Genomic DNA, 144179 nt, shown 5'->3' with positions numbered 1-144179 from the left:
GAATTATATAATATTTTTAACCAGTTAATGAAAGAGGATCCAAAACCAAATTTGTGTAAAGTTGCAAATAGAAATTTCCAGTTAACTCTATCAAACGCTTTTTCTGCATCTAAAGAAAATATTGTAGTTTCAAGGTTTTTACTGTATGAGTAGTCTATCAAGTTAAGTAATCTACGTGTATTTGTTGATGAGTGCCTACCTCTTATGAAACCAGTTTGGTCAGGATGAATTAAGAGGGGGGTTATTTTCTCTAGTCTCTTTGAGAGAGCTTTGCAGATTATTTTAAGGTCTACATTTATAAGGGATATTGGACGATAGCTTGAAGGAAATAAAGGGTCTTGGCCTGGTTTTAGCAGGAGATTAATGTTTGCAGAATTCATATTTGATGTACATGTAAGTCTAGAACACCAAACTTTTTTTAAAATATTAAAGGAGGGAGTACTCCTTTTTTATTATAAGAGTTAATGAAAAAGAAATAATTGATATTGGTAAAAAATGTAATTACAAAAGTCCACTGATTGGACTGGAACTAAAATGTGGCTAGTAAGAAAACTGTATAGTAAAACTACTGAAATGTGTCTGCAGTCAGTGAGTTGAAACATGTTTCCTAGAAAAAACAATAAATGTCTATTAACTGACTGACATTACTGGTTTAGAGCAAATATGTCTGCTATAGTTACTAGCTTTAGCTGTATGGCAGCTATCAGAAGACATAGCAAATGCATTGGATAACAGAAAATATACTTTGGTAGTGTTTATTGAAGTAAAAACCATTTGACACAATAGAGCTTGGATTACTGATTAAAAAGCTGGAGAGACATTGTATTAGAGGGATAGTTATTGGTTAAACAGTTACTTTAATCAATGATATCAGAATGTACAAATAAATAATGCTGACTCACATTTACTGAAGGTTACCTGAGGTTCTTTGCTGGACCTTAAACTATTAATAATGTACTAGAATGACATATTTAAGATGTCTTAGTTGGTAAAGTTCACTTTATTCACTATATTATTCTGCTGAAAAAAACTGTAACAACTTTTGAGTACAGTGGAAAGTTTGTTCCTAATAGTTCCATACATGACCAATTGTGTGGAGGTATACATTTGTTTTTGCCTGTTAATTGCATATTTTAAAATGTAGGTACTGATGTTTCCGTTTTTTTATTTTTTGCATGATAATTGTTCATAATTAAACTATTACAACAAATAGTCTGAGGTCTTGTATTCACTATAAAGGTATAATTTGAAATACACTACTTTTATTCATCACATTGCAGATGATGTGGTTCTGTTGACTTCATCAGGTGACAGCCTCCAGCTTGCACTGGAATGGTTTGCAGCCGAGTGTGAAATGGTGAGAATGAGATTCAGCACCTCCAAATCTGTGGCCATTGTCTTCAGTCGGAAAAAGGTGGAGTGCCCACTCCAGGTCAGGGAGGAGTTTCTGCTCCAAGTGGAGGAATTTAGGTATCTCGGGGTCTTGTTCACGAGTGATGCGAAAAGGGAGTAGGAGATGGAAAGATGGATTAGTGCTGCAGCTGCAGTGATGCTGATGCTGACGCTGTACCGGTCCGTTGTGGTGAAGAGAGAGCTGAGTGTAAAAGCAAAGCTCTTAATTTAGTGGTCGATCTACTTCCCTACCCTTATCTATGGTCACGAGCTGTGGGTAGTGACCGAAAGAACGAGATCGCGGATACAAGCGGCGAAAATTTGCTTCCTCCGAAGGGTGGCTGGCCTCTCCCTTAGGTTGAGGAGTTCAGCCATCCAAATCAAAAGGAGCCTGTTGAGGTGGTTCGGGCATCTGACAAGGATGCCTCCTGGGCGCCTACTGGGTGAGGTGTTTCGGGCATGTCCCACTGAGAGGAGCCCCGGGGCAGACCCAGGAGATGCTGGAGAGATTATCTCTCGGCTTGTCTGGGAACGCCTTGATGTTCCCCAAGCTGGAGGAGGTGGCCGGGGAGAGGGGGATCTGGGCTTCTCTGCTTGGGCTGCTGCCCCAAGACCCGGCCCCGGATAACCGGAAGAAGATGGATGGACTACTTTTTTTCCCCCAAACACATTAAGTTTATGTACAAAGTATCTGTATCGGATCAGTATTTTTAATACCAGGCTAAATATTTCTTGGTAGGTCCTTAAGATTGTAAAGGAAATCACTCGTATTGAACAACACTAATCCCAATTTAATTATTTACTCTTTTTTTTTTTTGGTGTTTTGAAAAAGAAAATGTTACTCATACAAATAGTTTAAGCTTAACTGATATTGTGTCCTGACATGTGTCTTTTCTCTGTGCAGGGTGCTACACAGAGTGATGTCGACAGGCAAGCAGCAAGATAGTGAGGCGGCAACGCCTCTGTACGTATATGAATCCAAAGTCCACTGTGCCAATATGATGTTGTGCCTGGAGGATCAACGGCGGCAGGGCATCTTGTGCGATGTGACTGTACTTGTAGAGGGCACGGAGCTGCGAGCACACAGGGCTGTCCTTGCAGCTTGTAGCCACTACTTCCTGCAAACTCTGCTGAGACACAGCTGGTCACCTGGTGATGCAGAACTCATCATTAGCTTGCCAGACAAGGTAAAGGAGCACCATGACAGCACATAAGAATGGCAACATTCACTGATTTTAAAGACTCATGTCATTAGTTTAAATAAATAAATAAATGTTACAGGGGAGGTCTGGAAAAAAAACACATAACATCAGTTATGATGCTGATCTGTCGGCGGGTCCGCACTTTGTGTTCATGCCCTTTATGCGCTGATTCTACAGCTGTTAGTTTCCAAACAATATTGACCGAACCAGCAGCAAAAGAAGATCCAAACTACGCTTCACATAAACATCGTCATGTATTCACTCTGACTTTTACTGTTTTGCTTCAACCACAATGCACAGCTCTCTCTCTCTCTCTCTGTACTTCAAGAACAGTTTCCCGTCTAAAAATCGGTTTTCTTCATTATTCGCTTGCTTGTTACACACAAGTCTACCGTTGTTTACAGCGCTGTCGGCCGACGTTTTTTTTTTTTCGTTTTATATACTTCCGAAAAGAAAACTTAATTTCTGCCGTTCAATACTGAACAAATTTAAACTTTTTAAAATTATGCAAAATGCAAAACGCTTAGCCGTGTCTCTAATAAAACCGCTGGAACGTCAGAGGTAATGTTCATGAGTTGATTAATGATTTTCTTTCGTTTTTGATCTACTGCAGAATATTTTTATAAAATCCCAGGCCAGGAAAACCACCTTCATGTTTTTCTGTGTTTTATCTTCAGCTACTTTGACACAAAGGCCTCTGCTGTGATGCTCACACCTTTGATAAAGTCTTGCGTGTGTCAGCTTCCTTTTTATAGAAATATGTAAATGTACTGATCTGAATTATAATATTTCTGACTGTCAAAAGTTCCCAGATTCAAATCGAATTGAATCGAATCGAATCGAATTAAATCGAATCGTGGATCGAATCGATTCGGGACCTTGTGAATCGGAATTGAATCGATTCTAGAAATCAGTGACGATACCCAGCCCTAACCGTACAGTAGTGATGGGTCGGTCGCGAACGAAATGGCTCTTAGAGCCGGATCTTTGAAGTGAACGATGCGAGCCGGCTCCTTATTGGGAGCCGTGGGGTTTTTTTTTCCTTCTCCTGCCCTCTCTTTCACTTTTTTTCACTTCACGCTGCAAGTCACCCTTGTGTTTGCGCTGAGCAGAGACGCCAAACAGAGCCTTGCATTTGCGCCCCTCCCCCCTCTGCTCAGCGCTGAGCTGAGGGGGCGGGGCAGTAGTTACACTCAGCAGTAGCACACAACAAGAGCAGGAGGGAGAGGGAAAGAAAGACAGCCGGGAGCAACAACAAGAGACAACACCGTCACATTGGAAAGGTACAGTAAAGAAAATGAGTGACACCAAGAAAAGAAGCAACGTCTGGAGCCATTTCAATCTTATTGACAAAACAAAGGCAGAGTGTAGTCTACAAGAAAAGGATATCATATAGAGCCGGCTCCACAAACAGCACGCACAGGCACCTGAGAACTGTCCACCCATCAGTGCAATGGGAAGATAAAACGCAGTCAGTTGAGTGTGATATTAATATTTCTCAATGACAACCTTTCCCTTAATTAAAGATCTGGGCGTTCTTTTTTCCCCCCTTTTTTTTCCATATTTTAATTTATATTTTACTGTGTTGTGGTTTGCAGTGTTTTGTGTTGTTTCACTTTAAAATTGTTTAAAAGGAGAAAGCTGAAAGTTTAAGTAGTTAAAAGTTGAAATGTATGAAATGTAAATAGTTGGTTTTTGTATTTTATCATTTATTTATTACATTTTATGTGGAGTGAATAAATAAAAGTATATTTACAGTGGCCCCTAGAAACAAAGCACGTACACACTCCTAAACACAACAGAAGTGCTCCAGGATGCTAGGGGCCGTGTTGAGCTTTTGTTACCTAGTGGCTACACAAGCCAGCAAGTACCAACAATCGGATTGGGTGTGTGGTAGTAACAGGTAAATGAAGTTTTTTTTTTTTTTAATTATTTGAATATATATATATATATATATATATATATATATATATATATATATAGTGTTGTGAGTGTTTGTGTATTAATACAAAAACAATAGACATATGCATTCGATTAGTGTAATTTAAGTGATCTAGGTAGCTCTGTTTTGGAAGTTCAGTTAACGCTAGAAATGTGTTTTGGAGTTTTTACGTGCTTTGGAATTTCTAAGTGCTTTGGAGCTTGTGTTTCATCTCTAGGGGTCCCCATAAGTATTTATTAGGGGTGCAACGATACACAAAATTCACGGTTCGGTTCGATACTTTGGTGTCACGGTTTGATATTTTTTCGATACAAAAAAATGTTCATACCTTTTTAATTTGTCATTTATTAAAATTATAAATATATATTTTAACTCAAAAGTACAGTTTTTAAATTTAATGTTGCAATAAAGTAATAAAAAAAAACCTATCTGATGGAGAAATCACTCATCTTTGGAAAAGAGAGTTTATTACAGAGAAATGGCTCTTTCCAAAATAAAAGCTATACTATACGCTTCTTCTGGGCTATATTCTCAGCAGCATATTAAACATATCAGGTCCCCATAAGGAGAATCGTGTGCTAACGGATGTCTAAATGACTCGGGTAAAGTTTGTAGCATGCGTGCTTGTTGTTTTTGTCTGCTTCCACTTGTCTTTGCACTAGGATGATGTCGGCGTAAATGTGCAGTCATATTCACTGTGTTCCCACTAGTGCTGTCAGCGTTAATCTGAAATGACGTTAACGCCACAACACGGCAAATCTCCGTTAATGAGCTACCGCGGATCGCCCCGTGCGTGGGGCTGGACGGTGTCAACACGTTAACGAGCAAACTGCGCTAACGCACTAGTTCCCACCCATGTAATTGAGCATTGCATGGCACATCCGACATACTGTTTTACTTTTGTCCATGACGCGCTTACCTTCAGGGTCATACTTCACATGAAGACCAAAATAGTTCCAAAGGCCAGATCTGAATGAGGGTGGGGGAGGTTCAATTTGCCATGCTGCAACAAGCTTAGCTTCTGTCTTGCTAGCTTGCGCTGCGCTCAGTGGATCTGCGCTTGACAGTGCAGCCTAGGCGGAGTAGTCAAACGCAGATCCACTGAGCTCTCACAGACAGCATCGTCAGAAGAAAAGTTGATAAAATAAATTAAAAATTTTGTATTGTTCGATACATATGCGTACCGAACCGAAAGCACTGTATCGAACGGTTCAATATCGATACGAGTATCGTTGCAGCCCTAGTATTTATATATAAACTTACATGTTTAGCAGAGACGGGTCTTCCAGCAGAATCTGCATTAATATTGAAGATAGTTATTGTCTAGACGGAGGAATAATCACACGTGGGGCATCGGCTTTTACCGGAACATTCACACCAAAAGGTGACTTTGTTTATTGAACTCTCGCGTATACTCCGCAGCATAACAGGAAGCATCCTTTCAAAATAAAATCACAACAGATGATAATGAGGGCATACCTATTAACTAGCTCAACAATACATAAAGAAAACCATGTTTTTTTACATTACTAATTCCTTTTGTGCATAATTTTATATTGTTGTTGATAATTAATTAATTAAAGCAACAAAACAACCTGAAGAGCCGGTTCGGAGCCGAAAGAGCCGGCTCTTTTTAGTGAGCCGAGCCGAAAGAGCCGGTTCTCTAAAAAGAGCCGGAAATCCCATCACTACCGTACAGAGCAGGGGAAGGCGGGGCTTGTTCCTTCCTAACCAGTAGGGGTGTCAAATATACTCTCTGGAGTTTTATTTTTATATTTATATTATTTATCTTTTATTATTGATTTACTTTAGCTCAACTCAGTGATTAACAGAGTAACGATGAATCACAATTAACAATAACAATGTTGTAGTGCATTACGTGTAAACTCACTGGGTTACAATTACAACACAAAGAAATCACAAAACTCCATGAACTCAACTTATCCTTATCTATAATGGCTTAACTGTAGATATTGTAGTTTTTCTTCATCTTAAGTTTAAACAACTTGCATACAAATCATTATAGTATGATGCTATGATACATATTATTGGGGCACTACTCCAATCTGAAATTTCATTCTGTATTCTGACATTCCTCTTTATACTATGGTATTCCATTTGGTGCTCAGTTGAGCTGTCAAATATATTTTTGTGATGTGTATGAAATACTTATATACGTCATATAGATGTTGGCATTCACATTGCTTTAGGCATTGTTTAAGCAAAGTTTCATCAAGCTTGGTCAACTAGTCTAAAAGGAGATGGGGAATATACAAACATACATATATACATACGCTACAATCATTAGGACATAATGTCTGCAAGGATTAGTAAACTGTTAAAAGGTATGGTAATATCACAAATGGTGTATTTAATTTTACTTGCGTATCTTAAAATAATTGACTAAAATCTGTAAAATTACTGAAAAGTAATAATAATAGAAATGCATTGCCTTTCTAATACTATTGCAATAGCATGCATATTCTATATTATTCTTAATGAATCTGCAAGTTTAATGAGTTTGAGCAATACATATAAGATGCCTGCAAAATTACAGGCTTGCATTATTAAAAATACAATATAATTTAGTGTCATCTTATAGCGTTTTTTCAGATAAGCAGCATGAACGGGGGAACATTTTAAAAATGTTTTTATAAAAGTAACAATAGTGGGTTTAGAGTGAGAAAAAAGGACCATTCACAGTCAGCAGTGGGCACCACGGAACGTAGTGCATCTGCAAGGCAAGTATTCCAAACCTAAATTCAGTAGCATTAGCTAGCTATTATACCACAGTGTTTTTATTCCAAAATGCATATGTGCAGCCCTTATTATTATTCAATCTGTAGTCTGTTCCTCCCTGTTTGAAATGATTGTTTCTCCCTTCCTGTTTTATTTTGTTAGTCAGCTGTCTTCTGTATGTTGCATTCAGTTTTCTTCCATTTGTATCACTGTGTTAATTAGTTTTAGCTGTACTTTATTTCCCATCTCTACTTACCTTAATTCCCTTGTGTGTATTTAGAACCTATTTTCTTTGGATTTTTTTTTTTCAGATTGTTTGTGAACCTTCTGTCATATAATCCCTGTAGTCTGAAGAAATTTAGTGTTTGCTGGTTTTTTTCCCTCTGCGAACCTGTGTTTTACTGTATCATTGACATCTGTATACAACTTTATTAAAGGTTAGTTTTCAGTTTAGTCTGCTGGGTTCTGAGTGCTGTATTTGCCTCATCCCACGCTTCCTGACAGATCACAAATGCATAGCACTGCTCCAGACAGATGCATTTAATTTGTTAAATTTAAAGGAATTTTACAGTTTTACCCTTTGTGAAGTTCTAAAATATATTTTACCCCAGTGTAATGGAATTATGTAAATAATTATATTTATCTAAATAATAATTATCACAATAATTTGTGAACTTAATCTTAAATATTTATTTAAATAATTGGGAAAATTAATTAAAGAAGAAGTAGTAAGAAGTAAACTTAATGTAACTTCTTCACTGTCACTTGTGGTTTTGCAGGATGGGGTCAGAATTTTCTCTGCAGTATTAAAAATGGTATTGAGTGTGTAATACGGTGTTGGCCAAGACCACAGCAAAAAGGAGAGGTAGGTGTCTACAAATGTCCAAACATCTTTGACCAACAGAACTTTGCATGCTCACTGAGACTCTAAATTTAGGATAGTCTTGGTTTAATTGCCAGATGCTTTTATTTGTTGTTCTGCTTTGTTTGTATGACTCATTAAAAGTAATTTGGCAGGTAACATTTTTATTTCAGAAGTTTTCTCTTGTGGTTTGTTTGTTAACAGAATTAAATCTTGAGATACAGGAAGTGCGTTGTCATTTTAAAAGTAACTCGCATCATTCGGTAATTTGTCATTTAACCACAGTGTGGTTTTAAGTGCAGCAATGAACGGGTCTTATGCCAGCAGTAGATTCTTTCTTCATTTTAAAATGTTTTGAAGGACAAATATAGCAAATTTAAATGTACTAAAAAGTAATGTTGTATTACAGCAGTATTATAGTACATAGGGGTGGTTGTAGCTCAGGAAGTAGATTATCTACTAATCATAAGGTTTGTTGCATTCAAGTTTAATTTGACAAGATACTGAATCCCAAGTGGCTCTCTGATGCATCTATCATCCATCCATCCATCCATTTGCTTCCGCTTATCCTTTTCAGGGTTGCAGGGGGATGCTGGAGCCTATCCCAGCTGTCATAGGGCGGGAGGCAGGGTACACCCTGGACAGGTCGCCAGTCTGTCGCAGGGCTAACACACAGGGACAGACAACCATTCGCACTCACATTCACTCCTATGGGCAATTTAGACTTTTCAATTAACCTATCCCCACAGAGTGCATGTCTTTGTCTGTGAGGCAACAGTGCTAACCACTGTGCCATCGTGTTGCCTGCATACATACAAGTGCTTGTAAGAATGGGTGAATGAGCTGTGTTGTATATTGGTGATTTGAGTGCTCAAAAGTGCTATTCAAGAACCAGTGCATTTACCTTTACATAGCATCTGCCTTTTGAGAACTTAGTTATCTCCCTCTCTATCCTTTTCTCATTCCAAAATTATTTGGAAAAGTATTGAAAGAAATAACTTAATAACTAGTTAATAATGTTTTATTAACTGGTTGGTTAAAATATTGTCAAAAGACTCATTATCAAGCAATAAAGATCTGAGTGAGTTAAAAACAAATAAAAGTGACAGCTTACAGATGTGGCTTAACAGGACTAAACATAAACCTACAGGTCGATAAGTAAAATCTGTTTGCTTACTTTAAAGTACACAGCTTCCTTCTTTCTCTCTTTTCTTTTTCTTTCTGTCTTATTTTAAAAAATAAAGTCAAATACGTCAAAATAGCTACCCAGCAATCTGAAAAAACATTTTCTTATGTTCCTGGGTGAAAGGTCCAGGTACTTTAGTTATAAGAAGTTACAGGCACTGAAACACCAGCCAGGCGATTATAAAGAATAAAAAGAAGTGAAAAGATCTTGTATGTAATAAGGGGCAGCATTGTTTCAGTTCAAATGCAGAAAGCCATACATAGCAAAGCTGTTGAAACTACAGTCTTGTCATCTCCATTCACTCCAATGGACCATTTTTTACAGCAACGGTGGATCATGGAGCCTCGCAAATAGTTCCTGGAAGTTAGTAACAGCTGTGCCAGCACCGAAGTTTCAGATGCACTTTTAGAAGGTGAGAAGTTTGAGCTCAGGTTTTTTAAATGTTATGAAATCAGAAAGAAAAGCTTTCAGTTGTGATTTTTTGCTGTGTTGACCAAGTGAAATATTAGCTAAATATAGCATTGAGGTCTGTTTAAAGTCATTTATCCTCTGCTATGTACAAACTGGTATGATAACTGCACAACAATCAGGGAAACTGATAGCTATTTTTCTGATATATGGCTTTAAATAAAAAAACAGTATTTTTGAGAAGTTTTGTATACAGTTGACTGTTAGCATCTGTGTGACGTTACAGCTCAGCTGATGACAGAAACAGAGGGAAGGCGGAGGACTCAGAATGAGACTAAAAAGACAAGGTAAGTTTAAAATATGACACCAGTTCTGAAAAGAAGAATCATCTAAGACAAATTGGGGAATTACAAAGCAGTTTTATACAGCTGTATTACGTATGTTACCACACACTTTTTTTTAGTATATATTGAGCACATAAATTCATAGTAACTGATGACACACTGTTTACCATCAACAACTAATTCATTTACATCATTAAAATTGGTTGTTAGAAATCACACCTTATCTCCTGATGCATTTACCCGTCCAGGTCTACACTGGTATGTCTAACATTTTCTTTCTCTCTCTTAACTCTGCCAGCTCAGGTATCTCAGGATAATTCAGCCTGAAAACTTTGCACTAAGACAGCACCCTGACCATAAGACTCATCTCCCTGAGTGTTTCAAGCTTATGAAGCTAACACTATATTTGCCAGTATTTTGGGCTTTGTTTGTAAGAAAAAATATGTATTACTTGAATATGATTTGCTGTATTTGTTGTTGTTTTAATCGATGATTATATTAATCTTGTTTTAAAATAAAGAATGATTTTTCTAGTCTTGGTTTCAGGTCACTCTTTTTTTTAATGTACTGTTATCTCTGAGAGAGTACAGCTTCCCCATGCACCACAGCACACAGCAGTACAGAACATATACAAGAATAACAGTAGGAAAAGAACATACGCAGGTGAACATTCAGTTTTTCTCATAGTTATTTGAGATTTTTATAATGAATTGATTTTTGTAAACAACTGCAAGTTAATAGACAACATAAACATAGATGTGTTTGTGAGAAAACAATTATAAGACTAAAATGGCTTTTAATAGCAAGCATGTGGGGATACACTTGATACACAGCAATTTGGGTTTTAACACATCCTGAATCCTGTAAAATTTAAAATTTAACAGTAGATGGACAGAGAAATTCCTGCTTCTGTTACGCTATTATGGTCCACCGTGTCCATTTCCCACTTTGCCTTTCCAAAACATAAAATATACACGTATATAGAAGTTGCAGTAATCTGCAGTAACAACAGATGGAGGTAGCCAACAGGAAAATAATCACAGACATTATCAACACATTTACATGTACACACATATTAGCTGCCTAGGTTAATCGATTCTGACTATTAAGGACCCTCAAATGTACTTGCTATGTTTTTTGCTCACTACTGACTTCGGGGCTTTAAATACATTATCTCCCTCTGCTGGTAATGCAATTTCTGCATGCAGGAATGGATTACCATTTCATGTTTTGGAGAAACAAAGCATGAAAAGGAGACGGTGGAGCTGCGCGTCTATGCCGGTTGATGTTCAAGAGTATACCAGATAAAAAACATAGAGAAAACATAACCTTTCTTGCTCAAGAGGGGTAGGGAGAATGGATGGAACAGTAGGGTTGGCAGAAATTTTTTGGCACATAAGGCAAGAGTATTAATGGAAGTAGTCTCCTAGTTACTGCCACTCCCATGCTCATTAGGGAACCACTGGCTAGCAGTGTAATGCCCCAGATCTGTCATAATGATGAATATAGTTATGTGATTGCAATCTGTCTTACATGCCTCCATGTTGCACTGAGGCATGTAATACAACATGAATGTTGTACTGTACTGAAATGCTTTTGTAAGGAAATACAGCATGTATACAACAAAACCAATCAGTATTTGCAGTTGTCTCTTTGTTGTTGTGGCAACCAACACCCATGAGCATGCCTGAACTTTGTCATTGAATTGTTTTTTTTGTTTGTTTGTTGTTTAATTAAAATATAGGCACATAGTGTGGAGTTGATTTATATATATGTGTGTGCGTGAATGCGTGTATATAATTCTCCACTTGCCCTGTAGTCGGTCGGTCTTTAACCTTCAAGCTCGGGTACTCTCCCTCTGGAGAGGCTGTACTCATGGATCTTTGTTGTTTAATCCTGGATAGTGGTTGTGACATTCACTAGTTTTAAGCCTCCTTCCTTCTGCTTAGCGTATAGTCTCAGGGTGCTGGACTTGGGGTGAAACCCTCCATGCATGGTAAGGAGCTTCTGTGTCTTGATGTCAGTGGCTTCTGTTTCCTCCTTTGGACACTTTATTATCCCAGTGATTTCCTGGATCTTGTTTTTCCCATTCAGCTGACTCCTCAAAACTTGCCATACTCTCTGCAGCTATTTGGTGGGTACCCACATAGCAAAATTGGTATGGCCTGGATCTGGCCCACAAAATGTGCTTACACATGGCCCACATATTGCAAAGAATGACGGCCCTTTGGTGGCCCAGATCTGGTTTGCCAGAGGTGGCCCACACATGGGCCAGCACAAGGCCAGTTGCAGACAGACTGTTGGTCCTGTGCTGGCCCATATGTGGATTACCTCTGGCAAACCTGATCTGGGCCACCAAAGGGCCGTCATTCTTTGCAGTATGTGGGCCATGTGTAGGTTGTGTGCAGCCACGGGCCAGTTGCAGACACATTGCTGGTCCTGTGCTGGCCCAGAACGGTTTCAGCTCTGTCCCCAGATGTCAGCCTAATGTGTACCTTAATCAAGCCATGTAATAACAACATGTGCGGAACATAATAGTGCAAAACTAACATAAAGAAACTCTGTTCAGACAGTGAATGGACTGATTCTTATATAGCGCTTTTCTACTACAACATGCCACATTCACACACACTTTCTCTAAAATGAGTGCTTCCTAACTCGTTCCTACACATTTACACTCTTGACATGCAGACTGGAGGAGCTAGGGATCAAACCACTAACCTTCTGATCAGTAGGTGACCTGCTCTACCTCCTGAGCTACAGCTACCCAGTGGTAAACATGAGTAAACTCTCACTAGCTTTTGGATAAAGCATACACTCAGGAACCTGTCAAACCTGCATTTGAAACGTTGGCTACCATAGCAGTATAGTACTGCAACATGGCATTTGGGTCTTCTAACTAAAATAGGAAAATAGGAACATAAACAGTGCCATCATAGCCAGACCTGGCACACATGTGGTTGACACCAGTCAACCACATATTGACTGGTGTTAACATGTTAACACCAGTCGACTGGTGTGGTTGACTGGTTGACACCACATGTGGGCCTGCCATGGCACTAGTCAATCAGAAGTGCAGGCTTGATGCTGGATCCGGGGAAGACCTGTTTTCTATGAGCCTGGGCCACATAAACCAAGCCATAATCGGGCCAGATATGGTATGCCATCACATAAACAGTGCCATCATTGCCAGACCTGGCCCACATCTGGTTGACATACCACTTACCATGCCAGAAGTCAGCCAGCAAAGCTGGCTTGACACCAGATCCGGGCTAGACCTGTCTGCTATGTGGGTGGTTGCGACTTCCCTAGTGGCCTCTTCACGGTTTCTATTTTCCTGTGGGATTCCCAGGTGCTTGTAACTGTCCTCAATGTCTGTAAGGTTGCCTTCTGGTAGTACAATCCCCTCAGTACTGACTACCTTCCCTCTCTGTGTTATAATATGACACCACTTCTCCAGTCCAAATGACATGCCGATGTTGCTGTAGATTCTAGTGGTATGCATCAGTAAATTGATATCTTGGTCACTCCTGGCATACAGCTTGGTGTCATCAATGTAGAGGAGGTGGCTAATGATTGCACTATTCCATAGACAATATCCATAGCCAGTTTTGTTAATGATCTCAATGAGGGGGTTGATTAGAATTAGTGAACCTTTGACTGCTGTTAGCCAATCTATTAGCCGCAAGTACTAAAGCCACTCACATACTGGTGCAATGATGAAACTCCTCATAATTAAACTAAGCACTAAAATACTTTTAGATATCTAAAGGTGAACTTAATCTAACTTCAGACCAACGTAAAACCGTCTCAACCACTAATATTCTTTTTTCTCTTCTTCTTCTTTTTACATTTTTTTCTTTTCTTTTCAAAAATTGTTTTCATTTCTTGACTTCCTTTCAGTGTAGATAAGCATTGGCAACACTTTTTAAGCAACTTTTCCTCCAGAAGTTTCCTCCATTGAGTCACTAAGGGATAAGGTTAAATAGCCCCAAAAGTTACCTCCTGTCTCCTAACCACGTTTCCTCAACCTCAGTGGACACAGCACAAGGTCACCAACACTCAGACAAACCTCCACATCAGCATTGAAGTAACAAAATTTGAAACAAACTTTTCCCTCCACAAAGAAATCATAACTTTGAGCTGTTGCACCATCTCCTTCTCTAGAATCTTGGAACGGTTATGTCATTGACAAGCCATTAACATTTCACACCCCATGTCATACCCTAGTAAACTGCCAAGTGCACAAAAAGCAGAAACAAAAAAGGCCCTTCACTTTGTGATGGAAGTTTTGTAGTTTATGCTCACATTTAGATTCAGGTGCTCAGAATTTTACTGTAGAATGTTGTATAGCCTTTTCTTTCTCAGGTGAAGGACATTCATTTGTCACTATGCCTTGGCCACAGCTGATCACATTGCAGACTTTATTAACAGAGAATTTCATGACAACTTCTATTTGTAAGAGTGACAACAACTGGTATAAATGGGCATGAGAAAAAGAGAAGTGCAATGTTCTGAGAACCTGAAAACATTTACACAAGACACAACAGTGTGACAGTGTAGAGTGCCGTGGATGTCCATAAGAATAATTCTTCTTTTTACTATTCATGTACAAGTATTGAGTATATTGATCACAATATACTTATGATGGTAAATCATACAGTTTATGGTCGGACATTCTTTTTAGATTAGTGGCTACTCTCTCTCTCTCTCTCTCACACACACACGCACACACGCACACACACACACACACACACACACACACACACACACACACATACAAACAGATTCTTCAGTGAGATTTCTCATATTCAAAATCATGAATAATGATCGGTTAGAAACACATTTTTTTTTAACTTTCTACATTCCTGCAGCCACACACAGACACTAATCTGCCAAGGACACAAAATCCCTTAAAGCATTAAAACAGACACTGTCATTATTTAAAATGCATTTCTTGTTCAAAATATTAATCAGACTTCTACTTTCATTATATTGTTAACTAAGAATAAAGATGATTTATTGTTAGCAAGAGCATGTATAGATAAACTCTGTTTTAGCACTCTGTATTTTAACCTAAAAGGCTGGATGTTAAGACCTTTTACCTTCTCTGAAGATGTGATGACAGGTAATACACTTTCCCACCTATCTCAACAATAGAGAGCTGTAGACGATGCTAGCTCACAATAGACTTATATTATATGCATACCATTATACATACATTTTACTGAACAAGCACATACACACACACACATAGAGTAAACGTATACATTTTGTAACGGTGTCAAAAACCCTGTCCATCACATTCACACTTAACAACTCCACTCTAAAGTAAACCTAATGCAAAAGAGTTGAAGGATGAATAACAGTAAGAAGTAAAGGGATCCAGACAAGAATGAGTAAATCAGAAATGTGAAAAAATAACCATGACAGTGGTTGATTGGTCACTTATGGGGCACAAATATCAGCTCACAATATCTAACTCCCAACTGTTATGTGCCATCTCCTTTTTCTTCTTTTACTATGAGGAAGAGTGTTGTAATTGATCTCTTCCAGTTTCATAAGCACTCTGTGACCAAATTAATAGATTTATTATGTATTATAAGTTTAAAGCTACTAAATATCACATCAGCCCGTGTGTACATATAGTACACTGTTCTTGGTCTCTCACAGCTGCAAGCATTGTACCTCATTGTTTTTCAGCCACACGACTTGGACACGTTGAAGTAACTGAGCTGACCATGAACTCCTATAGTATTCTAGTCAAATGTGATGTTAAAAGTTGTCTGAAATTAGTGGATATAATAGGATGATGATCTGCACTCCGTCGTTACAGTTGTTACATCATTTTGGAAAATGTATTTTTTATTTGGAAAAATGTTTTATTTACATAGTGCTGTTAGTGTCCCCCTGTACTCTGTGATTCTTATGCCAGTGTTTGTCCTATAGCAAAGAATATAGTTTGTAAGTGCCCTTCAATTATAGCACTTGGTATTTTCAGCAAACCTTATGCAGTAGTTGGAGATGTGTAATATAGTACACTTGTGTACTGTGGTGTGTGATCACTTTTCTACATATCTCTAAAAACACAGATTTACTCAAAAAACAGGCCACATTTCAACTGAAATAAGTACTATGCAGTGCATCCGGAAAGTAATAACAGTGCTCCAGTTGTTTTATAGGCCTTACCTGACGTTATACCGTAGTGACACACATTAGATGACCCCACACAGTCATGCAAGTGCTTTCCTGAGGCCTCTGGCTATCATTACTGCTCCTGTATGGTCACCAGGAACTAGCTTGTCTGCAAACATGAATACCTTTGGCAATGTGGTGTACTTTGGAATAAGGCTGTAATATGACAAAACATGGTACAAGTGAAGTGCTAGGAATTTTTTCACTGTATATTAAAATATTGATAACAAAAATTGAATTCAGTTTTATTTATATAGAACCAAATCACAGTTGCTTCAAGGCGCTACGATGATACAGAGAAGACAGAAAAACCTTAACAATCAGATAACCGATTTGGGGTGAAGTGAGGAAGACAGAACAAACATGCTGTGGAAGAGAGACAGATATTAATAATAAGTAACGATTAAATGCAAAGTGGTGTATAAACACATAGTAAGTGAAAAAGGTGACTAAAGAAGATGTACTGCATCATGTGAAGCCCCCAGCAGCCTAGACCTGTTGTAGCATAACTAAGGGAGGGGTTGAGGTCACATGATCTAGTCCTAACCAGAAGCTGGAAGCTGAAGGCTCTGCCTCCCTTTCTACTTTTAAATACCGTAAAAACCACAAGTAAGCCTGCACCCTTACAGTGAAGTGCTCTATTGGGGTGATAGGTTACTATGGGGCTTTGCATTCAGTTCTGGATTTAACAGGGAGCCAATGAAGAGAAGCCATTATAGGAGAAATATGCTTTCTATTTCTTCTCCCTGTCAGTACTCTTGCTGCAGGCTTTTCAGGGACATCCTGATAATAACAAATTACAGTCGTCCAGCCTGGAAGTAATAAATGCATGAACTAGTTTTTCAGCGTCACTCTGAGACAGGATATTTCTAATTTTAGAGATGTTGTGCAAATGAAAGAAAGCAGTTCTTCGTATTTGTTTAATATGTGCATTGAAGGACATGTCCTGGTCAAAAATGACTAGAAGGTTCCTCACAGTGTTACTGGAGGCCAAGGTAATGCCATCCAGAGTAAGAATCTGCTTAGATACAATATTTCTAGGATTTTTTAGGGCCAAGTACAATAACCTCTATTTTACCTGAATTTAGAAGCAGAAGATAACAGAGCTGACTTAAAAGAGTTGAGCATTGTGTGTTAACTGTCTATATCTACAGGAAAATCAAAACATATATAGATGGTAAACAGGGCATGGACACACCTATAAAAACAATAAATGCAAGAGTTTCCAGTAGATTCAAGTCAAACACACTTAAATGTGCTTCCAAAGACAAAAGCTAACTGTGGCCACAGTAATTGAAAAAAAAATGGTGCTTCACTTCTGATTTGGTTATAATTGATGTTGAATTTTAGGATTTCACTTGACAAGCAGTGTTTGGCTTGCATGTCCTGATGTAAGGTCACTGCTTGTATATGGCAAGTAACTGAGGGAGGGAGTGACAGTGATTAGTGTAGTGATACTGAAGATTTGACTTCAGTCCATATTTAGGGGAGGTGTTGAGGCTTGCTAGCTCAGCTTTTGCTGTGAGCTGTGATCTGGTCTTCCAAAAGAAATTTGCATCGATATAATATGATCTAATTTTTAAATAGATGTTTTTCATTCTTTAATTTGACTCCTCAATTCTGTTCCACAGGTGACAGCCAAAGGTTTCGCTCCACTGCTTCAGTTTGCCTACACCGCCAAGCTGGTTTTAAGTCAGGAAAACATCCATGAAGTAATTGTGTGCGCGGACGTCCTAGGTATCCATAATTTGGAGGACTCTTGCTTCCGGTTCCTTCAAGCCCAGCTTAAGAATGACAGCCAACCTAACCATAATGGCACGGTGGAATACGATGATCATATCACAACAGAGAATCCAATCTTTTCTGAGGAAATATCCTGTTATGATTCTGCAGACATAAGGCAGCAGGACAGTCATGTTCTTGCTGACCTGCCGCAGTGTCCAAAATATAAGAAATATCAGGATGCAGTTTGTGACAACAAGCACAATGTAGAGAACCATCATATTAGTAATGACATCATTTTGGTTAACCATACCTCAATTAGCCCTCTGAGCTCACACTTCACCGACAGTAGCGCTGTTCCGCAAACACGTCTTACTCCCTCCAGGATCAAAGAAGAACCCTGTTTATTTGAGGAAGAAGGAGATGAAAGGAATGACAGCAACTCAGACTTGTGTACTGAGGAGGTATTGGAGATGGAGTTAGAGGTAGAAGGGGTTCCAGTAGAAGATGTGCAATCTTCCAGCCAAGTATCATACTCTTCCTGTTTGCATTCATACCTCCAGAGAGGTGGTCTCAGCAGCATGCCAAGCACCACCATTCAGCAGCTACTAAGCAACCAACTGTCTCTCAACCATTACAAAGAACTGGTCATACAGAGACCACAAACCAAGAGGGAATCTCTGGATGAAGTTGACCTCAACACTGGCATTGCCAATGTGATACCAGCAGCACTTACTGGCATAAGTAGAAACCTTGAAAATTCGGTGTCTAAGCATGAAGGGAAGCTGGACAGACGCAGTGTCATTTTCTCTTCTGTGCCTATCAAGCAACATATGCTGTCCCACACATATGTTGATGAGGCCATCTCAACCTTGATGCAGGAGGAATCCCTTCCCTCTAGTCAGTCATTCCTTATTACCAGCTGCCCCGTTTCAACGAAAACATCAGTGGAGTCTCCTACTACTTCTAAATCATGCAACCAGATTTCCAGCCCCCGTGCCTCATACTCTTACCCAGAGGATGCAACCATTGGTAGCTCATCTTCTACTTCGTCCCAGTTTGACTTTTCCTCATCGTCACAGTCAGGCTCAATTTCTGGACTTCCTCACTGCCTGGCTGGGATGGTGGAGCACAGGAATCCCCACAATGAAGTAGTCCTCACTCAAGATTACACAAAGATTAAATCTGAAAAGACATTCAGTGCTAGTGGTGGGAACTCCAGTGATGAATCAGGCTCTTTCTCAGAGGGAGACAGTGAAAGTGGCACCTCTCGAATCTCTGGACCTGAGGTTAGTATGGCTCTTTATTATACTCCATTGGCTAAAACGTCAGTGTGTTGGCATTGAGGTCGTCTGGGAACTGTCTTTCTGGCATGAGAACTGTGTTAAAGCAGAACTGTATATATTTGGCTTAGCAGCCTCAAAATTACTGGGATCATTGATTTAACCTTGAATTTCCTTGTTGGTCATTGATCACATTTGGAATAAGTTCACAAGGATGAAACAAACACACCTTTGTGACATAGTGTTTTTTGTCCTGTCTCCTGTCTTATGTCTTGGTGATAAAGCCATTAAATCCCTAAACGTTGATTCTGTTCGTCTGGACGTAGCGTGGCAGAGCAGTAGGGCGGTGCAGGACAGAGAGAAATTGGTACAGTGTGTGATAGGAGTGACAGATTGTTTCAAGGTGGTGGTAGCATTCCATCAGGGATCTGCTCTCAGGCTCTTCTTGTTTGCAGTGGTGTTGGACAGGTTTGCAGATGGGGTCAGGCTTTGTGGACTATGATGTTTGTAGAAAATGCTCTGGATGCTGTAGAAAAGAAGAGGAATGAAAGTCAGTAGAAGCGAGACAGAATACATGTTGAGAGGGAGGCAGGTGTAAAACTGACGATGTCAAGAGCAGAAGTAGAGATAGTGAAGTTTGATGAATTTAAATACCAAACTGCACAAAAAGGCAAAGAAGAGAGTGCAGGCAGGATGTCCATGGATGTGCTGCCCACATCTCCCATCTGCTGACCCAAGCTCCAGTTATGCAGGTTATGAATATATACAGCACTGAGCAAATGTTGGAGGCCAGTCCGTGACTGATGGGCTGACTGTGTGTTTTTCTAGCCAGTTGTGCTTTTACTACATTGGCAGTGTGTTTGGGATGGTTTTCATACTGACAAATGAAGCTTTTGCTAAACAGACTCTTTCCAGATGATATTGCCGTGTGGATCAAAATCTGACCACTCCATAAGACCCATCGGCACTGACGTTCAGTCCAGTTCTTGTATAGTGTGGCATACCTAGGTCGTTGCTCCCTATAGCCTTTACTGAGGAATGGCTTCTCTCCAGCCACCCTTCCACTGAGACCATTTCCGAACAGTTTGTGAATCAGCTGAAGGGCCACATGCATCTCTGACGTCCTGTGTTAGGTCTTTTTCAAAGAAAGTGACTTTCAGATAGTATTCATTTGCTGTTTTTGAGCCTGTCACTTCTTCTTTTCTCCTCAGTTCAAACCGTGTCCAGTTTGTCCAGGTTAAACATAGCACCCCATGCCGATATAAAATATAATAGCTCGAATCACCTTGTTGGATCAAAAATTAAATTTTATAGCTGTCAAAATGGGGTATCTTTCATATTTTTCCTAAGTTCAACAAAAGAAATGTGTGCAAATGGTATATTTTTGTGACAGGTTGTGAGTAAATAAGTGCCTCTTCCCATTGTCAGCGCAATAAATGATACCATACTTGAATGTTGGCATTGTTGTGCTGAGCATTGCTTGTTTGAAGAGAACAGTTTGTGCTGTTGTAGTGGACTGTTCTGATGCAATGTAAAGCTAAGAGCAAAAAGAAGTGGTCAACATACACATGCTGTCGATGCCTTAGTATTTTAAATCAGATGCATTGAAATGTGTTTATGAGTCTTTTATTTATTCAGTCAATAAATAAAAAAAATGTCAGTGTGTTTCCATGGAAAGAAGAAGAATACACAGAACTATAACCGTTTTGATAAGGCAGAGTTGTATAGAAAGGTAAGCTGATAATCTCTGTTCTTTGTGCCCGAGCTGGTGCACAAACAGCAATACTAATACTGACATCTAGTGGATTTTATATCACAGTGCACTCCATCTGACAACATGCAACTGCAGCAATTGCTGCCATTTCTGAACACATACTAATAACAGTTATGTCTATAATAAATCTTTCTATGTTGAAGTCTTATATTCACAGTGTAAAAATATTCAAATTTATAGTTGAGTAAAAGTACTTTACTGGGGGCACCACTTAATATAATGATTTATGACCAAGACCCTGAGACAGTTGAACATCTCCACTTGGGACAGCCACTCAGGTGAGAGCCATGACTCCAGAGTTAGAAATGCCATTTCTCATCTCAGTTACATCTTCTCAACAGTGCAGGCTCGTGGTTGTCACTTGGTGACACCAACAAAACCAGATCATCTGCAAAAAGCAGAGAAAAGATCAGAGTGTGTGATCCCACTGAAGTCGTAGATATAGAAAAATTGCAGATATGAATGTTAAATAATTTTCTTGTATAAATACGTGAAGAGTCTGATTTTTTTTTGATTGAGTTCACTTCATCTAATTTCAGGACAGGTTAAAATCTAATGTTTTAGGTCATATTTATGCAAAATAAAAATAAAAAAGGAAACGTTTGAGGGTTCGCAGACTTCCAAACAGCATTTTATATAAACTATATTTGTAAATGTAAATAGAAAATATCTTAAGCATAAAATATAGTTTTCTTAATTTCCATGGCAACAGTCCTGATTCATTTGGTTTAAAATTAAATAGACTGCAATAAAGACCTGGTTTTTGTAGGTGAAGCTGCCTTTTCCTGTGGACCAGATCACCAACTTGCCACGCAATGACTTCCAGATTCTCATCAAGATGCATAAACTGAACTCAGAACAGCTGGAATTCATCCATGACATCCGCAGGCGCAGCAAAAATCGCATTGCTGCCCAGCGCTGTCGCAAGAGGAAGCTAGACTGCATCCAGAACCTGGAGAGCGAGATTCACAAACTGGTATGGTCAACTAATAGACACACACACACACTTCAAATAAATAAAATAATAATAATAAACGGTTTGTGGGTATAAAATGGAAATGTGACACTTCTTAAGCCATATTTTAATATAACATGTTCTCCAGTATCCACATTGAAAAGCTAATGCTCTACAGGTCTGTCCAGTGAGCGTGTTAACAATGTATCTAAGCCATTCACAGATTTAAAAGCAATAAAAAGTATGAACTTTTTACAGGGAATTTGTAAATATGGTGAAAGAAAACAATATGGGTGTGGCTGTAGCTCAGGAGGTACCACAGGTCATCTACTAATTGAAAGGTTGGTTGTTCAATCCCTGGCTGCTCCAGTCTGCATGCCAAATATGGGCAAGAGACTAACTAAGTTGCTCTTGAGGTCCATCGGAGTATGTTATATGTTATATAGATTAATACATTATTTATTTTTGTATTTTTTATATTTTTTTGCCTCTTTTGTTTTTTGTTTTAGGAATTCCGGTGCAATGTATTTTTCTTTTTACATGCATTTTGTAAACCCTTAGTGATCCATAAGCTTGAACTACAATTTAAATCCACAAATGCTGGTACTAACCTCACATTTATTATATTTGGCTTTTTGGAATAACAGACCTAACACAGATGCTGTAGTGACAGAATCTGCGTGAGTGCCTCCACTCACCCTCTCCATTTGTACTTTCCTGTGTGGACTAGCGATTCATGGAGGGTGTGCTCCACTTATGGGGTGATCATGCTACTCAGCTTCACTGGAAAAGTCTACTCCAAAATACTGAAAAGGAGATTATCATCATCATTAATATCTCACTACACTATGTGGTGTTGACCCTGGTCATGGAACTTTGAACTAGCTCTTTCTTCTCTGAAAGTTGTTTCAGGGTGCATGCGAGTTTGCCCAACAAGTCCACCTCTGGTTTGTGGATTCTGTGGGAATTCTGTGGAACTCTGTGGGAGTATGTGATATCCAGCTTGCTGTTACACACCATACACCTGCAGTGACTTCCTGCTTTGCTGGCAAGTAGGCAGACTTGTTTGCAATGGAAGTTGGACTTTTCCAGGGCTCCCCTTTGTCACCAATTCTTCTCAGAATTTTAATGCAAAGCCAAGGGGTGGAAAGCTTCCACCTTAGTGGAATCTTAATTTGAAAAAAAAAAGAAAATTAAATGGTTAAAATGGTGTCACTACTAAAGACTGCCAGAAGGGAAACCCTCCTTGATTTTTCTCATGTTAAGCAATAGTGGATCATTGTCAGTCCACTTTTGCAGGGGTTTTTCCTGCCGTACGTAAATATCTGTTGGAATATCTGGACAGTTGTTACATTGATTCCCAGCTCCAGTGCTATTACGCCTGTTAAGAAACTCACTAATATCAATCTTGTAAGCACTTGTCAGTAATGTAACAATATATGATATATAAATTTTACTAGGTATAAACTTGACGTTGCAACTTTTATTGAAAAGCAAAGAGGCTGCTCGTGTAGACATGAGATTGAGTTAAAAGATTCTTCACAGGCTTATAACTGTAATGATAGGTGTGGGGCCAGATAGGAAGTGGGCTGCAGTTAACCTGATGAAGTGATCAGCAATGAGGGAACAGCAATGTCATGATAACCTGATGATGCTTTGTCTTATGAACCCAGGTACGTGAGAAGGAGAAGCTGCTTAGCGAGCGAAACAGGCTGAAGGTTTGTATGTCCGAGCTGTTGCAGAACCTCTCTTTCCTCTCCCAGCAAGTGTGTAGGGAGGTGCAAGGCAGCCAGGCATCACCCAACTTTGCCAGCATTGATCTCACATCCAACCCCTCATCACCTTCAACTGAGGACGGGTCTGTCCAACCCACGTCACCTGTGACCCAACAAAGTGAGGTTGCTTGTACATCTAATTTGAATGCCAATCAGGAGGGGTTAGAGGATAGGCAGCCCACAGAGGAGATGTTGCCTTTAAGGCAGGAGGATCCTGAGCTTTCACTAGTGCTTGAATCTACTGACGAAGTATGTAGCCCCACTGTAACAGTGGATTTCTGTCAGGAGATGACTGTGAAATGCACAACAGAAGAACACAACAGACAAGACTGTGCTTAGAGTTTGGGGCTAAATGACACAATCTGTGCATACTTTGATATTTAAAGCATTTGTTTCTTTTCTGTTTTTTTAAATGAATGATACCAGTATTGTCTGTCAATATTGTTCAGCAGGTATTCTTTGGACTGGTATAAAATAAAAGCACTGGCAGCTTTCTCTCTCTTTCTGTGTTCCATTGGATTCTCTTCTTCTCTCATGCATCATGGGAGGCTAAACTCAGGAATTCTACAGAATGTACAGTAATATGCTTGTTAACATAAACCTGAACTTTACTTTGCAGTCCTGTCTAATCTTGACAGTTACTTATGTGCAAAATGATTTGTGGTAAATGTTTGGATATATTGTAAGTCAGTTTTCATTTTGAACCACGGAAATGTGGAAAAGTTTAGTTTTGTATTATTATTTCTATTAATGTTATTTATATAAAGTAGCTTTAAGCTGTTTTGAATATGCACCCATTTTACTTCAGTCTGTTGATGCTCCTCTAGTTATTTTACCATGAATTGGAATTTGTTAAAAAAATATTCTAATATCTATATTTTAAGGAAACCTTTACTTATGGCTGGGGCATGACCAAGATGACATAAATCCATACTAAAACCACTAAAGCCATTTTTAGAGACCTTTTTGGTGTTTGGGTTAAACAGTGGAGCTATAATTGGACAAGTCTAAATGTTTTTATTTTAGTGAGAGCTCAGCTAGGCCATGCTGACTTTCCTGGATATTTTTGCATGGGTATCCACGCTCTCTTGCAGACCATGGCACCTTAGACAGATAATGAAATTAATGATACAAATATTCTATCTAAATGTTGTAATCAACAATTGGCTAATTGGCCTGAAAAAGAAAAACATACATATCTCTTAAACTATTGAAGTAAATCTGATTATATAAAACAGTTTAGGCTTGACTCTATAAATTGATGCAGTAACTGTTAAGTGATGCAGGACTTTAAAGTAAAATGTTACCAAAGTTCTGTATTTATAAAATTTCACATTGGGAGAAAAACAAATAAATGAGCTGTCATATGCATTTAGCATTTCTTATGTCAGACTTGATCTTTACTTTTTTGTGTATTTTTTTTTAATCTTCTTCTTCTGTGTTTTTTTTAAACGATTCTACTAAAGAGGCAGATATACATTACAGAGTCAAAGCACTGTCGAGTACATCTGAGGGGGAAGATGTGGCATTGGTTACATGTGACTTTAGCACTAAAATTAAGTATGAAGCCAACTAAGTGGTTTCCAATAGATGGTTTCCATAGGGGTTACTTTATATTTCTCCTGAAGATTTTTAAAATGTTTTCTCACCTGGTCTTTCTAATATGAGTTTAGTATAAAAATCAGAATGCAAAAACTATAAAAGTAAGCTTGGCACATCCTTGTCAAAACTGCATGGTGGTCAAACTGGGTTTGGGGTTTCTAGAGACTTGATCCTGACAAAAACTAAAATGAAGTATTAATTGCTGGCCCTTCTTTAACAAAGCTTACAAAGAAATTACTGCATTTGATTATAAAGCATATAACTCAAAACAGTTACTACTGCATATAAGAATATTTGAATATTGCGAAAAGTTTTTTCCTATAAAAAACATCAACTTCCATATATTCTGTATTCATTACATTCAAAACATTTGAAAATCAGAAGTCATAAAAATAATAATGTTGAGCTTGAGTAAAATAGTATAAATAGCATATATCCACTTGGAAACTTGGGAGAGCTTCACAGAGAGTGTACTGAGGCTGGTACTGGTGCATCAAAAGCAGGAGATGTTGCTCCTTTTATAAATTCACCATTTAATTAAAGACAATGTCAGAAGCATCTTACCAGAGCTAAGGTAAAAAGCAAAGGAGCTGGTCTGTTTCTCAGTGGTCCAAAGTCATATTTTCAGATGAAGGCAAATTTTGTATTTCATTTGAAAATCAAGTTCCAAGAGTCTAGAGGAAGAGTGGAGAGCAACAGAATCCAAGGTGTCCAATGAGAAGTTTCGAAAGTTTGTGATGATTTGAGGTAACACGCCGTCAGCTGGTGTTGGTCATGGTTGTTTCACACAGTCACACTAAAGTCCAACGTGAGCGTAGCTGTCTACCAGGAGACGCCTAATGCTTCCATCTGCTGACAAGCTTTATGCAGAATGGATTTCCTTTTATATCCAGATTGGTAGGAAACTCCTACCAAATGGTTTGCTGACCATGTTATTACTGTGCTTGATTGAACTAGTCCCTCACTTCAATATTGCCATAGACACTGTTAAAAATGATCATCTTATATGGATCTACAGAGATGTTTTTGTTGTTTGTTTATCTGGATTCTTCTCTTTGGGAATTTGGCCAGGAAAGATTGGTGATTCCAAAGAAGCTCCTCCCAAATGGTTTGCTGACCATGTTATCACTATTACCACTGTGTTTGATTAGCCCCAGAAAATTAGGCTTTAAATTAGGCTAGGCATTTCTCTCAATTGCAACATGCTAACAATGAGAAGTCACTGTTTTTGCTGGATTTTAAACTTTAGTAAATCCCAGATGTTGACATGTGAAATTATAAAATAATCAAATAATCATTGGCTTTGTCTGAGAGAGGTCATAATGTCTTGGATCACTGGGATACATTAACCATTATAATGGGTTTAAAATTCAGTTATACTGGTACGATCTGTAACCGACAGTTTAAAAGACCAGTACATAGAATCTATTTGTGGAACTGGATAATAGAATTTATAACTTTCCATGCTCAGAAGGAGAAGTGTAAGGAAATCATATTCTGTTATTTCTTTCCTTTTGACCCATGTATTTATTGTATTAGTAATATTTTAGTGTTTGTAGTAATTATGTATTAAATTGCACTCATCTTGCATTGTTCACAAGACAGCTGTGCTGAAAAGTATTCAGTGCAGCATGTTCAGTTTCAAATTAACAAATGATTTCAGTGTGCTGAAACTCCAAGCAAATAGTGAATTTCTACATACGCATCAGTATCTGTAATACTGCATGGTGGTTCAAAGTTTCAAGCACACTGGCACATATTGATTTAAAGGGATGCCAGATTCATCTGTTGAAATGTCAATGGTGAGGCACGTGGCAGGGGTGAGTGCTGCTGGTGTCTGTGTTGTTGCTACTACACAGTGAACATTATGATGAAGCATGCCCATGGCATTTTAATGTGGGTTGTGCCACTTTTAGCACAGGAAAGTCTAATATGACGCTCATCTTTATTCTCAGATATCAACCCAGGAACTAAAGAGTCAAAACTTCCCTGCGTGATTATGTAAATGTGAAGCTATTAGTGTGGTAAAGATGATAGGATATTTAAATTCAAAAAGTACTCTTAATGGATGGGATGTGAGCTTGACATGCCAGCTTTACCACATGAGAATGACAGGCAATTACATGAGCAGGTCCCTCACTCACTATTGCCACACACACTTGTACTTTTAAGTTGTAACATTTTAACATAAAGAGGTGTGAGTCAGTTACAATGTAGTGTAGTAAATGGTCTTTTAACTGTAGTGATACAATTAACACAGATAGTTCATTTTAATAGAAATGATGATGTTTTATTTAGATTGGTTAAAAGTTTCAAGACTTTGTGATAAGAGTAGGATTCTAACTGGTGCTGCTAGAGGGTATAGGCTTAACCATCAAAGTAATATTTTATTCACTGGAAATTCCACTGCTCTTATAAAAAAACTGCACTGTAAGTGTCACAAAACAAGGCAATCAAATTGTGTCATCACCAGGGTCTAGTAGTAGAATTTCCACAAGTTTATTTCAGGCATTTTGTTCCATTATTGATGAACCTTCCGTTTCCTCCCCTCTGAAAATATTGAGAGCCAGCAATCAATATATTAAAAACTTATGTAATTAAGAAACATCATTAAACTGGAAAACATTGTTATGAAAATGTGGAATAATCACAGAACATGCATGGTTTGTATAAAAGTGCTGAAATGGAAAAATTACTTGAAATAAATAGATGTTTTGAAAATGAAAAACACTTTGTTTTGAAAATGTGTTGGGTTATCTCACAGTATCATACATCTATCATTGTTTTTATTTGTATTTATCCATAAGATTATGTGCTATAACGTCTTTTCCTTTGTGTGTGTTGGTTTTTTTCATATGCCCAATGCTTTCTCAAATGTCCTCCTGGATAAAGGAGATGTACACTTGATCTAATTAATCTGATCCATATTTGTTGAGCTTACAACACTGTTTCTCACAGAATATTCACTTTCCCTGTTACAAAACACCTTCAAATTTTAAAGAAGTCAATATAAAATGCTTAATCCAGTTACACCCACATATTTTATGTCTGGTTTCTAAAAGAAAATGTCTTGTGAGGGGAAAAAACACTAATTGCAAAGATATGTGATACATATTTGGGGTTTTGATATTTTTTGGGAATGTAGTGTGTGCAATCACAATATCACCTACACTTGCCTTTGAGTCAACATTAAAATTTTGTTGTACATTTTGGAATATTTAATCCCTAATTTTAATAAAGGAGTGATATAAAACTGCTGTAAGACTGGAAAACGTCATATCATAGAATTATGTTGCCATATTTTTTCACTCCTGTTCACCACATGCGCTTTGTGCAGTCATGAAGAAACTACATGCAGTGATTCTGTGCCTTGTTTTGACTGTAAATTTAACAAAATTTTGGTTTAATTGAAGGTTTCACTTCAGTGAAGTAAAAGGTATCATTTGGTGGTCTGAATTTTAGAAATCCAAATGTCAGGGTACAACATTTGTAGAATGTCTAGTAGTCTTTTTGATAAATATTTTCAGAAAAAGTCATGTAGCGCATGTAATGCCATTTCAAATGTAAATTTAAGCCAGAGACTATCGGGGCAGCATATGTTACTATGGTAAAATGATATCATTGTACTTGTGACAATAAAATGAAATGCCGCTTTAAATGATTTTATGTAATGTTATATTTTGAAAGATAAATTTGTCAGCATTACCAGGAAATTGAAGACAGTGTTTATTTGGCACACAGCACTGGGTATATGGGAAGAGTTTTCTGACATTCATTAAAGTTTCAGATGCCTCCAGTTTGCAGTGACCTGATATCTGATAGCAGACTAATAGCGTTACCTATTTTATCCAGCCAGTTTACAGAATGAATGAATCTTGGATTGTGAACTTGTTGTTTTAAGAAAACAAAGCTAACAAAAATAAACAGTTGAACACACTTTTAACATGTATCTACCTGCATGCTTCAGCATACCTCTTCATGAGTAAAGACCATAGGACAGACAAGTAGACAGCTTCTGTGGCATTGTTTGTAACTTTTTATAGTATTTGTACATTTTACATTTTCATTTTACCTGCAACATGACTGTTAGAAACAGATTTAGTATTTTTCATTTCTTTTTTTATCTTTGAATATTCAAATGACCAGTGTTTAGGGTTTTTTTGTAACTGTTGTGCAATGCCATGCCTTGGTTATTTGATATGAGAAAAACATACATTTTGCCTGGGCAATCGTTGTTGAAAAATAAAATAAAAAGCATGGAAATTCCATAGTGGTGTGTTTGTGTGTATTTTGTTTAAATAGTTGTTGAAAAAAGTTTTTTGTGGGGTTGTTTGTTTTGTTTTGCTAATAAATATTTCATTTTAATACAATATAAAGTATAACTCCACATGAAATCACTGCACTGCACTACACACACACACGTCTGCGGTTGCTATTCTCGTGGGGACATCCCATTGACATAATGCTTTCACTAGCCACTTACCCTTACCCCAACCATCAAAGATGAATGCCTAAACCTAACTCTTACCCTAAACCTAATCATAACCCAACTGTAACCCTGACACTAAAACCACATTTTGAGTGTAAAAAATGCCTTCAACCCCGTGGGGACCTGGATTTTGGTTCCCACCAGTACAGTAAATTTCAGATTTTGGTCCGCACCAAGGTAGGAGCAACCAGAACACACTCACACACACATTCTAATGAAGTCTTTGACTTAGAAAAGGTATTTAAGCTTATGAAGTCCATGTTACAGAAACAAACATCCTCTTAAGCGCAATGCTCCATGATTAATAATTCTTTTTGTTTTTTGCTTAAAAATTATCAAAAATTTGGCCAACACACTGAAAGATGTCCATTTTCAAAAAATCATTTTCTATTAATGTGAACATGTAGACATTGTAAGGTGCTTTGGCACTGAGTCTGCTGCCTCATCATGGCTGAGTGGTTTGGGCCACATGTGACTTGAGTGGATCAATGTTGATGGCTGGATCATTGATACAGTTTCTCCCTTGTTTGTGACCTAGCTGGGTTGTGGACAACAGCTCTTACAGCCATGACATTAGCCTTGTCTTTTCACTTCTTCATGATTGAGGAGATATCCAGAAACATACTCTGGAAAAGACAAAAAGACAACTCTGACATTTAATGTATTGGCACATTTTCATCACATTCAGAAAAAGCAAAAAGATGAATGACTTATTATATTATTTTTATTATAAAACTTATTTTATTTGTGTCAGGGCTACTATACAGCTTTGGACCAACCAGTTTAGTTAGACATGGGATCTTAAGGTTAATGCAGTGTTATTTAAAAATCTGTTAAAGCATGTGTGCTTAACATACATGCTTAATTTCTAATCTATTCTAATTACTCTTAATTTCAGAACAATTAAACATTGGCAAACCATGCATGAAATTTGTCTTATAAAATAAAAATACAATATGTTCCAATTTTGAATATTTCATTAGGACTGACATTTTGAGCTCTTCAATTAAAATTATAGTGAAATAATTATTTGCCAACTCTGTAACTCTGATGTATCCTTAAATTTCTGACAAGAGGTCCAACAAATGAGAAGCCATTTAATGCCTTTATCTCTAATAATTTAGGGGAATCTGGAATTCTAATCATTATTTCCACAGAATACTGAATAGATAGTACTGGGCCTTAGCTAGATTCACAAGTAGAGTATCTACAATTACACATACAGTTCTGTGTGTATATAATTATAGTACTGTACAGTCAAATTTAGACTTTGAATAGGTGAGGTCAACTTTCTGGACAATTGTGTTCTGTTATTTAGGCACATGAGACTGCTGTTTACTTGCCATTGACATTCTTCGGCCTCCGGCTGGTGGCATCATCGGCATGTCTCCCTGCAAGGACCCCAGTTCATCTGACTCTTCTGATGTATGTAAGGAGGGACTTGTGGAGCCAGTCATGGACGACAAGCTCTCAGATGGCGGCCTGATCATAAAGCTAGTCTTCCTAGTGTTGGGGATCAGGAACTCGCTCCCCACTGACTCCCTTCTTTCATTTTCATTAAGATTTGGAATAGCTCTGGGCCTGACGTTGCTACTGGCCAGCAGAGCTTCCAAATGGCCGGGGGGAGGATGGTCTTCCTCATGAATGTCCTTGTGGCTTGTTTGAGTCCCATCTGCAGTGGACATGACAGGGATCCAGGCTTGATTGAGGTCCAGGTTTGTGGGGACCTCTGAACCCTCACTAGTTTGGGGAGCTTGGATTGCACAGCTCAGGGCAGACGTGGGTGGATTCCTTGCTTGGGGATAGATATAGATGGTTTGACTGTGCCCCACATGAGCCAAGCTGTTGTGTCTTGGTGCGTCCTGATTGGCTTTGAGCCCACTGTTGTAATGACTCGGTTTCAGGTCCGCCCCTGGAATCACTTTGAAGGTTTGAGTTAAAGGCCCGTCGTGAGGTGATACATTGCTTGTTACACAGAGATGTGGTAAGGATGACTTCCTCTTGGACTTGTAAATCAAACTGTCATCTTCTGTGTACCTCTCTGCATACAACACCTGTTTGATTTTCCTGATACCTAAGTGGGATATTTCTAGAATGTTTAGGAAAACTGAGACACCAGCGATGGCAATCATGAAGGCCATAAATATCGTCTTCTCTGTGGGCCTAGAGATGTAACAGTCTACGCTGTTGGGGCAAGGCAGTCTCTCACACTTATAGAGAGGCTCCAGCTGGACACCATATAGTATATACTGGCCCAGGATGAAGCAGATCTCCACCACGGAGCGTGTAAGGATATGGATGATGTATGTTCTCAATAGAGAGCCTCTCAGAGGTGCCTTCTTCACCTTCTTCTGCTCTTCCAATCTCCTCAGCTCTCTTTCCACCCGCTTTTGTTCATCCAACGCCAACTCAGCCTCATCAAGCTCCTCCTTTAGCTGGGCCCGTCGTCGGTGACGTTCCTTCTCCAATGAACGAATGCAGTAAAGAGCATGGCCCATGTAGACGAGTGAAGGCGCGGACACAAAAATCACTTGCAAGACCCAGAAGCGAATTAGGGAAATGGGGAAAGCACGATCGTAGCAGACTGCCTTACAGCCTGGTTGGTCAGTATTGCAGACAAACTCTGACTGCTCATCATCCCATACATCCTCAGCAGCTGCTCCCAGAATAAGCATGCGAAAGATGAAGAGTATAGTAAGCCAGATCTTTCCCACAATGGTGGAATGTATATGGACCTCTTCTAGGATGCTGCCCAGCAGGTTCCAGTCACCCATGGTCAGCTTCTCACCATGTCACTGTCACATACTCAAACTGTGGAGATACAGCATGCAAATACAACCCATTATCACACAAAACACAATACATTTTAATATCCATCCATTCTCTACCGCAAATCCAAGTTTACAGTAAATCTATCCCCACTAACTACATGTCTTTGGACTGTGGGAGGAAGTTGGAGTACCCGATGCAAACTCCACACAGAAAGACGCGGGCCTGATGGCAGAATTGAACTCAGGACCTTCATGCTGTGAGGAAACAGTGCTAATCACCATGCCGCTGTGCATGTTGGCTAGAACCATGCACAGTTAACTTTTAAATATTAACTTTTAAATTAACTTTTAATATTAACTTTTAAATATTGTTCATTGTATCCACAGATTCTACTATTTATGACAATTCTATAGATACCAATGTGATTACTGTATTTTCTGATAATCATTAAAATAGCGCCAAAAATACAAAAAACACAAGAAGACAGAATGGTTGCAAACAAACAATGGCCTGCACACTTTTCTGCACAGATTTTGGCCTGCAGAGCATGCACATCAATGCCCTTATATGCAGGACAACGCACAACCAAGATTCCAGCCTACGAACCCAGCTGATATAATTTTGACCTGTTTGTGTACAAATTCAGCAATAAACTAAAAAGAAACAGTAACAAAACTGCATCAAATGTGGGGTGAAGAGCTAAGAGAAGATGCAGTGGGACTTTGCTGTTTTATAACACAGCAGCTTTATAGTCAACGTAAATAAGCATAAAAAAATAAGGAATGTGAGGAGACCCATGACTAGCTTGCGCAGTTTTCTTCTGGGTGTTCCAGCTTCCTACCACAATCCAAAGATATGTATGGTAGGTCAAATGGGATTCTAAATTGAGCATGGATGAAAGGTAGACAAAAGTTGAATATATGGTTATATATATATGTGTGTGTATGAATATATTGTTTAATGTTGCATGTTGCACTTTAAATGGTTGGTAAGACTTGAAACGTTCTATATAAATGCAGTCCATTTCCACTAACATTATCATTATCCTCATAGAAATTCACACAAGAGTCTAGTGCTCAGAAACATCTGTTTGAAAGCAAGATGACTTTGAGCCAATGATTTTATTGTGATTCCTCTTTAAACCACACCTGGTTTGCTTCAGGGCCTGAGAAAAAAAGGGACTGGCAATAGAAATGCACACTATACACTGGATGTTAGTGTCTGTAGATACGCAAACTAAATGCTCTCGTGTTATTATTTACAAAGTCATAAATTCAGTTGGAAAAATGTTCTGTTGCTTTACAATAACCACAACAAAATGCAAAACTTTAAGTACATACAATGAGTGAAAAAATGTTTCCCATTCAATCCAATAATAGGTTTTTTAATTTATGTTATGTTATCCCTGTTCTTATAATTATGTAGCCTGAGAAAATCAAATAGGTGACATTTTAATGTAAATCTCAGTATAAAGAATATAGGTCTTACAAAACACACAATACATATATTAAACATAAACATTTACTAAATTTCTTTCTTTATTTTCCATATGGGAAGACTATTTTGGTCGTTTGAGAAAACTAGCTTACGCGAGTCATTCAGGGCCTCATTGGAGAGGATGACATAACAGATCTTTTCGTTTCAACGCATCAACCATTTCAGAGGCACTTACATGTCACTGGTATGGCTTCCCTCTTGGCCTCTTGATGCACTTCATTGTGTTTATGTTTATCCTGGGAACCAAATGGGTCTGTACGGCTACCCCATTGAGCTATCTAGAGGTTCTTTTGTGCCCATCCAAAACTCCAGTCCACATCCCAGAACTCTCCTCTCTCTTTGGTTCTATATGGCTGTGCGTTTTCTGGCTGCTTGTTTGTTGTGAGTGCTTTCCCGTGTTACATGCAGAGTTCACAGGATGTAAGCATTGATTGCCTCTCGACGGGACATTGCCCCCACCCTACTCTTTCTCCCACGCCAACAGTTCCAACTCCAAACAGTGCATTCAATATAATTCTTCCATGTGGAGAGAGTTTATGTTTATGTTTATGGCTGGTCTTTCGCACAGGGCCTGCTTCTGGTATACTCAACATAAAGATAACTGAGCCAGCATGGACATCTTAACGTCAAAGTTAAAAGTTCACTCATCAAATGTAGAGACTGTGGTTTTATGGCTTATGTCCTACCTGCCTCAGTGTAAACAACTTATACTTTAGGAGTTGTCTTATGCATGTGATTAGATACATTACAAACCTTGCTGTGTAAATTAAATCCAACAAAGTGCATACAGGCTTATTGTAAACTCTCATATGAAGGTAATGAAAGAATATTCATGACTTTGGCCAAAAACACACTGACACTCCTATTTTGACAGTGTATTCTATTTCTTATAAAAATACTTTAACATTTAGCTTAGATGATATTTTAACTATTGAACGATTTCCCACAGATCCAGTCAGTGAGCATGTTTTTGCATTCATGTCACGATGATATTAAAACACTGATCTCACACTGTCAATGCAGTGTGCAATAGAACTAGTATGTCGTGTTACACATAGTGATTATGAAAAACACAATTACATAGACAATATAAAAATGGGGATGCCCAGCTTCAGTGTCTGAAGTGAAGCAACTGCAGAGGTGCTTTAAATCTGAATACTTTCAATGTCCAACAAGGGCTAAGGTATGTTGTACCAGCTGACTTTTTTGAGTAAATGACTCACATTCTTATTTGATTTATTATCTTGTGACTGAAGGGTCTCTGCAAAATGGACAGGTACAGTGTCTTTGCAGTCTCCTGACTTGAGCTGCTGCAGAAACATTCTCATATATTGCATATTTGTTTCATGTTGTGAGGAATTCTTTAGTCAGTTATGTGTACATTTGAAAAGTTGTAGCAAACAAACATTCTGCAGCTTTTTGAAAAGTCCACAGCAAAAAATGAAATTGAAAGGTTTCTATACTTTCCCTGACAATTAACTTTTAACTGTCTCTCATACATGTTTGTGCTTACGGATTCCCATAGAACACAGATCCCAGTAATAGTGCATATTACTAGCTTGATTTTAGAGCCCTACTGCTTGCCTGCATAAAATGACCAGCTTTGCCTGTAGGGCCTTTAATTAGGTTTCCATCACTTTCTGACAGAGTCAATGAAGCATTGATTTGATTTTCCCTTCAGAAGCTACTGCTATGGCCACTGAGGCCAAATGCTAGATGTCACACCAGGATCACTGTGTTACACAACAAATGCAAGCTTTATGAGGAGCTACACCCAACTGCCTGACTAACATCTGAGCTGCAAGGGTGGGACTTTGTCTAAGCAATGACACTTTGTGTAAAAACACCCGCATTTAGGGACATATACTATGACATGAGTACAACATACCCAGTGTGTGTTTCTGTTTTTGCGATGCACTATCAGCAGTCAGGAAAAGTGGTCACATGAAGCAAGCTTTTCAATTCAATTTTATTTATAAAGCACCAACTCACAACAGTTGCCTCAAGGTACTTTATATTGTAGGGTAAAGACCCTACAATACACAGAGAAAACAGAGAAAAGTCAGATGACCCCTATGAACAGGTTTTTGGCGACAGTGGGAAGGAAAAACTCCCTTTTAACAGGAAGAAACCTCCACCACAACCAGGCTCACAGAGTTGTGGTCATCTGTCATCATTTTTTAATATACACTTTGAAGGATATATCCTGGTCCAAAACAACTACAAGGTTCCTCACAGTGTTACTGGAGGCCAAGGTAATGCCATGCAGATTAAGCATCTGGTTAGATACCATATTTCTAAGATTTTTAAGGATTATCTCAATTCAGAAGCAGAAAATTAGAGGTCATCCAAGTGTTTCTGACTTTAAGACATTCCTGTGGTGTAAATATATGTATGTGTTATGTGGCTTCATGGATAAATAAAGATTGGTGTCATCTGCATAGCAGTGAAAATTTATGCTGTGGCTTTTAATGACACTGCCTAAGGGAAGCATGTATAATGCAAACAGAACTGGCCCTAGCACGAAGCCCTGTGGAACTCCAAAATTAACCTCAGTGTGTGAAGAGGTCTCTCCATTTACATGAACAAATTGGAGTCTGTTAGATAGATTCAAACCAATACAGCACAGTATGTTTAATATCTACAGCGTGCTCTAATTGCTGTAATAAAATAGTCAAAAGTAACAAACGCCAATGAGTCCACTGTCAGAGGCCATAAGAAGATCATTTGTAACCTTCACTAAAGCTGTTTCTGTGCTGTGATGAGCTCTGAAACCTGACTGAAACTCCCGTGTTACGTAGCCTATCAATAGAGATAGAATGATCATATTTTAGATTGAAGCATTAATTAATGGCAGGACTTCTTTGAGCAGTCTTGTAGGAATGGGGTCTAAAAGAGGAAGTAATTACTGAAGGAATCAGCTCAACAGAGCTATAAAAAACCATGGCTACCGTGCTGAATAAAAACTTGTTCTTATTTCTTTATATAGCATCACAGAGGGCTTTTTTTAAATAGAGGAACTATTTTTTCCTCTATACTATGTGCAACAATAATGATGATCTTCTAAATTAGTTAGGCGCCATTTCTTCTCAAGGACACCAGTTATCTGTTGCAAGGTGCAAAAAGTCAAATACTTCTGATTTGAGGCTTTCTTTTCAGAGGAGCTATAGTATCCAGTTAGTATAGTATCCTGTCATTTCTTTTAGTTCCCTTCAATCTAGGACAATAGTTCAAACTAAATGACACCTGACACATCCATGCTGAAGCACGAAGTGGCTCTAACTGTAAGGGGTGACCTCAGCAGACAATGAATGAAATAACTGTACTTGTAGTTCTCATTAAGGCTTGTTTCCACAATCTGTGATCATGTTATTGGTTGGGTGTTTTTTAAAGTTCAGCTATAGTTGCAGCTATAGTTTGTCCAGTTACTGTAACTAAGGCTTAGAAATGACCCAAACCTTTAGAAATAAAACAAATCTTCTAGGAAGACAGATATCACCTCTAAAGCACATTCTGAAGTATAAATGCTAAAATGATCACTTCAGACCAATCCTACTGCTTTCTGGCCTGATCTGATCCCATCTGTTAGGGCACTTATCTCCACTGCGTGCAGATTGTTTCTCTCCTGGCTGAATGTTGGCTCAGCGGGACAATTGATGAAAAACTCTACGGTAGTGGTTGCGTTGGCTTGTGTCACTGCACAGCGTCAGGCACTCGTCAGCTCATCAGTCTTTCTTGGGTTGTCTGACAAAGCTAGTCTAAATGTGCTTTAGGCAAAAAATTTAGAAAATGTAAACACATTAAGATGTGGGTAGATCTGAAAAAAGACTGCAACCAAGGGTAGTCCCCCGAACGTGGAAGAAAAGACCTATGACCGGCCCAAATCTCACTTCACAACATGGATTTCTACATCCTCAAAACATTGCCCAAAAGGCGTGCAGGAGTCTTCGTGTCATTAGAAACTGTTTGCCCCATTCTTGATGACTTAGTTTTTTTTGCACATTTGTAACACCTATGTTTCAGATCAGATCATCTGCTCGAGCCACGCGCCCAGTTTGGGGGTCACTGCCCCGAGTGCTTAGATTAATTATTTTCTTAGTTAATTCTTTCTTTAATATGATAAATTAGCTTGGGAGAGTTATATACTGATGTCTTTGTAAATATAGATCATGGAGATCAGGAGTTATAAGATGATCCGATCTCCACATGAGAGGTGGCTGGAACAAGTGGGGCTCGATTAGGGCTGGTGTAAAAGGACCAAGAGGATGTCAGTAGCAGCATGTCCTCTTTCACTACATCAATTAATCTTTAATATCATCTTTCTCTTTTCCTCCTGCCTGGCAGCTCCATATTAAATATCCTTTGTCCAATATATCCACTATCCTCCTCTGCAGTTATCTAAACCATCTCAGTCTTGCTTCTCTAATTTTATCCCAAAAAAACACACAACCTGAATTCTTCCTCTGCAATAATCCTGTCTAACCTTGTCCATCCTAGTCACTCCCAGTGATGATCTTCAAAGCACAATAACTCACTGCTGCAAGAAATGCACAGGTTTATTTTGAAATCAAGTTGCTATTGCTTATACAGTGTAATACCTTGAAATTGTTCTTTAGGATAAATCAGAGAGTCAAGTCTCTCTGATTTATTGCTGTATGTTTCAAAGGAGCCATTTTAACAACTGACCTTTGGAGTACACTTTAGGTAAGCATATCAGGGTCTAAAGGAAAAAGGCAAGAAAGGAATTATCTTTCAATGAAAAAAAGAAACAGTTTTTGTTATGTTGCCCATGTTTCTCTCTCTCTCTCCTTCAGGGATGTCAGGCATGACTCTTTGGGCCTTAAACCAATTGTGTAAAATTGCAGAAAAAGTTTCAGTAGCTTATTGTCCAGACAGGCTTGTAATTAGCAGTGAAAGCTGCTTATTAATTAGAAAACAGAACATTTTTGTTAATTCACAGTAGGGCTGCCACTAACGATTATTTTGATAGTCGACTAGTCAGATCATCATCCATTGGACGTAAAACGTACAGCTTATTGCACCAGCAGCATCTGCTCTTATGTAACTATCATTAGCTTACAGCTTTAAGTGTGTAAGGTATGTGCTAACTGTAATGTTCTTATTCCTCTATGAATAAAACATCAAGAATTGCTCCTGGTGCTAGCTTCAGCTAGCTGTTTATTCTTTTTCTACAACGATCACTTCTTCTTCTATTCTGTATATCTTATTGATTCCAGAGCGCCCCCTGTGGGTAGCTTCAACAATAGCAACTATCATTACATCCCCTTTCCAAACAGGTTGGTGTTATAATAAGCACAATTCCGAAGAGAACTGTTACTCTGTAACATCTGAACATTCTTGTCTAACATTCAACATGTTATAAATTGTGCAACAAACTACATTCAGTAGTGTTTTTTGTTTGTTTTTTTAACCAAAACTTGTAGCACAAGTCAAACAAAATAAATCCAAATGTATACCTTACATCTTCCAGAATGAACCAAATGAGTCCCATACAGCCCTCAAGCACATTAGAACTCTTCACCTTTGACAACTTGAACAGTCAATAACACATTATAACTCAGCAGGTCTCAAGTAAGTGTGAACAATTACTATTCTAAATGAATTATTATCCGTTATTTACTTGTGATTTATTATTATTATTTTTTCAACAATTCTTTACCACAACAGTTCACACTTGTTCTATGAGCCTCTCTGTAGGTTTCTTAGGTCTGGTAGACCTTCTCAGTATCTCAGACATTGGGGAAGGTGAAGGAGGCTCACTGTGGTGCTCAAGAGGGTTAGCACCTCGTTGTTCAGTTCCAGTCTCTGTGTCCTGGTGTTTAACATCCTGTGTCTTTAACAGACTTCTACGGTTTCTTCTTAACACTTGTCCATTCTCTGTCTGAACAGCAAACGATCTGGGCCCTACTTCGCTGAGAACTGTTGCTTTTTTGTCCCAGAAATCTGGACCTGCAATCCTCACAACATCTCTTTCCTGAAGCGGTTCCAGACGCCTTGCAGTTTTGTCATAGTTCCTTTTCTGTCTGTGCTTGAGTTTCATCCTTTTGTCGGTCAGCTTGTTGTCATGTGCATTGTCATTTTCCTTGGAAATGTGTGGAAGTGTGGTGCGGAGCTTGCGATGCATGAGTAGCTCAGCAGGTGATGCCCCACACTCCAGGGATGAAGCTCTGTAGCTTAGCAGAGCCAGGTAAGGGTCAGTCTTACTGTCTCTTGCTTTTTTGAACAATCTTTTTACTATTTGGACTCCTTTTTCTGCCTGTCCATTCGCTTGGGGATACAAGGGACTAGAGGTGATATGTTGAAATCCATATTGTTTTGCAAAGTCACTAAATTCTCTACAGTCATATTGTGGACCATTGTCACTGATGACACACTGTGGAATTCCATGTCTGGCAAAAAAGCCCTTCATGTGTGTGATGACTGACTGTGCTGATGTACTGGAAAGCTGTGCCACTTCTGGATAATTAGAATAGTAGTCAATCACCAAAACATAGTCCTTGCCATCCAGATGAAATAAATCCGTGCCTACCTTTTGCCATGGTGCAGTGGGTAGGTCTGCTGCCAGCATTGGCTCTTTTGTTTGTTTGTAGTGATGTTTGAGACATGTTTCACATTTCTGTATCATCTCCTCAATATCCCTGTTGATGCCTGGCCAGTAAACTGCTTCTCTCGCTCTCCTTTTACATTTCTCCACTCCAAGATGTCCTTCATGGATACGCTGAAGCATGTCCTTCCGCATGGATTGAGGGACGACAATCTGGTTTTGTCTCAGCACCAGCCCATTAGCCATGCATAAATCAGCTCGCACAGAGTAGAACCCTGGACAGACTCCTTTTGACCACCCATTCTGTATAAGGTGGGATACTTTCTGCAGCACTGGATCTTTTGTCGTCTCCTGTACAATTTGCTGCAACATGACATCTGATGCTGGGAGTGAGGCAGTTACCATGTTTACATGTGTTTCAGCCTCCTCGGCTGTAGTGCTGACTAACCTGTCACCACTTGGTGCTGGCGCTCGGGATAATGCATCCGCGAGTACGATATATTTCCCAGGCGTGTAGATCAGCTCAAAATCATAGCGCTGCAACACCATCATCATGTGCTGAATTCTGGGTGACATGTCGTTGAGGTTCTTTTTTCTGATCGAGATGAGAGGTTTGTGATCAGTCTCTGCTGTAAAGGTTGGTAATCCATATACATAGCTGTGAAATTTTCCACACCCAAACACTAAGCCTCTTCTCTTTTTCTCTTCTCTTTTTCTCTTTTTCAATTTGAGCATAGCGTTGTTCAGTTTCTGTCATTGATCTGGACGCATATGCTACAGGTTGCCACTTGTCTTTGTTCCTTTGGGGCAGAACTGCTCCCAAGCCATCTTTTGAGGCATCTGTTGAAATTTTTGTTGGCTTTGATGGATCAAAGAATGTCAGGACCGGCTCTGTAGTTACAGTTTCCTTCAATTTTTTCCACTGTTTCTCATGCCGGGCCGTCCACTCGAACACTGTGTTGTGCTGTAGCAGCTCCCTTAGGCATGCTGTCTTGGAGGTAAGATTAGGAATGAACTTACCCAGAAAGTTGATCATCCCCATTGCTCGCAAGACACCTTTTTTGTCAGTGGGTGCTGGCATATCCAATATGGCTTGTACCTTTGACTGATCAGGTTCCACCCCTTCACTTGTAACCTTATCTCCCAGGAAGGTCATCTCTGAAACACCAAAGAGGCACTTATCTCTATTCAGTTTAAGTCCATTCTTGTTAACTCTCCACAAAAGTTTCTCCAGCCTTTCATCATGTTGTTGCCTTGTATTTCCCCAGACTACAAGGTCATCTATGTAGACTCTGGTGCCTTCCAGCCCTTCAATCAGGGACTCCATTGCCCTGTGGAAGATCTCTGGTGCTGATTTAATTCCAAATGGGAGCCTCAAGAAACAGTAACGCCCAAATGGTGTGTTAAAGGTAGTGTACCTGCTGCTTTCTGGGTCTAGCCTCAGCTGCCAAAATCCATGTGATGCATCCAGTTTGCTAAAAAGCTTAGCTCCTGCCATTTCACTCATTATTTCCTCTCTCTTAGGGATCTGATAATGCTCTCTTTTAATATTTTCATTTAGATCTTTGGGATCAAGGCAGACTCTTAAGGCACCTGTATTCTTTTTCTTGACACAAGTGATGGAGTTCACCCAGTCTGTGGGCTCTTCCACTCGTTCAATGACACCCATTTGAGTCATTCTTTCAAGCTCTTTTTTCAAACTTGTCCGTTATGGAGCAGGCACTCTCCTTGGGGCATGCACCACAGGCACGGCAATGTTCCATGTCCTTTGAAGACTGAAGGAAATTTACTGATAATGTCTGAACTTCCTTCATGCCCTTGGTGTTCCAGTCTTTTGCCTTGTTTGGCTTCTTTCATGGCGTCAGTATTAATCTGATAGATCCTCTTTACTAGTCCCAAGTCCTCAGATGTTTTATCTCCTAAAAGTGACTCGTGTCCATCAGGCACGATGGTGAACAAAATGTTATGCTGTTTGCCTTTTGCTGTCACTTTAAGTCTGCATCCACCTTTTGTTTGTATTGGCTGGTTATTGTAGGCCTTCAGCGGCGTGACTTTCTCTGTAAATCTTCTAGGCTTCTCAGTCAGTGCCTTGAAATCCTTCTCGTTGATCAAGTTAGCTTTGGCCCCTGTGTCAATTTTAAATGTTACCAATGTCCCATTGACTAACAGTGGAGCAGTCCATTTATCCTCTGTGACTGAACTAACACTTTGGCCAGTGTTATGTCTTGAAGACTGTGCATTGACATCTTCTTCATGTGACACCATCTTAATGAAAAATGTTTCACTTAGATCATCACTGTCATCTGTGTCTTCCTGCACAGTGTGTACTTTTTGTCCCTTGTTTTTGGAGAGACACATTTTTGCATAATGGTTTTGTCCTTTACATTTTGCACATTTTTTTCCATATGCGGGATATTGTTTTGGTCTGTGTTTCTCTCCACATCTCTTGCAAGTGAACATTTCATTGTCACACGTTTTGTTTTTGTTGTCGTTGTTTTTGAATTTACTCCATGGCTTTCTTTTAATCAACACTGCGTTCACTGCCTCATTTTCTTGTCGCGCTGCTCCTTGAACAGGCTCTCTAAAAGTCAGTACATGTTGTCGTGCTAGCTCACTGGCTTGACTTATCTTTATAGCACTTTCCAGCGTTAGTTCTGTTTCTCTCAACAGTTTCTCTCGGAGCTTCTTTTCATTAGTTCCAAACACTATTTGATCTCGTATCATAGAGTCTCTGAGATCACCAAAATTGCAGGACTGAGCTTTGATCTTGAGATCTGTGAGAAAAGTATCAAATGACTCACCCTGATGCTGTAAGCGTGAGCGAAAGACGTATCTCTCGTATGTTACATTTTTCTTTGACAGACAGTGCTCGTCAAATTTCTTCATGACTTCATCAAAGTTATCTTTGTCCTCGGGCTGAGCAAACACAAAAGTGTTGAAGACCTCTATTGCTTCTGTGCCGGCGATGGTGAGCAGCATGGCTATTTTCCTTTCATCTGCCCGACGATCCACTCCAACAGCTGCAATATACAGTTTGAACTGCTGTTTGAAAGTCCTCCAACTTGCATCCACGTTTCCAGTCAGTTTCAACGGACTTGGCGGTTTTATTGCATCCATCTTGTTGCGTTGCTTCTTATTCTTAACCCGACTCCTGGTACCATGTAATGTTACCAGGAGTAACATAATGTAATGTTCTTATTCCTCTATGAATAAAACATCAAGAATTGCTCCTGGTGCTAGCTTCAGCTTGCTGTTTATTCTTTTTCTACAACGATCACTTCTTCTTCTATTCTGTATATCTTATTGATTCCAGAGCGCCCCCTGTGGGTAGCTTCAACAATAGCAACTATCATTACACTAACTAAAAATAAAGACAAGATGACAGTTTATTAAATTTTAATGAAATTTGCAGATTGTTTCGGTGAAGTTTAATAAACTCCTTGCTATCTAAAATATAACAGGACACCGGAGTATATTCTCCAGCATCTCACACTTCTGATAATCAGCTGTCTGCTTGACGTTTATTCAGCTGTGTAAAAACTATAACTTTAATCTCAGCCAAACCGATTTACTCAGGAACAAATAAAATACTGAAAAAAGCCAAACAATAACATTTTTAAGTTATCTAAGTGACTTATATATGTTTAACCTGAGTAGCGAAAGACGGCGGTGGGTTTGAAAACGATTTGCCGGGAGTCCGGCTAGCTATCGAGCTAGTGGGTAACAGACGTCTCCGAAAACGTCGGAGTGCTTTTGAAAATATGTGGTGTCTTGATAAACTGAGCAGATATTTGAGGTTTACACAGCTACATTCTCGCCTGAAAATATGTTAAACTTTATTTTGTGACCCAGAAAGAATAATAAGAGTAATATTAAAACTAACTAGCTGCCGCCATTGTTGGAAACTGAGCTGGGCTGCGCTATGAATTCTGGGACACAGCTTCTTCTTCGGGGTTTAACGGCAGCTGGCATCCTTGTACATGCAGTGCTGCCATCTTCTGTTTCAGTCCGTTATTACACTCTTAAATCCTACTACTTATTCCTGCGTCTTTTGGGATCTTACAAAGCTTCAAACGACGCGTCGACTATTAAATCAGTCGTCGACGATTTTGATAGTCGACGTAATCGTGACTAGTCGACTAATCGTGGCAGCCCTAATTCACAGCAACTTTTTTTTTTACCAAATAAATGTATGTCCTCCTTTACATTTTCCATAACCATGCAGTGGGACTGGAGTGGATAGGAGTCTTTGCTGGGGCAATTCTAGCCCCTAAGCCTCATGTTTGGTACCCCTGCTATGGTTCATGTAAAAAAAAAAGAAGACAAATGTGACACATATAGTACTCTTGCTTCCCTCTCTTCACAAGCACCTGTACTTAGCATGCTAACGCTAGGCTAGCCAAGTGATGATAAAGCTGAATAAATGCTGGCCCTAGCCCAGAACTGTGATAAAGTGAGCCATCATTTGCGGTGAAGCCAGTCACTGCTTAACTTCAACAGGTAACAAACTGACGAACAGTCAGGCTGCAGCCTCTGTTTCTACCTGTTCATGTTTTTACAGTAGAATCACTTTAAAGTCTCTTTGTGCTGGTTTGATCATCTTTGCTTTGTGTTCATACCTAAATACTAAGGGAAAGATATGTGTGACCAACTGTCTGCCATCTATAATCCAGTTTTGAGATCCCCTCCCAGACGCCTTAACGCCCACTCACATCCTGGGCCATTTGACCTCAGTAAATCACATGACAGGTTGGAGCTAGGTTTCACAACGAATTCACCTGAAACCTTGGCTGACTGTGACCCACACCCATTTTCACCCCTTGGCTCGTGTGATTATATATATTTAATCTCTGTAATGTTCTTGATATTTATATTGATCTATTTGTATATATTAGAGCTATTTCTTATATTTTGTAAGTGTAATATATTATATTATTTAATTTAGTCTCTTGTTGAGATTTGGCACTATATTTGCATTGGTGGTGCTCTCATTTGGTGCTGGCTCTCACTCTGATATTGTATCACTTCCTGTTCCTGTTACAATATACATTGGTGTTTAGTGTAGCTTAATCTGTGTATCTCAGGTAATAATAAACCTTTAAATCATATACTGAGACACATGGCATAGAAACTGATTCCCTGTAACCCCTCTTTGGGCTAATCATTTCTTCATAACATTCATATTTATAATAATGGATTATACAGCAGAGGGGAACACATTTTATTATAGCAGCTGTATTTTGAAGTTTATGTCTAAGTTGTTCAGTGCCATGGGCCCAACACAGTTCAGAACAGTTACCTAAACTCTACTATTTCTTGACAGTGCATTTATTACTTCTAGGCAGGACTACTGAAATAAATTGTTATTAGGTTATCCTAAAAACTCGCTGAAACCCCTTTGGTTGTATCAGCAATGGTACTGACGTGGACTAGAGAGAAAGACATTCTCTTCATTGGCTCTTTCCAGAACCAAATTTAATATCCTTCTCCTCGCATGCAACACATACAAGGTCTTGAGTAATCAGGCCCTATCTTATCTTAAAGACATCATAGCACCATATCACCCAGATAGAACAATTCATTCACAGACAACTGGATTACAATTTTTAAAAATTAAATGAGAGGCAGAGTCTTCAGCTCTCAGGCCCCTCTTCTGTGAAACCAGCTCCTAGTTTGGATTAAGGAACAGCCACCCTCTCTACTCTCAAGGTTAAGCTTAAAACTTTCCTTTTACTTCTCTATCACATCAGCATCCTGTCCCAGGATATTACCCTGACATGTAGCTGTCTTTTTCGGTTATCATGTCTCTGGTCTTATTCACATTATGAAGCAAATGGTTTCTCCTTGCCCACTTCATAAAATTATCAAGTGCTCTCTACTTCTCATGCCCATTACTAATACATCCAGCCACTGCAGAGTCATCAGAGTACTTCTGTAGGTGGCATGACCTGAAGATGTCCTGAAAGTCTGACGTGTGCAAGGTAACAGCACAGTCCTCTATGGAACTTGTGTACTGTACATGGCTGTTACGTGTCTGCAGGCTGCATCTTTTCTTTCCCTCTCCCTTTGCTCACCATTTCCCCAGGTCCACAGACTGCAGGCTGGTGTCAATTTGGGGATCTCCAGTTAATTAGAGGAAGGAGGCTTTGATTGGACAAACCAGGAGTGCACACCCTGATAAGGAAACTCACCTGTGGCTGGAGGCGGCTCTGTTAGTGATGGGATTTCTGGCTCTTCAGGTTGTTTTGTTGCTTTAATTAATTTATTATTAACAACAATATAAAATTATGCACGAAAGGAATTACTCATGTAAAAAAAATAAGTGGTTTATTTATATATGTTTATATATAAATATATACAGTGGCCCCTGGAGACAAAGCACGTACAAACTCCAAAACACATTTCTAGAGTTAACTGAACTTCCGAAACAGAGCTACCTAGATCACTTAAATTACACAATTGAAAGCATATGTGTATTGTTTGTGTATTTATACACAAACACTCATATATATTCAAATGATTTTAAAACAACAACAAAAGCTCAATACTGCCCCTAGCATCCTGGAGCACTTCTGTTGTGTTTTGTACGTGCTTCAGAGTTCGTACGTGTTTTGGAGTTTGTACGTGCTGCTTTGTCTGTAGGGGCCACCGTAAATATACTTTTATTTATTAACTCCACATAAAATGTAATAAATAAATCATATAATACAAAAAACAACTATTTACATTTCAACTTTTAACAATTTAGATTTTCAGCTTTTTCCTTTCAAACTAATTTAAAGTGAAACAACACAAAACACTGCAAACCACAACACAATTAAATATAAATTACAATATGAAAACAAAAAGAACATGCATATTCTCTGTCATATGGGCCTGCATGAATAAACTTTCTGAATCCTTTATCATCTGCAACTGAAAATAGTTGTGGATGATTACTATACCTTTCTAATGTGACGTTGTTGTCCCTGGCTCTCTTTCTCTCTCTCTCCCTCCCGCTCTGTTCCTGTGCTACTGAGTGTAACTACCGCCCCTCCCCCCTCTGCCCAGCACAAAGCACAAGGCTGGCGTGCGGAGTGAAGCGGAAAAAAGTGTGTGAGAGAGAGAGAGCGAGAGGGTGAGAGAAAGAAAAAAATTGGGAGCCCACTGGCGTGTTCACTTCAAAGAGTCGGCTCTAAGAGCCGTTTTGTTCACGACCGACACATCACTGGTCTCTGTTCCTTGGTTGGAATTGTTTGGCACACGTGTAGAGCTCCTCTGGTGCATTTCTTTTGTTTGGCAGTAAAGAGGAATAGGTAAGTCTGGGGGACCCCATACACTTACTTACGTATAATTTTTTCTGTTAGGAACATTGGGTAACAAATTTCCCGCATGTGGAACTTAAAGGTTATCTTATCTTATCTTAAGTAGGTTGCTGCCCCCCATGTAATTTTTGAGCTTGCTTTGAATTGAGGATTAGGACTTTTTTTTCCATCCTTGTTTTTCTAGGGTAAGAGCTCGGCTAAGTTTTGATTTCGTCTTTTTTGTTGGGTTTTTTGGCACAACCTAACTGTCCCTTTCTTCCCCACATTTTTTTGTATGAATTTGGGTCATTGTTTTTGTGAGAAAACTGCCATTAAACTTGTCTCAGCGTATAACACTTGTACTGAGTTTCTGGAGTTGTTGTGTTACCCCCTCCTGCACTCGAGGAGGCGTAACATGGCCAAATCAGATAGCGCTCTGCCGATTCTGAGACACTATGCCCTGTCTGTCAGTTAGTGAGCATTGGTTGTTGTAACAAATTAACACTACAATTTTCTGTAACGCAAAACGTAACACATCACTTTCCTAGATTAAGTAATCACACTACAGTTATTAATTAAAAAAACAAAATCTGTTACATGCATTACATAAGTTTCTCACTTGATGGTTAAATGAAAACAAACAAAAAAAAGCAGAATGTGGTGTTTGAAGGATAGAGATATACACACTACATTGAATTTGCTCAAAAGGAAGCACATTTTGAAGAAAACTGTAAACTATGTCCTGGCAAAAAACAAATATTCACAGCTGCAAACACCACATCAAATCTCAACAAGGACTTACAAAGACAGCATTCGCTAATGACTTCTGCGGGCGGAGAACGAATAATGCTCATGCTGAATGTATGCCAACCCCAAGCAAGCAACCAAATGTTGATTTTCTTGAGGTAATAATATTGGACGATGGAAATGTTTCCCATTTCTATGGTAGAATTACCACCTTACAGAAAGCGTATTTAGCAAAATACCAAAAAGAGGGAATGGAGAGGTCTCATTTGACAGGAAACCCTCTGGCAAACCAGATCTGGGCCACCAAAGGGCTGTCATTCTTTGCGGTATGTGGGCCATGTGTAAGCACATTGTGTGGGCCAGATCCGGGCCATACCAATTTTGCTATGTGGGTAAGATCCAGAGAGAGAGGGAGCGAGACACCCAGAGGGCAAGGGAGACGTAAACACAGATGACATGACAGACTCTTACAAGAGAAAGAAGGATGAGACAAAGAGACAAGACGAACCTCACAGACAAGAAACTATGAACTGGAAGTAGAAGTAAACTGAGAAAAATGGAAAGAACTAAACTCAAGACTTAGGCTATGTCTACAATAATCCGGATATATTTGAAAACAGCCTTTTCGTCTAAAACCACTCCACGTCCACACTATCGTTTTCAGTCATTTTCATCCACACTGAAAACGCTGCGTTCCTGTATTACGCATGCGTGAAATAACCTGCGTCATTTCCGTCAGCAGTTTATTTACGTTCAAATGTTGAGGAAAAGCACCGAGTTTTGTCTGGAGCTATCTGGAGCATGTACAAACTCATATTAATCTTAATTAGGGCTGTCAAAATTTAGAGCAAACAAAACAACTGTTGTACAATGCCATCCGCCATCTTAGTTGAATTTGTCACATGCAGTGTTGGGAAGGTTACTTTTGAAATGTATTCCACTACAGATTACAGATTACATGCCCCGAAATGTATTTTGTAACATATTCTGTTACGTTACTCATCGAGAGTAACATAACAGAATACTTTGGATTACGTAACCCTAGGTGAATGGCACACAAGCATATGGGAAGCCCGAGGACAATATATTATGATGCTTTTTACAACTACATGAATGTCCTATTGCTGTGTGATTTATGACTATTACTGAAGGTTACTCTCCATACCAACACCAGCTAGATGTTTAAATCTTAATATAAATGAGTAACAGTAGGTGGACATTAGGTAAGGCTGCACTTTTTGCAGCGATCTCGTATAGAAAACTATTCCGCGCGTATATAAAACAGGTCCGCGGCTCCGAACCGTAGTAAAGGGACCTCTGGCTAATACGTCGGGTTCGTGTCGGCGCGTAGCCGAAAACTAGCTTTACTTTGTTGTCTGGGTCAACTTTGCTAGTGAGAGACAGAGAGAGGCGTTGAAAGGCTGCTCCAACGGAACTTATTGTTTCAGAGGAAAACACGAACACAGTGTACAGTCGAGTCTTAATAGCTTACTTACAGCTGGGCTCGTCAGGCTCTCTTCTTGGCTGCAGTGGTTATTATTATATTTACATGCTTCCAGCTCCTGTTTCTGCTCGGTGACAGCTCGTACTTTTCCTTTTTCTCCCTCCCTCGCTCACAGACACATAACGGGTATGGCAGTCCATTCTCCCTGCAGCACGGACTACACTGCCCATCAGGCTACATGCTTTAGGGCGATGCCTGTAACACTCTGCCTATTGCATCATATTAAATCATTTTTTGAATATTAATTTTTAAAAATATTTCTTCACGTCGTATGCAGCTAGGTCTGACATGGGTTGCGAGCTTGAGACACAGTCATTAGAGCCTCTTAATGCGTGTTTTGTTTGTTTACGTGTAATCCATTTATTTCAACAAAGTAACTGTATTCTAAATACCACCCTTTTAAACGGTAACTGTAACGGAATACAGTTACTCATATTTTGTATTTTAAATACATAACGGCGGTACATGTATTCTGTTACTCCCCAATACTGGTCACATGACTGCATCACATGACCAAAATGTGCCATAGTTTTCGAAAGCCTCCATTTTTGCAGTCCACACTGCGATGCAAAAATAGCGTTTTCAAATTTATCTACATTGGAGAGCGTTTCCAAAAAGTTCAGTTTTCAGTTCAGTGTGGACGGAAGGCCAAAACGGAGAAAAAAAGATGCACTTTCAAACAAAAAAGTATTAGTGTGGACATGGTGTAAACTGTAAAAACTTGAACTTAAAACATCTTCACACTGTCACAGAAAGAGTCACACATGCAAAATAACCTCAAAATGACCCTGACACTGTCCTCAAATTCCAACAAATTTCAGCAGTCCTTCTAGGATACTGTGAGATTATTCTGTTATCGTATGTTACCTTATATATGTAATCAAAGTAGTTGAATTATGATAACAGCTGTAGGACATATATTATCCTTTAGTTTAGATGGTGTGCTGTGTATGTAGCTTAGTTTCCATCATACTTTTGGGTTAAAAGAACATAATCATTTTGGTAGTTCATTAGATAAGTGTGCATCACTCTGTATCCTTGATCTGCCGTGAATGTGTTACACTGTTTTCTTGACATGCTTTATTGTTGAATCATAAAAAGAAGGTTGTAGGCAGGAGACTTGGTGTCTAGGGCAGAAGAGATAAACCACATTCCATACCCCCACCTTACAGAGAGCAGAGAAACAACTGCCGAGGTCATAACTTAGGCACCGTAACAGAGAAAGAATGTGAATGTTTAGGCTTTTACGACTAGGTGGGGGCCGCTAGGAGCTATAAGAGGCTGTGTAACCCGTCACCATTTTGAGACTCGCTGTGACCCTCTTCAGGCAGGTCTCCCCATCATGATGGTTCTAATGCTCATAAGTGTTGAATTGTATGGAAATAAATGATTGTTGATTGAGCATTTATACACCGAGTATTGTCCTTCCTTCAGCCCAAAGATTAAAAGAACTGGGAGATTTCAACAATACAAAATCCATTTATGCAGCTGCTTTGTTGTGAGCCCCCTGCTTGACGTGGGCCTGACTGTGAGCGCCTTTCTTCAGGTGGATATTTCTTCTCTACAGATGATGACAAGGTTACTAAACCTTCACCGCCTTTACTCACTTTCACAATGGCATCATCATCCTCACAGCTGATTTCTGCCACCAACTGGCAGTCTCACTGCCACTTGTGTAGCCTTCTTCACATAGTTCCACAGTCCTTGGAGTTTCTGCAGGTCCTTCTCTGATGATGGCAATCGGATATGGTCTAGCTCCTCTCTGAATCCCTCAGGCAGTCTCAGGTGTCAGGTCACCTTCTGCAATACCTCTAGGTTCTCCTCTTAGACAGTTACGTCCACACCTCCCAGGTGTCACTTCTACTACTGCATACTATGAGGGAAGACACAACCATGAGGGAGAATGTGTTGGATGTTTTAGCTAAAACGGATCTTCAGCTGAATGCAAGTTTCGTCAGGACGCTGTGTTTGAGACCCGTTTTCCCAGACCATGTGAGTGACCATTTTATTGTCCCACGACTTATGATAAACGGTAAGAAGACCCAGGGTGTGCCCAGCCCCTGAGGATTTAACCAGAGATATTTAGGCCTGGCTGATTAAGATGACCCTATTAAACTCTTCTTTTTTGGGGGGGATTTTATGTTCCTAACTGAAACATGGCAGCAGATTATGGAATTTGCCCATTTTGATGAACTGTGTCTGGCAGACTGCATGTGTCTAGCTAAACCACGACTTTCAGGACGTGGAGGTGGGCTGGCTGTTATAGCTAAAAACTCCCTTTTCTGTCATCTGGTGCATGACCCTTTCTTTTAACTCCTTCAAGATTCAGATGATGAAGATTTATAGGACCAACCCCTTCTATGTGAAATTAATCTATAGACCACCAGGATTAGCTAGGAGTTTCCTAGTGGAGTTTGTGGACTTTTTATCCTCCACCATCAAGCTGGAAAGAATCCTTCTGCTGGGGGATTTTAATTTCCATGTTGATGACAGTTAGTGCCACGCTGCTTCTGATTTTCTTACTCTCGTAGACTCTTTTGATTTTACCCAACATGTGACTGGGCCAACACAAACTGATGGCCACACCCTGGATTTGATTCTGTCACTGGGTCTGGATATCAGACCAGTCTGTCACGAGGACATTTTTATTAGCAATCACAAACGTCTTATTTGATCTCTCTTTCACCTGTGACCTTCTGCCCTCTGTTCATGTCAAGCATTCACAACTAATTACTGACACTGTGGTGGAAAAGTTTGTGGAATTGTTTGATAATCTACCTGAAACTGATGATATGGAACGGCATGTGACTAAAAATTCAAACTAAAAAGTTCGCAGTGTCTAAAAATTATAGATAAAGTGTCTGCTCTTAAAAAAAGGCAGCACTGTTAAATTCGCGCCCTGGACCATAGAAGCTAGCCACAGCTTTAGGCGAATTTGCCGTTAAACTGAGTGTCTGTGGAAAGCCACAAAACTTGAGGTGGCTTAGTGGCTCAAATGGTGGCTGAATATTACTGACACACTTCTCAAATGCGAGAGCCAGGAGCAATGCAGTCTTCCAAGACAATACTTTTATTTCTACCTGGCTTAAATGGCTCAAATGGTGGCTGTGAAACTGCCCCCAGTACTGGGGATAAATCCCACGTGGGGACGAGAGGTTTAGGTAGAGCCATCGTGCCCCTCTCTTAAAATGGTGGACTACCAGGTGATGGCTCACTGGGCCATACATGAAGCCCACATGACAGGTTGAAGTGGCTGCTAGATATACTTTAATTGTGGTAAAGGCCTTTCCTTTATCTAACAGTCCCTGGAGAAAAGACAGAATTGTTGTCATGGAGCATTGAGAGGGTAGAGTGTGAGACTTTCCACACCACTCCTCAAATACCCTCTACATCAGGGGTCGGCAACCTTTCTGATGGCAAGTGCCATTTAAAATTTCCTCAGAAGTCAGTGTGCCATATGATTGCATTAGCAATAAATTTAATAACGCTCTATATTAACAGTTACACACTATATAGAACAACTTTATAGAATTATATTTGTTTGCAGATGTTGGCAGCTATCAGCGAATAGTTATCAGCTATTCTGAAACAAGAAAAAAAGACTTTTTATCCATAACAGCAAATGAACTGAACAACAGAAAATACAAATGCTATTTATGGTCTCCTCACAACAATGATAAGAAAAATAAACTGAGCCAATATGCCATGTTTGTTAATACAGAGCTACACATGTTAATGTGATCTCTGGTCTCCCACTCAGAGACACAGGTCTCCGAGTGTCCAGCATTCAGACGGCTACCTGAGGACTCATGTGAGAGAAAATCTGCTCACACAGACATGTAGAGCCAAATACTGTCAATAAGGCCTCTGCAATGTTCTGAAGACAGTTAAACTTGTCAGGTAGTGACGTCCAGCAGGTGAACATGCAGCTCCATGAACACGCACAGCTGTGGATTCCAGCTGCTTCGACGTTGCATTAACTGGCATTAACTCAGCCAGTTAATGCAAGAGAAGTCTAGCTGCTCATTAAAGCTTTCTGGTTTGATCAGAAAATAAAACATTGGTCCATACACCTGAAAGTCCCAAAATTGCATTGTGTCTCGAGTCTACGGATGTATCCGTGTATTTCCGCGGTGCTGATGCTGCGCTGAGCGGACAGCTCCTGAAGCTGTTGAAGTGTCGGAATGTGGAAAGCTAACAACGTCCCTCTCACTGGTAGGCTAAGTTATTTTTAGCCAATTACAAGTTGAATCTGGTACTTGGGGTTGTTAGCTAAGATACCGTCATTAAGAAGCAGCACAACTAATGTGTCTATGCGAGCTGATTTGCGATGTGCACCGCTGGCGCGGCCATTTATTTTTTGATGCACCTTCTCAGATTAATTCACTGCGTGTCGTGCCCAGGGCTGGACTGGGACAAAAAATAGGCCCGGGCATTTTGACTAGAGACCGGCCCACCAGGTATTAACCCTTTGAGACCTACCATAGAACCAAGGCCGCCAGAGCTTATATTATATTTTTACATGCTGTAGTGCCATTTTTGGGAGCATTTCAAGTTGCTATACATCAATACAACTGTTATAGCCCATATTTTAATAATATGTATGCATTAAGGCCATAGTAACCACATAAATTGCAAAAAACTGCAATAAACTACAAAAAAATTGAAAATCATTTTTGATTTTTTTACATATATTTCTACTTGGAGAAATTTAAGAGGCTTATCCCTCAAAACTTTAAATACAAAAAAGTTGTAAAAAATAGTTTACAACAACAGGAAATTTATTTTGAGTGTCTTCATAGTTTTATTTTTGAGATACACCAATTTTTATATACTGCAGGAAAAACGAAAAACAATCCTATGATGCAAATTTGCAAAGAAAACAGCATGTGCATCAAAATAAACTATTTTAAGCAGTGCAGTTTGAGTTCTAAGCATCCCAGAAACTATTCAGAAAAGCATAAAGTCAAACATGACTTATAAAAACACCAGTGTTGGCTTTTAAGGCCTACAAGTAAAAAACTACATTTTCTGCGAAAATGACATCACTTCCGGTTTCGGGCAGGTAATGGCGGACATGCGATCGTTCGTGCTGATGTCTGTTTCAATGTGGGAAGTGTTACGAACAGCTGATTGGATCGGCAAAGTGTATTTCTGGAATATTATGTTTTTGTTCCTGCAAGCGCTTTTTATGCAATTTTTGCAAAGCTTTATGTGGAAGGAAACTGTGACCTAGGACAAGCTGATGGCATAAGATGTAAGTACAACTCCTCTGGCTTCATATGCAAAAAAAATTATTGCGCTAGCTTACGCGATTCCGGTTCTACAGGGATTTAAAAATAGTTACGCAAAACGGAGCGTGCCCGCTCTGACCGGCTTTAAAGGGTTAAAGCCATAAAGCCTTTGAATGAAAACAAACGCTGTTGTGACAGTGATGTACAGTCTTGTTGGTATATGTATGATTTCTATACATTTTATGTCAGATAAAAACTTTGGTTGTAAGATTCAGATAATTATTTTATAACAGCGAGACATTTTAAATGAGAATAAGAAAGTATTTCTTTGTGCCCCCCTCTCCCTGTTAATGCCCTACCTGCTCCCCTGGCAACACTTTACTAGACCCGCCCCTGCACAGTTACCAGCTGTCAGCTACTTAGAAAAGGATCCTGGTGTTATTTGTCTCTCAGAAACAGTTCATAACTTCAACTCATTCATGTCACCTAAAAGGTAAACCTGTTTCTCCATCACCTGTTCAGCTCTGATGATTCAGTAAGGACATCTCCTGGTTTCATCCTCATGTTTCCCTCTCACCACATATCCAAACCGACATCATGACCAGCAGCTTTACAGCTGTGGCTCCAGCAAACATCAGCTGATCCTAGAAACTAATATTAAATCAATTCTAACAACAGCTGATCAAGCTTAAACGTGCTGCTGTTTAGCGCGACATCCGCTGGTTTCCTCTTTCTGGCGCAAAGTGGGCGATAAATAAACAAGAGAGAAAAGCCGATCAGCTGATCATTGATCAGTTTCATGATAAGTAGCAACAGGCGAGAGAGGGGAGAGAATGAGAGAAGAAGAGGCAGCTCTGCAGCGTAAGAACAGAATAAATCCACCTTTGTGTCTTTTTCATTCTAGACAAACTGCGTCCCTTCTCAGCTCAACACGAAACGTGTAATAATTTCTCTGAAAGCGGGACGATTCCGTCTTTTTACAGGACGGTTGGCAACTCTACTAACTAACCTTATCAATAAAATAAAGTTTACTATCAGTAACATCATAGCACCACCCAGCTGTATATAAACTCCATCATGCTAGCTAGTAGCAGTACGAGTTATTGTAACTGACTGTAAAGAGTCAGTCAGTTACAATAACTCGAAATAAACGAAAATAAACTCCACCTAAACTTGGTTTATATCTGACCCAGATAGACTGCAGGTCGTAACTTCTTACCTGAAGTTCAGTTCACCTGACGCTCGGACCGGCGGCCGCCTCGGGTCTCTCCTCCTCCTGCCTCCTCCTTGTTAATTTTACTGAATCTGTGGAAGCTCCGCCATAGCCAAACAACTGAGTTATTTTTACATACCGGCCAGCATCTGGCCAATCCACCACCTTTCATTGTTTATACCATTACAAAAAAAAATAAATCATCGGCCCACTGAGCAAATGCCCGGTATGCCCGATGGCCAGTCCAGCTATGGTCGTGCCATCAGTTAACCCTTCGCGTGCCAACTGTGGCACGCGACTGTGGGCCCACAGAACAAGGCGCTCGGGGGGGGGGACTCCCCCCTGGCTTCGCAGACTAGGTATCGTTGGAGAGGGAAAGGCCAAAATTGGCTCCACAAAAGGGGCATAATCTCTGATAACCAATGGGACCTCGTCCACCTTGGGGCAATCAGTATCATTGTTAGCCCTCTCTCTCTCACTCTTGTTAGAGTGGGAGAAATTAAAGCCAGCGGAGGGAACGCATAAAGCAGAGCATGTCATCTGTGGGTTAATGGGTCTACCCCTAGCAGAGCCTCCTGGTCCCTCAGGGAGAAATACAGTAGACGCTGAGCGTTCTCCCTCGAGGCAAACAAGTCGACCTGTGGCTGGCCAAAGTCAGTCTCACTGATACAACCCATCACTGAAACTGTCTCATATACAGTCTGATTAGTGGGATGACCACCAACAAAGATGCCCAGATCCCAGCATCTGCAGGCATCATCTGAATGGGAGATATTTCCCCACCTGAAAAATGCCCGCATGTGACAGCATTTTTCCCACTCTGTATACAAAGAGGCACACTCTGTATGAGGTGGAGTTTAGAAATATGCCTATGAAAAGAGATGGCCTGAGTTGGCACGGACACTTTTTTATGGTGAAACCCAGAGTCATCAGGTAATCCATTGTCAACCTGGTGTGCTCTCTTCCCATTATTTCTGACTCTGATAGCAGCAGCCAATCGTCTATCTATGTTGTTATGCGGATGCCCCATCTCTTCAGTGTAGCTATGACTGCCGGGTATTTCACAAATATCGGACAGCTCAGTGAGAGACCAAATGGTAGCACCAAGTACTCGTACATTCTGCCCTGCAATTGCCCTGAAATTCGTGCAAATCGCAGGGATTTCCTGTGAGGCGGGTAAATAGGGATGTGAAAATATGCTCTAATGTACTGACAAACCCATTCTGGCACAGCAAGAGGTTGCCATCTCGCTATTCTTGCCAACAGAGGGCCCAAAGTCAGGCACTGCACAGTGGAAGGTGCTTTGGCTCCCTCTTGTGGTGAAAACTGCTCCCGCAACCAGATCTGACTGCACGTGCAGGCGGCCCATGTTTGACCAACAATCATTTTGCTGGGCACTGCTGAGGAAATCGATCCCAGTGGTGACTCAGGGTGTGAGGGCATTATGTTTTTCAACATATTTTCTACAACCACAAATTCCACAAATTTTTCTCATGCCCCTGGCAACATACCTGGATGCACTGGGTGAACTTTTAACAAACTGCGTGTGTTTGTGAGACTGGGACACGCTTGACTCAGCTGGACAGTGTCTCATCATCTCAAGTACAAGTTGTATGCCAAGAGTGAACGAGAGATTGATTCACTAATGCAGCGGTCCCAAACCCCCGGGCCTCGGACCGGTACCGGTCCGTGAGTCGTTTGGTACCGGGCCGCGAGAGTTGAGGCTCGGGTGAGAAATGTATGTTTTTCAGGGTTTTTATCGGTTTTCAGCGTTATTTTGTTATCGTTTTTATCGTTAACTCGGTTTTCCTGGGTCTTTTCACGTGTGTTATGAATAAATTTATTTTTTTCGGTACCGGTACTAGTTTTATTTTGTTGTATTCATCCGCGACACCTTAAAGGCCGGTCCGTGAAAATATTGTTGGGCATAAACCGGTCCGTGGCGCAAAAAAGGTTGGGGACCGCTGCACTAATGGACACCACCAGTATATACAGCAATAACATCGGAATGTCGTTCAGACTGGAGAAGTAGTCAAATCAAATCAAATCAAAATTTATTTATATAGCACATTTAATAACAACAGTTTTGATCAAAGTGCTTCACAAGTTAGGAAATAAATAAAATAAGACAAATTTACCAAACAGCAACACAAGACGAGACAAACATAGAAACCAACCAAATTATAATCAAACTATTTTACGTCAGAGCCAGAGTAAAAAGATGGGTCTTTAAATGAGATTTAAAAGACTGAACAGTCTCAGAAGAGTGAATGGCAATAGGGAGGTTGTTCCACAGTCTAGGAGCTGCAATAGCAAAGGCACAATCACCTCTGGTTTTCAACCTAGACTTAGGTTGCATTAAGAGCATCTGGTTAGAAGATCTTAGTGTTCTGTTAAATAGCTAGGGGCAGCTTTATTTAAGATTTTATAAGTGAGTAAAAGAATTTTAAAATCACTGCGAAATTTCACAGGAAGCCAGTGTAAGTTAGCTTAAACTGGAGTAATATGATCATGCATTCTGGCACCTGATAAAAGGCGTGCACCACATATCTGTACCAGTGGCTGGGTACTCTTCCTTTGAAAGAGCCAAGAGCCTTCCTTTCCACTTCCTCCATGTAAAGGTTGGCTACAATAGGTGACACGGGGGAGCCCATGGCACAGCCATGTTTTTGTCTGTAAAAGCCTTCGTTGTATTTGAAATATGTAGTGGTGAGGCAGAGGTCTAACAGTGTGCAAATCTGATCGGGTGTGAAGTTGGTCCTGTCCTCCAAGGAGCTGTCTTCTTGTAGTCGTTTTCTGACAGTCTCCACGGCCTCCGTGGTGGGTATGCATGGGTTTCACTTGCATACCTTCCTTCAAAGGAAGAGTACCCAGCCACTGGTACAGATATGTGGACGACACCTGGGTCAAAATCAAGACACAAGAAGTGGAATCCTTCACTGCGCACATTAACGCTGTGGATAAAAACATCAAGTTCACCAGGGAAGACACAAAGGACGACTGTTTGCCTTTCCTGGACTGTGCTGTGCACATTGAAGAGAACGGCAAACTCAACATCGAAGTTTACCGGAAGCCCACACACACGGACCAGTACCTCCTCTTTGACTCCCATCACCCTCTGGAACACAAACTTGGAGTAATCAGGACCCTACACCACCGGGCAGAACATGTTCCCTCTAAGCCTGAAGGAAAAAAGAAGGAACACACACATGTAAAGGAAGCACTCAAAACGTGCGGCTATCCTAAATGGGCGTTCTTAAAGTCAGCAAAGAGGCACAGAAAAGAAGACCAGACACCAGCGAGGGAGGATAAGAAGGACAGACGCAACAACATTGTCATCCCCTATGTAGCCGGTGTATCAGAAAAACTTAGGAGAGTTTTCTCCAAGCATGACATCCCGGTGCATTTCAGACCCAGCAACACGCTCAGACAAAAACTGGTTCACCCGAAAGACAAAACGCCAAAACACAGACTTAACAATGTGGTGTATGCTGTACAGTGCAGTGAGGAATGCCCAGACCTCTACATTGGAGAGACCAAACAGCCACTTCACAAGCGCATGGCACAACACAGAAGAGCCACCTCCACAGGACAAGACTCAGCAGTCCATCTGCATCTTAAGGATAAAGGACACTCTTTCGAGGATGCCAATGTTCACATTTTGGACAGAGAGGACAGATGGTTTGAAAGAGGAGTGAAAGAAGCCATCTATGTCCACTGTGAGCGACCATCTTTGAACAGAGGCGGGGGTTTACGACACCAACTCTCTGCCATCTATAATCCAGTTTTGAGATCCCTTCCCAGACGCCTTAACGCCCACTCACATCCTGGGCCATCTGACCTCAGGAATTCGCATGATAAGGTGGGGCCAGGTTTCACAATGAACACACCCGAAACTCTGGCTGATTGGGACCCACACCCAGTTTCACACCTTGGCTCAGGCGATTAGAGGATCATCAGGGGGTCCTTTTGTCCCTCTGTGGGGGGATACTCCCACTAGGTTTATATCTGGGACTCTCCACCATTTGACCTTAGAACTGAAGAAGCTTCTCGGATGAGAGGTGAAACGTCTTCAAGTAACTTAAAGAAGTCCAGACGCTTTTCTTTGCAAGCTCCTTTGACTGCGCTAGCTTACGTGGTTGCAGAGCTACCAGGATTTAAAAATAGTTATGCAAAACAGAGCGTGCCCGCTCCGACCGGCTTTAAAGGGTTAATAAAATACAAGGCCCAATAGTATTCAATGCTTCCTTAAAAATACGGGCAGGAAAAATATCATGTGAGGAATTGGAGATTGTTAAGTGGTCAATTATTTCCTTTACATCCGAAAGAGACACAGGCTCAAACTGCTGAAAGACAGCAGAGCATTTAGAAACTGGAACTTGATGTGGGACTACCGATAAAAACGGGGCCCTTAAAGTAGTGATTTTTTTCAATAAAATACCTTAAAAAACTTTCACAAAGGGCCAGAGAAGCCTCCTTGTGTGCGGTAGCACGAGGATTAATCACAGAGTTAAAAATGTTAAAAAGAGCGTGGCGCTTGTGGCAATTAGTCAAAATAAGACCTGATAGGAAGGCAGATTTAGCAGCTTTCACAATCTTCTGATATTTTGACAAACAATTATGGAGGATTTCCCCTGACACTTCGAGTTTGTCCTTTTTCCACTTCCTCTCGGTACGATGGCATTCGCACCTGAGAGCACGGGTAGTTTCATTCAGCCAGGGTTGGCATAACGACTTAGTACGCTTAGTCTTTGGTGGAGCCACAGTGTCCAGAATAGAGGAACATGTGGAATTAAAAAGGTTGGTAAGCTCATCAACCGATAAATCCACACGACAGAAGGAGTCAGGGAGGGCAGAGTTTGTAAAAAGAGTAGAGAAGTTAGTAATGGTTTCAGAATTAATCGAGCGCATCTGGCGCAAGGGACCCTCGCTGTTAAGCTCCATATGTCGTAGCGTAACATTAAACATAACCACAGAATGATCAGAAATCCCAGAGTCCTTGATATCTGTTATACGAATATCCAGACCGTAAGACAAAACTAGATCAAGCGAATGACCTTTTAAATGTGTTGGTTCACTTACCCACTGCATAAGATTAAAAGTGTCAATAAGGGCAAGGAAATCCCTTATTAGACAGACATAGAGGACAGCTACAAGTACCTGCTTTTATGTTTCCATGTGAAGCACTTTGTAATAGCTTCCTGTCTTAAAAAGTGATATATAAATAAATTTTACTTATTTTACTTACTTACCTGGGAATCCCACAGGCAAATGGGAACCATGAAGAGGCCACTAGGAAAGCTGCAACCACTAAGTACCTGCAGAGGGTCCTGAGGAGTCAGCTGAACAGTAAGAACAAGATCCGGGCTATCAACACCTACGCCCTACCCATGATCAGGTACCCTGCTGAAATAATAAGCTGGTAACAGGAGGAGATAGAAGCCAATGATCAAGACCAGGAAGCTCCTGACCATGCATGAAGGGTTTCACCCCAAGTCCAGCACCCTGAGCCTGTATGCTAAGTGGAAGGAAGGAGGCCGGGGACTAGTGAGTGTCAGCACCACAGTCCATGAATGCATCAGTAAGATGGCCCCAACCGACCGCTGACAGCATGCTCAGTGAATACCTCAGGTGGCAGAAACTCAAGAAAGAGGAGGAACCATCATGGAAGGACAGGCCCCTGCACGGTATGTACCACCGGCAGATAGAGGAAGTGGCTGACATCCAGAAATCCTACCAGTGGCTGGACAAAGCTGGACTGAAAGACAGCACAGAGGCACTAATCATGGCAGCACAGGAACAAGCTCTGAGTACAAGATCCATAGAGGGTGGGGTCTATCACACCAGGCAAGACCCCAGGTGCAGGCTGTGTAAAGATGCCCCTGAGACAATCCAGCACATAACAGCAGGGTGCAAGATGCTAGCAGGCAGGGCGTACATGGAACGCCATAACCAAGTGGCCGGCATAGTATACAGGAACATCTGTGCTGAGTATGGCCCAGAAGACCTCAGGTCAAAATGGGAGATGCTCCCAAGGGTGGTGGAGAATGACCGAGCTAAGATCCTGTGGGACTTCCAGATACAGATGGACAAAATGGTGATGCCTAACCAACCAGACATAGTGGTGGTAGACAAACAGAAGAAGTTGGCCGCAGTGATCGATGTAGCGGTTCCCAAATGACAGCAACATCAGGAAGAAGGAACACGAGAAGCTGGAGAAATACCAAGGGCTCAGAGAAGAGCTCGAGAAGATGTGGAGGGTGAAGGTGACGGTGGTCCCCGTGGTAATCGGAGAACTCGGTGCGGTGACTCCCAAGCTAGGCGAGTGGCTGCAGCAGATCCCGGGAACAACATCTGAGATCTCTGTCCAGAAGAGCGCAGTCCTAGGAACAGCTAAGATACTGCGCAGGACCCTCAAGCTGCCAGGCCTCTGGTAGAGGACCTGAGCTTGAAGGATAGACTGCCCAAAGGGGGGCGAGTGGGGAATTATAATTTTTTTTATATATATGTGTGGGGGGATCGTGTCATAGGCAGTCAGTCCAGGCAGTGCACAGATTAGTCAGCCTAGACTTGCCGGGCAACTGCTCTGTCTACCAGTAGCTGGTGTTTGGCCCTCTGGCATTTTTGCCACTTCCTTTCTGTGCCCCGCTCATGTACTAAGCCATGTGCCTGTTTATCTTAGGCGCTATGATGCCTGACAGGAGCTTCCATGTGGTACTGAGGCAGGTTATTGGCCGGTAGTTGGATGGGACCGGTCCCTTCTGGGGGTCCTTGGGAATCAGGACTGTCCGGCCTTTGGTTAGTCATTCTGGGTGTCTCTCATGGACTAGTTCATTTGTACTACCAGACGCTCGTGGAGTGCAGTTAGCTTCTTCAGCCAGTAGGCATATAACTATAAAAACATAGTCACCCCTTTAACAATTTCACATATAAGCAATATTTATTTAATAGATAAAACTATTAAGTTTTAGTTTAATACTGTAAATGCAGATCTAAACTTTCATGCAATGTGTGAAATTAACAGTAAAAGAATTATAGTTTATATAATTATTAGTGCTGTCAAACAATAAAATTTTTTAATCAGCTCACAGCTGATCAGCTCACAGGGTTGATGTGGATTCATTTCAATTAATCACAAATAAATATCATTCATTTTTAATCTATATTAATCACATTTCATTTTGCATGAGCAAAAAGACTCAAGAAAAAAGTGGATATATATGCACTTAATATGTTTATTGAACATCTTGAACATTCATGTTAACAAAAACCTCTTTTTAAACATGTATCCACATTAATGTAGCCCTGTTACTCCTCTTTCAGCCAGTTACTAAGACAAACTAACTTGCTGACATTGTCCGAGAGGAGAGCTGACCGCTTCTTATTTACAATGTTGCCTGGAGCTGAGAACAGTCTCTCACATGGAACAGTGATTGCAGGAGTGGCCAGATATTAGCAAGCCAGCAATGCCAGCTTGTCATGAGATCCTGAATGAGCTGACCACCACTTCAAGGGACAGTCGCGCATGCTAATGATCGGCTCTGCTCTGTAGAAGTGCATGATTCTCTCAGGCAGAAACTCATCTGATTCTGAATCTGAGTTCATCTGTAAAAGACTCATTTTTGCGGGTGGCCCATCTTCACAAGTCTGTTGAGGTGGGGAGTGATCATGCATCAGTCTTCCAAGAGTGGTCCACAACCTCTCTCTGTCACTCTTGGGGAGGCAAGTCCTTGAAATGAGTAGTGATGTGTCGGTTGCGAACGAAACGGCTCTTAGAGCTGGATCTTTGACATGAATGACGGGAGCCGGCTCCTTATTGGGAGCCGTGTTTCTATTTTTTCTTTTTCTCACTGTCTCTCTATCTTTCACTTTTTTTTGCTTCACACAGGAATGCGAGCGTTGGTGTTTGCACTGAGCAGAGGGGGGAGGGGCGGTAGTTACACTCGAAGCAGCAGTAACACACAAACAGCGCAGGAGGAAGAGAGAGAAAGAGAGCCAGGGCCAACAACAAGAGACAACATCAACACATTAGAAAGGTACGACACATTATAATCACATCAAGAAAAGAAGCAAAAATCTGGAACCATTTCAATTTTATTGACAATACAAAGGCAGAGTGTAGAGTCTGCAAGAAAAGGATATCATATAGAGCCGGCTCCACAAACAACCTGCACAAGCAGCTGAGAACTGTCCACCAATCCGTGCAATGGGAAGATAGAACACAGTTGAGTGTGATAATAATGAAGGTGCCAGTGTGTCTACTGCAACTGTTGCTGCTGCTGCATCCACAGCATCATGCACTATACCACCACAAGCACCTAAACCAACCCAGAGCTCTATGAGAGAAACTTGTAAATAACTCATGAAAGAATAAAGTTACGTTGAAACCAAGCACACCATTGTTTTTCTTGTGACATTACCAATAAGTTTGATGTGTCACATGGCCCTCTTCCTATTGAAAAAACAAAAGTTGTATCCAAGATGGCCGACTTCTAAATGGCCACCATGGTCACCACCCATCTTGAGGAGTTTGCCCCCTCACATATACTAATGTGCCACAAACAGGACTTTAATATCACCAACCATTCCCATGTTATTACGGTGTATCCATATAAATGGCCCACCCTGTAAATCAGAAGTTGTCATTTAAAACTCACATTCAAAGGCATGTGTCTAAGTTGAAACTAAAACTAAGTTACTTTTTTTGCAATTGATCCTATTTCTCCCTCCAAGTGAGAATACACTTGATTTATGTAACTTTTTTTTTTCTTTTTACCTTTCTTGGAATACAGTGACCTGCTTTTTATGAATGCAACCTACAGAGGTTGGATAGTGTCTACCATTGTTTATGTTTATGTTTTATTACTGGCTATGGAAATCGTGTACATCATTGTTCTTTGTGTTCTGCTAAACATCCAGCTTTGTATATTTGCAGACTTTCCTATTGGTTGGTCTTTATCTATAAATCTCTGCTTGGGCTGGTTCCCTCTTATTAATGTGTTTATATGTGTAAAAACCACTGTTGGGACTAACGCGTTATTAACTAACGCGTTACAGTAACTACGTTATTATTGCGGTAACGAGCACGGTAACTAGTTATTATGCCAAAATCATGAACGCGTTACTCGTTACTGGGATTTAGATAGGGTCGTTATTCGTTACTTCGTGTGTTGCGTTTGACTTACCTCGGAAATCGGAACACGAACCTGGGAATAATGTCACACTCGAGTAAACGGCTTTCTGGTTAGCCTCGTCGGAGAAGTCTGGATTCCAATATGGCGACGCCCTCGAAAACGCTTGTTTTGCTAGCCCTCTACAAAAACAAATTACTACTAAACACATATGCAGCTCATCTGCAGTCTGCCTTCCTACTGGGAAGGCAGAATTTCCGAGTCCCGAGTACAAAGGAAAGCACCACGACTGCAGTTTCCGTGTTGGACGTAAAAAGCGCACGTGACACTGTGACGTAAGTTACAATCATGGCGGCAGTCGAAGATGGTCCAGGCATGGGTTTTCTCTCCTGGAAATATTCACATTATTTCTCCTTTCTGATGGTAAAAGACAGGAATATTGTCGTGAACTGTACTCTCTGTGGAGGTTCTAAAACTCTTTCGACATCAAAGACTAGCAATTCTAATCTGAAGAAACATCTTCAGAAACAGCATGCATCTACCAACGTCGGTGACTCTAGTTCCGTTGACGCTATTCCAGCAAAACAACGAAAGCTTAATTTCGGACAGCCTGCTGCACAGTCCATCACCCAGCCCCAGCTACACAGGCTGATTGCCAGGTATATTGTGGAAGACATGAAACCCATCTCAACGGTTGAGTCCCATGCTTTCAGACAACTGATTAGTCATATACCTGTGCGAGGGAGAGCTGGGAAGGCACCATGCAGAAAGACATTTTCCAGTTTCCTAGACCAAGAATATGCCAACATGGAGTCAGAGCTCAAAAATACACTTGACATGGTAGAATACATCTCCACAACAGCAGACATTTGGACTGTGCATAATAAAAGTTTTCTTGGTGTGACCGCGCATTGGATAAATGCACAAAACATGAAACGTGAGAAAGCAGTGCTGGCATGCAGGCGATCTATGGGTCGACATACGTATGACAGTATTGCATCTGAGCTGGACAACATTAACTCATCTCATGGCCTATCGTTTAAAATCACATCAACTGTAACGGATAATGGCTCCAAGTTTGTCAAGGCTTTTAAAGTGTACCAGCCACCACCTGAGTCAGATGACTCTGAATATGAGGAGGATGAGGTGACTTTTGTTTCGATTGGGGATGTGCTGCAGAATGGTGCTGATGATGCAATTTCTTTACCGCCACATCAGAGATGTGCATCGCACACAATGAATCTTATCTCTTGCACTGATGTGGAGAAGTGGCTATTGTCTGAAGCTGCAACAAAAACCATCTACAGAAGTGCCACCACAAAATGTGCAGGGCTGTGGAACAAGGCCAGTCGTTCCACAGTGGCTGCTGAGATTGTGGAAGACATTATTGCAAAGAAGCTACTAGTACCTTGCACAACAAGGTGGAACTCGTTCTATTATGCTCTGGAGAGAGTTTCAAAGATACCTTTGGTGGAGCTGAACACAATCTCATCCACATTACAGTTGAAATGTTTCAATGAGAGGGAGCATCAGTGTATCAGAGAGTACTGTGCAGTCATGAAACCACTTACTGTGGCACTGGACATTCTTCAAGGAGAAGACCATTGTTTTTATGGCACACTCCTACCCACACTGGAATCGCTGATGACCAAGACTCTGGCTATAAAAAATGGTCTGCAAATTCTTGTTGGGCTACCAGATACAGTTGTCCAGGTAAGAGATGATATTTTCATTTGTGTTTATCTTTAATGAAATGTATTACTCAATTGCTTTTTATATTGTGCTGTGCTGTTGTGTCACATGCAAGTGAATGCTGTTACAGTTACAGATACTTAACCCCAATAAATAAATAAAATAAATACAACGTAGTAAAATACACACTATTTACAAATTAAAATACATTCTATATAAAACTACAGCATGCTGTTAATGTTTAATTAATTTAATGTTGAAACAATGCATACTTTCTCATGCAAAAATGTTTTTTGCACTTTTACTGTGTTGTTATTACAGGCAGTCAAAACAAGGTTTGCACATGTCCTTGGAAGTGAAGATGCTTTGCTGGCTGCTGTGACATTACCAAAATTTAAGCTTCGTTGGCTACATGACCAGGCGCGGAAGGACCTCGCAAAGGCACGTCTGCTGGTAGAGTGTCAAAAACTTCTCCCTGAGCAAGATCAGCTACAACCAGGTACCAGCGCCACCAACACAACACAGCACCCGGGTTCTAGCAAAGAGGATGAGTTCTTCTCCTTTGAAGAGAATGAGGACATATATGCCACTGCTGAAGGTGAGGTAGCCAAGTACCTCAAATCAGGAGCAACAGGGTTAGACTCTCTGAATCATTTCCCGATAATAAAGAAACTCTCTCTTAAACTTAATGCAGCTACTCCTTCAAGTGCCCCAGTTGAAAGGCTTTTCAGCCTGGGAAACCTGATTCTCACTCCAAAGAGGAACAAGTTGTCTGATCATAAGTTTGAGAAGCTTCTCCTCTTGAGGTACAATTGTTGGTTTGATGGAACCAAAGTTGAGTGGTGCTCATATGATGATGATGTGTTGCCTTCAGTGGTGCTCTACAAGGTAAAGTAGGGTTATTTCCAAGTGAAACTTGGGCTTCTGAAGCACTTAAAATACCATTATATTTTATTTATCTACATGGCCTGTATGGAGGCAATATTATTTTGGTTTGACTGTTTATGAAGCTGAAAATACTTATAATTAATTTTATTTCTCTTCTCTTTTTCTGAAAATACTTTTATTACTGAACATGAGGTCTCCAGTTGGTGCAATTCAGCAGTTAAGTTTACAAAGTTAAGTTCAGTTAACTTTACAAAGAATGGACAAACCTCACCGTGTTTATGTTTAATCATTTTTTGCACTTTGATACCTACAGGTCCTAAATTGTCTGAGGTACAGTTTAATGTTGGCACTGCTAAAAGCATACTTTCTGTCCATTTAAATGGCAAAAATAAATATCTTTCAAAAGTTTCAACACACTGTATGTTGTGTTTTGTGATCCACTGCTTCTTCCTAGTGATACCACGTACAATGATTAGATTTATAACACTGCTGTAACAACCCCAGAATGATGTGTTTGCATTTGTAGAGGGTTGAAACAATAGAAATAGATTAAAACACACAGATAAAAAAGTGACACATAAAACAAACTTTGTTAATTTCTAATTTAGTTTCATTCATTTCATCATTAACTTGCACTCGCAATACTACACTGCCATTTTAACCATTTTAGGTTCAGGCCATTAGGTGGCACAGTGTACTTGTGGCAGGATAGTGCTAACATGTAAGCAAGCTAGAAGACTGGCATCCTTGCTGGGTATCCAGTTAGGGAAGCAACACATTAATAAGAGAATTCTGGGTAAAACCAAAGTTACTTTCCCTAGTAACTAGTTACTTTGAAAGTAACGAGTAACTTGAAGTAACTGAGTTACTTTTGATAGAAGTAACTAGTAATGTAACTAAGTTACTAATTTAAAGTAACTTACCCAACACTGGTAAAAACACAACCAATACAGCCTTCGTTCTCACAATTGATTGTACACAAAAATCAGAAGAGAATTAGGAAAAAAGGCTTTTAAATATGCTGCCCCTGTTTTCTGGAATAATCTGCAGAAGGAACTGAAATGATCAGAATTGCTTACCTTGGGGGAGTTTAAGTCCCTCTTAAAGGAACAAGAGAATGACTCTTTTACTCAGTGTGATTGTTTTAATGTTGCTCTTAATTAATCTGTTATTGTATATTGTTCACATGTTTGTATGGGATATTCTATTTGTTGTGTACATGTTTTTGACTTTTGCTGCCATGATGTCAGGTCTCTCTTGGAAATGAGAATTTTTATCTCAATAAGATTTTTTTTACCTGGATAAATAAAGGACTAATAATAAAAAGAATAAAAAAATATATTATTGAGTTGCTGTTATGTAATTGGCTAATTAGACATCTGTGTTAATGAGAAGTTGAATAAGTGTCCCCAATAAAGTGGACAGTAAGTGTATATCCTCCTCTTAACTCTTTGCTTAGCTCTACAGCCCCGTTCTGTCCTCCATGGCTCCTCACAGGTCTGGTTCCATTCAGTATCACTGATGTGTTCAGTTGGTCCCATGTGAAAACAATTAGGTTCTCCACAGAGACAAACAAGAAGACTCAGAAAAAGGTGTAAAAATGAAACACATATTTAGTAATGAAGGATAAATAGGTCGATGGGAAAACAACAACAAAACACACACTCGGCATGGTGCTATTATTATTATTATTATCATGATTTAATAATAATGGATTGCATTTATATAGCGCTTTTCTAGGCACCCAAAGCGCTTTACAATTCCACTATTCATTGACTCTCACATTCACACACTGGTGGAGGCAGCTACAGTTGTAGCCACAGCTGCCCTGGGGCAGACTGACAGAAGCGAGGCTGCCATATCGCGCCATCGGCCCCTCTGGCCAACACCAGTAGGGTAAGGTGTCTTGCCCAAGGACACAACGACCAGGACAGAGAGAGCAGGGGAATTGAACTAGCAACCTTCCAGTTACAGATGAGCTTCCCAATCCCCTGAGCCACAGTCACCCCAAGATGGATGCAGCTATTGTTTCACAGCCACATACATCTGAACATCATTCAGATGTCTTTTCCCTCTTACCCTAATGCTTTGCTTTCTTTTAATGTGTAGACCTTTTTTGAAATAAATAATAAAGCAAATCTTAAATAAATATTTATCAGAAATGTAATTTTAATTTGCTTCTAAATACTTTACTACAGTATGAGACGGAGTGTTGTAAAGCTACCAAAACTAAACCTACGCTTTGACACCTCCCTGCTTGGCTGCGTATGCAGCGACTGGAGGCGGGGACCGCGGGTGAAAGTTCACCGGCATGGCGCTCACGTATCAGGTGAACGCTGTGGGAAAGCTGGATACCACGAGCAGTTTGAATCCAAAACAAAACGTCAGCATGACCAGTGAGAAAGTTTCAGTCCTGTGCGGAGAGGAGGACGAAGCTCTGGAATATGACGACGACGAGTACGACCTGGAGGCGTTTTCTGATGCCGACCTGAGCTGTGAGGACAGAGGTATGGGATTTCTGCAACTTCACTGCTTTGGAAGGTCACACACTCGGAAAACGGGCTGTTTTCTCTACAATCGTGGGCGTAACTAGCGAAGTTGTGTACAGCATAATAATGTCAACTGTGCACACCTACAGAAGTGCCAGGGGTACTGGCATTTATCGACAGCGCTTCACTTGTTCCACACGTTGTCATGTTAGATTAAATACAATTAAATAGATGAAATGAATTTGTAATAACACCCCATGAAGACAAAGTTTCGAAATTCTTGCAAATTAACAAATTATATGGAGAAATCTAAAAAAAATTATTGCAAATGATTAAAAAACAATATAAGGTGTACAAAAATATTCACAACTTTTGCTCAAGTAGAACTACTTTTGCAGCCAAGTAGAAAGACTTTACAAAGAAACAAAGGAAAAACAAGAAACCTTCAATTTAAAGATAATTCTAAATTAAACAGAAACAGCTCTGCACTAGCCTAAACCGTGTTAATGAGGGCTCCTAACAATAGGCTACTATGGTCCACTCTCCATCATGACCTGGCACACTAGTCCCTGACTTGAAATGGCTATTAAATACCAATTAGCAATTAAAAAAGTAATAACAATGATCAATGTGTCATTCAAATATACAATACAATGCAATACAGTTTTATTTGTATAGCACATTTAAAAACCAAAGGTATTTCAAAGTGCTTCACAATAATACACAAGATCAAAATAAATCAATTAACAAAATACAGATCAGGTACTAGCACAGACAGAAGGGAGGCACTAATAGACAAGAAGAGTGAGGTAAAAAAATAGGTATCAGACCTCAGTTCAGAAGGAAGGTCAGTTCATAGATACAGAATATCAACTAAGAAGTTAAAAGAACCAGTAGTGAAATTAATTAGTTTAGATGCAATAAGGGCACTAACTGGTCAGGAAGGCCAGGTTAAATAAGTAAGCTTTCAGTTGTGATTTGAAGGATTGGATAGAGTCTGAGGCACGAATAGAAGCGGGGAGCCTATTCCAAGGATTAGGTGCAGCTGAAGCAAAGGCACGATGGCCTCTGGTCTTCAGCCTAAACTTAGGTTGGGCCAGGAGTAATTGACCTGATGATCTTAGCGCTCGGCAACATACAGATAAGGAGATCAGTGAGATAACTGGGCGCAATGTTATTCAGAATTTTAAAAGTGAGTAACAACATTTTAAACTCAATACGATATTTGATAAAAAGTTACATGAACCAGTGTAAATCAACAAGAGCTGGAGTAATAGAATCAAATTTTCCAGCACCAGTAAGAAGGCGAGCCGCAGCATTCTGAACAAGCTGTAGCCTATGAAGAGGAATGGATTAGAGACCAACGTAAAGAGAATTACAATAGTCTAACCTGGAGTTCACAAAAGCGTGGATACGTTTTTGAAGGTCCCTGCGTGGTATATAACACTTATCTTTAGAAATCTGGCGCAATTGAAAGAAGCCAGATTTAATATAAATATAATAATAAGTTAACAGTGGGACTATTGACAATAATTCTCTAAATGTTTAAAATCAACAGATTCGTTAACCTCCATCCCTCCTTCATAATAGATTTGGCAAATTCCCTCCCAGGAACTTTACCATAAAAGGAGTCCAAAAAGACCCAGACTGGATTAGCAGTTCCTGTTTCATGACTCTGTACATTGTACATCGTTCCCTCGACTGTAAATAATCTCTCAGTTCCTGCTGCTGCAAAACATCTCCACAGCATAATGTTGTCACCACCATGCTTCACTGGAGGGATGGTATTGGCTGGTGATGAGCAGTGGCTGGTTTCCTCTAGACGTCGTGCGTCTTTGCCTTTTGGCAAACTCCAGGGTGTAAGATGGTAAAATGTGAAACCAGTGAAGTGCTGTGAATACTATATTGATATACTGGAAATATATTGAAGTGTCTAACGTCACCCATCTCTGGTGGAAAATGTACTGAGATGTGTTGTAATGTTAATTGAAGCAGTTCATTTTAAGTTGTAGATTCAAGCTGCTCTTCATATTTTTGGACACCAGATGGCACCGCAGAGGACTGTGTTGAGAAGCTTTGAGTAATGACACCTTTTTCAATACAAGTCTCAGTGTTTCAGAAAGCTTCATTTGGCCGTCACTGATTAAGAGTACCGTGCGAACCAATCTTTAGAACTTGTCTAATTTAGAATTGCTCACCTAAAGGTTTCCCTTTGCTGTTTTATAGCTCCAGGCTTCAGTGATTCCGTGAATGGTGTGGTCAAACCTCGTATTTTGTTGATGGGCTTGAGAAGGAGTGGGAAGTCCTCCATCCAGAAAGTGGTTTTCCATAAAATGTCTCCCAGTGAGACTCTGTTCCTGGAGAGTACTAATAAGATCTGCAGAGAGGATGTCTCCAGCAGCTCCTTTGTCAGTTTCCAGATCTGGGACTTTCCTGGTCAGATTGACTTCTTTGACCCCACTTTTGACTACGAAATGATCTTCAGAGGCACTGGAGCATTAATCTTTGTCATTGATTCACAGGTCAGTTCACAAGGAAATACAGTGAAACAGTATATACTATATACTGTTGTCATGTTACCATAATAGCAAAATGTGATTAAAAGTTTTGGAAATGGAGCAGTAAAAATCCAAAGCTTAACAGATTCACATTTGGCTGATTCCCCCATCCAGGACCTCTGTGCACTGTTACTTTTTCAGAACAGCTGCTATTAGGGCTGTGAGATAATGACAACGTTAAACACAAGTCTGTCGTTTCATATTTAACTCTATCGTTTATTTTGTGCTATCATAGCAAACTGTTTACTGCAGTATTTTTTTCATTGCTTTAGATGACTGTTAGTCACCTCGTCACCACAGAAAGACCAGCCAAAACAAATCAAGGAGCTTGTTTGTAAATGAGCAGCCACCAGAACAGAAAACTGTAAAGGCAAGAGAGAACTGAATGGCAGTGGAAGGATTAATAAGAGGGTAATGACATGCTATAGTATACTGCTTAACTTTAATGATGTTTTCAGAATTTGCATATCTGTCAAGTAGGGCTGTGTCATATTATTGTTTGTGGTGATACCATTATAAATGTTTATGTGATAAAGGGTCATTCCGGTTAATCAGAGATATATTATGATATGATATTCTACCTGGAAAGTAAGGTTCAGTGGAGTTTTATTTATATAGTGCCAAATCACAACAACATTTGCCTCAAGGTGTATCATAATCTAAGGTAACACCTACAATAATACAAAGAAAACAGAAAACCTTCAGGGAACTTTTAGAACAGCAAATGCATGAACCAGTTTTTCAGCATAAATCTGAAACATATATTTCTAATTTTTGCTATATTACATAGATAAAAGAAATGAGTCCTATATGTTTGTTTAATGTGTGCATGACTTGTCCTGACCAAAAATGCCTCCATGATTCCTCACAGACCACAGTGAGGCCATCCAGAGGAATTATATGGCATGTGAGATTTAAAGTAATCTCAGTTTTGTCCAATTTTATAATTAGAAAATTATATGTCATTCAAACCTTTAGGTCTCTAAGACATGTCCATAATTTAGTTGATTTGTCATCTGTCTTCCTAAATAATTCTAAGTGGGAGACATCTACATTGCAATGAAAGTATATGTAGTATTTTCACACAACATTAACCATCAGAAGCATATATAATGTAAAAAGTATTGGTCCCAACACGGAAACCTGTGAAACTGCATGGCTAACTTTTATATATGATGAAGACTTCTTATTTACATGATAAAATCCAAATCTCAGTTAGATGGGACTCAAACCTTTGCAGTGCAGTTCCTATAATACCAACACTGTGTGCTAATATACACATATTGCTAAATATATGCAATGTTTGGTTTTCTTCCTGAATACTGTCGTTGTTTATATTTACTGCGAGAAGAAACGGTAAAAACGACGTTTCATAAGGAAAACGCTCGAAAACGCTCTCCGTCTGTGAGCAAAAACAAAACCAAAAAAACCCCAGCCTTTCCTATTGGTGGAAAAATGTACCATGTCGACCAATCAAAAAATGATATGGCAACATGGCATTTAGTTGTTTAGGTAGGGGGAAGTTTTAGGAGTGACGGCGGTGTTTTGAGATGTGACAGATTTGCGACGTTTAGCGCAAATATTGTGTAGTTAGTGTGTAGTTAGTGTGTAGTGTAGTCAGTAGTTTTGTTGTGTGTGTCAGAACAATGAGGCGACTACTGAGTGCTACAGGTGTTACAGCAGTGATACATCTGCTGTTGTCAGGCCTGCAGGTATCAGGCTGTTGTTCTCCTTTATCTCATAGTGGACAGAAATTATTTTTTGGAGTGACACAAATAATTTGTGTGGCATCAGATTTGATGATTGTTCTGTAAATAGTTTGAAATGTTTATTTAAAAAACGCCTTGGCTGGGGCTTCCGGTGACGCCGTGATCTAGTCAAGCAGCATGAGGAACGAGCTCCGTCCAGATTAATACATTACTCCTAACTATGGAGATGGAGGAGCGGATCGGCGACAACGAAGACTCCACCAGGCGTCATGAACGAGCCCTCCGGTACTTGTTGCATAGAGAAATGGATCTCACAGCACGATGCGAGGACATGCAAAATAGACTAAGGCGAAACAACCTGAAGATCTATCGTGTCCCAGAAGGGAGTGAGGGGAGAGATGTTAAGCTGTTTGTGCTAGAGCTGTGTAAATCAACTCTTCAACTTCCCGCTGATCTTAACATTGGAATAGAGCGAGCACACAGAGCCCTCGCTGCTAAACCCAAGAACCCCGATGCAGCACCGCGCTCACTGGTGGTCAGATTCTGGGACTTCTCTGTGAAAGAGACCATTCTACGACAAGCCTGGGACCAGAAGCGTGTCTTATATAAGGGCACGCAGATATATTTTGACCATGATTTTTCCCCGGAACTGCAAAAGAGGGCACTGGTATGAGATGCGGTCAAGCAATTAAAGCTGAAAAACATCAGAGCCAAGTGTGTGTTTCCAGCAAAACTGAGACTGTTCAAGGATGGTGGTGAGAAGACGTTCTCAAGTTTGACGGAAGCCCTGCCGACGCTTCAAGAGCTGGGGATACAAGTGCGAGTCGACCAGAGGGAGCGCATGGAAACGGAGCTATCCCAGTGCCGATGGTCCACTGAGGGAACTATGGCAGGTATGACCCTCTCCCTTGCCGAAATGAAAACTTTCGTTATGGAGGTCTGAGATGTCACTCCCGCCAAGTTCATTTTAGTTTTTCTTGGACATAAATGTTAGGAAGAGATAACAAAAATTTTGCTTGTACAATGGATGGAAAGTGTTCACACAAGTGGATACCAACTTCCCCACTTATATGGCCGCAATGAGCCGCTCTGCGAGCGGGCAACAGCGACGAAGTAACACATTGTATTTTTCCCCCACGGAGGACTCGTCACCACCCTCTGCCCAGGATACACCGGGGACTGGATTACTCAGGTTGTTATTAATCCAGTCGGGTACGTGGAAGCTACTGTTCTTAATGTTCTTTGTTTCTTTAATTCTAAATGTTTTTGTTTATCTTGGCCTGAGACCAATTGTGGACCACTATTTCATTGAGTACAGGGAGTGCAGAATTATTAGGCAAGTTGTATTTTTGAGGAATAATTTTATTATTGAACAACAACCATGTTCTCGATGAACCCAAAAAACTCATTAATATCAAAGCTGAATGTTTTTGGAAGTAGTTTTTAGTTTGTTTTTAGTTTTAGCTATTTTAGGGGGATATCTGTGTGTGCAGGTGACTATTACTGTGCATAATTATTAGGCAACTTAACAAAAAACAAATATATACCCATTTCAATTATTTATTTTTACCAGTGAAACCAATATAACATCTCCACATTCACAAATATACATTTCTGACATTCAAAAACAAAACAAAAACAAATCAGCGACCAATATAGCCACCTTTCTTTGCTAGGACACTCAAAAGCCTGCCATCCATGGATTCTGTCAGTGTTTTGATCTGTTCACCATCAACATTGCGTGCAGCAGCAACCACAGCCTCCCAGACACTGTTCAGAGAGGTGTACTGTTTTCCCTCCTTGTAAATCTCACATTTGATGATGGACCACAGGTTCTCAATGGGGTCCAGATCAGGTGAACAAGGAGGCCATGTCATTAGTTTTTCTTCTTTTATACCCTTTCTTGCCAGCCACGCTGTGGAGTACTTGGACGCGTGTGATGGAGCATTGTCCTGCATGACAATCATGTTTTTCTTGAAGGATGCAGACTTCTTCCTGTACCACTGCTTGAAGAAGGTGTCTTCCAGAAACTGGCAGTGGGACTGGGAGTTGAGCTTGACTCCATCCTCAACCCGAAAAGGCCCCACAAGCTCATCTTTGATGATACCAGCCCAAACCAGTACTCCACCTCCACCTTGCTGGCGTCTGAGTCGGACTGGAGCTCTCTGCCCTTTACCAATCCAGCCACGGGCCCATCCATCTGGCCCATCAAGACTCACTCTCATTTCATCAGTCCATAAAACCTTAGAAAAACCAGTCTTGAGATATTTCTTGGCCCAGTCTTGACGTTTCAGCTTGTGTGTCTTGTTCAGTGGTGGTCGTCTTTCAGCCTTTCTTACCTTGGCCATGTCTCTGAGTATTGCACACCTTGTGCTCTTGGGCACTCCAGTGATGTTGCAGCTCTGAAATATGGCCAAACTGGTGGCAAGTGGCATCTTGGCAGCTGCACGCTTGACTTTTCTCAGTTCATGGGCAGTTATTTTGCGCCTTGGTTTTTCCACACGCTTCTTGCGACCCTGTTGACTATTTTGAATGAAACGCTTGATTGTTCGATGATCACACTTCAGAAGCTTTGCAATTTTGAGACTGCTGCATCCCTCTGCAAGATATCTCACTATTTTTGACTTTTCTGTGCCTGTCAAGTCCTTCTTTTGACCCATTTTGCCAAAGGAAAGGACGTTGCCTAATAATTATGCACACCTGATATAGGGTGTTGATGTCATTAGACCACACCCCTTCTCATTACAGAGATGCACATCACCTAATATGCTTAATTGGTAGTAGGCTTTTGAGCCTATACAGCTTGGAGTAAGACAACATGCATGCAGAGGATGATGTGGACAAAATACTCATTTGCCTAATAATTCTGCACTCCCTGTATAATAATTCAGTTTTGTCTGTACAGGACCTGAGTCTAAGATATGAAAGATCTCATTTGTATTTCGTATAACGTAAAGGGTTTGAATAGTCCAATTAAAAGGAAAAAGGTACTGAACCAACTGAAAAACTTGAGGTGCTCCATAGCAATGCTCCAGGAGACTCACCTCTCTGAAAAGGAAAACAGGAAGTTGAGGAGAGAGTGGGTTGAACAACAATATAGCTCTACTTATCAGGATGGGAGAAAAAGAGGAGTTGCAATTCTTGTTAACCGGTCAACATATTTCCACCATGAAAAAACATTTGCAGATAGGGAGGGGCGCTATGTAATGGTGATTGGCTCTGTAGGGGGGTCTAAAATTACTTTATTAAATTTATATGCACCAAACGAGGACTGTCCAAAATTCTTCAAGAATACTGCATCATTAATAGCAGAAAAGTCTGAAGGAATGATCTTGGTGGGAGGTGATTTCAATTGTACTTTGAAAACAGCTGTCGCCAGACTCCCGGCACACAATGGCCCCAAATCCAAAAAAATCTTGTTGTTTGTTTATTTATTTATTTATTTTTTTCATTTTTTATTTTTGGGTTTTACAGTTTACGATGCGGGTTACAGGCATTGATTAACACAATTTGCAAAAGACCAAACAAAACAGAAACACTGAACAATCGGGAGTGACCAGTAGCCAGGTTATTGATTTTAAGATTTGAGAATTAAATTCGGCTTATGTATGTTGGTGTATTGGACCCACTTATCCCAGCACGACAAAAACCAACTTACTCTGTTATTCACATATGCTGTTAACTCCTCCATCCTATAAATCTCTAGTGTTATTTCCCACCACAATGATAAAGTCGGTACATCTTGTAATAACCATTTCTTTGTTATACATTTTTTACTTGCAACTAGCAAGGCACTTAGTAAACATTCATCTTTTTTAGACCATTCCTGTGGCGTACATCCAAAAAAAAATGTTTTCATTCTAAAAGGGAATGTACAGTTGAAAATTTCTTGTAGTGTTTCGTGAATGTCTTTCCAATAAGTCCTGATCAAAGAGCAGTCCCACATTATGTGAGCGTGGTGTGCTCGTTGGTGTCCACATTTTCTCCAACATACAGGGGGATTCCCGTCATAATGAGTCTTTTGGCAAGGGGTGATAAAGAACCTTATCATAGTTTTCCATCCAAATCCCCTCCATCTTCGTGAGGAAGTGCATTTCCATTGTCGTTCCCATATTTGAGTCCATTCATCCTTTGTTATATACACTCCTCCCTCCTGTTCCCATAATATCTTCACATATTCAGTTGAGTGAGAAAGCTTATTTGTAAGAAATGTGTACAAAAAGGAAATATGTTTTTTATTGACGTCGCCACTATATGCCTTTTTAAGCATAGCTATCAAATCTACATTAGTGTTTGACGCCACTCTGATTGTTGTCTTAATATAATGTCTTATTTGCAAGTATCGATAAAAATCCTGCTTTTCCAGATTGTATTTTTGTTTCAATGTATCAAAACTAATTAAGTTCCCATCTTTAATCAGACTATCGAATGTAGGTAATCCTTTAGCAGACCAACACCAATTTATTTGGGGCAAAATCAGAGTCATATGCATACTATTTAAATAAAGCCAAGTCCTGTTCCAATTTAAATTCCCTCACAACATTTCTCCATACATTAAGTGTACATTTCACCCATGGGTTGTAGACCTTGTCTATATATTTTTGAATGTTTAAGTCCATCAGGACAGCTTGTATTGGAAAAGAAAACATGCTCTCCTCGATATTTTTCCATTGTGCTTTATAGCGTATATCACACCAGTTAATCACAGTCTTCAACTGAGCAGCCCGAAAATAATTGTTTAGTGACGGCAGCCCCCATCCTCCTGTCTTTTTTTGTAATTGTAAAGTTCAACTCGACAAGAACTTCAAAAGAGTCTGACTGAATATATTCAATTCAATGATAATAATGAGGTGTCCCCTTCAATCTTGTGGGAGAGTGCCAAAAGTTATTTGACAGATAATATTATAGCAGTTTCATCAAGACTGAAAAAAGAGAGACTAGCAGAACAAACAGAACTAGAAAACAAAATTAAGAAATTAGAAAAAGTCTATGAGGTAACTAAAGACACTGGGACTTTGAACTCATTGAAAGAGCAGAGGAAAAAGTTGGATGATTTACTAACGTACAAGGCGGAGGGACAACTACGCTTTGCTAATCAAAAGTACTACCAACACGGCAATCGGGCAAGCCGACTGCTGGCATTTCAGCTGCGTAAAGAGCAATCAAGTAGGGTTGTTCATAAAATCAAATATCCACACTCCGGAAAAATAGTGTGCCAACCTAAGGAAGTTGCAAAAGCATTTTCTCTGTATTACCAGGAATTATATAAAGAAGAAAATGTCCCAAATAAAATTGAAAAGATTGAACAATTTCTTAACCCGATCAATCTTAGTTAACTGTCTCAGGAAGAGGCTGAACTAATAACAAATTCAATCACCATTGAAGAAATAAAAAACAGTATTGGAAAACTGAAAAACAACAAGTCTCCCGGAGTGGATGGACTGCCTGGGGAGTATTACAAATTTTTTGAAAAAGAACTAACACCATTGTTATGCATTATTTAAAGGTGATCCCCCCCAGTCATGGTCTGAAGCTATTATTAGTGTCATCCATAAAGAAAGCAAGGACCCGACTTTATGCATGTCTTATCGCCCTATCAGCCTGCTTTGTGTTGATTTAAAAATTCTTACAGCCATTATTGCAAATAGAATCCAAAAACATAAAAAAAATAGTGAAACCTGACCAAACCGGTTTTATTTCCCATAGGCAAGGTTCAGATAATCTTAGAGGGGCCCTCAATCTTCAGATTATGGCACAGGAAAGGGACACCTCATCAATGTTCTTGAGCCTGGATGCGGAAAAGGCCTTTGACCGGGTAGATTGGGACTTCCTGCAACAGACTCTCAGGCATATGGGCTTTAATGAGACTTTTATCTCATGGGTCCAAACACTATATAAAAATCCCAAGTCTCAGGTAAGGGTTAATGGTAACTGCTCTGACTTTTTCTCTCTAGGCCGTGGCACTAGACAGGGTGAAGTGTTATCGTCGTCCTTATTTGCTCTTAGTATTGAACTGTTAGCTGAACTGATCAGATCCAACCCTCTCATACAAGGAATTAGAGATGAAACCAATACACAACATAAGCTGTCACTTTTCGCAGATGATATTCTGCCATTTTTAGAGAATCCGGTCACCTCTGTCCCGGCCCTTCTGAGCAACCTTAAAGATTATGGTACAGTGTCAGGTTATAAAATAAATACAAATAAATCTGAGGCGTTAATGATTGTTGGCAACCAGTGTTGGTCAAGTTACTTGAAAAAAGTAATCAGTAACTAATTACCGATTACTCCCCCAAAAAGTAATCCCGTTATTTTACTGATTACTTATTTTCAAAAGTAATTAATTACTTAGTTACTTTTTAAAAACATGAGGTTATGGACCCGTACTGGATCGGAGTTCCAGATCAGTCTATGCTTCTAGGGCTCATAGGGCCCTAAAAGGGCTGACTGAGGCGTGTGGCCTCATAGATGTGTGGAGGTTACAAAACCCCTCTGGAAGGGACTATACTTTTTTCTCCCCCCCTCACCACTCCTTCTCAAGGATAGATTTTTTTTTGGTATCCCAATCACTAATGCCTGCTGTTGTATCGCGTAATATTGGTACCGTAATCCTCTCGGATCATATCTCCTCATGCTACTATCTAATGCTACAGCTAGGACGCCTAGATGGAGACTTAATTCCACCCTTCTATTAGATGCAACATTCAGAGAGTCTCTTCGATTACAAATCAATCTGTATATAGAGACGAATGTCCCTACCGCCCCTTCAGCAGGAGTAGCATGGGAAGCACTAAAAGCTTTCCTGAGAGGTTATATAATACAGTATGCCTCATTTAAAAAGAGGGAAAATATTACTAAACTTCAAAATCTAGAACGTCAAATTAAACTTGCTGATTTAAAATTTAAAAATGATTGTTCTTCATTAAATTTGAATGAATTGACCAAGTTAAAATATGAATTTAATGCAATACTGTCACAAAAAGCTGAATTTTCTCTATTTCATGCTAGACAAAAACACTTCGAGGAAGGGGATAAGGCCGGAAGGCTCTTAGCGAGATATCTTAAACAGAGAGAGGCTATGGCTATGATCTCAGCTGTTAAAGATAATAATGGACGTCTTTTCTTTAAACCTAAAGAAATTAATATGATATTTAGTAACTTTTATAAAGATCTTTATAGCTCGGAATCAAGCATTTCAGAGAGTGATATAAAGAAATTTTTGTTATCTTTAAATCTTTCTAGGGTGACAGTGGATCAACTGAAATATTTGGAGGCTCCCATTACCGTTGAAGAGATAGTGGGAGTTATTAAACACCTGCTCTCTGCTAAAGCACCAGGCCTAGATGGATATACGGCTGAATTTTATAAATCCTTTCCAGAAGATCTAGCGCCACTGCTTTTAAACACTTATAACAAATCTTTTCAAGAGGGTAGGTCCCACCTTCACTATCTGAAGCCATCATTACACTTATCCTAAAGAAGGATAAGGACCCCACTGACTGTAAAAGCTAGAGACCGATAAGTCTGACCTCCTATGATAGTAAGATTTTATCTAAAATTCTGGCTAATCGATTAAACCGGGTAATAACCTCTCTTGTACATGTAGATCAAGTTGGTTTCATAAGCTTACGCTCTTCAGCTGATAATATTAGGAGGTTAATTGACATTATGTGGGCGGTTCAGGACAGCCATTCTCCCATAGCTGCGACTTCGCTGGATGCCGAAAAGGCATTCGACAGAGTCGAGTGGAGATATTTATTCGCCACTTTGGAGTGTTTCGGTTTTACCAAAAGCTTTATTAATTGGATTCAGCTTATATATGTACACCCCAAGGCATCGGTACTTAGACCTATTATGGAATAATAGTGCCTTCTTTTGAACCAGGTAGAGGAACCAGGCAGGGGGATCCCCTCTCCCCACTTCTTTTTGCTCTGGCCCTTGAGCCGCTGGCAGTGGCTATTCGTAGGGAGCCCAATTTTCCAGGTGTCAGTATAGAGAGAGAGTGTCATAAACTGTTGTTGTACGCCGATGACATTTTGCTTTTTATATCAGACCCAGAAAAGTCTTTAAACTCCTTGCAGGCAATAATAAATACGTTTTCAGCTATTTCTGGTTATAAGGTGAATTGGACCAAATCAGAGGCCCTTCCGTTAACTAGTTATTGTCCTAGGTCACTTTTTCAAACCGGTATGTTTTCCTGGCCTCAGAAGGGCATTAAGTATTAAGGCATCACCTTCCCGCCTCATTTCTCAGACCTGATAAAGATACATTTTGAACCTTTACTCAGCGATATGAAAATTAATATTCATCGTTGGTCTCAGATGTATCTCTCAATGTGGGGAAAGGTAAGTTCAATTATTTGTTGCAGGCTCTACCAATTCATGTTCCTTTGAAATACACCAAACAATTTGACCGGCTTCGTAAAGCATTTATATGGAGTAATAAAAAGCCTAGATTGAATCTGAGAAAACTGCAGAAACCAGTGGACAGAGGTGGGTTAGGGATGGTGGTGGTCAGAGGGCCCGGTGGCGCCAGTGTTCGGCAGCCTCGCCTCTGTCAGTGCACCCCAGGGTGGCTGTGGCTACAATGTAGCTTACCATCACCAGTGTGTGAATGGGTGGATGACTGGATGTGTAAAGCGCTTTGGGGTCCTTAGGGACTAGAAAAGCGCTATACAAATACAGGCCATTTTACCATTTACCATGCCTAATCTACTTTTATATCATTATGCTTTTTCTCTTCGGCATTTGGCACATTGGTTCTTACCCCCTGAGAAAGCGCCTCCTTGGTTTTCCATTGAAAGTACTGCTTGCTCGCCATTTACACCATTATATAGCTTATAAACTAATCTGTCCCCCCACATCCAATCACATCCGGTACTTTCTCATTTGAAAGAAGTATGGAAAAGAATGTCCAAATTATTCAAATTTGACCCATATCTTAACCAATCTGCTGGTATTTGGTATAATCCCAAACTTTCTATTGGTAAACTACCCTTCTTTTGGAATCCCTGGTTTCAGAGAGGTATAACAGTGCTGGGGGATCTTCACGAAAACGGTATATTTAAATCATATGAAAAACTTGCAGAAGAATTTGATTTACCTAGACAGGAATTTTGGAAATACCTGCAACTAAGACATTTGATGGCCAATACATTTGGTTCATTCGCAAAGTTCCTTTTAAGCTGTGACTTTCTGGAGGAAATAAAAAAAACCTTTGGGCGTGGACAAGAGGCATCAGCTTATTACAAAAGGCTTTTATTAGCTTCTGATCCTAACACACTGTCCTTCAAAAGAACGTGGGAAATGGACTTAAATCTCAGCTTTACGGTGGAGGAATGGCATTCTCAGGAATCTGAAAAAAATGTCACGCGAATTGCGTTCAAGATTGGTTCAATTTAAGATTTTAAATAGAGTATACTGGACACCCTCACGGTTGCATAGGGTGGGTCTAGCGACTGACGATGCATGCTGGAAATGCCAACAAGGAAGTGGCACACTTTTACATTTGCTCTGGGGGTGCTCCAAAGTCCAATATTATTGGATTCATATTCACACCGTAGTAGAGAAGGTTGTAGTTCAAGGGGTCCCATTTATGAACAGTCTTTATGTATTAGGAGACCCTTCAGCTTTGAGTCACTTATCCACTTCTCTTGCTCATTGGGTACAAACGGCGATTATGCTGGGGAGGAAGCTGCTGGTGAAAGAGTGGAAGGCTTCGACTCCTACCTTCTCACAGTGGTATACCTCTTTGGGACAAGTGGCAGCTTCCGAAAGATTATCATATAGACTAGAGATGGCACAATACCACTTTTTTTATGTCCGATACCGATATCATAAATTTGGATATCTGCCGATACCGATATGAAACCGATATAGTGTGTTTTTTAATCAAAACAGTGTTTTTTTTTATATCTTGCTGCATTTTGTATAAGTTCATACTCAGGTTTAAATAAACAACAACACTAAAGCTATTCTGTTATACCTGTATGTAAAAAATACACTGCACCCAAAATATTGTATGTATGTATGTATATGTATATGTGTATATATGTTTTTCCTTTTAAATTAAGTTTTTGAATATCCCGCACCATTATATACTGCAGATTTGGTCTCAGGTCATGTTGTTGATGTGAACTGCCTTGTTATTTTTGGCAATAAAAGTAAAAAAAAAACAACAAAATCCCCCCGCCTTGGCTGCATTTCTAGGTAAACAGCTGCAAAAAACATTGTTGTTTGCATAACTCAGTTACTTTTTTGAAGAAGTAACAATATAATTAATTACCCAACATTGGTCATTATATACTGTATTTTGCAGACAGAGAGTTACAGGACTCTCTCCCAGACCACAGACTCATACACATAATACAAGTCAGAGCTTTATAAAAAAAATAAAGTTGTGTTTTCAAAATTGGAGTTCAAGTTATTTTTACTTCCAATAGTGTTAACATACTACACAGGTCATGAACAAGATTTTTTAAAATTTTCATTGTAAGTGGGCTAAAGCAGTTAATTAAAAGTAGTCTAACATAAATGCTGTAATTTTGTTATTTTAATAAACCAGGTAACTTGGATGCATTCGATGCTGGCGTGACCACAGTGCACACGTCTAATGTTGCTCACAGTGGTCCAAGGGACGCTCAGGGAGTTTGTGTGTTCGCTCAGACACATGAAAAATTAGAGGGAACATTGATCATTAGTAACCTTCACTAGTTCTGTTTCTGTGCTATGATGAACCCTAAATCATTTTTAATACTTAAGTTTTAATGGTGATTTTTTTTTTAACAGACTTTTGTGGATGGGCTTTAACTGACATGTTTGTGTGATGGCTTGAAGTTAGTTCATGGAGATCAGTAGGAGAGAAAAGGAGAAGGGGAATATAAATGGGGGTGTGGCAAGGTGGGAGGACTTAAGGCGCATGCACACGCGCGCACACATACACGCACAGCCCACCGTGGCAGTCATATATCTTGCTTTTTTTCCTAGATTCCTAGATACTTAACCTTTGCAAAATTGAGGTATCCCTGTACTAAGAAACAAGAAAATCCAATTCGGCTGTAATGCTGGTGCAGTGTTTAGCTCAAGTAAAAAACATTTTGTGTTCTAAATTCTTGTTTATTGGGGCTGTTTGTTTTATTTTGGACTTGCGTTTTTCAACTACTGGGATTGAAGTATCATTCTTAGTTCAAGGGGTTTAAAATCAAGTTAAAATTTAGTCTACTTCTTGCTTTTTGATGAACAGTCTGTAAGAGTTTAGACTAAAAGGAATTTCTCTTTTTCATGACAGGATGACTATGTGGAAGCTCTGAGTAGACTGCATCTCACAGTGACCAGGGCTTACAAAGTAAACCCAGATATCAGCTTTGAAGTGTTCATTCACAAAGTGGATGGCTTGTCTGATGACCACAAGATCGAGAAGCAGAGGGATATCCACAAACGGACCAACACTGACCTCACAGATGCAGGACTGGAGCAGATACATCTAAGGTTGTGCGTCAACTAAAGCTTATAAAGGGATTTTGAGTTTGAGGTTTGGATTAATTATATGCATATATTTTTTTAAAAAGTGGTATTAAGCAACAGTACTTTTTTGAAGGTCTTTCATAAAATATTTGGATATTGGCTGCATTATTGGGTACTTGTTCACTCATGATTCAATTCAGTTAATTAATAGTTCTTTCCCCTTTTAAACACCTCTTTCAACTTTCAATCCTTTCTTTTTTGTATAGTAGTTCAGTTGTTGTGTACATATTTAAAAGCCACGAAATTAATTAACGGTCATTTTGTGCTGACAATGTTTATGTAAATCTGTGACAGTGCTAGATATTACATGTTGGTAAAGCAAAACACCTTGCTGTTTCGATTATTGCTCACTAATCAATGGAGAGGTGCATTTAAGTGCTAAAAGGGTTAAATCAGAAGTAAGTTGCAATTTTGGCGTCATGAGTTTGGCTGTAAAACTGCATGCTTCTAACAACTTGTTAATCACTAGTCATTAGCTAGTGATATCCTAGATAATCCTCCTTTCTGAAACGTAATGATCTGAAAAGAGTGACTGAAAACATAATCTCAATAGCAGAGTGTTGACCGAGGTCCATTAGATTTGTATAGGAATGAAAGTATTTTTGCAACGAACTCAACTGTCACTGTCACAACTCCCACCAGCCCTGGGTTTGAGGAGGGAGATGACCCACGCATGATCCTGGAAGTCTTCTAAGCCACGCTGGAAGTGTACTTGTGGCTTGGAAGAAAAATGGTCACTCGGGCTGTTGCCTCTGCTTTCTGGGGAGGCTCGGGTAGTGATCTACTTCTTCCTTCCTCAGTTTTGAAGGCATCAGGCAGGTAGTCCTGGACTGACCAGGTAGTCAATACGGTATGGATGTAATTAAAGAAAACCGTGAGGAAGGTCTAAAACCCATCTAAAAATGAAATTTAATGTTGCCACCCTGAATCTAAGAAAAAACTGCCTTCTCCACTATGTACGGTTTGGAGCATTTTGTCACACTTCCGCTTGGCTTGTTCAGAACCACAGCCACCTTCCATAACCTCATGGACTGGCTCTTCCGTCCACATGCTGCATATACTGCTGCTTACTTGATGATCAACAGCGACATCTGAGCGGATGATATTTAGTTGAGTGGCTACGGTGCTGGAGTCATAGCCAACCTCAAAAAGTCTGTCTCCCACCGTCCAAACGAACCTAGTGTACCCCCAAACAGATAAGACAGCACCCATCACATGCTGCCCGCTTAGGTTAGGCAGTTCTTGGGGGAGGCTGACTACTACGGGGCGATTGTGGCTCAAGAGTTGGCAGTTCGTCTTGTAATCGCAAGGTTGCCGGTTCGAGCCCCAGCTCTGACAGTCTCGGGAGTTGTGTCCTTGGGCAAAACACTTCACCCGTTGCCTACTGGTGGTGGTCAGAGGGCCCGGTGGAGCTTCTGTCGGTGCGCCCCAGGGCAGCTGTGGCTACAATGCAGCTTGCCGTCACCAGTGTGTGAATGGGTGGATGACTGAATGTAGTGTAAAGCGCGTTGGGGTCCATAGGGACTAAGTAAAGCACTATACAAATACAGGCCCTTTATCATTTTATTACCTCCAGTTTGCGCTTGACTTCACGGAAAAAACAAGCCCTTTAACTGACCTTGCCTGAAAGGGTGTCCTAGATTTGGTCCAATGAATGGCGCAGTGCCAGGCATGCTCTCTTTGGGGAACCCCTGCCCCATGCTCCTAACTTTCCCTCCCTCCCTTTCATTCTGCTGATGGATGCCTTGAACAGAGGGCTGGGGGCCGTTTTGTCACAGCAGGTAAGTGGGATCGACCACCCTATTGTGTTCGTCAGCTGGAAGAGGAAGTCCCGATACAGCACAGTGGAGAAGAACGGTCTAGCAATCTTGCAGGCAGTTGACCCTCTTCGTTATTGCCTCCTGGGACGCTCATTCATCCTCTGTTCCGACCATGCCCCCTGCAATGGCTCCACCGCATGAAGAATACCGACACCTGGGTCACTCAGTGGTATTTGGCTCTCTGGCTATTTAAGTTCAAGTTGGTCCATAGGCGAGGGGTGCAGATAGTCGTGGCTGATTTCCTCTCCTGCTCGCGGGGGTGAGGGAGTAAGCTCAGCTGGTTGTGTCCCCGGCCTAAGTTGGGCAGTGGGGTATGTGGCGGGTTGTGGTCTCCGGCTCTGCTGCAGAGGAGCAATTTTTCAGTTGGTTCAGGGCTGGTGCCAGGGAGGCTGGCATGGCAGCTGGGGCTGATTGAATAATCAGTTTCTCCTTATATCAGGAGATCGTTGGGAACAAGACAGGTGAAAAACTGCACAGCAGTCTGAAAACTAAAATCACTGAAAACAAAATGCCACAAACCCTGTGATACTATGTACGTGTTGGTCACAGTGCGGTTCACTTAAGCAGATGTGAGCAGAGTAATAAAACTTAGGTGTCAACCAAAGAGAAAAAAAACACTATTATGCTTTGGAGTTGGTGGTCTCAGCCCAGTTCATAACGAACTCCAGGGTGGTTAGTTTACAGTGTGAACATGATTCCGCCTTGAGCCGACCCAACAATCAGGTGTAGGTTGTAAATTTACCATACCATCTCCGGTATGATGGCGCCTGTGTTCGGCCTTGCCGCTGCTGGCTGCAGTTTCCCTCGCTCTGTTATGCTGCTGTTTCTGACTGTCCTGCTCTCCGTTTTTGTCTCTGATGTATTGCCTGCCCTAGTCTATGATCGTCTGACACTACTATCTATTCGCTCCTCTATGGTGGGCCTGGATATCGCTCCTTCATACAATGGCTTCTTCCCTCCTCCGCTGCCGGTGTCTGGATTTTTGACAGATGTCGCCAACAGCACCCTTTTGGGTCCACGCAAATCATGGAGGAGGAGAGGTAAAAGAGCAGGTGTCCAGGTGAAATTTAGACTCCTCTTCAGACGAGGATTAGCGGGTAAGCGGCGTCGAACATTTCTGGTTACCTGTGTTCAGACTGCCTGTTCGGAGGAGAATTTGTTTCCCCTGCCCCTGCTGGATTTTGCAAAGCCTGGACTTATGAGATCGTGTTTCCTTAGGAGTGTTCATCCAGACTCTCCTATTATTTGGCCCGCTGCCCCAGCAGCGAGCGGTATCTATGATCGTTACGGATCGAATCCCCAGTTTCTACGCCCCCTAAAACGGGTCAGTGTCGGTAATGGTTTGACTTATTCCTCGTTGAGCATGGCGCTTCTCAATGCCCGATCTATGACAAATAAAACGTTCTTATTGAACGATCTTATTCTTTCCAAAAAACTGGACTTATTATTTTTAACTGAAACCTGGCAGCGTGATGGTGACTATTCTTCCCTTATCGAACTTTGACTCCTTTGTCAGGCCGCGGACTTCTGGTCGTGGCGGAGGACTGGCTGTGGTGTATCGAAACTGGTTTCACTGTCACTCATTGATGATTGAAAAAATGTCAACGTTTGAACTACAGCTGGTTAAAATTGGAATTAAAGATCCGTGTTACTGTGCTGTAGTTTATCGTCCACCTGGACTTAACGGTCAATTTTTAAAGGAATTCAGTGACTTTTCATCTTCCATCTTGAAGTTGTCCAGATTGCTAATAGTTGGTGATTTTAACATGCACATTGATGATGACTCTGACCTCTTTGCCAGAGGTTTTCTTAGCATCATGGACTCTTTTCACTTCACACAGCATGTATCTGGCCCCACCCACACCAAAGGGCACACTCTGGACCTTGTTTTTACTATTGGCTTAACCATTGACTGTATTAGTTCTGAGGATATTTTTATTTCGGACCATCATCGAATTATATTTAATTTGTCTTTTTATTTGCCTCCTCCTCCTGAGCGTCGTGCTTTTAGCTCGCGCGTCTCAGATTCTTCTACTGCTGCTAAATTTTCTGACGTTTTTAATTTACCTGCTTCTAATGCTGTTGATTTAATAACAAATCTTTTTAATAATTACTGTCTTTCTATTATCGATAATATTTGCCCTACTAAAACTAGACTAGCCCCTGTTACAAAGCCCTCGCCCTGGATAAACGACAGCATTCGCTGTTTAAAGCGTGTCTGTCGTAAAGCTGAGCGTTTGTGGAGAAAGACTCGTTTACAGGTTCATCTCCTTCATTTAAAAGACCTTTTAGTTTCCTTTAACGCTTCAATTCGTGATGCAAGGGCTGCTTATTTTTCAAACCTAGTCTCTAGAAGCAGAGGTAACCCTCAGGTTCTATTTGACACTATTAGGGATATTGTTGCTCCGGCTTCTGCTGCTGTCCCTATTTCTTCGAATGAAGACTGTGAAAATTTTCTTTCCTTCTTTGTTGAAAGGTTAGCAATGTAAGGAGCAACATCTCTCCCTCCATGTACCATTTGCCTGTTCTGATTTTACTTAAGCCTGTCAGATTTGAAAGATTTTCACCAGTGTCTTTACCTGAGTTGTTGAAGCTGGTCACTTCAATGAGATCATCCTCTTGCCCCCTTGATATTTTATCTGGGTCTTTGTTTAAAAATGTTTTTGAGTCTATTGGTCCTAGTGTTCTTAAAGTTATTAATACATCTCTACTCTCTGGTCAGGTCCCTGGTTACTGTAAAAGTGCTGTCATTCACCCACTTTAAAAAAAACCTAAACTTGATCCTTCTTTGCTTTCCAGTTACAGACCCATCTCAAAATTGCCTTTTATTGCCAAGATTTTAGAAAAGGTTGTGGCCAAGCAACTCACAGTTGTTCTAGGTGAACACAACGTTCTTGATAAACTTCAATCTGGCTTTCGTAAGGCTCACTCTACCGAAACTGCACTTCTTAGAGTGTCTAATGATATTTTGATGAATTATGATGCTGGAGAGTGCACTGTTTTGATGTTGCTGGATCTGACCTCTGCTTTTGACACTGTTGATCATCTTATTTTGTTAGATAGATTAAACCACTGGGTGGTGTATCGGGTACCGCATTGGAATGGTTTAAATCCTATTTGTCAAATCGATCTTTCTCTGTGGCTAACTCTAAGTTCAGATCCTCCGTCAGCTCTCTTGCCTATGGGGTGCCTCAGGGCTCTGTCTTGGGACCGTTATTGTTTTTGTTGTATTTACTCCCTCTTCTGCAACTTCTTAGCTCTTTCTCTGATATTTCATATCATTGTTATGCAGATGATATTCAGCTATATATCTCTTTTAGGCCACCTGATGTTTCTAGGCTCCAAATCCTGCAGTCCTGCTTAGATTCTGTTAGAGATTGGCTGGCTGGTAATTACCTTCAACTAAATGCTGATAAAACGGAAGTCATTGTCTTTGCTCCTGAGAAATTTGTTCCCCTCGTGGTTAAAAATCTAGGCCCTCTTGCTTCTTATATTAAACCCTCCATTAGGAACCTTGGTGTTACACTTGACCCAGCTCTGACGCTGGACACACACGTCAAATCTTTGGTTCGCTCTTGTTTTTACCATTTAAGAAATATCGCTAAGCTGAGTCCCATTGTGTCACGTTCCAAATTGGAAATGATTATTCATGCTTTTGTTTCATCTCGCTTAGACTATTGTAATTCCTTGTTTACTTGCTTAAGTACTGCCTCCCTGGAACGACTGCAGGGTGTTCAGAATGCTGCTGCCAGGCTTCTGACAAAGCATCACAAATACTCCCATGCCACTCCCCTGCTGATTCAGCTGCATTGGCTCCCTGTCAAGTTCAGGGTCCATTTTAAGATCATAATCATGACTTATAGGGCCCAGCACGGTGTAGCTCCAACTTACATAAGTGATCTTCTTCTTTCTCATCACCCCAGCAGGTCCCTGAGGTCTTGTGACCAGGGGTTGCTGGTTGTCCAGCATACAAGGTTAAAAACAAAAGGTGACAGAGCGTTTGTATCAGTGGCTCCCACACTCTGGAACTCGCTCCCTTTGAGTTTGAGATCTGTGGACTCAGTCATGTTTTTTAAAAATCAGTTAAAAACTTATCTGTTTAAACTCGCTTTTGGTTGATTTTGTTTTGGTTTAGATTTTAATGTCTGTTTTCTGCCTCTGTAAAGCACTTTGTGATTTTATCTTGAAAGGTGCTATATAAATACAATTTTACTTTACTTTACTTTACTTTACTTTAATCTAAACACCTTCCCATAGCCATGTATACTTTGTATTCAGGGATGCTGCAAGATACCATAGACGTATAAAGGCCAGAACAGGTTAAAAACCGTGAGTGTAAATTCTCCATATTCTCCCATAGTCTAGAACATAGCACCAGCAAGTGGACTGAACATTCTTAAATGGTTTGTAGCAATGCATTACAGTTTGTTTGGAGTTCAATTGGATTTTTCTGTGTGAAAATCAACTGAAGTACAGGGAAAAGCTACAAGTTTACAACTTAACTGTTTCAGACCAGAGTAAACAAACTACAGGTATATAAAAATGCCCTAAAAGACAGTGGGCCCTCTGTTGTGGAGCTGCATTTCAGCCAGTGGTGTTGGGGATCTTTTCAATAATTATGGAACTATGAACACAGAAAACTTCCATCAGATTTTGATCCACAATGCTACATCATCTTCAAAGCATCTTAGTGATAACAGCTTCATTTTTCAGCATGACAATGATCTCAAACACACTGCCAATGCAGTAAAAGCATACCCAGATAGAAAACCACACAGTGGAACTTTATCAGTCATGGATTGGTCTACTCAGAGCCTGAAACTCATCATCAAGCAGTGTGGGATCATCTTAACAAAGAAAACTTTGTACCTTCATTACCCATTGTTGTGCAGGTGAAGCCAAAGGCAAGATGTGCTTCATTATATTTTCTAGTCTTTGGCTTGGAAGGAAGTTGGTTTGGAAGCATATTTGGCGATGCTTCATCTTCCACTTTGTGTTTGTGTGGGAGCCCTGTCAAAAACCTGTCCATTATGCTAGCAGTGTAGAAGCATTCACTACCCCACTACTATTTGTCTTTTTTTTTTTTTTTGATTCATACCACGGCCCCCTGCAATGGCTGTGCGCCCCCCACTTTGGGAACCACTGCGATATAGTAAACTTCAGAAACTCTACAAAAAAATCCAGTACTGTCTTGTAGAAATTATCGATAGTTCAGCTTTTCTCTCAGTGACAGTACACTGCCATAATGAATCTCTCCTCAGAGCAAGCAAGACTCACAGCATCTAAATCTTCCCTAGCATCCAAATAGGGAGGTTTTTCCTAGTTTAAGACTTTTTCCTCTGTTGTGGCAATGCCACTGTCTTCCAGTTCAAAGAGAAGTCAATTATTTATAGTATGCTTTTGAATGTGTCTCATACGCCATTCAATTCCTTCTCAGTGGAGATGTCAGGGTCCAGGAGTTTCAGTCTATCCACAACCTCAGATTTGTAAATTCAGAAATTCCTCCATATTAGACATATTCCGCCATAGTTAGTGTAGCAAGTATATTTAACTGCAAAGTGACAATGGTGTGGATAAGAATTTCTTGTATTTATTTATTATGCACATTATTTTATTGTATGATGCCTTAGTGCCACTGAATTTTAGCATGTCTCACACTCATGCAGTTAGACAGATGGTGGGGGGTCCGGTAAGGAAGTTGGGGGGAAGCAGACAACTCCACAGAAAGAATCTTTTGTCTCTTCGACGACTCTGGGAGGTAGCAAGTAGGACTGGGCAATATGACCCAAAATTCATATCTCGATATTTTTTTAGCTGGATGGCGATATACGATATATATCTCGATATTTTAGGTAAGAACAAAAAGAGTTCTTAGTCAAAGCCGTGTCCCAGATGTCACACAGGTACTTTTGTTAACATACAGCGTAGATGTACATGAAGAAATTACTCGAAAATAAATTATCAGCATTTATTAAATAATAATGCGCCATAAATAAAAGAAAACAATGTTGTTTTTGTGCATAACAAAAAGCTCACAATTGTGGAGTCAAAATGTAAACTAAAAGATGCTGAGCATAATAACAAAGACAGACAGATTTCACAGCTGCTCTGTTCCCAAGTTCTACTGTGTGACTGACAGCCTGGAGTTTGAAATCCGCTCCGTAACCATGTCTCTTAATAGGTGCCATTTATGGTCTTTATACACACACAATACGGTAATATTACGTTGAAGCACAGTACGTATTGCTCCGCGAGGCTCCAGACCACGGTAGTCGTAATGCTCCAACAATCCATCAAGCAGTGCAGCTCCGTAGCTTAGCAAAGTCATACTAAAACATTTTTTTGACAGATTGCTGAGCGCCGTGTTCCACGTAAAATCGGTTCGCGGTCAGTAAGCACAACCAGAATTCATACACAAGGCGCGCTGCCGATTTTTGAGAAAATAAAAGGATTTTAGGCCGTGCAGCCCCTGCATGTCGTTAGCGCGGTTAGCTCGCTAACACGTTGACGCCGTCCAGCCCCACGCACGGGGCGATCCGCGGTAACTCGTTAACGGAGATTTGCCGTGTCCATCTTGTTGTTGCCTGCAGGTGAAGCTATGGGGGAGGGGGAGTTGTGTTCAGTGAAGGAGAGGCGAGGCCCAGTAACGTTGCGTAGAGACAAAAGTGGACGAAAGAGAGGCAAACTTGCGGCTCCACAAGTATAATTATAACGTAACATAGACTATATCGATATAAACGATATTGTCACATCTTATAGCTCGTATAAAAATATATCGATATTTTTAAAAAAACTCGATATATCGCCCAGTCCTAGTAGCAAGGGAGTGTGAACCTTAAGGTGTGAAACAGCTGTGGTACTGCCTTTTGTTCCTAGAGAAGGTATTTAACTGAGAGCCATGCTAGGCTCAGGGAGACTCTGCTGACCGTCTGCCCCGCGATCATGCAGGCTCTCCACCAAGCTTGGTTGTCTGTTCTTTGTTTTGATTAAAGAATGTTAGCTACCGCTCACCGCTTGTCTGCAGGCTTTACTTAATGGAAAACTTCCACAACAGGTGCTTTTCAATTCCTTTTATATAGGAATAGAACCAGAACACAAGCAGTTGGTAACCCTGTGTATCCACCCATTTTTAGAGGAATGTTTTTTGTTAAACCTCCTAACACTGACATATGAATCATTCAAGCACAAAACATCTTCTAACTCCAGGTATAAATTAATGTTTTGTCTACACATAACTGATAACTTGGCAAGAAAGCAATGTTAAATGGTATCTTTACCAGGCACTGCAGTGAACCACTGAACCTACAAAAAGATTGTTTGACAGGAATAATAGTAGTCACTGACAGACTGGCCCTGGAACAGTGATAGAAATCTGCTGCCATCTGCAGTATGATGAAGATGAAATGAGGGTGGACGTTTCAGCAAGACAATGATCCCAAACACAGCCAAGGAAAATCTGTAGGTTTCAGAGAATGGCCCAACCAATGGCCAGCCTAACCTGAATGTAGCTGAAAATCTCTGGCAAACAGCTAAAGCTCAAATTTCATAGAAGAGGCCTACAGAACCTTCAGGATTTGAAGACTGATTGTATAGAAGAATGGGGCAAAATCATACCTGCGCAATGCATACTTGAAGTATGTTTACTTGAAGCTATTACCAACAAAGGCTTTTTTAGGAAGTCTTAAATACATTTCAGTAAGGTTTCCGTCTCATTATTACACATAACTTAGTTTATGGACATATATGGTTTGATTTCTTTGCATGTGTTGATTGGATGGGTTGTTACCAGCTTCTTTTTAAGTTGCAGAAACTGCTGGATCTTGAAACTCTTTTGATTCGGTTCAGTTTGATTCAATTTTATATGAAAACAGTCACCTCAAGGTGGTTCATATTGTAAGGTAAAGAATACAATATTAGAAAGAAATCCCAACATTGATATGACCCCCTACGTGTAAGCACTTGGCGACAGTGGGAAAGACAAATTTCTTTTCAATAGGAAACCTCTCACAGAAATAAGCTCAAGTGGTATATAAACACACAGACTAAATATAGGTGAGTGAAGAACACTAAGTGCATTATAGGAAGCCCCCAACAGCTTAAGCCTTTTGTAGCATAACTAAGGGAGGGTTAAGGGTCACCTGACTAACTGTATCCTTTATCAAAATAAAAACGTTTTAAGCCTAATCCTAAAAGTAAAGAAGGTGTCTGTCTCCCTACTGTCTTTTCAAACTAAGAGCTGCTTCCATAGTAGAGGGCCATACAGCTGAAGGCTCTGCCTCCTTTCCTAGATTTGAAAACTCTAAACTGCTGTCTTTTTATTAATGGGTAAACAAAACCCAGTTCTGATTCATATTTTTCTTTCTAACCCTGCAGCTTTTATTTAACCAGCATATATGACCACTCCATATTTGAGGCCTTCAGCAAAGTGGTCCAAAAGCTCATCCCACAGCTGCCAACGCTGGAAAATCTGCTAAACATCTTTATATCTGTGAGTAGTTCGCTTTTCTTGCACACAAACACACTTACAGCATCACTGAGTGAACAGCATGCAACTGGATTATTGTAATGGTCTTTTTACTTGTCTCAGCAAATCAGCTCTGGATCGCCTTCAGACTGTGCAGACTTTTAACTGGCACAAACAAGAGGTCACACATTACTCCAGTTCTGGCTTCTCTTCATTGGTTGCCAGCAAATTTTAGGGTTCATTTTAAAATTTTAGTCGTAACTTTTAGAGCTCTTCATGGTGAAGCTCCCCAGTACATCTCTGACCTTTTGAAACCTCATGCTTCATAGGTCTTAGACTTAGGTCTTCAGGTCAGAGGTTACTGTTGGTCCCACGTCCTAGGTTCAAAACACATGGGGTTCAGGCTTTTCAGGCACTGGCACCAAGGCTGTGGAACTGTCTTCTGTTGTCTTTATGCTGTCTAGACTCCACTGACTCCTTTAAAAAGCAGCTGAAGATATTTTTATACAAACCAGCTTTTAATTAATTTTGTCATTATTTTATTTATAATTCTGGTTTTATTGTGGAGCACTTTGTGATTTTTATCTGTGAAAAGTGCTATATAAATAAATTTTACTTACTTACTTACTAAATGTTTAGGTCAACCCTCTGTACAAACCTAATGTGTGCTTTTCTGATTGAAGTTGGAATGTGCAGGTAACTAAATTTTTATGTGCATGCCTTTTTGTGCTTTACAACAGCCACTAGATGGTAGAAGTGCATAAGGTCAACTTCAGTGTACGATGGCATATCCTGCTGAGAACCAACCTATTCATTTATCTCCTCTATAATGGACCGTTTAAAGAAAAAAAAATCTTTGGACTTATTTGAGCTAAATACTAAGTCCTGATGTACTTAAGAGGACATCTCGGGCTTTCCACTGATATTTGATGTGTTATTTGGGCTCTTTTTGCTCTAAAGAGGAAGGGAATTATAAAAAGAAAAAGTTCAATGGGAAAATTATTTTTTCCTCTGTTTTTAGGAGGATATTAAAGAGTCAAAAATCATTACTTGCTGTATCAGTGGTTATTGTTGAGCTATTCACAGCTCAGTTCTTTCATTCATGAGTTTTCATCCAATCGAAGTTAAAACTGAAAAGTAATTGCAGCATTGTGCTTTTTGTGTCTCAGTATTGCTATTTATGGACTTAGCTGGATCTTTGGCCTAATTGTCATTCTGCCAAATGAGGTTGGGACTTCTCTGAGGTCCTGGGAGATGCATCAGAATATAAATATCTATGTGTAGAATGAACAGTTCACCTTAGACAAATCTTTCTGTCTTTGCTATATTAGTTAGCACAGGTAATACTACTGGGTTAAACCAATGTCCTTGAATGGGGGAGAGCATAAACTTTCAGCTCTAAAGTAGGGTTTATACAGCTTTTCCTGGTAAGATATATATTCTATCATGACATTACACAACTTCAAAACATCTTTCTGCAGCTTCACTAATACCCAAATCCAGAATGAGGACAGATGAAGGTTTTTGTCTGTGATTTATTTATTTATTCATTTATTTATTTATTTATGTTAGGGATTTAAGCATTATTAATTTCCAAGCATTTTGTCTTGAGGACTTGAAACAAAATGTAGTATTATTGTTGGAGTTGATAAAAATCTATTTTCTTTGATTTGCTTAAAATTCCAGAGTGTGTAAACTTTGAAAATGTCTGTGATATCTGCGGGATGATAATATCTCTAGCAGCTGAGAAAAGCTGCACACTGTGAATAGGCCTGCACACAGAGATATGTAAATGTCAGATCTGACAAACTGAATGAAAGTAAGTCTTACTTCCAACATTACACGGGGTCTTCACTGGACACCATGGGGTATTTCTGTGTGTATAAGGATCAAATATTCATGTCATCCCATTAAGATGTTTGGCTAAAAAGACAAACTCACATGTTGTCTGTTTACCCTGCCGTCAAATAAATGTATAAAAAAACAGTAAGTTATTGAATAAAATTAGTATTTGATCCTCTATAAACCAGCCAGAATTCTTGCTCCTAGACTGGCTATGTGCCCATGTGACAGTTACTCTTGATCTGAACTCATGTGTAGCACAGAATCAGTTTCTTCCCTTTCCAGGTATTTACCAATAGTGGTTATTACCTGGTTGACTGCTGTCTGTTTGCGATCTAAATGTTTTAGCAGGTTAAATAAGTATTGAGCATGTCACCAACTTTCTAAGTAAATATATTTCTAAGGGTGCTATTGACAAGAAATTGTCACCAGATGTCTCTAATAACCTATCCAATCCACACATGCAAAGAAATCAAACCACAGATGTCCATAAAATATGTGTAATAATGAGAATTGACACATGGATAAATCATTGAACTTTGTACAAAAGGCTTGGTTGGTTATTTTTTGCCTATTCTTCCACACAAACAGTCTTCAAATCCTCAAGGTTCTTTGGAACCCATCTATGAACTTTCAGGTCAGGCCTGGCCATTTGCTGGGATATTCTAGCATCTTTACTTTCTTTCTCTGAAACCTACAGAGAGTTTCTTTGGCTGTGCGTTTGGTATCATCGTCTTGCTGAAACATCCAACCTTGTTTCATCTTCATCATCATGGTAGAGGGCAGCAGATTTGTATCAAGAATGTCTCGGTACATTTTTCCATTTATTATTCCTTCAGTTATATGAAGTACGTGTACATGAAGTACACACTGCCATATGTTGCAAAATGGCCCCACACCATGATATTCCCACCTGTCAATGGAAAATTGTATTTAGTAGTCAGTATAATCTCTTAATGATATAAGTTTGAATATGGTAGAATACTACATGTAATCATTTGTGTTTAGAAGTATATAGTTGGTGGCATATTGAAAGAATGTCTCATCCTAGGGGGTCTGTAACATTCCAGGGTGTTCTGGCGTTCACCCCCACATCCTAGGAGTATGGGAAAGGTCGTACCTTGTCTTATTGTCTTACGGTAGGATTAACGCAGCTATGTCAGTTTTAGTCTAAGTGCTTTTTTACATATAGATGAACTGTTGGATTTTCCAGACCAGCAGGTTAAGGGAAGTCGTTTATGGGGTCACACTCTAACACACACACACACACATTCCAATGTAAGGAACAAGCACCCACTGAAGTGTATAAATAAAAGACCAGGGCAGTCCTCAGTGCTTAGTCTCTGAACCTCACTCTTGGTGTGTGAGTTCTGGTGACTGCCCTTGCTAGCAAGAAAATCTGTGTGTTTCTCCTCTCTGATTCTCTGCTGAAGAAGTGTTTTAGAATATATCTCTTAACACCACCTCTAAACTTCACTGTTGGTAGAGTGTTCTTGGGTTGATATGCAGTGCCTTTTGACCTCCAAACATAGCGTCATGTATTATTATAGTATCCAAAGAGTTCAATTTTGGTCTCATCTGACCAGACTATATTCCCCCAGTATTTCACAGGCTTGTCTAAATGTATTTCAGCAAACTTTAAACATGCTTTTTTTTATGTTTTTTATTCAGCAGTGGGGGTCTTGTGTGATGAGTATGCATACAGGCCATGGCAGTTGAGTGCATTACTTATTGTTTTCTTTATTATTTTTCTATAATTATTTTACAATTGTAACTGCTGATTTCAGGTCTTCCTGTAACTGTCCACAAGTGGTCCTTGGATCAGAGACAACATTTTTGATAATTCTTTTCACTCTTCTGTCTGTAATGTCACTCCTGGTCCCCTCCCAAATCGGACCAGGAGTGACATGTTTAGCCACATGCTCTCCTTATATTGCTGTCTGTCTGAGTGGTGTCCAAAAAACGATGTGGGCTTCCTAGATATTTGGGAAATTTTCTGGAGGAAACCTGGTCATGTTAGGAGAGACGGGATCCATCCCACTATGGATGGTCACATTTTGAGGGGTTTAATATTTGGCCAGATTTCTAGAAATGAGAGCTGCTCCATCCAGAGTTTGGACCAGGAAGCAGAGTTGCAGTCTTACACGCCTCTCTGCAGCTTCTCTCCTCCTGTTACCCCCCAAAACCCCATCTCCATTGAGACTGTGTCAGCTCCCAAACAGACAAAAAACAGACTAAAAACCAGCAAAAACAACTTAAACATAAAAAAAAATCACAGTGAAAGAACAATACAGTATCCACATCTGCACCAAAGAGTAAAACAGTGAAATGTGGATTATTAAACATTAGGTCTCTCTTCTCCAAGTCTCTGTTAGTGCATGACATAATAATTGATATGTTAGATTAAATGAATCAACCCCCCCCGAGTCATTCTAACTACCAGAAACCTCGAAGCACAGGCCGAGGGGGTGGTGTGGCAGCAATTTTTCACACCAGCCTATTAATCAACCAAAGACCCAGACAGACTTTTAATTCATTTGAAAGCCTGATGCTTAGCCTTGTCCACCCCAGCTGTGAAACTCAGAAACCAGTCTTACTTGTTATCATTGTTCTCAAGATGGCGCCAGTGTTCACGGCAAGCCGTCTCCTCCACTGTTGTTTGTTGTTTGTTGTTTGTTGTTTGTCGTCTTTCTCTCTATGTGCTGCCCTGATGTCTCCACGTTACTTGCCTATGATCGCCAAACTCTTTTGAATCTCCGGCCTTTGGACTACCAGACACAAGATTTTAAATGGAGATCTGAGAATCCTCCTCCACTTTCGAAGGACTTTCCTGATTACCTCCGCCACTTACCATCTACCTTCTCTCAAACGAAACGTTCACGGAGACGGGGTAAACGTGGCGGCATCCATGTTCGTATCAAGGCCTTTTTAAAGTCCTATGTTGCGACAAATGATCGCTATTCTATAATAATCTTGTCATCTATTCCTGCCCTCCGGGACCATGCTAACTTCAGACTATTCTGTCACCGCTGGATTCGCGCTGTTGTACCTTATGGTTACCTGGACCTCCCAGCTGATCTTCCACCTGCTCGGTGCTGGGTGCGGTCCTCCAGAGGAGGTGCGAATCTCGGCAACCTTTGCCTGCTGCGGCGTTCTCCTACCAGTAACAGTGTGACCACTCTCCGTATGGCCTTGCTAAATACAAGGTCATTGACGAATAAGACTTTTATTTTAAATGATCTTATTCTGTCGTCGGGACTGGATTTCTTATTCCTGACGGAAACTTGGCTTTTTCCCTTCTCGGAGCTGCTCCCACCTGACTACGCTTTTATTAGCTCACCCCGGACCACTGGAAGAGGTGGAGGGCTAGCTTCAGTCTTTAAAGACAAACTTCGATGTCGGCAGCTGCCACCTGTTCTGTACCCCAGTTTCGAGGTGCAGTTATTGGAAGTGAATTGCATCCCCTCCATCTTCTGCGCTGTGGTGTATCGCCCCCCGAAACTTATCAAGGATTTTCTTCCAGAATTTGCTGATCTACTGGGGAGTCTTGTGCTACGTTATGACCGTATACTAATTGTTGGTGACTTCAACATTCATGTTTGCTGTGAGGACAGTTTGCTAGCTAAGGATTTCCTCGCTCTTATTAGCACCCTCAATCTCACCCAGTGGGTAAGTGAACCAACTCACACTAAAGGTCATATACTTGATTTGGTCCTATGGTCTGGATATTTGCATCACGGACATAAAGGACTCTGGGATTTCTGATCACTTCCCAGTTTTGTTTAATACTGTAGTGAGCGATGTGGATTTGAACAGTGATGGTCCTGTGCGGCAAACACGCACGATTAACTCCCAGTCGATCGCCCACTTCATTGATGCTTTCCTTGACTCTCCCCTCTCTGATGCTAACTGTTTTATCAGCGGATGAGCTTGCTAACCTCTTTTATACTACATGCGCTGACATCCTTAACTCTGTGGCACCTCTGAGGATTAAACGTGCCAAATCCTCACAACCCTGGCTAAATGATACTACTCGCGCCCTTAGGCGTGAATGTCGTGCTGAAAGAAAAGGGAGGAAAGACAAACTCCACGTCTCTCTGGACATCCTCCATAATTGTTTATCTAAGTATCAAAAGTCTGTTAAAGCTGCCAAATCTGCCTTTTTGTCTAGCATTATTATGACTAATAGCCACAACCCCCGAGCACTTTTTAATACTTTTAATTCTGTGATAAACCCTTGCACTATCACTTATAGGGATGCCTCCCCTGCTCTTTGTGATAAATTCTTAAAGTATTTCTCTGATAAAATCTCAGCTCTAAGGGCTTCTCATCCATCTCATCCATCATCAGTTTTAGACCCAGTTCCAGCCTCTGAATGCTTGACTGTCTTTCAACAGTTTGAGCCAGTGTCTTATTCTGCTTTAAAAGATATAATTGATCATCTCAAAATCTCTGGTTCCCCGCATGATATTTTTCCTTCTCGTTTCTTTAAGGAAGCTTTACATATTATTGGTCCTTGTATCTTATCTCTGCTGAATGCATCATTGTTATCAGGTTGTGTACCGTCTGTCTTTAAGCATGCTGTTGTGCAACCTATTATGAAAAAGAAAAATCTTGACCCTAATGGTCTCACTAACTACAGGCCGATCTCCAAACTCCCTTTTATTTCCAAAATATTGGAAAAGGTAGTTCTAAAACAACTACAGGCCTTTTTAGATGCAAATGGTATTAATGAAAAGTTTCAGTCTGGTTTGAAACCTCGCCCCAGCACAGAGACGGCCTTACTTAGAGTTTTTAATGATCTTCTTTTAACTGTTGAATCTAGCTATTCTGTGGTTTTAGTTTTACTTGACTTGTCTGCTGCTTTTGACACGGTTAACCACAACATTCTTCTATCAAGATTGGAACATGTTGTTGGTCTCAAAGGTACAGTTTTAACTTGGTTTAAATCCTACCTCTCAGAGAGGTCGTTCTCTGTTGCTATGGGGCAACACTCCTTGGCTTCTGCCCCTATTTACTGTGGTGTGCCTCAGGGGTCCGTGCTCGGTCCTGCTCTTTTCTCTTTGTACATGTTGCCGTTGGGATTAATTTTTAGAAAATACAACATCTCCTTTCACTGTTATGCTGATGATATCCAGATTTATTCACCTCTGAAATCCAATGTGTCTGCTTCTTTGCAACCTCTGTTCAACTGTTTGCATGAAGTTAAAATTTGGTTATCACATAATTTTCTTACATTGAACGAGAATGAGACCGAAATCATAGTCTTTGGTAGTCACACTCCGCTAGACCAGTTAGCTGATGCCCTAGGCCCTCTCGCTAGCCATCTCTCGCTCACTGTAAGGAACCTCTGAGTGTTCCTGGATGGCTCTTTTAAACTTGAGAAACAGGTCTCCACTGCGGTAAAAAACAGCTTTTGCCAGTTGCATCACATATCTAAAGCAAAGCCATTTCTTCCTTTAAAGGACCTTGAAAAGCTTATCCACGCATTTATCACATCCAGATTGGACTACTGTAACTCCCTCTACTCGGGCCTCCAACACTCTTCTCTTTGCCAGCTTCAGTTAATTCAAAATGCAGCTGCACGTCTTTTAGCAGGTACGAGAATCTATGAACGCATAACTCCAATTTTAGCCAAACTACACTGGCTCCCTGTTAAATATCGCATAGATTTTAAAATTCTTTTGTTCACTTTTAAAATTCTGAATAATTTAGCGCCCAGCTATCTCTCTGAACTACTCCACTTATACAATCCCAACAGAGCACTTAGATCGTCCAATCACATGCTCCTAGCACAACCTAGGTCTCGAATGAAGTCGAGAGGTGACCGGGCCTTTGCATCCGTGGCACCTAGACTCTGGAATAACCTCCCTGTTCATATTCGTACTGCCGAGTCTATCCAGTCTTTTAAATCACGTCTTAAAACTTATCTTTTTACTTTGGCCTTTGATTCTAACTAGTTGGCTGTTCTAGCTTGTTGAGTTGTCACCTGTTGTTTGTTGTCCTGTTTTATTGTTTGTTTTAATTGTCTCATGTTTTTACTGACTGTGAAACACTATGGTCAACACTGTTGTTTTAATATGTGCTATATAAATACATTTTGATTTGATTTGATTTGATCATCTATCGTCCACCTGGGCCTTACACAGAGTTTCTGTCTGATTTCTCAGACTTTTTATCTGATTTAGTGCTCAGCTCAGATAAAATCATTATTGTGGCTGATTTTAACATCATCTTATTAATATATTTGACTCTTCACTACGTACGACTCTGGATACTGTAGCTCCTGTGAAAACTAACGCCTGAAATCAAGAAGTACTTGACTCCTGGTATAACTCTCAAACATGCACCTAAAAGCAGATAACTCGTAAGCTGGAGAGGAAATGGTGTATCACACTTTTAGAAAATCCATCATTTAGCCTAGAGAAATAGTTTGGAGAAAAGTGGGCCAAAAATTACCCAGTAAGGCTGTTTTCTTGCAATGTCATTGTAATGAAAAGTTATTATTTAGTTTTAGTCAGAACCAGGCAGTGGAGCAATGCTCATCACCTGTCTCTAGCCCACATCCTTCAAAGAGTAGCCCTCCTCGCAGCTATTTATTCCCATGACAGTTACAATACACATCACAGCACAACACAAGCACCTCCCACTGTAAAACCCCCCAATGGTTCTAAAACAAGGCACTATGTGTATGTATGTGTGTGCACCTGTATGCATGTGCAGGAACGCGTGTGTGTGAGTGTGTGTGTGTGTGTGTGTGTGAGAGAGACCTCCTGCTCACCAAAAGGATCATAAAAGCAGGAAGCTTACAACAGAAGAAAGAGATCTTCCAGAGAGAATGTATCTGCAATAAAACCTCCCCCAGCACAGAGTGGCTGGAGAGGTGGTCAGGATCAAAGGAATGGCTTTGATCCTATAGTTTGAACCAAGACTTTACAAATTTAAGAAACACAATGACAATATTCAACAATTTGACTTAACATTATGCCATTTCAATTTTTATGGTATCAGATCCCTAACCCTTTTATACATTTTAGAGAACTGTAGTTTTTGCATTACTACCCCAAACTTCGTAAGTGAGCCAAAAATGGATCGCATTAATGTCCTATGGAATTTCATGAGAACTTTTTCTCCTTATCAACTGTGACTGTCAGGAATATATATTTTGTGGGCAACAGTGTCACCTCTTCAGAAGACTATTTTATACAGTAGGAATTAGCAGACAGCATACATTTGGCACTGAGACAGCGATTCATAATACGTGCCTGAAGCCTCAAGTGTGGCCTGAAGACCTTCTGCATTTCTGATGCCCACATGAACTATGCAATATTCATAACAGTTCACACAGGGAGACAAACAACGGAAGACGTTCAATATAATCTGGGGAAAGAATCTGTCCAGTTGTGCAGTAGATTCAGAACGACAAGATGCAGCATCACCACAGATAACTTTCCTCCAGTATGCCCATTGAGCAATGTCTGCTGGAGATACAAATGTGGAGCCTCTACAATAGGACAAGGCAGACATCATTCCTCTGATGAAGGCTTCTGAGTCCATAGAGGTTCCTAGGAAAGAGTTTGGGTTGACAGCAAGAAACACTAGGTTTCCATACAGTGAAGGGACAAGGTAAAAATATGATAAATAAAATCTAATACAAATGATTATTCTTAACAAAGTGTAACCTAGCAGGCTAACCTTCAAGCTCCCAGGTCCTGTACAGTATCTTAGCTGTTCCTAGGACTGCACTCTTCTTCTGAGTCCTTGGAACTTCTCCACCCTTCTTCCTGATGTTCCTGTCATTCAATATAAATCGCCTTGAGGCGACTGTTGTTGTGATTTGGCGCTGTATAAATAAAATTGAATTGAATTCGGTATCGCTACGTCTGTCACTATGGGGGGGAATGATGAATGATGAATGCGCAATGTTTCGCCAACTGCTGCCCCTGTAAAAGACAAAAAAACCATAGATACATAAATCACCAATCTTCCTATAGACTGTGTGAGAAAGAGAGGGAGAGAGAGGGAGAATGCCGCCCTCTTTGTCACAAATGCACTTGATAATGATGGTGGGAAAAGTATTCTGGTGTTAATAAGAACTCAGCAGTGCAGTTTTCTTTTTCCTTTGCTTTTTTTTTGGGACAGCCTTTTAGTACTTTAATTGTTAAAGCAACTATTCTGGCTGCATAGAATGGTCATAAATAGAATGGTATTTATATAGAAAAAATCCATAACTACTTTTCTCTTTTGTTTCTCTGCCTCTGATTTCAGAACTCGGGTATTGAAAAGGCCTTCTTGTTTGATGTAGGCAGCAAGATTTACATCGCTACAGACAGCAGTCCAGTAGATATGCAGACGTATGAACTGTGTTGTGATATGATTGACGTGGTCATTGACATCTCCTGTATTTATGGGTAAGTCAGTAGACTTTCTCTTAATGCCACAAGCTCAATGTTCACATTCTCTCCTGTAATCTCTCTCTCTCTCTCTCTCTCATCAGAAACTGATGAGAAAGAATTGGAGTTCTGAAATTAGGTTGTCAGAGTAAAATTCCAGCTCTTCTCAAAGTTAGAATTGGAAAGTATCTATTTGTCTCGTGAACAGAGGGAATTGACACACTGGATAAAACAATATTACAGATCTCATTGTGATGTAAAACCCAAAGGATGGTAGGTACTCCTGATTCCCTCATAGATCAGAAAGGACATGCTTTGTATTTAATTATCAACCCAGCTTGAACCTATGTCCTAATCTAAATTTGTATAATTAGAGGTCAGGTTTCGGCTAAAATCAGACCGAACAGTAGTTGATACATTTCTGATGGACTGGCAGTGGAAGAGAGAGGAGAAGAAGCGCTACTGACCTGCTTATAATGTATTATTGTATATAGAGATTAAAAGAAACAAAATTCATCCTTAAACAGTTAAACAAAAATCCATAAAAAAAATTGTGTGTTTAAATAAAACCTGTCCTTTGTGACAATCAAAATTGTGATCTGAAATCACCTCAGTACCAAAGACATTTAGTTTTTCCAAGAACAGCTATATAAAATCTCTACTTGAATCTCTACAAGAATCTCTACCTCTTCTTGTTCGTGTCAATCTTTTGGCTGTTTATATATTTCTATTTCTATTTGTGTTATTTCAGTTATTACGTTATATGTGGTATAGTATGACAATGTCTAAGGCAGGAAAAAAGGAAAGAGGAAGGGAGGGAAATATAATATTGTGGCGAGCTCAGACAAGGAGGAGACAGAGGTATTGTTTGGTCTTGCTTCCCGCGAGCTAGCCAGGTAGCACAGCCGTTTATTAGCATTCACGGACGAACACACACCACGCTAACACATCCGCTCGGCGCACCTCTAGCGTAACAACAACAACAACACAAAATGGCGCTCTCCCTACCCAGAAACACACAGTCGCAGAGAGACAGCGTCACCTGTAACCATGGCAACATAACAACAGAACATAGCTGTCAAAACAAAACCCTAAACAGCCCTGACCCGCTACATAGCCCCCACGTAAGGGGACAGTCGTCCCCGACAACCCCATTACCCAACACAAAGTCCTGCAAATGTCCAGGTGTCTTCTTTCGGCGCACTGGCCGATCTCGACCGGCGGGGGAAGAGTCACTTGGATCAGAACATGGGGTGCCACCAGCATCCCCTGCCCCGGCAGCTGCTGGAGCGAGCGGTCGGTACGGTGAGAGTCTGTCCTGGTGCAACACACCGTGCGCCCCGGGCCCGGCATGCGGACCCGGTACACCACTTCTGTTAGCTGCTCCACGACCTCCCCCGGCCCTTGCCAGTGGCTGCAGAGCTTGGGGGACACTCCTGTCTTGCGAACCGGGCAGTACACCCAAACCTTGTCGCCAGGCACGAAAGCTCCCCCTCGGCACCTGGTGTCGCAGGCTCCTTTCAGTCGAACTCCGGAGCTGGCCTTAGCCTGGCGGGCATAGTCGTGAACCACCCGTGGCCGCTCCCTCCGCCTCCTGTAGCAGTCCATGGCTGCCGGTTCCCTGACTCGGTGACGGGGAAAGGCCCTAGGACGTCCACTCCCACTCTCCATCGGGGCCCCCACCAGATACTGCTGCAGGGGGGCAGTGGGGCGTTGAGTGGGGCCCTTCCGTGCCGTGCAGGTGTCACAGCAGTGCACGTGAAGTTCCACATCCCGTCGAGAACCAGGCCAGTAGAACCATCCCCTGAGACGGCGGAGAGTTTTGGCATTCCCATAGTGGCCGCCCCCCCCCCGAGCCATGGACAAGCTTGAGCACCTGCGACCGCAGCGACCGAGGCACCAACAGCTGCAGGAGATCGCTGCCCTGACCGGGGGCCCGCAATCTCCGGTATAGGATGCCGTTGTGGGTCTCGAGATTGTTGTACTGGGAGTAGTAGGCCTTCACCTCGAGCCCCTGTCCTGACACCCCTGTCCAGCCTGGGCGTCGTGCCGCCTCCAGCCAGGCCCCCACCTGAACCAACGTCACATCAGCCTCCTGCTCCCACTTCAGCTGCTGCATGGTCAACGGGAGCCATCCCCCTCCGCTAGCTGGGCCTGAGCAGTAGCCACACTCAGTGCCTCCTGGGCCCGCTCCTCCTGTCATTTCGAGAGGGGCAGCCGGTGTGGGCGCAGACGGATGGGCTGAGCAGAGCCGGTGTCAATGGTGCGCTGAACCAGCCGCGTCTGCCTGCAGTCTTTGTCACTAGTGGCAACAATGTCCACATTCTCGTCCAGGAGGCACCTCAACCGCTGCCGCTGGTCATCAACAGCTTGGGTTGTCTTGGTCGAGGGAGGTTTGTCTTGCCTAGAGGCTGGGCCTGAGGCGAGTAGAGATGGTCCAGAGCCACCGGCATCCGAAGTCTGTTGAGCGGCACCTGCCCGGCTTGTCTGTCTCTGGTCCCCTCCGTTCCCTGCTTTTGACCGCACTGGAGGGCCAGAGTCTCTGTACCAAGAGTGATAGCCAGCTTCGCGGTGTTAACGCAGGCCCCCAGCGGGTCAGCAGATCAAGGCCGATGATGCACTGGTCTTGGATGTCAGCAAGCCAGAAGTCGTGCACCAGCTCCAGATCCTTCACTCGGATCCGCAACGGTTTCTTCCCCCGCATGTCAGTTCTCTCCCCCGTCACCGTCATCAGCTGGGTGTCGGTGGGCGACCAACCCATCACAAGCAGCCCAGACATTCCAGGGTGCACACCAGGTCGTATTAGGGAAATGGTAGACCCTGTGTCCACCAGGGCCCGGCAGGGCTGGTCCTCAACACAGCAGCTCAGGTAGAGTCCCTTGAGGTGCTCGACTAGGCCCACCACCGTGCATCGTTCTTGGAGGGGGGGGCAGGAAGCTGGAGCGGTGGTCCCCTCACTACACCCTCTCGTTTCCCTGAGGCCACATAGTTCTGGTCTTTGGTGCGGGCGCCAGGCAGTTGTGCGCCACGTGACCAGGCTCATTGCACCGGTAGCAGCGGTCGGTCAGTCGACGGGGACGCCTCCAGGGCAGAGGGCTGCAACTGGCATATCTCTGCGACCTCCCCCTCCCTGTCGCAGTCTGCGGTTCTGATTTGGGTGTAGTTTGGGGGGGTCACCTGCTGGTTAGGTCGCGAGGCGAGCACCAGCTCTGCCCTTTCAGCCTCAAGGAGCGCCTCACGGAGAGTCCGAGGCATGGCCAGGAGGACGTGTTGGTGTAGTCGCTCTGGAAAAAGTCCTCGCAGAAAAGCATGCAGGCTAAGCTCCTCACGGGCTGCTGCTGGGAACTCCGGGTAGCCACGACGAGCATACAGCAACACATCCGATGCAAAGGTGCCCAGCCTCTCCCCCGGCCGACGGCTCCGCTTGGTCAGCTGCTCCCTGCTTCATGGGAGGCAGCCCATGAAGCATTGTCCTAGCGTCTGCGGTGTGCTTGCGCCGTCGGGACCCGTCGGGGGACTTACATGGCCACTCGCTTCCTCTCTCTTCAATCGTCAGCTTCCCAGGCAGCGAATGCTCTCCTCGACGGCTTGCTCCAGCCTCCGAATGTCTCCCTCCCTTACAGCAAGGGTGAGCTATCCCACTTCTGACACCAATGTGGCAAGCTCAGACAAGGAGGAGACAGAGGAGCACAGCCGTTTATTAGCATTCACGGACGAACACACACCACGCTAACACACCCGCTCAGCGCAACAACAACAACAACACAAAATGGCGCTCTCCCCACCCAGAAACACACAGTCGCAGAGAGAGAGCGTCACCTGTAACCATGGCAACATAACAACAGAACATAGCTGTCAAAACAAAACCCCAAACAGCCCTGACCCGCTACAATGTGATATATAAGGATAAAGTACAAATAGAAATGCATGTATCGCCAACTGCTGCACCTGTTAGTAAAAACAAACATACAGCACCTGGAACACAAAACTTTGAATATGCACAGATACATAAGTCAACAAAATCGTGTAGTGTAAGTGTGAATGTGAGAGAGACAGAGAGAGTGTGGGTCTCACAAAAGTACTTGATTGTGAGGCTGGGAAGCTGGAATAACCACCCCCCCAGAAAGCTTACTGTCACCCACCACGAACCACACATGCACACACATTGTGTGGTGATATGTTGTGAACTGTAATGACCTAAATAAAAAGGAGGGTTGGGGGGAGGGTCGCCGCACAGTATAGCCAGCAAATCCACATGGATGGCCTTACACACTGTGACCAACAAATTGTCTTTAAAAACAATCCACTGGTTTGTTCTTCAGAGGAGGATTTTTAGTTTACAAGTGACAAAGTAATTTTGAATGCTTCATTGTCTCATTTGCAAATATTGTATAACAAGACAAATCTGCAAATGTGAACACAATTTTTTTTCTCACTCTTAACTAACTGAAGCTTTTTATTGAACTACCTAATAAACACATTGGTCCTTTCTTTCTGGCCAGACACGTGGCAGCACTTCTGCTGTAGTTTTGTTTGTATTTAACCAAATAAAAAAGCAGAAATAAGTGTACACAGTACTTATTGACTCTCTCACTGAACTAACACGGCCAGTCCCTCAACATGCTTGTGGTTCCTGCTCATATTTCCTTTGTATCACATAATGAGGGTGGGAAGTAAGGAATAACACCCCTCCAGAAGCCACGGGCAGTCGACAGACCATTCATTCAGTCACTCATTCACTCTCACCTACCTACCATACAATGACGCATAAAGACATGCACACACAATATCTGGTATTATGTTGTGAAATGCAGTGCCCTAAATAAAAAAGGGGGGCTGGGGGGGAGGGGAGGTCACCGCGCAGTATAACCAGCAAAGCCACATGAATAGCCTTACACACTGTGACCAACAATTTTTCTTTAAAAATATTCCACTGGTTTGTTCTTCAGAGTAGGATGCTTCATAGTCTCATTTGCCAGCTTCTCACCCGTCACAGGAAATAATTTTCACACTCATGCTAAATCACTGGTTCGCTCCTGTTTTTATCATTTAGTCCTATTGTACCACGCTCAGAATTAGAAATGGTCATCCATGCATTTGTCTCATCTTGTTTATATTATTGTAAGTCTTTGTTCACTTGTTTATGTAAAGCCTCTGTGGATCATCTGCAAGTTGTTCAGAACGCTGCTGCAAAGCTTCTGTCCAACTCTTCTAAATACTCTCACGTTACACCTCTGCTGATCCAGTTGCACTGGCTCCCCATAAAATTCAGAATCCACTTTAAGATTTTGACTTTGCATGGACAAGCACCAACCTATATCAGAGATCTTTTACATCCTTACATCCCCAGCAGGTCCCTGAGGTCATGTGATCAGGGCTTGCTGGTCGTCCATCATACGAGGCTGAAAACGAAAGGCAATAGAGTGTTTGTAAATGTAGCCCCCAGACTCTGGAACTCCCTTCCTTTGAGCCTGAGATCTGTGGACTCAGTGGTTTCATTTAAAAAACAGCTAAAAACTCATCTTTTTAAACTTGCTGTTGGTTGATTTCTGTTTTTATGTTTTAGCTTTTCTGTGAAGTACGTTGTGATTTTTATCACAAATAAAATTGTACTTACTTACTTACATCATGGAATTAATGGGAGAGAAATGACTTCAATCAAAATACACTAATTTATTAACTGAATACAATTAATAGTGTACAACAATCAGACAAAGCCAACCAAATAAATAACCTGGTGCTTGGTGAATGGAAAGAAGGGGAGAGAGCTGAGACAGCCAGTTGCACTGATTAACCCTACCTTCCACTTCGCATTTTCCAATCGATCAGCAAAGGGAATCCCAAACAAACTGTGCTCAGTTTGTCCAGCCTGAAGGAGCAACCGCAGAAATAAACAGGTGATTGGACTCACTGTACCGGTGTTGTTAAGGCACTTTCCTGCCACCCTGATATGCAGAGAAATCCTCCTGCTTGAAGAGTGCCTTCACACCACAGTCAGAATCTAGGTCACTATTTGAGTTTAGGAGTGAAGCTCAACACACACCCTAGCCAAAAGCTCTCTAGCCCTATAGCCCTTCTTTTCTGGTCTCCTTTTCGGGTTAGAGTAAGCTAAACAGAAGAGTGGTACCAAAGGCAGGAGAGACACACCCACTGGGCCAAAACTGCAGCAGGCCCTTGCTCATTAAAATACTTTGCAACAGCTGATAGAATATGAAAAAGAGTGTTCTCAGCCTCAAGTTTGGCCTCTAATGGTGCAGGACAACTACACCATTAGACTCTTGTACTCTGAAAACATTCATCGATTTACAGTGGCGTCAGTGTTTTTAGCATTTAGCAGTCATAGTGGTCTGAAGTCCAGAGCACTGCAATGAGTGTATTATTATAAGGTGGTTAGACACTCCTAGTACACATCAGACATATGACGCAGTAGAAAGAACATGGCAACTGGCTTTTGAGTTACTTCACATCTGCATCGAGCAAAGCACAGCGCAAGTGCGCCAGCAAGGAGTACTCGCTCATGCACGCGGTGAACTTTTTGACACAGTTTATGTGCATATATAGGAACCTCCAGAGCCTTTATAGATAGTTACAAATCTTTCTTTTTTATGAATGAGGTATACATTTTTTTTATAAAACTTTTGAATGCATCACAAACTCTCATAGAGCATACAAAATCAAAGAGATGCATGTTTTGAAATGACCAGGAACAGGAGCATCTAGTATACATAGAGCTGCTGCAAGAAATGATATATAAGCAGAGCGGAGCAGTCAGCCCAACACAAAATTTCTGTCCTTCACTCTAGTTAGCAGTCAGCGCAGCACATGCCACGTACTATGTGAAAGAACAATATTTTAATAATTTCATATCAGTGTTTTTTTTATAATGATATGAAAAAAAAAACCCTAAATCATAATGAACAGAACTAGAAAAAAAGTGAAGTAAAATTTATTTATATACCACTTTTTAAGACAAGAGTCTATTGCAAAGTGCTTTTCAGGGAATTTAAAAATACGTCAGACAAAAACAACATAATACATAAGAACATTACCCAAATACATGTCTAAATAGATTAGTTTTCAGCTGTTTTTTTAAAAGAAGAGTCAATGGTGTGTAAAATGGGAGGTAAACTGTTCCACACTTTTGGCGTTAATGTTTGAAAAGCAGGATCGTACTTTGTTTTCAAACCAGTCTGTGGAATAGCCAGAAGACCACTATCCGTGGATCCAGTTTGGAGAATAAGTTTGAAGAAGCTCAATGATATGAGTGGGGGCCTCTTCTCAAAAAGGCAACATTGCAGACACTGACATTGAGAACCGCTACAAGTACCTGGGAATCATGCAGGCAAATAGGAACCATGAAAAGGCCACTAGAGAAGCCAGAACCACCAAATACCTGAAGAGAGTAAGGCAAGTCCTGAAGAGTCAGCTGAATGGGAAGAACATGATCTGGGCAATGAACACCTAGATAATAAGCTGGCCAAAGGGAGGAGATAGGAGCCACTGACAAGACAAGGAAGCTCCTTACCATACATGCAGGGTTTCAGCCCAAATTAAGCACCCTGAGACTGTATGCTAAGCAAAAGAAAGGGGGCCAAGGCCTAGTGAGTGTTAGAACCACTATCCAGGATGAGGCAACAAACATCCATCAGTACATCAGGAAGATGGCCACAACAGACACATGCTAGCAGAAACCAGAGAAAGAAGAGAAGCAAGAGGAGGAACCATCATGGAAGGACAGGCCCCTACTCCATATGGTATGGCATAGAAGTGGCTGCCATCCAGAAGTCCTACCAGTGGCTGGACAAAGCTGGACGGAAAGACAGCACAGAGGCGCTAATCATGGCAGCACAAGAACAAGCTCTGAGCACAAGATCCATAGAGGCTGGGGTCTATCACACCAGGCAAGACCCCAGGTGCAGGCTGTGTAAAGATGCCCCTGAGACAATCCAGCACATAACAGCAGGGTGCAAGATGCTAGCAGGCAGGGCATACATGGAACGCCATAACCAAGTGGCCGGTATAGTGTACAGGAACATCTGTGCCGAATATGGCCTGGAAGTGCCGAGGTCAAAATGGGAGACGCCCCCAAGGGTGATGGAGAATGACTGAGCTAAGATCCTGTGGGACTTCCAGATACAGACGGACAAAATGGTGGTGGCTAACCAACCAGACATAGTGGTGTTAGACAAACAGAAGAAGACGGCCGTAGTGATCGATGTAGCGGTTCCCAATGACAGCAACATCAGGAAGAAGGAACACGAGAAGCTGGACAAATACCAAGGGCTCAGAGAAGAGCTCGAGAGGATGTGGAGGGTGAAGGTAACGGTGGTCCCCGTGGTAATCGGAGCACTAGGTGCAGTGACTCCCAAGCTAGGCGAGTGGCTCCAGCAGATCCCAGGAACAACATCGGAGATCTCTGTCCAGAAGAGCGCAGTCCTAGGAACAGCTAAGATACTGCACAGGACCCTCAAACTCCCAGGCCTCTGGTAGAGGACCCGAGCTTGAAGGATTGACCGCCCGCAGGGGCGAGCTGGGTGTTCATAGATCATAGAAGATCATAGAAGCAAGTTCAGAAACAAAATGAAACTAGCTAAAATTTCTGACGCCACAAATTACAGGCCTGTTTCTCTACTACCACAATTCTCAAAAATCCCAGAAAAACTGTTCAATAAACAATTAGATAAATTCTTAGATAAATATTAGTTATTCTCTGGGTGGCTGTAGAGCAGGTCGTCTATTCATCGGAAGGTTGGTGGTTCGATCCCTGGCTCCCCTGCCAAATGCAGGGCAAGATATTAACCCCAAGTTGCTCTCCGATGCATCCATTGGAGTATGAATATGTGTGAATGGTAGTTCGAAAGGACTTCAAAGCATAGAAACAGTGCTCGTTTGAATGGGTGAATGTGGCATGTTCTATAGAGCGCCTCGAGTACTCTGGGAGAGTAGAAAACTGCTATATAAGAATCAGTCCATTTAACACTCAATATGGGTTCAGATCAAACCGCATTAATTGAATAAACTGAGAGATTACAAACACTAGACATCATAAACAGTATGCAGGCAGAGTATTACTACATTTGATCATGAAATAAAACTGGAATGGTATGGGGTCAAGGGGGTTGTACTGCATTGGGTTAAAATTGTTTACAGCTACAGATTGACCTACGGAGAAACACCCCCAAGGGTTCCGAGAGCACGAGAGTGAGGGAGAATGAGAATCCTAGTCAGACAGACCAAATGCTAATAGATCATGGCAATGGAAACACAATAATGATTATGAGATCCATTTGCAACAAAATCTGTAAGAACCTGTATAGCCCCAAAATCCACCAGGTCAAGATGAAATATGTGCAGATGGTGCAAGTGTCACAGAATTCAGGCCCTTGTTCTGGTGACATGCTGGAGGAGCCAGGCAGGGAGACACCTCAGAGTGCCCAGAACCTCCAGGCGACACATGACCAGTCATCAGAACATAGGTCAAGTGGCCCCAAGCTTGTAAGAAGGAGGAGTGGCCACTGTTCGACAATGATGTCGATGCCATCTTGGAAGCAACAGCCAAGGGAGAAGCTGACTACCACCTCCAGACAATGAGGCTACCATCATCATCAGCCAAGCAGCTGAGCAGTTTGAGTGCTGGAGAGTGTAGCAAAACCTTACACGAAGAACAACCGAGCAAAAACAATTCACATGCTCAGAAAGGACCCCTCGTAGAGTTGCGTGGCATCCTGTGGAAGAAGCTGCTAACATTGAGAAGGACTGAGGAGCATAAGAGGCAGAGGAAGGAGAGGGCCAGAAAGCTAGCTGTCTTTCTGGAAAATCTATTTGGATTTATGAAACCGCTGCTGGGACAGAAGCACAATGGCCAGCTCACTTGCTCCAAAACAGAGTTGACCATCATCTAATAAGCAACTATGGAGATAAATTCGGGGAGCCTTAATAGATCCTCCTGGACCAACACAGGACTTTGACGAGAAGGAGCCCGGAGGGAAGGAGGTCCAGGAGGTGGTCAAGACGGCGAGAGGAACCCCCCCAGGGCTGACTGGAGTACTGTATAAGGTGTATAACAACTGCCCTAGGTTACTCCACAGACTCTGGAGGGTCCTCAAAGTGATCTGGAGGAGGGGCAAGGTAGCTTACCAGTGGAGGTTTGCAGAAGGGGTGTGGATTCCAGAGGAGGAAGAGTCCAAAAATATCGATCAATTCAGAATTATTTCCCTTCTTAGTGTTGAAGCTGAGATTTTCTTCACCATTGTTGCCAGGCATCTAACAGACTACCTCCTGAGGCACAACTACCTTGACACTTCAGGCCAGAAGCAGGGAATCCCAAAAGTGTCAGGATATCTGGAGGCACACAGGCTTAGTTAGGCAGCTAATCAGGGAAGCCTGAGATCAGCATCATGTCTGATCTCAGAAGCCAAAAAGCAGGTCATCCTAATAGAAGTGACTGTTGGAAGCATCACATGGAGGAGCCTAATGAGAGAAAAAGGATATCCAGGGCTAGTAGAAAAGTGTAGAAGGGATGGGTGGCAAGTGAGGTGTGAACACAGAGGTGGGTGCAGAGGATTCATTGTCCAGTCCTGCTTCAGGACCTTCAGCAAGTTGGGCATCACAGGCGCAAGAAAGCACAAGGTTATCAAGCTGGTCACTGAAGTCGCAGAGGTTGTGTCAAGATGGTTGTGGATCCAGTGGGGAGAGCGATGTGTGGCTCTTGATCACCCCCACCTGGGTGAGGGTATATAACGTTGAAAGACTCAAAACACCTGATGACTCCAGGAAAAACCACTGAAGACTTGCATGATGCATGTTAAAAGTGTAAAGTTGAGAGAATAATCCTTACCATGCTTGGACATTGCTTCCTCAGGTTTATGTACTGGGTCCGGAGCTATTCGTTTTTATATAAATGTATAAATGACATTTGTAAAGATATCTGATATATTAAAATTAGTATTATTTGCTGATGACAGTACATTTTAAATCATGTTATTTTTTTAAATTCTCAAACTCACAACTGCAGATTGAAATAGATGGTGTGGAAATTGAAAGCCCATGAACATAACTTTTTTGGTGTGATAATATGTGTGTGTGTGTGTGTGTGTGGGGGGGGGTGTAAGGATTGTACTTCTGAATTTGGATGAAAAGTGAAAGTTCAGGCTTCTTCCTCAGTGCTTTTGCAAACTTAGATTACCTGCAGAGAGTCTATACATCCATCCATCTATCCATTTCAGGGTGCTACGTCTTTTCTCTCCAACTTTCTTGCTACATTTTGAAGTCCTCTGGGTAAAAGCAGGATTTACCTAGGCAGTTGGCAGTTTCTTTAACCTGTTGAAAACAAGAAGCTATAATATAATGCTCCCTCAGCAAAAGCCTACACTGTGTCTCAGGATTATGTAAAATTTAATATTATCTTTGAAGTTCATCTGAGCTATTTTTTTCTGTCTTCTTTCCTTCAGTATGCCAAACACTGAAGCTGGTTTACCCCATGACAAAGACTCTATGGCCATCATTCACCTGAACAACACCACAGTCATATACCTGAAAGAGGTCACCAAGTTTCTTGCCATGGTCTGCTTCCTCCGCAAGGAAAGCTTTGCTAGGAAAGGTCAGTTCATTAATATTCACTACCTTTATAAGCATGTCAGGAAGTAGCCCTATTGCGAAATTCATTATCATGCTTTCTTTTCTTAAGTTAAAGATGGATTGATCCCCTGCAAGTAGGAAATTAACAAGCAGCACATTCTTATCCTCAGCTCAACACACACCTATATGAATTGGTCAGGAACCCTTCTAGTCATACTTTAAAGCCCACATAATCCAGGTGTTACCTATCTAGGACCATTTTTATAGTGCAGGTTAGTGCTAAATACAATGAGTCTAGAACAGGGGTAGGCAACTCCTGGCCTCGAGTGCCGGTGTCCTGCAGGTTTTAGATGTGTCCTTGATCCAACACAGCAGATTCAAATGGCCAAATTACCTCCCCAACAGTTCTCCAGAAGCCTGGTAATGGACTAATCATTTGATTCAGGAGTGTTGACAAAGGGCAATATCTAAAACCTGCAGGACACTGGCAATTGAGACCTGGAGTTGCCTACCCCTGGTCTGGAGTATTAAAACAGGAAAAATTATTTTCTGTAGGTAGGTGGGGTTGAGTTACAATGCAATTTCACCCAGAAAACAAGGATTAGCATCCCATGTAGGAGTTCCATTTTAGACTTTTGTTTGACTTTTCTTTCTTTTTTCAAGGACTATTTCAGTCCGGTTTAAGCACCAAAGCTACTTGGTTATTTACAGGAAATGCTTTGGATTACAACATACTCTTTCACTTTAGAATGCAAACTTTTCCCTTGTGCAAAAAAAGTCTTACCACAGTGAAGATACCAGGAGTAAACATCTAGCAGCAGGTTCATTAAATCTTTGTGCTAATTCAGTGTTGAAGGACATCTATTAAAGCCTAACAGACAACCCTAAACATACACAAAAACAGTGTGAAAGGGGGACACAGATGACGGGACAGCTGACAGCCCTCACTGAAAGCTGAAAACAGAAAAGAGATGGCAGATCATGTCAAAATGAACAGTTATATTTTTGCACAGAACATGTTTAGTTCTTCAGTCTAGTTGAGGAACCACTTCAAAGTGTGATAAATTTTGTTGTGTTCATATTGAAATGCCTGTAAAGTTGCTTTGTTTTTATGTGATTAAGTATCCAAAGTTCTTCATCAAGTGCAACACTGGTAAAGATTAATACAGAATTCAGGCATACACTACAAAGATGACTGCAGTGCAGTGAAAAATTAATTTCAGATGATCAAATTTTAATATTAGCGCCTGGATAAAAACAAAACGTAGTTTTTAAATTGTGATTTATTTAATTAAAGTAAAACATGATCTAAACCTAACTGGCCCTATGTGAAAAGTAATTGCCCTCTGTTTTATAAAGGACTCAAGGCGCACAGCTTTTTTTTGTTTTTTTTTTTTTTTAATTTACAGTGCAGTCTGCATTTTCTTTATCTGTGCAGCTTACCAGCTGTCTTGTTCTCGTGTAGCACACTGCTCTCCCGTCACGTCCTGGCATCCTACTGAGATAGGGCAGGCACGACCAGTCGAAGGAGAACAGCTGTGTTGGTCAGCCTCCCCTGACACCACACGCTGAACCCACTGCTCCACCCCTCTCCTGCCATTCTCATTGGCTCTGCTTTGAGAGGCACCACCATCGCTAAGCAGCATATCAAAGCAATTACATTCATGCAAATTAATTGCATTATGTGTGGTCAAATGTTTGTTGGAGGCAATGATACATTTGACACTAAAGCCCCAAGGCTTGTGTTCAGTAAAGTGGGCGTGTCCAAATGAAGCGTAATATGTAATATTGATATTACGTAATTACTCCCAGGAGAATGTGATTTGTAATTTATCTCGTGTCACAGCCTGGCTCATGGGTTATGACAAAAAATGGGGAAGGACACAAAGGAACAATTTACAAATATTTATTTTTAAGAAAAATAACAAAAAACTAATAACTGGTAATCTACGGAGCCCCGCAGGGGACATGGGAGAAAAAAGAATTAAGACGGACTTTTGCGAGATCTCGCTAAACAAACTCGGGATCTCGCAAAACAAACTCGGGATCTCGCAAAACAAACTCGGGATCTCGCAAAACAAACTCGGGATCTCGCAAAAGTTTTTGCAAGATCTCGCAAAAGTCCGTCTTAATTTTTTTTCTCCCATGTCCCCTGCGGGGCTCCGTAGTAATCTGATATACAAAGTCAGTAAAATTGCTCACGTCATTGTGAATGGATAACAATGTTGAATAAATGCTGAGTGTTAAGTTAGGCAAAGTAAACCATACCAAATGCAAACAAATCTGACCCTGAAGGGTAAGTATGGCAAAGATTGGGAAGAGAGAAATCCATTCCCCTGCTCAACAACACCCAGGCCTCTATGTAAGGGTGAAGGTCCAACTCAGGTGTCCTCAATCAGTTTGCCCACTGCACTCCAGCTAATGGAATCTTGCAACAGCTCAAACAAGTACCCAGCAGAGCCGTCACACCCCCACCCATAAAAACAGTCTAGAATAAGGTGTTCTAAAGGTTCAGTTAATGCTGATTGGTTTTCCTGCCAACTGGCACACATGACAACTTCTAATGTGAGCCACATCATCTCTTGTGACATGAGGCCAAAAAAAATATTTTAAAAGCTTCAAGTAGGTTTTTCTTACCCCCCTCACCCCAACCGGTCGCAGCTTATGGCCCCGCCCCTCCCTGAGCCTGGTTCTGAGGGAGGTTTCTTCCTGTTAAAAGGGAGTTTTAGTGCTTCCTCATAAGGGGTCATATGATTGTTGGGTTTTTCTCTGTATGTATCATTGTAGGGTCTACTTTACAATATAAAGCGCTTTGGAGTGACTGTTGTCGTGATTTGGCGCTGTATGAATAAAATTGAATTCAATTCAGTTCTTACCCCAAAATGTCCACTTTCATCATGTGCCAGTCTGAGAATCTTTTGACAACTGGCTGGTACTACCAGCTTCAAAATGGCATCTCTAACAACGTCGTCAGCCAGAGTGATTCACTTTTGAAACAACAGACCATTATGCAATATATAAACCACACGCTGGGCTGTTTACTTCAGTTTCAGGCAACACTCGATTGAATAAATCTTTCAAACTCTATTGTTGCATGAGCAACAGAATGATTTTGTGAAACTGTTAAAGGAAACTCATTTAAAGACGGAAACTTCAACTCAGAGTCACACTTCTCGAGGGTATGTCACCATCAGTCATTGCCATAGCATGTCTGACCACATAAGCAGAAAAAACCTCTGGAATCTCACCAACACCTTCATCTGAGACAGTGGAACAGATGTCACAATAGTTAAAGGAGGAACATCTGCCCAAACCCTGCTACCATTGCCCAAAATAAAATGAACACCATCAACAGGCAATGCTGGACGTACTCCCATGGAAATGTCACCTTGGAAGAGCTCGCAATTCAAGATGAGCTTGTGCAAAGGAACAGGAAGAGTGGTGAAACCCATCCCATAACTGAGGATGTAGTCACCTGTGTCAGACTCCTTTGAGAAGGGCAGCACAGAGTTCACTATATAGAAGTCATAGATTCCTGTGTCACTTGGAATTTTAACTGGGTCTTTATCGTCACCTCCGACCAAGGAAACAAAACCATCCCTAATGAAAGGGACATTAGGAATAGACTAATCATTGTTAGGCTTTTTGCACTCACCAAATGTAAGAGCAAAGCAAACCATACCAAATGCAAACAAATCTGACCCCCGAAGGACAAGCAGAGCAAAGATGAAGGCAAGATAGACCCATTCCCCCTGCTGCACAACACCCAGGCCCAAAATACCTGAGTTGGGGTGAAGGTCCAACTCCGAAAATCCGTCCCGGTCAACCACCCAAACATCAATAACGGGAACCTTATACAGCGCTTCCCTATACCCGTCGACCTCCCGCAGGCACAAAGAAATTACGGAGGCTATCACTTATCACCTGACCAAAGATATGGCTCCATCAACACTGTGCAAAACGAGGGATTTAGGAAAATGATCAACACCCTAGACAAACGCTACACAGTGCCGTCCCGCAACTATTTTTGTATTGTTGCACTACCTGCTCTACAGACGCAGCGTCAAGCAACGGTGGAGACGGAATTTCAAGCAGTACAACATTTTGCAGCAACCACAAAATATGAGACATTTGTTGTTTTTATGTTTATTTATTGTTTTTATGTTCAGTCTCAACTGTTACGAAGTTGATGTGCAGTTAATAAGTGCAATAAATATTTATATTGGAAAAGAAAATCGTGACAGAATCGTGATCTCAATTCTAAGCCAAAAAATCGTGATTCTCATTTTATGCAAAATCGTGCAGCCCTACCTGCTATAGAGACCTGCTATAATGGTTTGGAGAAGGTGGAACAAACAAAAAGACAGGTGGCGGAGCTAGAGATGGAGAGTTGAAGATGTTAAGATTTTCTTTGAGAGTGGCCAGAAAGGAAAAGATTAGACATAAATATATCAGTGGTACAGCTAAGGTCAGATGCTTTGGAGACAAAATTAGAGAAGCAAGGTTTAGGTGGTGTGAACATCTGGATAAATGGGACAAAAGATTCCAGGAAGGAAGAAGAGAGGATGGCTACAAGAAGAAGAAAAAGATTAAGATACCGCATATGGCTCTTCAATGTCCCAAACAAATTTTTCTATAGTGTAATTTTTTTCATCAAGCCAATTCAATGTTGTTTTACTGCAAAGGTAATCACAGTGCAGTATAAACCTCTCTTATTTCATACTAGTTGTCTAGCTAAGTAAAACAAACAAACGTTATTATTGTTATTATTGTAATTGTCTGTAACAACTGTCCAAGTCTCAGTTGAAATCACTGTTCTTTTTCTTCCTGTCTCCTTTCCCTGAATTTTGATGTTGATTGATTTTAACAATATCAAAACAATGTTTAGTAGGCTGGGCACTCTGAAATGGCACGCTAGTTGAATTATGTAGTTAGCAACACTAGTGAACGATTTTGATTTGTTCTGTTTAAGAAATAGTATCTGTACTGTAGTTCTATTTAACTTCTTTGCATTATGGATCACAAGTGAATCAGTACAAAACTGTTTTCGTGATTTGAGGGTTATCTCTCATATCACACCTCTTTACATGACTTATAGTAGCCAAATGTCATTCATTTTCAATGGCAGATTTCTTTTTTGCTTTCTCTGTCTCCTTTTTGTCCCGTTCTCTTTACTTCTCTCTCGCTCTCCTTCTCTTTGTCTCTTCTTTCATTCTGTTATGTGCATGTGTGTGTGCAGGGTTGCCTCTTTGTTCTATGAGAGGCAACCATGCGACTGTGGCTCAAGGGGTTGGGAAGCGTATCTGTAACCGGAAGGTCGCCGGTTCGATTCCTGGCCTCCTGGTCGTTGTGTCCTTGGGCAAGACACTTCACCTACCGCCTACTGGTGATGGCGCGATATGGCAGCCTCGCCTCTGTCAGTCTGCCCCAGGGCAGCTGTGGCTACAACCGTAGCTGCCTCCACCAGTGTGTGAATGTGAGAGTGAATGAATAGTGGCATTGTAAAGCGCTTTGGGTGCCTTGAAAAGCGCTATATAAATCCAATCTATTATTATTATTATTATTATATCTCTGAAGACATGCCCTTCAGCTGGTGCTGCTGACAGACTTCAAAAAACTGTGCTTAAGGACTGGCTCCGCTGCTCCACCTGTGCCAGATCATATCTTAGTAGTTTACATTTTGTCTAGTATCGCTTTCATCTCTTCTTCCACAAAGCTCACAGCCTAATCAGATTCTCCCATTGCATGTTTGGAATTTACTGGATTTTGATTCAAACTCAGATTACCTGCATGTCTTTCCACTCACCTGCTTAAAATGTACCCTTCTCTTCATCCCCACAGAAAACAGCCCTGCAGTTTACGTTGTTGTTAAATTACAACTTTGTTAATAAACCTTTTTTGAAAGGTTGTCGTAAAAACATAAGAGAAGGAGCACAGCATCTGATTGGCCAGACAGTATCAGACACTCTCTAACTTGCCGTCAGCACTGTGATCCTCATTCAACTAATCCCTTTAGTCCCCACTAATACAATCCTGGTTCCCCAGCCTTTCTTCTATGAAGCATCTTCACGATCATGTGAGACTTATGCGAATGAGCTGGCCTGGTGTTGTGGACTTCTGCTTCTGGTTTTGTCAGCATTAAGCTGACAACCCCACTTCACACTACTCTGAGGTGTCTAATCTAGGGTGCCTGTCTTAGTGGAATTATTCAAAGAATTGGCCACAAGCTGAAATGAATTATTGTGTCCTCAGTGGTGTATTTGCGTAATCGTAGTCTTTCACTAAACGTCCTCCTGTGACTGGCCAGCATGTCATGAAGTGGATGGAAGGTAATGTCCAGCATCGTCCTTATGTAGGACAACATCTGCCTCTCCAGAGTCCAGCTCCCTCCCCACAACATTACTGGCCATGCAGACCAGTTTATTGAATCTGGTGCTATCTGCAACCCTACACCTGCTGCCCCAGCATGACACATCATAGAGGATGGCACTGGCTGCAGCAAACTCATGGAAAATCCTGAGCATTGTCTGACAGATATGAAAAGACTCAACCACCTTCAGAAAATAGAGACATGTACTTATCTACAATACAGTACAATTTTATTGATATACCACGTTGAAAGCCAGGGTGTACACCAAAGTGCTTCACAGTTAAAATAACGGTAAATGATTACACTGAACAGTAAGTCATTAAAACAAGGTAAAATACAGAAAGTAGAGAAAACAAACAAAAAGCATTAGTAAATAGAAACAGGGAGAGAACATGATTATCCAGAGAAATGAGTAGCGATACAGCAATTAATGAGCGGTGAGAATTAGCGAGTCGGAAAAGCCAGGTTGAATAGGTAAGTTTTCAATTCAATTCAATTTTATTTATATAGCGCCAAATCACAACAAAAGTCGCCTCAAGGCGCTTCATAGATACAGAGAAAAACCCAACAATCATATGACCCCCTATGAGCAAGCACTTTGGCAACAGTGGGAAGGAAAAACTCCCTTTTAACAGGAAGAAACCTCCAGCAGAACCAGGCTCAGGGAGGGGCGGGGCCATCTGCTGCGACCGGTTGGGGTGAGAGAAGGAAGACAGGATAAAGACATGCTGTGGAAGAGAGACAGAGGTTAATAACAGATATGATTCAATGCAGAGAGGTCTGTTAACACAGTGAGTGAGAAAGGTGACTGGAAAGGAAAAACTCAATGCATCATGGGAATCCCCCAACAGCCTACGTCTATTGCAGCATAACTAAGGGAGGATTCAGGGTCACCTGGTCCAGCCCTAACTATATGCTTTAGCAAAAAGGAAAGTTTTAAGCCTAATCTTAAAAGTAGAGATAGTTTCTATCTCCCGAATCCAAACTGGAAGCTGGTTCCACAGAAGAGGGGCCTGAAAACTGAAGGCTCTGCCTCCCATTCTACTTTTAAATACTCTAGGAACAACAAGTAGGCCTGCAGAGCGAGAGCGAAGTGCTCTAATAGGGTGATATGGTACTACAAGGTCATTAAGATAAGATGGAGCCTGATTATTTAAGACCTTGTATGTGAGGAGCAGGATTTTGAATTCAATTCTGGACTTAACAGGAAGCCAATGAAGGGAAGCCAAAACAGGAGAAATCTGCTCTCTCTTTCTAGTCCCTGTCAGGACTCTTGCTGCAGCATTTTGGATTAGCTGAAGGCTTTTCAGTGAGTTTTTTGGACATCCTGATAATAATGAATTACAGTAGTCCAGCCTGGAAGTAATAAATGCATGAACTAGTTTTTCAGCGTCACTCTGAGACAGGATATTTCTAATTTTAGAGATGTTGCACAAATGGGTTAAATGATTGAATGGAGTCAGAGGCACGAATGGCAGCAGGAAGACTATTCCAGAGGTTTGGTGCTACAGAGGCAAAAGCACGATCACCCCTAGTCGGTGCCTGGGCTGGGCCAGAAGTAACTGACCAGAAGATTGTAAAGAACGGCTGGGAGTATAGAGACTGAGGTATAGGTATTTATAGTCCTCCACATTTACCTCCTGGATTGAAACCGGGATCGCTGGTTTCATGGCCTTGAGAACACGGGGACTCACCCTGTCTGTCCCAGCAAACCTGCCTGTAGCGTGATATGGTACTACAAGGTCATTAAGATAAGATGGGGCCTGATTATTTAAGACCTTGTATGTGAGGAGCAGGATTTTGAATTCTGGATTTAACAGGAAACCAAAACAGGAGAAATCTGCTCTCTCTTTCTAGTCCCTGTCAGTACTCTTGCTGCAGCATTTTGGATTAGCTGAAGGCTTTTCAGCGAGTTTTTAGGACTTCCTGATAATAATGAATTACAGTCGTCCAGCCTGGAAGTAATAAATGCATGAACTAGCTGACCGATCCTTCAAAGTCCTATCTCCATTCAGTCATCTTAGTTTATAAATGTGGGCCCTTCTAAACTCTTCTGTTTTCACATCAAAGCACAATTTAAGTATTTGTAACTATTCATTACCTCCATTTCTGGTTGTTATTGTGTGTGAGCTGGAGAGAATGGTCAATAATTATGAGACTTGGCTCTAAAAAGGAACCATAACACAATTTTGAGATGAATTTCATCAACTAGGTCATGGCGTATTTTGTCATTTCTGTTTTTAGAGGACAGTTGTGCTTGCAATTTTATCATATCCTGAGGTGCTAAATTTCACCTTCATGATTTTTTTTAATAAGGGCCTTGTATGATGTTGCTGTCAGCATTTACACTTTACATTCAGTGTTTGTGCTTGGTGTCTGTATACCTATAGTTTAGCTCTGCTTCATTCCTGTTATTCTTTCGTCTGACTTTATCTACCTCATGTTGCTTGGTAACAGGCGGGTATTAATGTTCAGTGAGTGACAATGGAAGAGTTTTCTTTCCCCTTGAGATTAAAAGTCTCCATGGAGATGATCTACTGTTCAGCCTCACCTTTAAGGAAAATTGTTTGCGAGGGAGGGACAGAGCATGTGCAGTTTACAATCTTAAGGTGTGACTGTGCTTGAACTCTTTTAGATTCTGCAAAACGCTGGAGTCGGGGGAAGACTGTTGGTACCCTCTGAACAGTTTTGTTATCTCACTCCCAAACACAAAAAGTGCTCTATTGTCTGACAAAATGAGCAAGAGTGTTCAAAACCAGTGCAATGATGCACAAATAGGTGACCGTAAAGAAACCATGAAAACCAAACCTAGATCTATACATTTTTTGTTTTTTATGGCCTCAGATATGGTACCTTTGGACTTTCCCTTGTATTTAAGGGTTGTTCTTCAGACATCATATAAGTGTTAGAAAGTATTTTCATTTCTAACTAATGTGATTCTGTCCTCTCTCTGACAGGACTGATTGACTACAACTTTCACTGCTTCAAAAAAGCCATCCAGGAGGTTTTTGATGTTCGCGTAAAGGTTCAACAGAGCCGAAAACTCCTCAACCAAAGGAGGTGGAGTAAACTGACTCTGACCAGCGGAGTGTGCAGCAGCACCCACTAACAACTGTACCTGAGCTGCACCCTGATGGGTTTTTTAAATTGTTTTCTTAGTGTGAATCATTTGCGCCATTCAGCCGACCAGTGTCTTTCACTTGCCTATTTTTACTGGGCAAAAAGAACACAAGAAAACTAAACTACACAAAAAAATTAATATTTAAGTACATTTGAAGATGTTTATGATGGGAACCTGAACCAATTAGTGTGTTAATGTGAAAAAAATACTTTTTAAATAAAGAATTATACAAGAGGCAGTAGAATAGAAGATCCCTTTATTGTCATTGTACAACAAAGTTTTGGAAACTCAAGTTCTCCGACTGTATAGTGAAGTATGGAAGTTGTGATGGAAAAGCTTTTTAAACCGTATTTTCAGCCAAAGAGACCAACTCTTAAAGGTTTTTTCTTTATCAGATTTGAGTTGAGTTATCAGATGCAGTTTTTTTACATCCAGGAATGTGTTAAGAGAAACTGGGGAAGACACACACCAAAGGACTGCAGATTGGACCCAGACTGCTATTTAGCCATGTGGCATATGATCGTCTGCTCAACTAGTGAGCTAAACTGGTGCCACATACATGCAGTTTTTATGTCCCACTGACCACTGAAATGGACATTCTCTCCCTCCCCCATTTAGTTTGATAGGAACTTTACATAGACCAAATGAAATGTCTGATTATGTTTTCAAGTGGTGAGACCTGTCCTGATTTGTCAGTTATCATCCTTGTTTCAGTAGAAGAGTGGAGTCAGCATCTCTTTTCTGTACAGTATTTTCATTAACTGAGTCTTCTAGCTAAAAGTTAATGTGAAAATGTAAGTAAATGTGATGACTGAAGTGTTTCCTTGTTCCCTGTATTAAAAATGTTCATGTCGAACTATGTCTGTCTCTTATAATGGCTGTCACACAGACACTTCCAGGTGACTTATTTCAGTTAGGAACCTTCCAAAGCAAAATAGACTATTGGACTGGAACAGACCCTGAACTTCTCTCTGGCTCCTTCCCTGCTGAAACCACCCACTAACACTCAGTTTGTCTGTGAAGGTTCTCAGTCATCCAGGTCATCGTAGTCTAAGGAGCTTGGAAAGAAAAGTGTCTGGACTTCTTTAAGTTGCTTGAAAACGTTTCACCTCTCATCCGAGAAGCTTCTCCACCATTTGACCCTAGAACTGAAGAAGCTTCTCGGATGAGAGGTGAAACGTTTTCAAGCAACTTAAAGAAATACAGACACTGGGGCGCACTGACAGCCTCGCCTCTGTCAGTGCGAGGTGTGTGAATGTGTGTGTGAATGGGTGAATGACTGAATGTAGTGTAGTGTGCTTTGGGGTCCTTAGTGACTGAGTAAAGCGCTATACAAATGCAGGCCATTTACTTTTCTTTCCAAGCTCCTTAAACACTCAGTTTCATTTCCTCACTTATGCGGCTGTTGTCAACCACATACAAGAGCATATTCATATGCACAAATACATCTTTACAAGCCTAAAATCCTGGTCCTTGACGTTCATGGATTTCATGGCTACTAAACCAGATCTCAGGCTATCTTCTGAATACCAGCTGTTCTAAAGCTTTAAGCCTTATGTTCTATTCTGCGTTTAATTTTATGTTAAACCACGGTCAGATACTATTTATGGCAATTACAGCCATTCTGTCATTTCCTCCCTCTCCCTTTCCTATACACACACACAAAGTGTAGCTTAGATATCCATGTGTACATGTGTGTGTATAGTGTGCCTCTTAGCCAGGTCACCAGTGGATTCAGTGGATTGCATAACAGCTGCTAGTGTCTTTGTCTGAACTACAATGTGTTACATAAGCAAATTTGATGTTCACAGATATAATCCGGCCTGTGCTCCCTGAGTACTTCCCATCTAGGATTTCCAGCATGTCCTCGTCCTGAGCTCAACACTCACCTTGCCCCACAGCTGCTTCAGTTTGACATAACTTTGCATAAAGGCAGATCAAAACGTCAAAATGAGCTATAGTGGTGTGAAAAAGGGTTTGCCCCCTTCCTGATTTCCTATTTTTTGTGTATGTTTGTCACACTTAAATGTTTCAGATCATCAACAAATTTAAACATTAGACAAAGATAACACAAGTAAACACAAAATACAGTTTCTAAATGAGGAAAAATATCCAAAGCTGTTCTCAATTAGGAACCAGGACCTGCCCGACAAAGTGGAGTAGACCCAAAGATCAGTGAGAGCATAGTGAGAGCCATTCACCACAAATGGTGAACCTTCCTAGGAGTGGCCAGCCAACCAAAATTATCCTCAGCAATAACTCATCCAAGAGGTCACAAAAGACCCCAGAACATCCACAGAACTGCAGACCCTACTTGACTAGTTAAGGTCAATATTCATAATTCCACCATAAAAAACAGACAGGGGAAAAATGGCTTGCATGGCAGAGTTCCAAACCACAGCTGATCAAAACAAATATAAAGGCTCGTCTCAGTTTTGCCAGAAAACATCTTGATGATCCCCAAGGTTTTCTGGAAAATACTCTGTGGACTGATGAGTCAAAAGTGGAACTTCTTGGAAAGTGTGTCTCCCACCACATCTGGCATAAAAGTAACATAGCATTTCAGAAAAGGAACATCATAACACCATTAAAATATTGTGGTGGTAAACATGTCACTCCTGGTCTGATTGTGGAGGGGACCAGAGAAAACTACAGAGTCTGACATTGTTTTGGCAAAGTTTGGCAAACCAATTTAATATTGATTTTAGCGATCTCCTATAGACATAACCGGGTGTCATTACTGCCGACGTGAATTATAGTTTTACTGAATTTACCTCTAACCTTAGCCAGCAGTTTTAAATTTCCCTGAATGTTGCCTGCTCTGGCCCCTGGAAGACAATTGACTATGGTTGCTAATGTCTCTAGCGTCACGTCTCAGAACAGAATCACCAATTACCAGAGTTTGATCCCCAGCAGGTGTGTCGCAGAGTGGGAAAAAGTGGTTAGACACATGAACAAGTTGGTGGTGTCCCAGGGGCTTCTGTTTAAGACTATGCTTCCTCCTCACCGTCACCCAGCCATCTTGTTTCCCCGGCTGCTTGGGACAGTCTGCCGGGGGACAGCTGGCAGGGCCTACACTACCTAGTCTCCATTTCAGTGACCCTGGCCTCCAGAGCTGCAAATAGGCTACATTTATTACAACTTTATCACTGCTAAAGGAGGCCAAGAAGTTACTAAACATCTTACAAAATGAGCAGTGCAGGAGGGACAGATGCTAGCGAGTCGCTAAGCTAGCGAAACCCTAAAGACACAGTGAGTGAATACCATAGCTGGACTGGCCATCGGCCCACCCCGATGTTTTTTTTTTCGGGTTTTTTTTCGTAACGGTATAAACACTGAAAGGTGGTGGATTGGCCAGATGCTGGGAGATGTGTAAAAATAACTCAGTTGTTTGATGGTGGCTATGGTGGAGCTTCCACAGATTCAGTAACATTAGCAAGTGGTGGAGGCCAGCAGATGCAACACGCTGGCAGGTGGATGACGGAAAGGCAGGAGGAGCAGAGACCCGAGGCGGTGAACTGAACTTCAGGTAAGAATCAGAATCAGAATACTTTATTGATCCCTGGGGGAAATTATTTTTTTGTTACAGTACTCCATTATAAACACACATTAACAAGACAGACAATACGCTAACTAAGAATAGTACAATATATACATATACATAAAGTCACTTATTAATAAATAGCTGAAAAAGAAACGTGTAGTTGTAGCAGTAAACAGTTAAGAATAAAGAATATACATAAAGAAGTTATGACCTGCAGTCTATCTGGGTCAGATATAAACCAAGTTCAGGTGGAGTTTATTTTCGTTATGCTGACTTTTTACAGTCAGTTACAATAACTCGTACTACGTACTAGCTAGCATGACGGAGTTTATATACAGCTGGGCGGGTGCTATGATGTTAATGATGTTAAACTTGTTTTGTCTTATTTTATTTATAAGGTTAGTTATTAGAGTTTTCAACCGTCAACAGAATCGTCTCGTATTCAGAGAAAATATTGCGCGTTTTGTATTAAAGTGAAAAGGAACAGTTTGTCCCGGACTTCAGCTACAATGAAAAAGACACAAAGCTGGAGTTATTCTGTCTTTGCTGCACAGCTGCCTCTTCTCCTCTCATCCTCCCCCCTCCCTCTCCTGTTTCTACTTCAATCATGAAACTGATCAATGATCAGCTGATCGGCTTTTCTCTCTTGTTTGTTTATCTCCCACTTTGCGCCAGAAAGAGGAAACCAGCGGATGTCGCGCTAAACAGCAGCAGCACGTTTAAGCTTGATCAGCTGTTGTTAGAATTTATTTAATATTACTTTCTAGTATCAGCTGATGTTTGCTGGAGCCACAGCTGTAAAGCTGCTGGTCATGATGTCGGTTTGGATATGTGAGAGGGAAACATGAAGATGAAACCAGGAGATGTCCTTACTGAATCATCAGAGCTGTGATGGAGAAACAGGTTTACCTTTTAGGTGACATGGATGAGTTGAAGTTATGAACTGTTTCTGAGAGACTAATAACACCAGGATCCTTTTCTAAGTAGCTGACAGCTGGTAACTGTGCAGGGGCGGGTCTAGCAAAGTGTTGCCAGGGGGGCAGGTAGGGCATTAACAGGTAGAGGGGGGCACAAAGAAATACTTTTCTTTCTTATTCTCATTTAAAATGTCTCGCTGTTATTAAATAATTATCTGAATCTTACAACAAACATTTTCATCTGATGTCAAATGTATAGAAATCCATTATTGTACATAGTAATTTTTTTAGGGTCCCATCATAATTTCTTCAGAAGTAGCTAAGTACTGTATATGATACCAGTATTTTCCCACATTTTCTAGATTCTGTACCAGTACTGTGTGTAAAATGCCATCAAAAAGTCAGTTTTATTCTTTCTCACCTGTCTTTCTGTCTCCTTTCACTTTTTAAAGGTTGCCATGTTAGAAAAAATATTCTGCCCTGCCATGCTGTTTATTGATGTGGCAAATGAATGGTTTATGAAAATAAATCTAAATCTGTCATCAGTAATCAGTAATGATCATGTCTCACCTCTAGTCTTTGTCTTAATTTCAGGTTTTCACCATGTGTTGTAGATAGTTCAGGAGGTTAACTCAACCAAGCAGTCTGCTTTCGGGTACTGTTTAGAATACCAGGACAGGGAGGATGGTGTAGGTTTAAGTTTATTAGAATGATACATATATACCAACAAGACAGCATACATCACTGTGACAACAGCGTTTGTTTTCATTCAAAGGCTTTATGGTTTTTCCTATAATACCTGGTGGGCCGGTCTCTAGTCAAAATGCCCGGGACGATTTTTTGTCCCAGTCCAGCCCTGGTGAATACTATAAATTAGCGAGTGAATTCAGACAGACATTAAAATGAGTCCATGTTTACTCTCATATGTTTGTGCACAATCTTATCACTTTAGTAGCACATTTAGAAAAAATGTTTAGATCCTTCTGATCAAGCTGTTAAGTGCAGGAGGATTGCCAGGATTTATACATCGGGGAAACCAAACAACCTCTGGCTAAGAGGATGGCACAACACAGAAGAGCCACCTCGTCAGGCCAGGACTCTGCAGTCTATTCACACCTACAGGCCAGTGGACACTCTTTCAGTGATGAGGATGTAACATCCTGGACAGGGAGGAACGCTGGTTTGAGGGCGGAGTCAAGGAGGCCATTTACATGAAAAGGGAAAGACCATCTCTGAATGGAGGAGGGGGCCTAAGGGTACATCTGTCACCAACTTACAATGCTGTGATTGCAGCCATTCCCCAACTCTCTGTGAATGGGACTCATGGCCATTGATCAGTGGTTGTTGATCGATGGTCATGAGAATTTGCATAATTGAATGAAGGTGACCTCCCAGCCCATTGTTCCTTCAGTGGGCTGGTTTTAGTCATTATGCAAATGTACTGTTTATAAGATTGGGGAAACCTGCAGTCAGCTGAGACTGAAGAAGTCACCTGGATCAGTGACAAAACGTTTCTCCCACAAAACGCTACGTCCAGATGAACAGAATCAACTTTTGGAGATTAATCCATTAAATTTAATAAATTCTGTTTTCATGGATGACTGGATGTTAAACTTAATTGTTACACCTGGTAAAGCAGCAATGATGATAATTTTGTTAAAGATGAAAGAATTTAGACAGTTTTTAACTCTCAGTGATGCTACAGTGTTTTGGACCTGAAGCAGACGGAATTTTGGACCCAGATTACTCCGCGTCCGCGAGGCTCCTGACTACGGTAGCCGTAATGCTCCAACAATCCATCAAGCGGTGCGGCTTTGTAGCTTACCAAAACATTTCTGACAGATTTTTGAGCGCCATGTACCACATAAAATCGGTTCGAGGTCAGTAAGCACAACTGGAATTCATACATAAGGCTCACCGGATTATAAGGTGCACTGTCGATTTTTGAGAAAATTAAAGGATTTTAAGTGCGCCTTATAGTACGGAAAATACATTATGCCATATCTGCAAAATTAGAAACATCCTGTCTCTACATCCTGCATTTTCATGAATTTATTACTTCTAGGTTGGACTATTGTAATTCGTTATTATTAGGCTTTCCTAAAAACTCTGAAAAGCCTTCAGTTCATCCAAAATGCTCCAGTGAGAGTACTGGCTAGAATACTACAGAGTCTCGATTAATCGCCCAACTTATCTTAAAGGTCTGATAGTACCATTTCACCCCAATAGAGTATTTTGCTCTCACACTGCAGGCTTACTTGTGGTTCTTAGTAGGGGTGCAACGATACACAAAATTCACGGTTCGGTTCGATACTTTGGTGTCATATTTTTTCGATACAAAAAAATGTTCATGCCTTTTTAATTTGTCATTAATTAAAATTATAAATATATATTTTAACTCAAAAGTACAGTTTTTAAATGTAATGTTGCTGAAACAACAAAATAATAAAAAAATAAATAAATCTATCTGATGGAGAAATCACTCATCTTTGGAAAAGAGAGTTTATTACAGAGAAATGGCTCTTTCCAAAATAAAAGCTATACTATACGCTTCTTCTGGGCTATATTCTCAGCAGCATATTAAACATATCAGGTCCCCATAAGGAGAATCATGTGCTAACGGCTGTCTAAATGACTCGGGTAAAGTTTGTAGCATGCGTGCTTGTTGTTTTTGTCTGCTTCCACTTGTCTTTGCACTAGGATGATGTCGGAGTAAATGTGCAGTCATATTCGTTGTGTTCCCCCTAGTGCTGTCAGCGTTAATCTGAAATGACATTAAAGCCATAACGCCGCAAATCTCCGTTAACAAGTTACCGCGGATCGCTCCGTGTGTGGGACTGGACGGTGTCAACACGTTAACGAGCTAACTGCGCTAACACACTACTTCCCACCAATGTAATTGAGCATTGCGTGGCACATCCAACATACTGTTTTACTTTTGTCCATGACGGGCTTACCTTCAGGGTCATACTTCACATGAAGACCAAAATAGTTCCAAAGGCCAGATCTGAATGAGGGTGGGGGAGGTTCAATTTGCCATGTTGCAACGAGCTTAGCTTCTGTCTTGCTAGCTTGTGCTGCGCTCAGTGGATCTGCGCTCGACAGTGCAGCCTAGGCAGAGTAGTCGAACGCAGATCCACTGAGCGCTCACAGACAGCATCGTCAAAAGAAAAGTTGATAAAATAAATTTAAAATTTTGTATTGTTCGATACATATGCGTACCGAACCGAAAGCACTGTATCGAACGGTTCAATATCGATACGAGTATCGTTGCACCCCTAGTTCTCAGGGTATTTAAGTAGAATGGGAGCCAGAGCCTTCAACCCCCTTCTGTAGAACCAGCTCCCAGTTTGGATTTGGGAGAAAGACACCCTCTCTACTTTTAAGTTTAGGCGGGATCAGCAGATGGCTCCAGCTCCCTGAGCCTGGTTCTGCCAGAGGCTTCTTCCTGTTAAAGGGGAGATTTTCCTTCCCATTATCAACATAGTACTTGCTCATAGGGGGTCTTTTGATTGTTGGCGTTTTCTCTGTATTATTGTCTTTACTTTACAATATAAAGCACCTTGAATCAACTGTTGTTGTGGTTTGGCACATGTAAATAAAACTGAATTGAACTGAATTCAGTTTCCCCCTCCCTCCTTACCTGCTTGTGCATATATTGTCATCGTGTCTCTTTGTCTTTTGTCTCTTCGTCCCTTATTCTTCAGTGCTGTATTTCCCTGATGTGTGTTTGCCATTTCCCATAAATTGGATTATTGTTCATTCTGTAATTTTTGATCAGCCTGTAATAAAAGCTTGGTTTATGCACTTTGTGTCCTGAGTCTTGTATTTGGGTCCTTTTACATTAATCTCCAACCTCTATTTATATGCCCTTTTCCTTCTTCTTGTTTGTGGGTTTATTTTAATTTTAATGTTTGCAACCTGCTATTTCCATTTTAGGTTGAAAAACACAGTCAGAAGTGACTCATTCAGACAACTGTGACATCATCCTGTTTGATTCAGTGTTGAAATGGCAAACCGAAAACTCCTGACAGGTAAAATGAACCCAGTAAACATAAAACCTAAAAATACTGCTCTCCTGGGAAGAAGTCTGTGATATGAGACATGAAGAGGCTGCCAAAGTGAATATCCAGCAACACCATCTGAAGATCTGTTCTGCTTCAGCTTGCTGCTGTGCACCATGGGAGGGGGCATGTGTGTGTGTAAACTAGCATTACTAATGCTGTGGGGACGTCAGTTGTTTTCATGGTCACATTGTGAAGTCTTTTCTTTTAGAGGAGGTGGCAGGCACTCAAACTGTAGCAGTGTGTGTGTGTGTGTGTGTGTGTGTGTGTGTGTGTGTGTGGTGGGCCTTTGGACACTATTTTTTGATTGTCACCTTGTGTTTTTGAATATGCTGTTAACCTTAGCCTTGTTTGCCTGGTTTTATTGGGTTTATATGTTTCTCATTGGCTTGTTTTTGCTTATTAAACCTGATTAATTTATCTTTTGATTCTTTGATTTATGTGGCCCAAGGGAGGCTTGCAGGGATGAGCTGCCATTTTTCTTTTAATATTCACCTTTTCTTTTCATATTCTTTGGTTAACATGGAATTAAGGTGTAGGTTTATAAATGTTCTATTGACCAAGTTAATCAGTTGATGATGTGCTGTTTTAAATTATAATTTACAATTGTACTCGTTGGCTTTGACTCTCCCTGAAATTATCTTAGGTGAGTATCACACTGTAGAATCAAATTAGTTCCCAGAACTTAAAAAAATTATGCAAACTCATTGCCTCAAATAAATTGAGTAAAGCTGACTTAAGATGACTAAGTTAGGACAACTTTTTCATTGCACATATACAGTACTAAGAATAATTTGATGTTTCTGATTGTGCAATACTAATTATTTACCCTAATTGTTTATATATTGATATAACACTGTATGCAAATATAATTCAAAAAGAATAATTAACAACACTTCTTGTAATGGTGTTTAAAATCAACCCAACTTTTGTTTTCAGATACAAAAAAGTATATCAGCTAACATGCTGGACACTGTTGTTCTGCTGAACAAAGAACAATTATATTGCCAACACTGTTAATAATCTTAGAATGAAACAAAGTCTCTGATGTAACTATTCTGAAACTAAGTTTAGGGTTTCTACAACTTTGTTTTGCAAGTTACATTACTTATATAATCGATATTGTCCAGTCACAAGTGCAGTTCTAGCTCAAACAACACATTTGTTTTGCATTCCAACACATAAGCTGGTATGTTGTAATATTTTAAGGATGACTTGTTTCCTGTCCAGACATTAGTGCCTGACTGACTGTCCTGGATCGAGGTGATCCAAATGTAAGTGCAGAAGAAAGTCTTTAACTTCCCTTAAGTACAGTGGCAGTGGATGTGGGTTGGAGATGCAATGACCTTGAACCTCCATCTGTGACTTAAGAATCTCTCTCTCTCTTGTTAGAACACCAACTTATTTGCTTTCTTAAAAAAAATCTGCATTTGCTGTTGAACAGATCCCAATTTAGACAATCTCAGGCTCCCTCCCCACCGGAGAGGTGACATTCAATGTCAGTCTGGACAGCCCTGACCACCACCCGACACACAATAGTGTCATGAAAGCATATTTTTTTTAAAGAGCTCTGCAAACACAAACAAAACTTGCAGACTTCACTGTATACTGTGCAGACAGTGTGGACCCTCTAAATTAAGTTTGTGGCATATGATCTTTCAAGAAATGCAGATCAAACTGTCGTTGTTTGTTTACTTACACAGCATGTCTTGAAGAATTAACTGGAGTCATCAGCAACAGCACAGAGCATTCATATCTCTGATAAGTCTGATAACAGTAGACAGGAAAAAGATCAGTAAGGAAAGCCAAATAACAAATGACACAATAAGAAAAACAGGTTGATAAATGTCACTGACAATTACTAATATATTGGAAAACCAAACAGTTGATGTCTTTCTGTCCAACAGCTCCTTTTATAGACTTGTAAGAGTTTGATGTAATGTGTGGAGTGCTGCTCTGAGCCTCACAGACAGGAAATCAGAATCAGAATCTATATTGTCATTGTGCTTTAAGAAGATGAAAAATTGTATGCAAACCTGTTCAGTGCAAGTGAAAAGAGCACACTTTTAAGAGAAAAAAAAGAATATATATACAACAAATAAAAAAATAAAATAAATAAAATATAGTATATAGTATATACAAGACTGTTTATAGGAGTGAAGAACATGGTTGTTGCACAGTGATATAGTCCTTAGAAATACTGCACAGTTAAGTTGTATTTTCACAGTGGTTTTAACCCCCGAGTATATTTATTAATGCACCAGTCCTGGCGTATGTGCTGTTCCTCAGTCTGTTTGTTTTGTCCTCCTGTACCGCCTTCCTGAGGGTAACAGCTCAAACAGGTGATGTGCCGGGTGGAATGTGTCCTTCAGGATGCTGCAGGCTTTTCTGTGGCAGCAGGACCTGTACAGCTCCTCTGGGGAGTGAAGAGCACAGCTGATGACCCTTCTGTGCTGTGTTGATGACCCTCTGGAGTCATGCTTTAAAACACAAACAGAGGGAGAAAAACCAGAAAATTATTTAGAAGCTGATTTGATCCTTAATGGCTGTGCAACCATTATAACTTCCAACACAGAAAGTCAATGTAGACCTCATACAACCAAATTAGACTAGCACATAGCATATAGCATATAGATCAAAACACCATTTACTACTGTGTCTGAATGTGTGGTATTGCCAAAGTCATTTTAGGCCTAAAGAGAGATGTGTTTAAAGGCACCTAATTTAAATGTAATCATTGCATGCTTGTTAAAGGCTAACTTCCAATATATAAGGTTTCTAATAAGCACAATGACCAGATAAAACATATGGCAGTGTTTATATTTAACATAGGCAACTCCAAAATGTTTCTGATGATTGAACTGTGGAATTTAACTTATTTGTTTAGAAGGACAAGATAAATTACTTTATTTTCAACTATAAAGGCAACCTAGACTTTAACCATATAACAGGCCACTAATCTGGGTTATGGCTTTGGACTTTCACAACAAAACGTATGTCTAAATACAATTTTTAACAAAACAAATACTATTGTTATTATTATTATTTAAGGTGTAATTAAACAGATATGTTTGTTTAATGTAAAAACAGCCTGCTTATGTTGTTAGAGAAAGTAAAGATGCCCCTGAGACAATCCAGCACATCACAGCAGGTTGCAAGATGCTAGCAGGCAGGGCATACATGGAACGCCATAACCAAGTGACCAGCATAGTAATCAGGAACATCTGTGCCGAGTATGGCCTGGAAGTCCCGAGGTCAAAATGGGAGATGCCCATTTTGATCCTGTGTGACTTCCAGATACAGACGGACAAAATGGTGGTGGCTAACAAACCGGACACAGGAGTGGTAGACAAGCAGAAGAAAACGGCAGTAGTGATAGAAGGAGGGACATGGGCCACGCCTCTTAGGCCCACCCCCAGCAGAAGGTGCCGTGTGTGCTGGGCAAAGGCCAAAGACGGAGACTCTGGTAGACTGATCCTCAGCTACCTAGGCTGGCTATTTGGATATGGAATGTGGCCTCTCTGGTGGGAAAGTAGCCTGTGCTAGTACATGAGTTTGAAAGGTATTGGCTAGATATATTCGGGCTGATCTTAACACATGGCTTTGGATCTGGTCCCAGTCTTCAGGAGAGTGGCTGGAGTCTGTCCCAGTTTGGAGTTGCCCTCCGTGGAGGGCTGGTGTGGGTATCTTGGTGTCCACTTGGCTTGCTGCTTGTACATTGTCATAGGGGTCATATGATTGTTGGGTTTTTCTCTGTATCTATTATTGTACGATCTACTGTACAATATAAAGCGCCTTGAGGCAACTGTTGTTGTGATTTGGCGTTATATAAATAAAATTGAATTGAATTGAATTGTGCTGGGGCGATCGTGGCTCAAGAGTTGGCAGTTCGTCTTGTAATCGGAAGGTTGCCCCTGCGCTTATGTGCCAAACGACAGTTCAAAGTACCCAGAATTCTTGAAGTGCTTGGGTGGGGTGCTTGAGGGTGCTCCACCTGCACACTGTTGCCCTCATGGTCATGTGGGCAACGGCAGTGAGACCTGGAGAAGCTGGGAGGAACGGATTGCCTAATCTGAACCCGAGCAGTGTTCTGTCATTGGACTTCTGTGCAAACCACAGTTTGCCTATAACCAACATCATGTTCTAACACATTGGTTCCAAAAGTGGGGGGGCGCAGAGCCATTGCGGGGGGGGGCACAGTATAAATAAAAAAAGAATGCTTGGACACTGCTAGCATAATGGAAAGATTTTTGATGGGGCTCCCACACAAACGAAAAGCAGAAGATGAAGCATCGCCAAATATGCCTCCAAACCAACTTCCTTCCAAGCCAAACACTAGAAAATATGGTGAAGCATTTCTTGCTTTTGGTTTACCTGCACAATGGTGGTACCAAGGTAGGTATCCTCGATAGAATTTGTTTCCCCTGCATAGGGAGCATGTGCTGGGCTGTCCAAATCACAGACAAACAGTATCCCACATTCTTGATTTTTAGTTTACAAACACTTCTTATAATGACTAACTACTCTTGAGATTTTGGAGATGATAGCTCTTCATACAGAAAAGTTACAGGAGGATACAAGTAATATCAGGCTGATCCTGACACAATTTGATCCCCCGGTCCAAATCACGGGCAAACAGTATCCCACAGCTGGTTATATTTTTAAACCCATTTTTCACATAGGCATTTTCTGTAAATGTATTGATAGCAGTGTTGAATATTATTACACAGTAAAAAAAAAACAAAACCAACTACACGTAAAATAATTACCATAAAGATGGTTTGTTTTTCTGTTATTTAAAAAAGGGAGTCGTTTATTTTATTGCAACCTGTAATTTATTGCAGTTTGCATTTATTTGTTTAATTGTTTACAAAAGGTTTGAGGTATGAAATAAATTGCAGTGGAATTTGAAAACAAAATGTGTATGTGTGTGTGTATGGAGGACCACAAGAGCCATGTGCATCAAAATAAAGAATTCTGTGCTTAAATAATGAATTGTAGAATAACTCCAAAAGTTGATTCTGTTCATCTGGACTTAGCGTTTTTGTGGGAGAAATGTTTCGTCGCTCATCCAAGTGACTTCTTCAGTCTCAGCTGACTGCAGGCTGAGACTGACTTACTTACATGGATAATTGAGCATCCATCAAGAAATTGTAGAATGAATTCTCCATTTGTAAATTCATTTTTGAAGCACGTTACCTTCAACTGGTGGTCAGACTGTGTAAACAGGCACTCGGTCAGAGGTTGCGCTCTCCGTTTCGCTGCAGGGTCCCTTCATTCTTCACATATCCGTGTCGAGCCGAGTGTAAATCCTGAGGCTTAACGGCCTTTGTACAAGCACACGCTTCTTAGCAGGGCGAAGCTATGAGCTAAAAAAATCCAGGCAAACAGCCTGTGTCTGTCCACCAATCAGAGAGCTCCTTACATCCCACGGTGTGCCTAATTTGAATAGCCGCAGTTTTTTTTTTTAAAATGCAGTTGTTAATCCAGCAGCTAATCCAAAAATTTATCCCTGAGCAAACAGGAAAGGGAAATGGATTTTGAAATGCAGTTTATTAAAGTGCAATTGGAAAAAGGTTTTTGAAATGAAGTTTAATAAATTGGAATTCAAAAATGTTTTTTGAAATGAAGTTTTTAAAAAAGCATTTTAAAAATCAGTTTATTAGGGCACTTCTGGTTTTGACAAGCATGGGGGAGTCACACTTTTCCTTAGCTCCCGCGACTTTTAGTTATTGAGCGAGCCCACCTAACTTATCTTTTCATAAATATCTTGGTGATTTGGTGAAGCCGTCGGAACATTTGATGCCCTGTCATGTCGCCTAAACCTGCAAAGTCAAATGGTAAAACAACCGAATGGGCGGCTGCTGGCGTTCCTGCGAATGTTAGCAAAGCCGACAGACTACAGAAGGCATCGGACAACCATGGTGAGCGCCTACAATCTTTGGAGGAAAGCGCCGATACCCTCGATCAGCGCCTTGCTAAAGTGGAGGATACCTGTGAGACACTACGGGTTGCTAATGAAAAGCTAAAGGCTAAGCTATCGGATATTGAGTCGAGAAACAGACGCTGCAATGCCCGCCTTATCGGCCTGGAGGAAGGGATTGAGGATCCACAACCCTCTAAGTTTTTTTCACAGTTGTTGCAAGACGTTTTTGTGAGAGACATTTTCCCCTCTCCCCCCGAACTGGATCATGCACACCGTATTTCGGCCCCCAAACCGGCCCCCGGAGGCAGGCCGTGGCCCGTCATTGTTTGTTTTCACCGCTACCAAAACAAGGAGCTGCTAATATGAGAGGCTAGGAGGAGGAACGACCTTTAGTATATGGATAAACCATTCCGGGTCTACGAAGACTACAGCCCTGAGGTGGTGAGCCAACGGAGAGAATACAGGTCGGTGATGTCAAACTTGTACAAGACGGGCCTGAAACCATCACTGCTATACCCGGCGCGACTACGCATCGTTAAAACAGATGGTGTATGCCTCACATTTGGCTCTGTGGCTGAGGCCAAAAGGTTTGTGCAAGACTCCATGGAAGACTGAACAATTTTGAGGCGCGTGAAGCATGGGACTACTTCTGACGACTGTTGCGGCATTGTCATGCTTCCTATGTTGATTTCCAGACGTATAACTTCTCTTCTTTTTCTTTATTATCTTTTGGCGTGACAGTGCAATTATTTGCATATATTTTGAATGGTGGACTTCACCGGTGTACACTTGGTGGGTCTTATTCCAACCTTTACACTATGCGGGCTTAAGGAGCTTTAGGTAGGATAGTTATGGAAGTTTTTCAGTTAGATTGGGTAGGTGTGCTGTTTGTTCTGACAGCTAGTGTTACCTGGGGGTTCAGGGGGTTTCTGGGAGGGTTTCTGTGTTTGACTGTCCAAGTTAAGAACCAAATGTTTTATGTTTCTTGTCTGAGCAACCAGCTAAAATTTTTGATATATTTTCAATGGTTACCTCTATTGACTTAGTGACCTGGAATGTTAAAAGAAAAAAGGTTCTCACCCACTTGAAAAATATGGGTGCTGATGTAGCCTTTATCCAAGAAACCCATCTTAAAATGTCAGATAATACTCGTTTAAAATGTAGTTGGGTGGGGCAGCTCTTCCACTCACATTTTACAGTGAAGGGAAGAGGTGTAGCAATATTGGTAATGGATAGATCGTCTGGGATGGATAGATCGTCTGTAAGAACTGGATACTCGACAACAAAGTCAGCCTCTTATTTACAATCCTTTTTTTCAACCTACGGCATTTTGGACATTTGGCATTTTTTACACCCACAAGACAGATGGTATTCCTTTTTTCAAATGCTCATCAAACCTACAGTAGAATTGACTTTTTTTACTGATAACAATCTAACCTCCCTTGTTAAGTCATGTGATTATCAGCC

At 40.9% G+C, this 144179-nt stretch overlaps 5 protein-coding genes across 6 annotated transcripts in view; 4 read left to right on the top strand and 1 right to left on the bottom strand.

The window, feature by feature from the left end:
• LOC146365151 (transcription regulator protein BACH2-like) overlaps positions 1 to 29649 on the top strand; it is a 62504-nt gene extending 32855 nt beyond the window's left edge. The window contains exons 2-5 of one of the 2 annotated variants that reach the window (XM_084914341.1): positions 2297 to 2579; positions 17902 to 19281; positions 21876 to 22025; positions 23678 to 29649. In XM_084914341.1, coding sequence (XP_084770467.1) covers positions 2313 to 2579; positions 17902 to 19281; positions 21876 to 22025; positions 23678 to 24118 — 2238 coding nt within the window. In that variant the 5' untranslated portion in view covers positions 2297 to 2312 and the 3' untranslated portion in view covers positions 24119 to 29649. Of the gene's footprint in view, positions 1 to 2296; positions 2580 to 17901; positions 19282 to 21818; positions 22026 to 23677 lie in introns of both variants that reach the window. The other variant, XM_084914340.1, reaches the window with a different exon arrangement.
• Positions 29650 to 30863: 1214 nt separating this feature from the next.
• LOC146365150 (gap junction alpha-10 protein-like) lies at positions 30864 to 34501 on the bottom strand. Its single transcript, XM_084914342.1, has 2 exons — positions 34315 to 34501; positions 30864 to 32681 (listed from the first exon to the last, which is right to left on the bottom strand). The coding sequence occupies exon 2, from the start codon at positions 32642 to 32644 to the stop codon at positions 31181 to 31183; it is 1464 nt and encodes a 487-aa protein (XP_084770468.1). The 5' UTR covers positions 32645 to 32681; positions 34315 to 34501; the 3' UTR covers positions 30864 to 31180.
• Positions 34502 to 64332: 29831 nt separating this feature from the next.
• LOC146365149 (uncharacterized) lies at positions 64333 to 67591 on the top strand. Its single transcript, XM_084915758.1, has one exon. The coding sequence runs from the start codon at positions 66165 to 66167 to the stop codon at positions 67563 to 67565; it is 1401 nt and encodes a 466-aa protein (XP_084771884.1). The 5' UTR covers positions 64333 to 66164; the 3' UTR covers positions 67566 to 67591.
• Positions 67592 to 67741: 150 nt separating this feature from the next.
• Positions 67742 to 69757, top strand: LOC146365148 (uncharacterized). The gene has a single exon (XM_084915759.1). It carries the CDS (start codon positions 67773 to 67775, stop codon positions 68403 to 68405), a length of 633 nt encoding a protein of 210 aa, XP_084771885.1. The 5' UTR covers positions 67742 to 67772; the 3' UTR covers positions 68406 to 69757.
• An 844-nt stretch (positions 69758 to 70601) lies between these two features.
• rragd (ras-related GTP binding D) lies at positions 70602 to 129109 on the top strand. The gene is made up of 7 exons (XM_084915448.1): positions 70602 to 70903; positions 73112 to 73407; positions 86439 to 86638; positions 96868 to 96982; positions 107069 to 107211; positions 118644 to 118792; positions 128098 to 129109. Exons 1-7 carry the CDS (start codon positions 70708 to 70710, stop codon positions 128247 to 128249), a joined length of 1251 nt encoding a protein of 416 aa, XP_084771574.1. The 5' UTR covers positions 70602 to 70707; the 3' UTR covers positions 128250 to 129109.
• The last annotated feature ends 15070 nt before the right edge of the window (positions 129110 to 144179 follow it).

Source organism: Perissodus microlepis, chromosome 19 (assembly GCF_051167445.1).
Source record: "Perissodus microlepis isolate ML-2025 ecotype Zambia chromosome 19, ASM5116744v1, whole genome shotgun sequence".
In the NCBI taxonomy this organism is placed as follows: domain Eukaryota; kingdom Metazoa; phylum Chordata; class Actinopteri; order Cichliformes; family Cichlidae; genus Perissodus; species Perissodus microlepis.
Note: the sequence above shows the minus strand (reverse complement) of the source record. Positions and strands in the feature narration are given on the sequence as shown.

Bases quoted from the DNA above. Each gene is read 5' to 3' on its own strand.
- LOC146365150 (XM_084914342.1), bottom strand. From the start codon at position 32,644: ATGGGTGACTGGAACCTGCTGGGCAGCATCCTAGAAGAGGTCCATATA.
- LOC146365149 (XM_084915758.1), top strand. From the start codon at position 66,165: ATGGCGGCAGTCGAAGATGGTCCAGGCATGGGTTTTCTCTCCTGGAAA.
- LOC146365148 (XM_084915759.1), top strand. From the start codon at position 67,773: ATGCATACTTTCTCATGCAAAAATGTTTTTTGCACTTTTACTGTGTTG.
- rragd (XM_084915448.1), top strand. From the start codon at position 70,708: ATGGCGCTCACGTATCAGGTGAACGCTGTGGGAAAGCTGGATACCACG. The intron at 70,904-73,111 runs GTATGGGATTTC...GCTGTTTTATAG, and splicing joins CCTGAGCTGTGAGGACAGAG to CTCCAGGCTTCAGTGATTCC. The intron at 86,639-96,867 runs GTTGTGCGTCAA...CTAACCCTGCAG, and splicing joins CTGGAGCAGATACATCTAAG to CTTTTATTTAACCAGCATAT.